At 41.2% G+C, this 144,179-nt stretch overlaps 1 pseudogene; it reads left to right on the top strand.

Annotated features, from left to right (window-relative positions):
• The first annotated feature begins 63,941 nt into the window (after nucleotides 1-63,941).
• On the top strand, nucleotides 63,942-64,635 carry LOC130844017 (GTP:AMP phosphotransferase AK3, mitochondrial-like; annotated as a pseudogene).
• Nucleotides 64,636-144,179: the final 79,544 nt, after the last annotated feature.

Here is a 144,179-nt window from a genome sequence, read left to right as displayed (position 1 = left end):
AAAATAAATTTGGGGTTGTCTTTAAATTATGATATACTTTTAATCCTAGATCTGTTCATTTATGTGAAACATGCATCATTAATTTCTATTTCGTATTGCATAATCAAAGAATTCTAGAATCTTAGACATAAAAGGATTCTCTTAGAGGCTATTTAATCACTCACCTTTGGCTTTGAGCAAATCTTCATATCACACCTACACCCATCTGGGGGGACCAAGTCCTGAAACAAACAAACAAAGAGTAAGTTATACTAGCTGAAATGTCTTTGTGCCAGCCATCCAATGAGTAGGGCTGCGAAGGCACTCTTGGGAAATTTTATTTATGTGACAGACAGGTGAAGGGCCTGCTGGCTGTAACCTAATTTAGACAAACACTTCTGGGAGAAAAAAATCAGTGACCTATAAATCAGTAATTTTCCTGTAATATCTAGTGAAACCAGGTCACTATTTCCAGCCCTAAGTTTGTCCCCTGGTCTCTTAGCATTTAACTATGTCACGAATTTCCTTTTTGTTAGTGTTTATTAATAAATTTGTAGGAAAAACAAAAATTTAAAGCATAACACACAATGAGGATCCATAGTGAACACTGTGCACTGGGACAAATATCTTTGTCGGGCGTCGTCAGCATGAGCCTGTCAAATGCCTGGAGTCTGTCCAGGGGATCTGAGCAGTTTACTTTAGGGAAATAGTCAAGTGGCCCGTAACACTTCCTTGGTTCAAATTCAAGTTCACCAGACATTTCTCAACTGAGAGAGGTCCCAGCAAAGAAGTTGAGGACTTATGGACTCTTGAGTCTGACCTAAACTTGAATCTAGATTCTCCCACTAACCTACTAGCTGTGCAAACCTTGTTCAAATTACTTAACTCTCTGTTTCTGTCCATTTCCTTTACCTGTCTGGGCAGGCTGTTTGTGAGGTTTAATTGTGGTGATGGCTGTAAAGCCCTCTGCACGTGGCAGGGCCGCAGCAGTCAGCAAGTAAGGCCCTGTGTTTCCCCACACACAAGTGCTGCCCTTCAGAGACCCATCTCAGAGGTGCACTCCGTGAAGAACAGCAAAATGTGTTGCTCCATGAAAGACTGGTCTTTCTAATCCACAAAATAGATGAAAAGCTTTTTTTCATTTTACAGACTCCATTAAGAAAATGCATTTTGTGACACGATTAGAGAAAATGCCCAATATTTAATTTGCTTCAGTAAAATCTGGGCCCAATCCTCTTCAGTTCAACAAGAATAAAATCCTACTGGAAGACACACTTCTCGTCTGTCCTACTTTGAAATTCTCACTCAAATCTGTGTCTATGTGAAATTCTGAATTCTCGCTGGAATTAATGTTCCCTAAGTCTGTCCAGATCGACGTTCGATAATTTACATGAAGCATATTAAAGCTTGGTTAAGACTATAACTCTTTCAGATAGTTTGCTTGACATTTAAAACTTCTAGATTTCAATCTGGAATTAAATCGATATGCTTTTTTGATAATTGTCTGTCTCCCTTCACTAGTATATAAGTTCTGTGAGAATCTAGAATTTCACCTTTTACATAATAGGAACTTAATAAGTCACTGTTGAATGAAGGAATGAAATGCATGAACAGTGACTGAACTAGCAAGCATTTTAGCATACAACCACAAAAATTATATCTGGGCTAGAAAATAAGATTTGTACTAAGCTAAGCTTCTTTCATCTAAATGCACTATTTTACATGTAGTTTTTCTTTAAATTATTTTTAACTTTCCCCTCTTTTTCATTTCTAAAGTTAATCTACAACCTTTCACATGTATGAACGGTGTACATTTTACCTTGTATGAATATTTAAATAAATTTTCAATGATAATACCCGTGTGCTATTGATAAATGAACTAGACATGTTTGGTCCTAAGAGAGATTCCTGAAGAACAGATGCCTGCTTTCATGGCAGCCTTAGTTCACCAGTATAGATAATTTGAGGGGCTGTTTAGATCTCTCATTCTGTGTGGAATGTTTGTATAATTTTGGGAGCAGTACAAAAGAACTTCTGTCAGAGGTGTTTCCAAGGGTTAAATACTGACATCTTTTCTTCCCTATGACAAATCCAGTTTTACTTTTTGTGAAAATGTTAGAGAACTAATCTCAGACACAAAATTATTTTCCTTAGTGGGTTTTTATATGTTAATAACTTTTCATATTTTTTTAAAAACTAGAAATGGAACCATTAACCAAAAGTTCAAAAAGTGTTTATAAGTGATTTTTGTTCTCTTCTGAAAGAGGGACTTGACCTTTTGACAATGCCAGAGGATAAATTACCTGAAAGGAAAAATTACCTGCAGGCATTTCGGTGAACTCAGCACTCTAGAAAATTCCATTTGTCTGCTGGCCTTAAAGGTAGTTTGATGAAGATTAACAAGGAGGAATGGAATTGCCAATTAAAACACATTTCCACAGACTTTCCAAGTAGGAAAGCCCTGCCTAAATGGCAGGAGACAGGATGCACGTATCAGAAGATCATGTTTTGAAAGCACATCCCAAAGAGCTCTGCTTGACAGTCTCTGCCACCTTATTGCACTCCAACTACACCCTGCTTTTTGACCTAAATTAATTTTCCCTAGAGAGTTCTTATTTTTTACCTCAGACTTTTTCGTAAATTGTGAGGTAAAAACCTTACTGACTCATTCATTATTCATTGAACAACTATTTATTAAGTACCAATTATGTACAAGGGAAATTCTAGGTTCTCATATAGCTCATGTAGTAGTAGTGTCTTCAGTTATCAAGTAAACAAACAAGATAATTTAGTTAGTGATAAGGACTATAACAGAATGGAACAGGAAGATGTAACAGAGAACGTGAGTGGGTGACCTTGAGAGAAAATTGGTTGGGGAAGTGCCATTTGAGCTGAGACCCGACACAAGAGCAGGAACCCAGCCCTGTGGAGATACCGGGACACACTGTTCAGAGAGAAGAGAGAGGAAAGCAGATGCAAACAGCTCAGGCAGGAGCAGTGTGACACGTGTTGGGAAGGAAAGAAGGCTAATGTGACAGGTTCAAGTGAGCAGGGGGGAGAATGGTGGCAGACTGATGTCAGAGAAGTAGTAGTGTAGGATCGTAGAATTCTGATTTCACACTAAAATAAGAAGTTGGTAGAAGATTTTAGTCAAGAGAGGGACATAATCTGGTCTGTGTTTTCAAAGATGGAGCTGCATGCTATGTGACAAATGGCTTTGTGATTTGGGCTGATACCAATTCATCCTGGTGTTCCACTAGGGTCAGTGAAAGGGTTACTTTTATTTTATTTTCTGTTTTTTGCAAATCCGGATTAGTTTATCTTTCTCCTTATTCTTATCTTTAGACTTGACCTCCAGAAACAGCAGGGCCTTCTAGGTGATAACCTTTCCTATCCCCAGAGAAGAGGACCATTATGACCTAGTATAGGAGGAAATCAGTTCATTGCCTCATGCTTTCCTAGCAAACACATTTGTTTGCCTGACCTGGAAAAGCCATGCTGCAACTCTGCCAAAAACCAAGAATTTTTGCCAGGTCAGCTACATGTGATGAAGTAGAGTGACTGTAGTTTCCTCCGAAAGTAGAAACCAGTTCTACCCCAGGTTACTGCCCTCATGACACAGGCCTAAAACATGGCTAACTGTATAGGCTTTCTTAGTGCAAGACTTCAGAATTATGATTGAAAGATAAACTACCTGAAGTATGAACTGTACTGTGCCCTCAATGGATGGGGCAACACTGTTCTCCAAGACGTCAGTGTCAATTTTAACAATTACAGTGACAACAGTCACCACTTCCTGAGCACTTAGTTTTTGCCAAGCACTCATCCGACTCAGGTGTTGGCAAACTTCCATAAAGGACCAGACAGAAAATGTTTTCAGTTTGTGGGCCATATGGTCTTGTTGCAAGCAGAGCTCAATTTTGCTGCTGTAGTGAGAAGGCAGCCACAGGTATATGGAAGGAGTGAGTGTAGCTTAATTTTCCCATACAGGGGTGGGCCTGGATGTGGCCCCCAGGACACAGCTTGATGACCCCTGATCTAAATGACTTACTGATGACCCATGGGCTAAATGACTTCCATGTATTAACTTATTTGATCCTCAAAACACTCTGATTATACCCTTTAATGTACAGATGAACTGTGGCACAGAGAGGTCCTGTAACTGGCCTGGATGGCACGGCTTATACATTGTAGAGCTGAAGTTCGCACCCGCACAGTGTGACTCTGGGCATTGAGCTCAGAGTCACCTCGAGTGTGGCATGGCCAGGACTAGTGCTGCGCTCAGTCATCTATGGACTTCATCAACAAGTTTAGGAGTTATCTGGATTCTTTATAAGATGCCTACCTCATAGGGCTGTCAGAGAACAAAATGTTGGGGAACAGAATGAACCAAACAGTACAATGCCTGCATCAGCACAGTGCTTTGGAGGAGTTGTCAAGTCACTCCACATTTTTGTGTCCTTCTGATGTAATATTTGAGGGACACCTGGAACCTCTGGGTTACTAGGGACACCTGTGCCTGCGTATGTGTGATCATCTTGGCAGTTGCAGAAGAACTGTAACATTAGCAGCCTAAGATTTTTCTACTTCTGTTTTTTTCCCCTACATATATCATGTTATTATTGTGAAGATCAAATAAAAGGGAAACAAATACAGAGAACTGTGGAGAATAAAGAATTTCTGGGATAAGAGAAATCCAGTAGCATAAATTATACATAGAGACATTTTATGCTTCATTTTATTTCTCTAAAAACATGGATAAGTATGTGTGCTCTTTAACAGCCATGCTGGGGAACTCTCCTGGATTTTTAAGAGATTAATAAACACATTTGGAGTTAAATACACGGGGAGGTCTCTAATACCCTTTACCCAGTTTACTCCAACTGCATAGCTATAGTTCAATACCAAAACCAGAAGGTTGACATTGGTAGAATACAAAGAGTTTATTTAGTTTCACCAGCTTCACATGCCCATAGGTGTGTATGTATGTGTGTGTCCATAGGTCTGTGCAGTTTTATCATATGTGTAGATGAATGTAACCACCACCACAATTAACACACAGAACTGTTTCATCAACACAAGGCTACCTTGTACTACTCTTTTATAGCTATGCCCTCCCTCCTTAACCACTAATCTGTTCTCCATCCCTCTAACTTTGTTATTTCAAGAACGTTACACAAATGGAGTCATATAGTATGTAACATCATATATTTTGAGATTCGTTTTTTTACTCAGCACAATTCCTCTTGTGTGTATCAATAGTTGGTCTCTTCATTGTTGAATATGGATGGACCACAGTTCGTTTAACCATTTAGCCACTGAAGGATGTCTGCATTGTTGCCATTTTGGGGTTATTAAGAATAAAGCTGCAGAGAATATTCATGTACAAGTTTTCGTGTAAACATAAGTTTTCATTTCTCTGGGATAAATGCCCCTAAGTGCAATTGCTGGGTCATATGATAAGCGCATGTTTAGTGTTAAAGAAACTACCCAACTGTATTCTGGGGTAACTATACCATTCTATCCCTATTTGTTTTTGTTTTTTTTTTAATATTTATTATTTATTTTTTGGCTGCATCGGGTCTTAGCTGCAGCACACGGGATCTTTTGTTGTGGCACACAGGCTCTTTACTGTGGTGCACAGGCAAGCAAATCTTTTAAAGTAGATTTTATTGCTTCCAAAATTATTCCATGTTCTTTGGAGGCTTTCTTTCTTACTTTGGCACCATGTGGTTTTCTTTTGATTTCTTAGATTAAAATAATAAACATGTTCAACATTTAAAAAACAAGTCCCAAATTATACATTTTCAAGAGAGGGGAACTTTCACCCTTGCATTCCTGATGTGAGTCTTTGATACTCTGCCAGGATTTGATTTTGAGCCACGATTCCATTAGGATGATATAAAAATCTATGTCCTCTGCCCCCATGACCCACAGCTAGAGGAATTCAACAACAGCAAAAAAACTAGTATGACAGATGATATTTCACAGAGCCCACTGGCAGATTTCAGGATCAGAGATTTCCAAAAGAGGAAAATTTCCTAGAGAGTTCCTATGTAAAGATTCTTAGCAAGTCTTTCTCTTGTGACCATTGTGAACCACTCATCTTCCCTTTGAGCAGAGCTGAAATATCAGAACGAGATGTCAGACTGAGCACACCTGCCTACCTCTCTAAATCCTTTCAATTAACAGGATATATATTTTAAAAATAAATAATAACGTAATGCTAAAAACCAAGGACTGCCACTAACGAACCAGACATTTTTGAAAATTCCCTGAAAGACACCAAGAAGACAGGGCCGGGCTGATAGAAAACACTCTTGGATAGGGCTGCTGCAGTGGTGGGGGCTGCTCTGGCACATGCTCCCAGACCAGAGATGCTGGGTTCCAGATACGGGGACATGAGATTCCCACAGCACTGGGAGTGTATATCGGTACACGCTTTACCGATGACAATGTGGTGGTAGGGGTGAACATTTTAAATGTACATGATTTTCAAACCAGAAATTCCATTTCTAGATAGTTCCCTTAGGAAAATACATATATATGTGCCCAAAGAATACAAAGACATTCATTATGGTAATGACGGAATTATGATACGCATGTGTGATATATTCACAACAGCAGAGAAAAAAACTGTACTGACGTAAATATCATGTACTAATATGTAAAGGTCTCCATAATATTGTATTTTAAAAAGTAGTGAAACAACCCATAAAAAACTAATTTCGCTTATGTTAAAATTTTCAATGGATATTTTTCTATCCGTAGATCTATAAATATATATGTGTGTATTTATACACATGGATATAAAATTGTCTGGAAAGATATATATCAAACTGCCAGCCACGACTGTCTTCTTCTATGTACCTCCATATACTCTGAACTTTTAAAACAAATTAGAATATATTCTTGCTTTATGTAAACTTTCTAAACATTAAAGTTTTGAGAACAAAGAGGAAACCAGATATTTCAAACATCCAAGGCACTAGATTTAATGAACTGCTAATTAGTAGTTCATTAGTCAAGTAAACATACAACTTCTCACTGCTTATTCTGAGTCTCGCAGCTTTTAAAAATTGGTATGATAGAAGTTACTGCTGGGAATGCCCTGGTGGCACAGTAGTTAAGAATCTGCCTGCCAATGCAGGGGACACAGGTTCGATCCCTGGTCCAGGAAGATCCCACATGCGGTGGAGCAACTAAGCCCATGAGCCACAACTACTGAGCCCGAGTGCCACAACTACTGAGCCTGTATGCCTAGAGCCCGTGCTCCACAAGAGAAGCCACCACAGTGATAAGCCTGTGCACCACAACGACGAGTAGTCCCTGCTCGCCACAACTAGAGAAAGCCTGTGAGCAGCAACGAAGACCCAATACAGCAATAAATAAATAAATAAATACTTTTCTTTAAAAAAAAAAGTTACTGCTATGCAGGGATGGAGCTCTGGCTCCCACTAGGCCTCTGTGAGTACTTCCCTGGCTGGGAGGGGTTGGAAGTCCCTTGTTACTGCTCCACTGACACTGACTGGGGAGGGAGGGAGTCTCATTACCACTGGGTGGCGGTAACTGACTCCCTGATGCTACCCCAGTGGGAAGGAGGAGGAGTGACTCCATACTGACGCTGCGGGGTAGAATGCCAGGTCCCCACACACTCTCACCTGACACCACGAAGGCAGGGGCTTACCAATGACTGGCAGGGACGGCTTCTGACTTGGCCTTTTCTGACACCGTCTCCTTACAGCCTGCTGAGGGTGGAAGTCTAGGCTCCCCACTTAACCTTTGCGGGGTGTCTGGCTAGAGGAGAGTGGTTATTATCTAAATGCTTTCTGTCCTATTAGACTGCCCTTTTCCAGGTCCTTGGTTAGAGAGAGCAAGCTTTTGTTGGGTTTTTTTTGTGTGTCTGCAATCACTGCCTTTTCTGGGTGGCTGGCTTCCTTAGCTTTAAGTCAGGGATAAAGAAGGCAGAAGGAAAACCCAGAGAATTAAACACCAAGTTGTTCTGTGGGTTCCTCTGCCCTTGGACAGTCTGCCTTCTCTCCCCACCATTCAGAGTATTTTTTATATTTGTTATGTATGTAATGCCTAGGGTTCTTAGTGGCACTTAGTGGGAAGAACAAAGAAACGTGTGTCTACTCTATCTTTCCAGAAGTGGAAGTCTACTTTTTCCTCTTAAAATGTTCTCTAATTTAATTTACAAAAAAACACACGTTTACTCTGACAAGTGGAACAATAAAAATATGTATAAAGAAAACAATAATATACACTCTGCCTCCATTCCCCCCTCTGTTACGATCCCCCTTTCCAAGACAACCAATGTTCATGGCCTGGGCTGTATTCTTTCCCCCTATTTTTTCCATGTTATTGCAAACATACATAAACATACGTATGCACTTCTGTTTCTGTAAAAATGGTTTTCTACTTGTCAAAAATAAGCACGCTTCGCATTGTGCTGAAGTTTAGAAATTACTGGAAACACTACTATTTAAACACAATGGAGGGGATATAAGCAAAGTGAGCTGCTGTGGAGAATCAAAGAAGATACTCTGTGCTTTCACTGTGTGCGAGAAAAACAGAAGAGAAAGGAAGATACCATCTAGCGATTCTTCTGAGTTTATATATATACATACGAAGTGATTAAAACAAGTGTAATTTACACACTCTCCTGCACTTGGAGTCTGGTCCTGGGATGCGGTAAAGAAGGGGGTGCCCAGTGAGTGCACCACAGCAAAGATGCCCAAGAGTGTTGCTGTGTGAGCGCCCAGGGGTCACACCAGACCACACACACCTAACAGGAAGTGTGTCTTCCTTCTCTCAGGCGAGCACCTCCTGTCGCTACACCCAGGGTCGTGAGGCTCCTGTTTGCTCACGGGAGAAAATCCCTCCATCTGCACCAAATCCTCACAGCTCAGGACCTCCACCCAACTAGAAGGGTGGTGGAGGGGAGCTCTGGCACCTCCGCTTCAGGGAATGAAGCTGAGCAGGATCAAGACCGCTGAGCCAGGACAGAAGACAGTGGCATCCCTCCTCACTGACATGTGTGATGGGGGTCTTGACACTTAAAGGGGAAGTGAAACTTTTCCCTTTTCTTAAAAGAAACAGCCTGCTCAGCACATGTCAATTGATCTTTAGAGTCCTGTGGCTTCAGGAAAGAAGGAGGCCTATTTTCCAGAGCCCAGTCTGAGGGGACTCATGTAACATTATTGTCAGCTTCCTCTGAGGATTCTCAGCTGGGGTCCTCTGGACTCTGAGCAACAGCAGTAGTGCCTCCTCTTCCCTACTTTTATTCAAGTCACATGGTCCACTTAAGGTCTGGCCAGGAGAATGGGGGTTGAATGTACACTGTTCGTTAATCTTGTTTAGATAGTGGCTAAAGGCACAGGCTCCACAGCCATACTTCCTGCATTCCAACCTTGGCTCCAAGCCTTGTGAACTGTGACCCTGAGCAAGTCACTTACCCTTTCTCCTCCTTGATTTACTTCTTTGAAAATGGATATAATAAACATAGGCCTGATGTGGGGATTAAGTAAATTAGAACAAGGCCAGCACATGACAAGCACTCCTAAAGTATCAGCTGGTTACTGTTGTCTGGTTTTCCCAAACCCAATGTTTTCCACAAATGCACAGAACAACTGTGGTGCCTCTTGAAGATGCAGTTACTCACAGCTTTCTGAGTTTCATCAATCTCCTCTGATAATTTTGTACAAAGAGAATAAGAAGTCAGACAAATCAGTGACCATGGTGGAAAGGGTTGGGGAAGTGATCTCTGAACAATGAGTCTGCAAGTGGTAGGGAAGCGATGGACAGATGGCTGGACAGCTATACCTAAGTAAGAGCAAGCGAAAAGAGGTAAGTCCAGCAAGTCACAGTTGTCTTATATATTGAAAATGATTGGCAAACAGTATTCTGTTTCATTTAAAAATACTGTAGGGAAGCTTTTGAATCAGCATCTCTCAAAGCATCTGTCATGTCCTCTATGATAGAATTTAGGAAGGTGGTGGAGGAAGGTTTTTCTCTCCTAGGAAGGTGTGGGGGTGTGATGTTGTCCACGTCAGAGATAGACAAGAAAGATTCTTCTCCCCTCTCTGGGCCGTAGATTAGCTTCCTCCTCCTGGTGAAGGAAGTCGATCATTCCATTTCACTGTGTCCATGTTCACTTCCAAATTTAGGATGGCCCGGAGATTTCAGGCCTCCGGGTCACTCAATTCCTCTCAAAAAATGGCTTGATAAACAGTAAGACTGTTTCCAGTTTTGTATCTCTGAGTGTTACCTTTTTATTTGATTTGATGATTTTTCCTCCTCTTTTAAATATAGCCGGGTTAATTGGGTGTACTGTTTGAATCCAGGCTCAAAATAGGAGCAATTAAATTCATTAGACCTTTGAGGGATAAATTAGTTAAAGAAGTATACCTTTTTTTTTTTTTTCAAGAAATGGTACAACAGCTTGAAACCTGAATCACAGCTACATTCCAATGTTCTCAATATTATGAGATGATCTAGGCATTCAATCTTACAAAACTATTTATACCTCACCATCCTGAAGCAAAGGAACTTCTGCTGCTGAACCTGTTCCAGGGATTTGTATGGATTTAAATAATGAATAGGGAAGTTCCTTTAGGAACACAGAGTCTCTGTCACAGAAATACTTCATTTCTTAGAAATAGCCAGCTGGGAACAGGCCACAATACCCCACTTTTCCCCAGGCTTGTGCTGTGGGGAAGAACTGACAGCCATCCCCAACCAGGTACTTCCACATGCAATATGATACCATGGAAGAGGGCAGAGTGTATATTATCAATTTTATCCTCACACAGTTTTTCTCTTCTCAAGTACAGGAAATATTAATTAACATAATTAGAACCCGAGGGTCTATTTTCGTTACTGAAAACATAAACACCACTTCTGAATTTATCTGTATGGTAAACTGAATCCTCACTGACCAACCACATTAATGAATGGTGCTCTTTTTATTTAATAAAATCCCTTTTCATTATTCTTTGATAACCTTTTTTTTTTCATGTGTTTCTGTGCCCTTAAAGTTAGAAAATTCCTCCATTTATCTTCTCTCCAACCAAGAAAGAGTCTCCTAGTCACTGGAAAATTCACTCTTTATTTGCAGTGTCAACTCTACACCCTGATAACCAAACAGGGATTCTGGGGTGGGAATAGAAGAGTTGCCCTCCCTCACCCTGGTTGATCTTCTCTACCACTGTTCTACATCCCATTCCAAAAAGCAAATTTTTATGGTGTGATATGGTAAAAGAGAAATAAAAATAAGTAACATGAGATAGATAATTGAACCCAAAATAGTTTGGTACATTTGAGGTGATATTTCTCAAAGTGTGGTCCACGCATCACTGACACCAGAAGAATCTGCCTGAGAGTTTGTTAAAAATGCAGATTACTGGGTACCACCTCAGATTTATTCATTCAAAAGTTTTGTGGATGGGACCTGGAAATTCTGCACTTTTGACAAGCTCCCTGAGTGATTCTGATGCTCACTAAAATTTAAAGACATTAATATTTGCTGAAAGAGTTGCTCCTTCAAGACCCCAAAAGTGACAGTTAACAAACACATGGAGAAAATACCTGGCCCACCTTAATACAATAGGGATAAAAAGAAAAGAATAAATAATTATTGAATGTATAATGTGCCAGAAACTGTGCTAGTTAGAAATTTATAAACATAATTTATTTAAATATTACAACTCTGTTGAGGTGTTGATCAATTTACTGTCAAAAAGTAGAACCATTCCACTCCTTGGTATATATCCCCCCCCAAATCCCCAAACACTAACTCAAGATACATGCACCCCAGTGTTCCTAGCAGCATTATTTACAATTGCAAAGACATGGAAGCAACCTAAGTGTCCCATCAACAGATGAATGGATGAAGAAAATGTGTTGCATATACATACGTATTAAAAAGAATAAAAATTTGCCCTTTGCAACAACATGGGTGGACTTGGAGGGTATTATGCTTAGTAAAATAAGTCAGACACGGACAAATAATGTGTGATATCACATATATGTGGAATCTAAAAAATAAAAACAAACTAGTGACTATAAGAAAAAAAAGAAAGAGATTCACGTATATAGAGAATAGACTAGTGGAGAGAGGGAAGAGGGGAGGGGAAAGAAAGGGGTAGGGGATTAAGAGGTACAAACTACTATATATAAAATAAAAAAGCTACAAGGATACACTGTGCAGCACGGAATATTTTATAATAACTATAAATGGATTATAACCTTAAAAACTGAGTTACTATGTTGTACACCTGAAACTTATACAATATTGTATATCAGCTATAACTCAATAAAAAAGAAGTGGACCAGGATGCATATTGAACACTCTGTAATTTAATTACTGCGCCTTACACCCACCTCCTAGAGCTGGGAGCAGGCTCTATGACTGCACAGAATGCAGGAAATGGAGAGATGAACATTACCCAGAGAGACCTAATGGTGGTGAGGCTCTTGGATGCCTCATCATTTTGATGACCAGTCTACACTTGCCATGTGTAAGTGATTTATAGAATGGCTTTTGTCCTACATGTGTGAGGAATATGGATGGAGGACAGGACATAGTTTTTTTCCATGTATCATTAAGATTATCATCACTAAAGTTTTTTGAACAAGTATATCAGCTAACATTTACTGACAGTGTATACTGGACTTTGCAGAATTTATTCTTTATAGTGGCCCTATGAGGTAGGTGCTATTACTATATCTACTTTCCAGTTAAGAAGCAAAAATGTGAAACTTGTGCACACTCACAAAGCTAGGCAGCAGCAGAAGCTGGAACGTCTGTTTGAATCCAAAGTCTACTGGAGTCCTACACACTGGAATTGACGAAGCAGAGTTCAGCTTATGTCATGATACCTGAGGGGAGAGGCAGTGCTGCTATACATTTAGAGAAAACTTTATATCTCTTTGTGTATGGTTAAATAATGGATTTGAGCAGCTATGGGTCTATTCCTGTTGTACATTCTAGCTTTGCCCAGACAACCCCAATCCCCCTTTCTCCATATTCTTCCAAGACCTTAAATGTCCACTTAATTTAAGTTGAGGAGACATTATCTTGTTGCAGATGAAAGCTGTGCTGGGTTTTACATGGAGATGGTAGAATTTATACTAACCTGTGTTATTTTTAAGGCATTCTAGTTAGAGCTGCTGCAGTTATCAGTGAACACTTAACTGTGAGTGGACATAGATAATAATTATGCAGAAAAAGTTTCACTTCATCTATTAAGATTTCTCATATAAGGGCCCAGGAACATTTGGTCTGCCATCAACATATTACACACATTGCAAATCTCACATTAAAAGAATATTAGTCAAATGCTTCAAGTAAGAAAAATTAAACTTGTCTGCCAAGGGAAAAAATAGTTAAATCTTTTTACCCATTTACCACGAAACAACTGTTGGGAGATAATTCTCCATGGGGTCTCCTGAATTTCTGCATGTCTTGTGAATAGAGGCACAGGCTGCTTTTGTTCTGAGATATCTTTTCAAGGATGTTTATATAGAGAACTGCCTTGGAAGACAGAGATCATGTCTCCCTCTGGAGCAAAGAACAGGCATGCTTACTGTCCTTTATAAAATATTGGGCTTCCTTAAGCTCAGAGTTTCTCCCTTATAATACCACTCACTGCATTTAGAGGTGTCACCTGGCCTTCTAAGAATCACCTTGTGGGATCTTGGGCTCAAGGAACTAGCACAGAAAATGCTGATACTCTGGCTGCTGTTAATGTCAGGAGTGATAAAGTTATCTCTGACCCAGAGGTGTTGTATCTTCTGCCAAGATCCATTAAACTATGCCAGGCTAACTTGCTAAGCTTGCAAATGGTGTGAAATCTCAGACCCTTCAGAGTCCTTGACAACAGCAAATCATTGTTATTGTTTATATTGTTGGTAACTTTTGAGCACCTAATTGAATCAAGGAACCAAACTCTGTTCCAAGTAAAATACCATATGATCTCATTTTAATCCCTACCACATTGTTGTGAAGTAGATAACATTAACACCATTTTATAGCTGACAACACTGAGACTAGAAGAGCAGGCACTGATGGTGGCCTTTCTTTTAGCCATTTCCCCTTTCTCAATTATATTCTGACTTTTATACTGATATCCACCCCTTTTGCACCCAACAAGGAAGTCATTCCTTCCTCTAACTTTAGGGGTGAGCCTATCCCTTTTTTCCATTTTTGAACTTTATTCTAAGCTAATAAGGGCATGAAATTCTCCTAGCCATAGAAACTGGTCAGAAAAATGAACACATTATCCAGTTTGGGCAAAGGGAAATGGGGGACAGTGAACTAGGGAACTTCTGGGAAAGAAGTTTTCTTGCTCGTACACAAAGCCATAGGGAAAGATAGACTCTCTTCCTCCAAATGTTGATATGTGCCAGCAGGGTGACAGAGATAATCTTTAATTGATACACACTTATCAGTGAATGCTGGACATGATACTGAAGCAGGGTCTGGAGTTCGCTGTTGTGCCCTATATCACCCCATTAGGTGCTGGACTGTGGGAAAGTCCTGGGGCTGCAGCAGCTGGGAGTTGGGGGAACTTAGCAGGTACTTATCAACTGGTACCAAAGTACTTTAATACATTAATAACCAGCAATGCTATACTAGGATGTTCAAGTGTGATGCCTGAAGCTGCTACATCCATCCCCTACCAGTCAGAGGAAGAAGCTCACACACAGAGGAGGTCAGAGCCAAAACAATCACAGAGGGATGGCGAGAGAGCCCCTGACAGTTGCCCTCTCTAGACTTTTTCAATTAATAGACTACAAATTCTTTTCTCATTTAAGCTACTTTCAGTCTGGATTTCAGATACCTGCAGTCAAAAGCATCCACAGAAGCATTAAGTAACTAATTGGAGGACTCAGAGTAAGTAAATAGCCACACCAGAATTGAAAAGTCAGGTCTGTCTGGCTTAAATGTCCCTGCTTGTTCTGATGCACCATGATGCTCCCAAGTATCAAATAAATATGAAAAAGTTATCTGCACACTGCAAAGGCTGCATTCACATTTTAGTTACTAAGAGCTCCAAGAAAAATGCAAAGGTAATGTCAGTGTTAATCTTTCTGTATATCATTGAGAGTTCTCCCCGCTCCTACTAGGAAACATACCAATATAGCCTGATAATAATAACCTAGAGAAAAACATATAATAAAATATATCTGATGTTCCAATTATTTACTGGTGGTAGATCTGACAGCTCAAGTCAGACTAGATGACCAGAAATCTGTTCCAGCAAAGGCCTCTCACACATTAACATCACCTTGAGAGCATACATGAGCACGTTCTAGATTCATCTCAGGATATTTTGAACACTGTCATTAGTGTGTTCACATTATCATACCACCTCTTAGATAGAACTATTTACTTCTTTTTCATCTCACAGTCACCTCAAAGTCCAAAAATTAACCATTGTTCTAGAAAAAAAATGACTTGGACTGTTCATATTTCCTTGCTCAATCAAGGATCCATGTAAATGAAGACTATATACATTTGCATCTAGTTTAATTAATGGCCTCTGGCAGTGTTTTCTGGTAATCTAATATATATATACTTCTTAAAATAAAATATTTGTACATATTTAGAGCTCACTCAAAGGATGTTAAGAGTTGAAAAGCTCTTAAAAACTTCTAATTCAAACCTTCTTATTTTATATGTGAGAAAACTATGGCACGGAGAGGCTAAGTGGTAAAGGCAGGCCACTTAAAAAATATTCTAATCATAGCAAGCCATCATCCTTTAAATGTTTGACTTTTTTTTTTTTGGAAATATGCATAAGTAATTCACTGTGAAATGTGAATAAAAGACAGGGAGTAGGACACAGATCAAGTTGAATAACATGTGACCTTGTAAAATATGAGTAATGAGCCTGTGATTTTGGTATGGTAGATCCAAGGATAAACAAAGTCAATGCTTTTAAAGTACACTTAAAAAAGACAATATTATTTAGAATAAGTCCAAAATCTCACAAGGTTACATCTAATTAGGAATTCTATTGCTGATTTTCAAAATATTTGGCGATTTTCTCTTTTCATGATCTATTTCTCACTCAATTCCATTGTGGTCAGAGAACATACTCTAAATGACTTCAGTACCTTAATATTTGTTGAGGTGTCCTTCACGACCCGACATATAATCAATTTTGGTAAACGTTCTATGTGCCCTTTAAAAGAGTGTATTCTGTTGTCTTTAAGTGGAGTACTCTATGGGTATCAATTAAATAAACTTTGCTAGTTGTATTGTTTGGATCTTCAATATCTAATGAAGCTATCTTCTGCTTTTTCTCTCAATTACTGAGAGATATTAAATTTCTCACTATGATTATATATTGATTCATCTCTTTTTTATGTCCTTTTTTGCTTTGTATAATTTGAAGTTGTAGTATTAGCTGAATTCAAATTTAGAATTTGTTCTATCTCTTTGGTAGAATGACCCTTTATCATTTTGACATAGTCCTTTGTATTAATCTGAGTCCAATCAATGGGTTAAACAGTAGAAGGTTAACAAAGTTAATAAACATAATAAAGAATTATTTCACTCTGTATGACAGACTCTAGGTCTATCCACCTCATTACATATAGCTCAATTTCATTCCTTTTTATGGCTGAATAATACTCCATTGTATATATATGCCACGTCATCTTTATCCATTCATCTGTTGATGGGCATTTAGGTTGCTTCCATATCCTGGCCATTGTACATAGTGCTGCAGTGAACATTATGGTACATGTTTCTTTTTGGATTATGGTTTTCTCAGGGTATATGCCCAGTAATGGGATTACTGGATCATATGGTAGTTCTATTTGTAGTTTTTTAAGGAACCTCCAAAATGTTTTCCATAGTGGCTGTACCAACTTACATTCCCACCAACAGTGCAGGAGAGTTCCCTTTTCTCCACACCCTCTCCAACATTTGTTGTTTCTAGATTTTGTGATGATGGCCATTCTGACCAGTGTGAGGTGATACCTCATTGAGGCTTTGACTGGCATTTCTCTAATGATGAGTGATGTTGAGCATCTTTTCATGTGTTTGTTGGCCTTCTGTATGTCTTCTTTGGAGAAATGTCTATTTAGGTCTTCCGCCCATTTGTGGATTGGATTATTTGCTTCTTTGATATTAAGCTGCATGAGCTGCTTGTATATTTTGGAGATTAATCCTTTGTCCATTGCTTTGTTGGCCAGTATTTTCTCCCATTCTGAGGGTTGCCTTCTTGTCTTGTTTATGGTTTCTTTCACTGTGCAAAAGCTTTTAAGTTTCATTAGGTCCCATTTGTTTATTCTTGATTTTACTTCCATTATTCTAGGAGGTGGGTCAAAAAGGATCTTGCTTTGATGGATGTCATAAAGTGTTCTGCCTATGGTTTCCTCTAGGAGTTTTACAGTATCTGGCCTTCCATTTAGGTCTTGAATCCATTTTGAGTTTATTTTTGTATATGGTGTTAGGAAGTGTTCTAATTTCATTCTTTTACATGTTGCTATCCAATTTTCCCAGCACCACTTATTGAAGAGGCTGTCTTTTTCCCATTGTATATTCTTGCTTCCTTTGCAAAAGATAGGGTGCCCATATGTGCTTGGGTTTACCTCTGGGTTCTCTCTTCTGTTCTATTGATCCTCCTCTCTATTTTTGTGCCAGCACCATACTGTCTTGATCACTGTGGCCTTGTAGTATAGTTTGAAGTCAGGAAGCCTAATTCCACCAACTCCGTCTTTCCTCCTCAAGATTGCTTTGGATATTCGGGGTCTTTTGCATTTCCATACCAATCGTAAGATTTCTTGTTCTAGTTCTGTGAAAAATGCAGTTGGTAATTTGATAGAGATTGCGTTGAATCTGTAAATTGCTTTGGGTAGTACAGTATGTATATCATGTTATCTGCAAAGAGTGACTGCCGAGACCAGCTTGGCGACTCGAGGTGAGTGACGGGTGCCGCAAGCTTGAAGAAGACACAGACACAGACTGAAGAGAAAAGTGGGACCGGGGTGGGGCTCAAGACCTCTCGGATCAAGAGCCCTGCTGACTCATCCCAGGTTGCTTTTATTGAGTTCGTGGGCTAACATTCTCAGGTTACACTCATAAACAATCAAAGGCCTCACATGACTGAGGCAATTATCTTTGTTTACTTCCTGGGTCCGAGTTGAGCAGGTGTGGATTTGAGCTGGGGGTGGAGAGCAAAACAGCCCTGGGGGCAGGAGACCTCTCTCAGATATTGGGGGTCTGTGCCCCACCCCTGTTGGCCCCTCTGCGACTGTGCCTGTCTTAGGTTGTTCCTCCCTTGAGGAATCTTACCCGTCTCTGGCTAACCAGTCATCCTCCAGGGCCAAACACGGTGATATAAGGAAGGCTCTATGTCCCACCCGTGTTGGCCCCTCTGCGACTGTGCCTGTCTTAGGTTGTTCCTCCTCTGAGGAATCTTACCCGTCTTTGGCTAACCAGCCATCCTTCAGGACCAAACAGGGTGATATTAGTCTCCACGCCCTGCACCCTCAGTTCCTCCACTGCTCAAGCAGGACATTCTGAATCCCATCGCTCGGCCCACATACTTTAACATTTTCAAGGTTTCAGAAAGGTTCCCGAATGTCTTCCCACAAGTGACAATTTTATTTCTTTTCCAATTTGGATTCCTTTTATTTCTTGTTCCTCTCTGATTGCTGTGGCTAAAACTTCCAAAACTATGCTGAATAATAATGGTGAGAGTGGGCAGCCTTGTCTTGTTCCTGTTCTTAAAGGGAATTCTTTCAGTTTTTCACCATTTAGAATGATGTTAGCTTTTGGTTTCTCATACATGGCTTTTATTATGTTGAGGTAATTTCCTTCTATGCCCATTTTCTGGAGAGTTTTTATCATAAATGGATGTTGAATTTTGTCAAAAGCTTTTCCCGCATCTATTGAGATTATCATATGGTTTTTATCCTTCAATTTGTTGATATGATGTATCACATTGATTGATTTGCATATACTGAAGAATCCTTGCATTCCAGGGATAAACCCCACTTGATCATGGTGTATGATCTTTTTAATGCACTGTTGGATCCTGTTAGCTAGTATTTTGTTGAGAATTTCTGCATCCATATTCATCAGTGATATTAGCCTGTAATTTTCTTTTTTTGTGATATCTTTGCCTGGTTTTGGTATCAGGGTGATGGTGGCCTCATAGAATGAGTTTGGGAGTGTTCCTCCTTCTGCTATAATTTGGAAGAGTTTGAGAAGGATAGGTGTCAGCTCTTCTCTAAATGTTTGATAGAATTTGCCTGTGAATCCATCTGGCCCTGGGCTTTTGTTTGTTGGGAGAGTTTTAATTACAGTCTCAATTTCATTACTTGTGATTGGTCTGTTCATATTTTCTATTTCTTCCTGGTTCAGTCTTGGAAGATGGCACTTTTCTAAGAATGTATCCATTTCTTCCAGGTTATCCAATTTATTGGCATATAGTTGCTTGTAGTAGTCTCTCATGATCTTTTGTATTTCTGCAGTGTCAGTTGTTACTTCTTTTTCATTTCTAATTGTGTTGATTTGCGTCTTCTCCCTTTTTTTCCTGATGAGTCTGGCTAATGGTTTACCAATTTTCTTGATCTTCTCAAAGAACCAGCTTTTAGTTTCATTGATCTTTGCTATTGTTTCCTTCATTTCTTTTTCATTTATTTCTGCTTTGATCTTCATGATTTCTTTCCTTCTGCTCACTTTGGGGTTTCTTTTTCTTCTTTCTCTAATTGTTTTAGGTGTAAGGTTAGGTTGTTTATTCGAGATTTTTCTTGTTTCTTGAGGTAGGACTGTATTGCTATAAACTTCCCTCTTAGAACTGCTTTTGCTGCGTCCCATAGGTTTTGGGTTGTTGTGTTTTCATTGTCATTTGTTTCTAGATATTTTTTGATTTCCTCTTTGATCCCTTTAGTGATTTCTTGGTTGTTTAACAGCGTATTGTTTAGCCTCCATGTGTTTGTATGTTTTTCAGTTTTTTTCCTGTAATTGATATCTAGTCTCATGGCGTTGTGGTCTGAGAAGATGCTTGATATGATTTCAATTTTCTTGAATTTACTGAGGCTTGATTTGTGACCCAAGATGTGATCTATCCTGGAAAATGTTCCATGTGCACTTGAGAAGAAAGTGTATTCTGTCATTTTTGGATGGAATGTCCTATAAATATCAATTAAGTCAAGATGGTCTAATGTGTCATTTAAAGCTTGTGTGTCCTTATTTATTTTGTTTCTTCTTGGCCATTATCTTTTCAAATATTGTTTCTACCCCATTTCTGTCCATTGATGTAAGTGGGGTGTTAAACTCTCCTACTATTATTGTGTTACTGTCGATGTCCCCTTTTATGGCTGTTAGTATTTGCCTTATGTATTGAGGTGCTTCTATGCTGAGTGCATAGATATTCACAATTGTTATATCTACTTCTTGGATGGATCCCTTGATCATTATGTAGTGTCCTTCCTTGTCTCTTGTAATAGTCTTTACTTTAAAGTCTAATTTGTCTGATATGAGTATTGCTCCTCCAGCTTTCTTTCAACTTCCATTGGCATGGAATTTCTTTTTCCATCCCTTTACTTTCAGTCTGTATGTGTCCCTTGGTCTGAAGTGGGTTTATTGTAGGCAGCATATGGAAGGGTCTTGTTTTTGTATCCATTCAGTCAGTCTGTGTCTTTTGGTTGGAGCATTTAATCTATTTACACTTAAGGTGATTATTGACATGTATGTTCCTATTACCATTTTCTTAATTGTTTTCGGTTTGTTTTTGTAGGCCATTTCCTTCTCTTGTGTTTCCTACTTAGAGAAGTTCCTTCAGCAATTGTTGTAAGGCTGGTTTGGTGGTGCTGAATTCTCTTAACTTTTGCTTGTCTGTAAAGCTTCTGGTTTCTCCATGAAATCTGAATGAGATTCTTGCTGGATAGAGTATTCTTGGCTGTAGGTTTTTCTCTTTCAGGCCTTTCAGTATATCCTGCCATTCCCTTCTGGCCTGCAGAGTTTCTTCAGAAAGATCAGCTGTTATCCTTATGGGTTTTCCCTTATATGTTATTTGTTGCTTTTCTCTTGCTGCTTTTAATATTTTTTCTTTGTGTTTCATTTTTCTTAGTTTGATTAATATGTGCCTTGGTGTATTTCTCGTTAGGTTTATTCTGTATGGGACTCACTATGCTTCTTGGACTTGATTAATTATTTCCTTTCCCATGTTGGGGAAGTTTTCCACTATAACCTCTTGAAATATTTCCTCAGATCCTTTCTTTTTTTCTTCTTCTTCTGGGATGCTTATGATTCTAATGTTGGTACGCTTAATGTTGTCACCAAGATCTCTGAGACTGTCTTCCATTCTTTTTATTCTTTTTTCTCTTTCCTGCTCTGTGGCAGTTATTTTCCCCACCCTATCTTCCAACTCACTTATTCGTTCTTCTGCCTCAGTTATTCTGTCATTTACACCATTTAGAGTATTTTTAATTTCAGTTGTTTTGTAGTCCATTACTGTTTGTTTGCTCCTTAGTTCTTCTGAGTCCTTATTAACTGTTTCTTGTATTTTCTCTATTTTGTTATCGAGATTTTGGATCATCTTTACTATCATTACTGTGAATTCTTTTTCAGGTAATTTTCCTATTTCCTCTTCATTTATTTGGTCTCATGGTGTTTTAGTAATTTAAAGATGCCATTACACTGCCTTCTGACAATGTGACCTAATTTGTCTGTCTTGTTGTTTTCCTTGTGAAGGCAGTGCCTTATTTTTCTAGCTTCCTTATCTTCTCCTCCTCTTCCCCTCCCTCTGCCCCTTCCCTTTCTCCTCCTTCTTCTTCTTTTTCAACGTGTTCTCTCTATCACCTTTAGCAGTGTTACAATGATGTGCCTCATTGTGGTTTTCTTTGTATTTTATCTCTTTAGGGGCTTGGAGAGCTGATTGAGTTTGTGGCTGGATTTTTTTTAATCACTTTTGAAAAATTCTTGGCCATTATCTTTTCAAATATTGTTTCTACCCCATTTCTTCTCTTTTTTCCTAGGAGTCCAATTGCACTCATGTTAGATCTTTTTACCGTATTGCATCTGTATCTTCATCATGTCTCTTATGTTTAATCTGGGTTTTTAAAAACACATTAATGAATACAGAGTTTGTGCCTGATAATTTCAATTGGGTCATCTGTAGGTCTTTTTCTATTGTCTGTTTCTCTTCTTTTTGATATTCGGTATGCCTGGAATTTTTCGTCTTTGGTATGCCTGGAATTTTTTTTTAAGTAAATGCTGGACACTGGGTTTGAAAAATTGTGGAGGCTTTGGAGGATGCCATATACCTTGAGAGAAGGATTTACACTATTCTCTATGGCAGGTATTTTGCTAGGCTTTAGGAAAACAGAAGTGAATAAAACAGATAAAATTTCTGCCTTCGTGAAGTTTACATGCAGTGGGGACAACAGACAATAACATGAAAAAATAATAATAAAGTAAGCAGTGATAAAGAATACAAAGCAAATCAAGCAAAAGTCAGTCAAGTAAAGGGACAGAGGTTAAAGGGGGTACATTTAGACAGGGTGATCAGAAGGTGACATTAGAGCTAAGATTGTATAAAATGATGGGGAGAGACATGCAAATATTTGTGGAAAAGGTGATCCAAGAAGAGAGAAACACAGATGCAAAGGCCCTAAGGCAGTGCAGTGCTTCACTGGTTAAAGGACTAGTAAGGAAGCCAGTGTGGCTACAGTGGAGTGATCAGTGAGGAGGGTGGCAGAAAACATTGCCTGAGAAGTAAGCAGAGGCTATGTACTATAACCTTCGAGCCCAAAGGAAGGACTTTGGATTTTATTCTGTGTATGACAGATAGCCATTGAAGGATTTTGAGGAAACAGATCATGTGATCTGATTTAGATTTAAAAAGGATTATTCTGCACGTGTCTGGAATAGATTGCAACAGGGCTAGTGTGTCAGTAAGGACATCAGTTAGGGGGCCAGAACTGTAGGGATCTATGACAGAGCTTATGCTGGCTTGGTCTGGAGAAGTAGCAGTGGATGTCAGGAGAAGCAATTGGATTTGGAACATATTTTTGAAGGTAGAGGCAGCAGATTCCAATGATGGCTTTGACATAAGCTCTGCAGAAGTGTGTTTCCTGCCACTTGCACAGCCCATCCAAAATAAACACTCATGTTTATACCTAGCTTTATAGCTTTTTTCTTAAAGAGAACCCACCCTCTCCACCAATTTATAAGATTCATTTCCACAAAACCTAACTCTGTCCCTGGGTCCTAAGAGAAAAAGAAAGTAAAAAATGGTAGTTCTCAGATTTTGGCTAGAGTGACAGGTGGAATGGGAGCAACATTTCTGAGCCATGGTACCCCAAGAAAAGAACAGTTAGGAGGGAATCTAGAATTCTATTCTGGACACACTAAATAAAGTTTAAACTCCTCACACAGGCATTCAAGACCTCATCCTACTCACACAGGCTCTTCTCCCACTGCCACCCAGGTTTTCGTTTGTGAAATTTTTCAAGTTAGAATGTCCTTTCCTGCTCTTTTTTTTTTTGAAATTTATTCACTCTTCAGGGTTCAGTAGAAAGCTCTTCTATAAGAAAAACATGACTTCCTCCTCCATGTTCCAGGGATGGAAAACTGGAAGCTGACAGGAGGCCCTGGGTAATCTTTAAATTCAAAATATAAATGCTGAAGAGGGTGTGGAGAAAAGAGAACCCTCCTACACTGTTGGTAAGAATGTAAATTGGTACAACCCTATGGAGAACAGTACGGAGGTTCCTTAAAAAACTAAAAATAGAACAACCATATGATCCAGAAATCCCACTCCTGGGCATGTATCTGGAGAAAATCATAATTCAAAAAGATACACGCACCCCAATGTTCACTGCAGCACTATTTGCAATAGCCAGGACATGGAAGCAACCTAAATTTCCATCAACAGATGAATGGATAAAAAAGATGTGGTACACGTATGCAATGGAGTATCACTCAGCCACTAAAAAGAATGAAATAATGCCATTTGCAGCAACATGGATGGACCTAGGATGATCATACGAAGTGAAGTAAACTGGACAAAGACAAATATCATATGATATCACTTATGTGTGGAATCTAAAAAAAATGATACAAATGAACTTATTTACAAAACAGAAGCAGACTCACAGCCTTTGGAAACAAGTTTATGGTTACCAAAGGAAAAAGGTGTGGGGGAGGGATAAATTAGGGGTTTGGAATTAACATATATACATTACCATATATAAAACAGATAATCAACAGGGACCTACTGTATAGCACAGAGAACTCTACTCAATATTCTGTAATAACCTATATGAAGAAAGAATCTGAAAAAGAATGGATATATGTATATGTATAACTGAACCACTCTGATGTACACCTGAAGCTAACACAACATTGTAAATCAACTATACCCCAATATAAAATGAAAATTAAATTAAAAAATAAAAAAAACATAAATAAATTCAATGTGATTGTTTCAGACTGAGCAAGCATTCTCCTGTTTGCTTGATCACCCCTACTGCCTTGGTCACAATCACTCATTTATGTTTCTTGCTTAGGTCCCTAGCCGCTTAAGTTTATGAACCATGACCTTTTCAAATAATTTTGCTTGCACCTCTTCTATAGCAGTTACATATTGGGTACATTATAAATACTTAACAAATTAATGAAGGTATAAATGCAGTATTTTCCACACAGATACACCTGTCACCAGCAGCAGTTTGGTCATGGGAAGTTTTACATATTTTCACAGTATCCTGTTTTTCTTATTATTTTCCTCTTTTGTTTCTTTTTCTCTGTTATTACATTCTTCCCCCTTTTGGAAATTTTAAGGCTTCTGGAATAGAATGCAAGGGTAGAGGAAAAGACTATTATTCAAACTGACTGTTGATTTTATTTGACCTGATTTCAAATTGCTCTCTCAGTTTATCTTGTGATGAAGCAAATATTTCAAACTAATGCCACCAGAATAAAAGGTAAACTTTACCTTTAACTAGGCTAAGGCTATGTGAGATAGGTCAGTTTAATTTTAATTAAAAGTGAAGGATTAAATAAATATTTAAATCATGAAATGTTTGAATAGTTTTTATTAAGAAAATCCATTCCTAAGTCCAATTCTTAGGTCAGCCCTCAGGGAACAAGAATAAAGTGAATCCACCCTTTATCAGAATAATGTTTTAAAACCTATTTGCAGTATACAAATATAAAAAGGCACCAAAGTCCGCAGGCAGGGCAGCTTCCACAGAGAAGGGCTGTGGGGAAACTAGATGACTCATTGTTTGTCTGATTTAGCAGCTGTAATACACACCCTTGCCAGTTTGTTTTGTTTCCACTTAATTCCCAACTTCCCATCTTCTTTCTAATGAAAAATCAGCTTTGAAAAATTACTCACCAAATTGTCTTCAGTGAGTCAAAATTTCATAATGTAGCCCTGACTGATGAAGTCCTCTGCTGGATTTTGCTGAGTTATCCCTGGGAAGCAGTCAGCGGGGAGAGGAGGAAAAATGCACAGGAATATTAACTGACAGGATAGACCATTCCTGCTCAGTGTGTTATAAAACCAGAGCAAGTCTGTAACAATCAAGCTTTGATTTTCTTCCCAACTCTCTGACACTTCAAAAATTCTCTCCAAGTAAGTGTTTTGAAGTATCTAGATGAAAAGCATTATGCAAACGACCACTCATATGTGGTCTGTGCATAGGGAAGAAGGAAGAGAGAGGAGTATGCTTCTAACCCTACCTACCCCACTTGCATATCTGACTTGGGTTATGGCTGCTCCTTTACACAGTCTCTTGGCTCCCTGCTGCTTGGAGCCATCGCCAAGTGCACAGAAGGCACCATCTGTCTCTGCCCCATAGTTCTGACGCCACCTGTAACTCTGTCAGAAGACTCATGGTTCTATACCCTTCTCCAGAGCTCTCATTCCAGGCACTGAAATTGAAGATAGATACATGGAAGGAATCTTTTCAGTTACTTCAAGGCCAAAGGGCAAGATAGTGACAAAGCTTAGCCTCATGCAGAATGGTGAGAGCTTCTTCCCACTATAAGAGCTGCCATCTTGGGCAGAAAGGAGGCAACAGCTAAGGTGCTTCTCCATGAGATTCACCTGGCTCTCCTCCCTAAGTGTGGAGAACCCTCCACAGCTACCAAAGCACAGGGCACCCACACAATGTTGTCAAGGGGAAAGACACCTGCTCTTCTCAGAGGAGAGCTACAGAGGTCAATGATGAGGGCAGGGCCCAAGGATGAAGTTAACTACACTGCCATTTTCTGCTCACACTGGGTTGCTGGGATGCTCCTCAGCAGCAATTTCTGCATCTTCAAGGAGGGAGCCATGGGTACTGAGAAAAGGTTTGCCCTCCTTCACACTCAGGAGGCCATACTGCTCCTTCCTTTCTGAAGTTAAAAAAGAATTTCGTGTGTGTGTGTGTATAAGTGTGTATACACACATACATACATATACATACAAATATACACTGAAATATATAATATATAGGACATTAAATATATATACTATATACATAATATATCAAACACAATACGTATTGTACAAATATATGTTATATACACATATACATACGTGTGTGTGCATGTGTGCATGTGTGTGCACTTGGCAGATCCTGATTTGCATTCCTGTTCACAGCCAAAGAAATAATTAATCCTCTTCTCTTCAACAGACTATAGGGTACTCAAATAAAATAAGATGATGACATACCAAGATCTAACTCAGCCTTTCTCAAGTAGAGTTCTATGAGAGAATTACTCCCTACTGCCCTAAAACATGCATTGTATGCAATAAACTAATTCTGCTCTATGCATACACAACAGTGCTAGTAATGAATTATCTTGTCTCTATGCATACGGAATGGTACTAGTTATATGTCATTCTTAGTACCACCCTTGGGAGAATTTAGAAACAGTTACATAATTTTCTGTGTCCTGTCCTCTACCAAAAGTCTTGGTTCTGCCTTTCCCTGCTTAGACGGTAGAAAAAGTATGCAGTAGGAGTGGAAGGATGCAAAAGAAAGAACAGATTCCTCTGCACTGCTGAAGCTGACTTGGCAGTTTCCTCCTCTCGCCTCCGCCCTCCCCCGCCCAGGGGGTGGGAATATATTTGTTTAGACAGCCAGGCACCAGAATGGAGGTGCATTTGCAACATCTGAAAGCACCTGCTAGAAGTATCCCAATTTGGCTGAAAGTGAAATGTGTCAGATTCACTCACGCAGGGAGAGACTTAAAATCATCCATTTATATAGCAATATAAAATGTACTTTATAACATGTGCAAATGCTGCCTACATAATCAAAACAATCTTACAATAGAGATTTGAAGAACTGCTTTAAAATTTGATATACTATTTATGCTTCAAGGGAATAATGTTTTCTTCATTTTGCGCACCTCTCAGCAGCCCTGTCTGCCTGGCAGTTGAGAGGACTGAGCTCATGTTTATCATTAGTAAAGAGCTCATTCCTTCAACATGTCTTATGCAGCTCCTGTGCCAGGTACTATGGACTAAATGGAATTATATAAATAAAGGTAGCGTAAAAATAATTATGATTGTAATAGGACACTAATAGTTGTTGTTTGCCTCCCTAGAATTCATTTTGCCTCCTCTAATAACAGCTCCTGATTCCCACTGCAGATCTGCCCCTTGCCAGTGAGGTCCCTTTCCTTGGTTCTAAGAACAGGACACATGACTCAGGCGTAATCCACTGAATGTACGGCATATTCCTCTCTCCACAATGATTGGTTCAGAAATGAGCACATGACCTAAACTAGTCCAATTGGAATAAACCTCAAGACTTGTTCACAAGCTACTGTAAAAGACCTCTTTTGAGCTGGACTTGAACCTGAGAAAATGTAAGGCTAGAGCTGCTCTAGCAATCTTGTCACTATTTAGCCTGGAAAAAAATAGAGGTTGAGATTGAAGTCAGGACACTACGCAGCAAAATAAAGAAACAGAGGGAAACTGAGTCTTAATAGTATGGTTGAAGCACTAAATCCAGCCTTGTCTGAAGCCAGCCCAGCCCCTGGGCCTTTTACCTTCCTGTGCAAATAAATGTACTTTTGTTGTAAGCCAACTTAAGTTTGGTTCTATGTCATGTGAAACTAAGAAACAACTAACTCATACAAATGATAATGCTGATAATAATAAGGTAAAGATAATGGGGAGAAGCCCATGAAAACTTTATGTGATGGGGAAAATGATATTAGACATTAAGATTCTATAGATCTGGGCTTCCTAGGTGGCGCAGTGGTTAAGAATCCACCTGCCAATGCAGGGGACACGGGTTCGATCCCTGCTCCAGGAAGATCCCCCATGCCGCAGAGCAACTAAGCCCGTGCGCCACAACTATTGAGCCTGCGCTTTAGAGCCCGTGAGCCACAACTATTGAGCCCATGTGCTGCAACTACTGAAGCCCACGTGCCTAGAGCCCTTGCTCTGCAACAAGAGAAGCCATGGCAATGAGGAGCCCATGCACCACAATGAAAAGTAGCCCCCACTCACCGCAACTAAAAGAACACCCGCGCACAGCAAAAAAGACCCAACACAGACAATAAAATAAATAAGTAAGTAAATAAATTTAAAAAGAATGAATAGTATTTTAAAAAAAAAAAGATTCTGAAGATCTTACAGGAACCCTGCCTTGACAGAAGCAAAGCAGAAATTAGTGAACTAAGATGCAGGCAAACATGACTTAGAATTTTCAGCTCATTCTGTTAATTAAATGGATTTAACCTTAGCCCCAGTGAGGTACGTGAAACAAAAACCATACACCAGACACTAAACTCCTCAAGCTCCAAAACAGCAGGACACTTTCCTGGTCAAGCTTGGAGGAGCCCCAGGATGAACAGACTATTGTTTAAAGGCTAGATTCAGAAACTTTGTGCAACCAGCAGAGGTGTTTCTGTCAGGTGCTTGCAACTAAAAGTGCATGTTGCCCTAAGCAATAATGTCAAAATGATAAATAAGAAAAACAATCTTTAAGAGCCAGAGGTATTAGAGATCAGAGACAAAACATACTCTTGCATCCCTCAAGCACAGCCACAAGGAAGGGCTGTTTAGTGTGAAGGTAAACAGACTATTATCTGGGCAGCCACTATGTTAAATCAAATTGTGTTTAGACATATCCCCAGTTCCTAACAACTATAATGAAATCTGGAAGTGCCGTCCCTCTTCCCTAATGGCACACTCATGGATCATGTGCCTCAGGGAAAGGCCTGAAGCTCAGTAGTTTATTTACTATCTTTTTCACTTACTTTTTTTTGAACACTCAATTCCAAAGCTTTGCTAGCTAGAAGACTGTTGATCAATTTCTTCACCTGACAGATTTTCCCAAGTAATGAAAAAAGCCAATAACTGGAAGAGAACTTTTCTCTTGAGTTCTAAAACTCTAAAAGGTCTCCAAATTGCACTGCATTATTTGCCACAAAATAGAGATTAGGACTTGTGTGAACTGGGTGAGGGACTCCCTGCACTAAAAAGTTAATACTTTTCTTTAAAGACCATACTATCGTATATTTTGTATATTATTCCATGGATAGCCAATCTTACTCCTTAAGAATGGGCACTTTGCCTTTTAAAAACCATATTGCTGATACAAACAGTTCATGCAGCTCAATATAAAAAAAAAAACACAACCCAATCAAAAAATGGGCAGAAGACCTAACAGATATTTCTCCAAAGAAGACATACAGATGGTCAACAAGCACATGAAAAGATGTTCAACATTGCTAATTATTAGAGAAATGCAAATCAAAACTACAATGAGATATCACCTCACACAGATCATAATGGCCATCACCAAAAAGTCTACAAATAACAAATGCTGGAGAGGGTGTGGAGAAAAAATAACTCTCCTACCCTGTTGGTGGGAATATAATTTGGTACAGCCACTATGGATAACAGTATGGAGGTTCCTCAAAAAACTAAAAATAGAGTAGCCATATGATCCAGCAATCCCACTCCTGGACAGATATCTGGAGACAAATCTAATTCAAAAAGACACATGCACCACAATGTTCAATGCAGCACTATTCACAATAGCCAGGACATGGAAGCAACCTAAATATCCATCAACAGATGAATGGATAAAGAAGATGTGGTACATATAAACAATGGAATATTACTCAGCTGTAAAAAGCAATGAAACTGGGACATCTGTAGAGACATGGATGGACCTGGAGACTATCATGCAGAGTGAAGTGAGTCAGAAAGAGAAAAACAAATACCGTATATTAACACATATATGCGGACTATAGAAAAATGGTACAAATCAACCGGTTTGCAAGGCAGAAACAGAGACAAAGATGTAGAGAATAAACATGTAGACACCAAGTGGGGAAAGTGGGGAGGATTGGGGGGGAATGAACTGGGAGATACCAAATTGTATGCTTTAAATATATACAGTTTATTGTATGTTAACTGTATCTCAACAAAAGTTCTTAAAAAAAAAAAAAAGACGTGGTATGTTTATACAGTAGAATATTACTCAGCCATAAAAAAAAAAAATGTCATTTGCAGCAACATGGATGGACCTAGAGATGATGATACGAAGTGAAGTCAGACAGAGAAAGACAAATATCATATGAATATAACTTACATGTGGAATCTAAAACAATTATACAGGCTTCCTAGGTGGCCCAGTGGTTAAGAATCCACCTGCCAATGCAGGGGACATGGGTTCGAGCCCTGCTCCAGGAAGATCCCACATGCCGCAGAGCAACTAAGCCCGTGTGCCACAACTACTGAGCCTGTGCTTTAGAGCCCGTGAGCCACAACTATTGAGCCTGTGTGCTGCAACTACTGAAGCCCACGCACCTAGAGCCTGTGCTCCACAACAAGAGAACCCACAGCAATGAGGAGCCTGCACACCACAACGAAGAGTAGCCCCCAACTCACCGCAACTAAAGAAAGCCCGTGTGCAGTAATAAAGACCCAACACAGACAATAAATAAATAAATTTATTTTTAAAAAAAGCTTTTAAAAAATTATACAAATGAGCTTATTTACAAAACATAAATAGACTCACAGACAGAAAACAAGCTTATGGTTCCCAAGGGGAAAGGGGGAGGGGCAAATTGAGAGTTTGGGATTAACAGGTACACACTACTTTATATAAAATAGATAAACAACAAGGGCCCACTGTGTAGCAGAGGGAACTATAGTCAGTATTTTGTAATAACCTATAACGGAAAAGAATCTGAAAAAGAATACATGTCCCCATCAAAGTCATAATGGTAAGAGTGACTTCTTCAAAAACAAAAGTTTAAACTAAAATGAGTGACAAGAGTTCACCACTGCTACCAGGAATCAAAACATGTGTGTATATATTTATATGTGTGTGTATGTACTTGCGTTATGCAATTTCTGTTTTATTACAGTATTTATCTTCCTGATAAACCTAGCATTCTACAAAATTAATACTCAAATTAGCATTCATATTAAAACTAACACAACTTATAGGAAAAATAGTATTAGGAGAATACTTCTTAAAATCTACGCAAATTTGTAACCAGAGCATCAACAAATGTAATTACAATCCTAATAAAAATATCAGGACATCAAAAGAAGTTAAATTCCTGATAAACACTATAATAAATCTAAAATTTTTACTTAAAATAATTAAAAAGTGAATGCACCTTGATGGAAGGGGTACAAGGGAGTGCAAGGCTGCTGAGTTATGGTGGCAAGGGCAACATGCCCAAATTCTGGGGGAAAGTATGCAATAGACACTTCCTGGACAGAGCCGTGGATTGAACTGAGCCAAAAAAATAAGGGATGACTAGACATCATGGACAATACTGTATTCCTCACACTTGCTATGTACAGCTGTGTAGATACACCCTGTGATGAGCTGCTGGTATCCATGGAGGGAAACATTAGCGTGCTGGTGAAATTCAGCAAGACTTCCATGTTAGACTGCCAGCGCTCCTCTCTGTACCAATCATGTATGAGCTCATTCGTGTTTGCAGAAGCCTGGCTGTAGCAGAACATAATGTTCTCTGTGTGTGTGTGTGTGTGTGTGTGTGTGTGTGTGTGAGAGGGGCGGGGGGGGGAGGAATTCACACAACCTTTACAAGCCAGGTGTTATTGTTATTCTCATTTCATAAATGAGAAAGTGGGGGCTCAGAAAAACAAATCTAACCTAGTTCAAACAGATATAAATGTTAAGCTGAGATCTGAAGCTTGTACTTTCAGGTTTTAAGATCTACTCTCTGGAAAGAGAGTGGAAACCCTGTGTCATCATTTACTAGAAAACCAGCCTCCACATTTAGAAATTCAGACCTACATCTCCACATTGGTAAGCACTCATGACCCTGGTGGACGTGCATAGTCAGCATTATCTTTGAAACTAAAGACTCATTCCTGTTGATTTTTCTACAAGGTGAAGTCTTGGTTCCTTGGACCTCCAGCAACTCAGCCTCAGCCTGTTCAGGTGACTTTGCATTGCCCTGCTTTCACTCGACAGTTAGCATTCAGATGATCATTTTAGAAGTACAACTAAATTTTCCAAGACTTTCTAATCTCTTACAGAACAAAGATATCTTTCTGGCAGAATAAAGATTTCTCACTTCTCACAGAGATCAAGGGAGAGAAAATGTTTCTGGTGTAAGCACAGATTTCTGCTCATTTTTCTACCTCTGTTTCAAACTTCTGCAGAAACCAACTAGCTGAAGAAATATAAATGCCTGAGTGGGGACGTGTCAAGGAGTGGATACAGTCAGTCTCCTGGGGCTGAAGGACTCTACCAAATATTCTGAAGCTGGTAACACTTCAAGGATGAGGTTCATCAAATCAGGGGCTGAGATGTGCACAAGGAATGAGATGTTAAATGGACACAAGCTGGCAACCAGTTTCAAAATCCTTTGAGAATGTTAACCTCCTTCCTGGCCAAGTCTGAATTTAAAGAGATTTGTTAACCCACACTTCCTGACGACAGCTATACAGCTGAGTTATGTTCATAAGAGGGGATGTGGGATATTATGACTGGATAAACCCCCACCATTTAGCAAATACGAGCCATGAATCATTTAGTGCATTACTTCTGCATTGCAGTAAACATCCTCTCAGCAGTTCCCAGAACTGATGTACCTTCTTAACATTTAACTTGCTGCTCTTAGAGCAGTGGTTCTCATCATTAGTCTGCATTGAATCACCCAGAGGGCTTGTTCAAACAAGATTTTAGCCCCATCTCCAAACATTTCAGGTCTGGGGTAAACCTGGAGAATCTGCATTTCTAAAAGTTCCCAGGTGATGCTGTAAAGACTACCATCCTGGAGAAAGCCTGGGCACCAGACCGAATCCAGCCCCGTTTTTTCCCAAGGGACAAATCTGAGGTTAACTTTCCTTAAGCTTCTTAGAAATTAGTGGATTTTCAAAGAAATCATATTTTTCAAAACTCATTCATATTTCTTTGCATGTGAGCTGTCCATCTCTATCCTAAAGAAGTTCTTTTGGTTTTGATTATTTTGAAAGATGGAGAAAGAACAGATCTATTACCAGTGATTTAGAAAAACACTTATCCTACTTCCGTGAGTGCTAACAGGCCTAACATGTTTTTCACTGTGTGTGTGTGTTTCACAGACATAACGTGTTTTACTGGTGCACATTGTATATTCATGCATATAAAATCATTAATAAAAGCATCTCATAAGATTCTAAACTGTACTCTTGCCTCATCCATCCTTTTTTTCCCTGAAGTATTTTAGAGCAAATATCATGTACCTTATCATTTCACCCCTTCAGCATACAGCTTTTAAAACTATGGACATTTTCTCACATAACTGCAATGCCTATATCATAATCAACAAAATTAATGATAATTCTTGGCTACTTAATGGCAGTCCATACTCAAGTTTCCCTGACTGCCTCAAACATTCTCCCCAAAGTTTGTTATAATCAAGATCCAAGTAAGATTCATATGTTACGTTTGGTTATTATGTCCCTTAAGTATCTTTTAATGTAGAGCAGATCCCTCTTCTTCTCCATCTTTTTACTCTCCTTTTCCTTCTTTTTCTTACCTTTTAATCCCAATGATGTGTTGAAAAACACAGTGTAGAATGTTCCATGATCTGCCTTTGACTGTTTGGTTCCTGATAGGACCATTTAACTTTGTTCCTCTACAGGTTAGACTTACAGGATTGATTGAATTTAGGTTAAACTTTTTTGGCAAAAATATGTGATAGGTGATGCTGTGTATCTCCTAGAGCACAATGCCAGGGGACCCATGTATGGCTGTCCTACCCTTACAGATGCCAAGTTTCATCAGGTAAGGCCTGATGGGTTCTGGTGGGTTCATCTTGATCACTCCTTTTTCAAATGGTTTCATCCACTGATGATCACCCAGTCAGGGCTTCCACATCCTGAGATAGACACCAAAAGGATGAAATCAGACTTCCTTTCATTGCTGCTGTCACCCCGTTTCCTCTCCCTTACCTCTGCAGAGTGTAGTGTAGGGGAGCTGATGTCACTCAGGGCAGTGGGAGTGCTCTGGGGCTGGAGGGCTTCCCTTTTGTCTGGTATTTTCCAGCTCATTCTAAACTTCCCATAGGCACTGCTTTAAATGTTCCAAGGTGGTGGGCAGTGTCACAGAAGGGAGAATGTTTAAGCTCCAAGTGTTATCTCATAGTATTTACTAGAACAGTGGAAAGTGGGTGAGGTCCTCATGGCTGTCTGTTTACTTCATATGCTTTGCATGCCAAGAAAGTACTTCCGTGCAGAGAATTTTACAACCACATTCTCACGTGCTCAGGCAGAATATTTCCTGGTTCTCGGCATGTACTTGGAGACTCTGTACTTCCCTCTTCAAGGCATACTGGCATCTCTCTTTCCATTTCTTTCATTTCCTTAACAAGAAAAGGGCTAATGTTTCTTTTTTTTTTTTAGAACTTTTATTGAGATAGAGCTAACAGACAATAAACTGCATATATTTAGAGTGTACAATTTGGTATCCCAATCTCCCAATTCATTCCCCCCCAACCCTCCCCGCTTTCCCCACTTGGTGTCCATATGTTTGTTCTCTACATCTATGTCTCTATTTCTGCCTTCCATTTCCTCTTTCATAGTTGTTAGCACTTGCCTTATGTATTGAGGTGCTCCTATATTGGGTGCATTATATATTTATAATTGTTATCTCCTCTTCTTGGATGGATCCCTCGATCTTTATGTAGTGTCCTTTCTTGTCTCTTGTAACATTTTTTATTTTAAAGTCTATGTTATCTGATATGAGTATTGCTACTCCACCTGTCTTTTGATTTCCATTTGCATGGAATATCTTTTTCCATCCCCTCACTTTCAGTCTGCATGTGTCCCTAGGTCTGAAGTGGGTCTCTTGGAGACAGCATATATATGGGTCTTGTTTTTGTATCCATTCAGCCAGTCTGTGTCTTTTGCTTGGTGCATTTAGTCCATTTACATTCAGGGTAATTATCAATATGTATGTTCCTATTACCATTTTCTTAATTGTTTTGTTTTTGTTTTTGTAGGTCCTTTTCTTCTCTTATGTTTCTTGCTTAGAGAAGTTCCTTTAGCATTTGTTGTAGGGCTGGTTTGGTGGTGCTGAATTCTCCTAGCTGTTGCTTGTCTGTAAAGCTTTTGATTTCTCCATCGAATCTGAATGAGATCCTTGCTGGGTAGAGGATTCTTGGTTGTAGGTTCTTCCCTTTCATCACTTGAAATATATCATGCCACTCCCTTCTGGCTTGCAGAGTTTCTGCTGAGAAATCAGCTGTTAACCTTATGCGAGTCCCCTTGTATTTTATTTGTCGTTTTTCCCTTGTTGCTTTTAATAACTTTTCTCTGTCTTTAATTTTTGTCAATTTGACTACTAGATGTCTTTGCATGTTTCTCCTTGGGTTTATCCTGCCTGGGACTCTCTGCACTTCCTGGTCTCGGGTAGCTATTTCCTTTCCCATGTTAGGGAAGTTTTCAACTATAATCTCTTCCAGTATTTTTTGGGGTCCTTTCTCTCTCTCTTCTCCTTCTGGGACCCCTATAATGCGAATGTTGGTGCATTTAACATTGTCCCAGAGGTCTCTTAGGCTGTCTTCAGTTCTTTTCATTCTTTTTTCTTTATTCTTTTCTGCATCAGTGATGATCACCATTCTGTCTTCCAGGTCACTTATTCGCCCTTCTGCCTCAGTTAATCTGCTGTTGGTTCCTTCTAGTGTATTTTTCATTTCAGTTATTGTGTTGCATCTCTCTGTTTGTTTGCTCTTTAATTCTTCTAGGCCTTTGGTAAACTTTTCAATCTTTGCATCCAGTCTTTTTTCAAAGTCCTGGATCATCTTCACTATCATTATTCTGAATTCTTTTTCTGGAAGGGTTCCTATCTCCTCTTCATTTAGTTGTTTTTCTGGGGCTTTATCCTGTCCCTTCATCTGGTACAAAGTCCTCTGCTTTTTCATTTTCTCTGTCTTTCTGTGGCTGTGGTTTTCAGTTCCACAGAAGGAAATACTGCTGATACTGCTTGATACTGCTGTCTGCCCTCTTGTGGAGGAAGCTGTCTAGGAGCCTCCTGTGTGTTTCCTGATGGGAGGGACTGACGGTGGGTAGGGCTGGGTGGGTGGAGCTCAGTAAGCCTTTAATCCAATTTGGTGGGCAGAGTTCAGGAAAACTTTAATCTTCTTGTCTGCCAATGGTGGGGTTGTGTTCCCACCTTGTTGGCTGTTTGGCCTGAGGCTACCTAGCAGTGGAGCTTACAGGCTCTTTGGCAGGGCTAATGGCAGACTCTGGGAGGGCTCACAGCAATGAGCACTTCCCAGAACCCCTGCCACCAGTGTCTCTGTCTCCTTGGTGAGCCACAGCTGCCCCCCACCTCTGCAGGCAACCCTCCAACACCAGCAGGTAGGTCTGGTTCAGTCTCCTATGGGGTCACTGCTCCTTCCCCCTGGGTCCTGGTGAGCACACTATTTTTTGTGTGCCCTCCAAGAGTGGAGTCTCTGTTTCCCCCAGTCCTGTGGAGGTCCTGCAATCAAATCCTGCTGGCTTTCAAAGTCTGATTCTCTGGGGATTCCTCCTCCCGTTGCTGGACTCCCAGGTTGGGAAGCCAGACGTGGGGCTCAGAACCCTCACTTTAGTGGGTGGACTTCTGCAGTATAACTGTTCTCCAGTTTGTGACTCACCCACCCAGCATTTATGGGATTTGATTTTAACGCGATTTCGCCCCTCTTACCGTCTCATTGTGGCTTCTCCTTTGTCCCTGGATGTGGGTTGTCTTTTTTGGTGAGTTCCAGTGTCTTTCTATTGATGACTGTTCAGCAGTAAGGACTAATGTTTCTGTTATTATTTTTCATTTCACAAAATTCCAGGCTACTTTATGTCAGTTTGTCAATTTTATGCCATGGTGTCAATTCTTATCATTAAAAAAAAAAAAATTGTTTTTCTATAGATTTCTCTGACTGTAACGGACCTGCAAAGACAACGTTCAACACATCAAAGGGTTAAAGAAGCATCCCATTTGCTTTCAGTGTTTTTTATTTAGGGTTATCCCAACTATTTCTGGAGGACAGAATTGGGTGTATAGAAAGATGGTCAGACCTAGACCAAATACTGAGTAAACATATTCTGACCACGGCCTTTGGCCCTCTACCCTTCCTCCCTCACCTCTTCCCTCACCACTACATGCTTGTTAGCTGCAGGTACTGTGCTTTGATTCTCCACTCTCATCACCAAGGCTGAGAACTGGATTTTTTGTTTTTCTTTCCATCTGCACTGCACACACTGAAGCACAGTAGTTTCCAACAAGCAAATTGGGCACAAAAATAACCTCCTCCAAATGAGTGGGTTGGTGCCTGGAAGGGAGTGATACGTAGGAGGCTTGTCACAAGAAGGAAAATACTATCTTTCAGGGCAGAAGTCAATCTACAAGCAAAGGGAATGAAGAAGAAAAGCTTCTGTCATTTTAGATGGACTGAAGCAGAATGCCTCTGGGGCCCAGGGCACTAACTCTTCAATTCCTTTTCTGCTCAGTGTCTCCTCCACCCCCCCCCAACCCCCACCCCCATCCCCCTGCAAAGAATCTTAACTTTCCAAGTCACCCAGGCATAGCCTCAGGCAAGGATGACAGTGAGAAAGAAAATGATGGGTGGAGGGGAAGAGGAGACCTTACTCTCAGGATCTTGGGTCCTTCTCCCTAACCTCCTGCCTGGGGCTCTTCTTGAAGGTCTGACCTCCAACTTGAACTGGACTGTTACACTCCAGGCCTTGGCAGGATCAGGCTGGACCCAAAGAATGCTGAAAGCCACCCCTTCTTCTTCCCTGAGTCCTTGGAGATTTCTAATTGCTCTTTCTCCTTAGTAACAGCAGCCATCTTTTTATTGAAGACCTGAGGGGCTACACTACCTTTGAGGGAGGCTGGGAAGCTCTAGAGAAGGGAGTGGGAGTCTGGGGTCAGGCTGCGGGCAGTGAGAGTTGTTTCCTTGCCCTCAGCCCATTCTGCAGGGCGCTGGGTACGGGGGGGTCATGCTCTGGAGAAGCAGAGAGACTGCCTCCCATGCAAGGACCTAGATGCTCTGATCTTCTCTTCTACTCACTCTGGACTCTTCTCTTTCCTGCTTTTAATTATTTTTGCCCTTGCCTGCTCCATGAAAAGACAAACCTCCTCTAAGGAGCGCTGATGAATCCAGGCTGTAGCAGCCTCCCCATACATCCCCCAAACCAAGCATCACCCTTGATGGGGAATGGGAGAACCACCGTCTACTCAGTGACTTCCTTGGGGTAAGACTGGGCCTTGGGACCATCTGACCAACCTGGAATCCAAATGACACTTGAGGAGCTCGTTGGGCTTGAATTTGGAGTTGCATAGGACACCTCACACAGAGCCTGCAGCCTGGAGGCCAAGTACATGCCAGGCTGTGAGGGCAGCTAATAACCTTGCTGGGGCCTACCTCACAGGAGGAAATGGATTTGTTGCTACGGCAAAGCTGAACTGTCTTTTTGGCTATGAATTGTTATGAGTTATCAAGAAACGCCACACTGTTTCCAGTTGATCAAGTTTTCTTTTGTCTGCCCTGAAACCTCGAGGAGGTAAAATAAGACCTCAGCATTCTCTGCAGCTTGCTTGATTTAATCCTCACACACAATCCGCTTTCAAGCAGCCACTGCAGCTGCATGATGCTCTGTAGGCACAGGACTGGAGAGCAGGCTCTAAACAAGAGAAGGAGAGCTCTTGGCAAGTGGCACAGATGTTGTCTCCAGTCTGAAATGGGTGGACTGCCGTACTACAGAGATGTTTAGTTTTAATTTTCTCAAAAAAAAAAAAACAAAAAAAACCACCTTAAGGTTGTCCTAGAGTGTTAAAATACCCAATTAATAAGAAGTAAAGCCTCCACTCGACTCTATACAGCTCCCACATGGCTGGGGAGATGCAGGACAGGGAAGGGCTGTGTATGTATAGGCTGGAAACTAGTTCAAACGATACCGTATGCAGATCCTGTAATTTTCTTGAGAGCAGCATTTATAAGCAGTGGGGAAAAGATGGATGACTCACTATTCAATAGGCCAACAATGAGAATAAAACGGAAAATGAATGTCTACCTTACTCCTAATATGTAGCAGATAAGCCAAATATTTAAATATTTAAAAATGAAACCATGAAAGCACTAGAAGAAAATAAGAAATATTTTAAAATTCAATATTGGAATAAAGAAGTTCTTTCTACATACAGATGGCCAATAGGCACATGAAAGGATGCTCAACATAACTAATTATTAAAGAAATGCAAATCAAAATTACAATGAGGGACCACCTCACACCAATCAGAATGGCCATCATTAAAATGTCTTCAAATAACAAATGCTAGAGAGGGTGTGGAGAAAAGAGAATCCTCTTACACTGTTGGTGGGAATGCAGCCACTGTGGAAAACAGTATGGAGAGTCCTCTGAAAACTAAAAATAGAATTACCATATGATCCAGCAATCCCACTCCTGGGTATATACCTGGACAGAACTCTAATTTAAAAAGATACATGTACCCCAGTGTTCATAGCACTATTGACTATAGCCAAGACATGGACACAATCTAAATGTCCACTGACAGATGAATGGATAAAGAAGATGTGGCACATACATATAATGGAATACTACTCAGCCATAAAAAAGAATGAAATAATGCCATTTGCAGCAACATGGATGTAACTAGAGATTATCATGGTAAGTAAAGTAAGCGGGAAAGAGAAAGACAAATACCATATGATATCACTTTATGTGGAATCTAATATATGACACAAATGAACCTCTCTATGAAACAAAAACAGAATCATGGACAGAGAGAACAGAATGGTGGTTGCCAAGGGGGAGGAGATTGGGAGAGGGATGGAGTGGGAGTTTGGGGTTAGTAGATGTAAGCTTTTATATATAGAATGGATAAACAACAAGGTCCTATTGTATAACATATAGAATTATATTCAATATCCTATGATAAACCATAATGAAAAAGAATATAAGAATGTATATATATGTATAACTAAATCACTTTGCTGTACAGCAGCAATTAATACAACATTGTAAATCAACTATACTTCAATTTAAAAAAACTTAAAAAGAAGGTCTTTCTAAGGAAGACACAAAACCCAGAAACAAAAACTATTTATAAATTTGTCTACAAAAAACTAAAAAAAAATTCCTCATGGTCAAGAATACTTCAGAGAAAGACAAAAGACAAATTACAAATGGGAATTAATATTAACAAAACAGATGGCTAAGGATAATTCACTCAATACGTAGATAAGTTGACAAATCAAAAAGAAATAGCAGTTACCAAAAACCCAATAGAAAAATGGGCAAAAGACATAAAAAAAGAGTTCACAGAAAAAGACACACAAAAAGACATACAAATAAATACCTGTTAGACATACTAAAAAGTTTGTCAATTGTCACCTGTAAGACAAGTGGATATTAAAATTAAACTGAGATATCATGTTTCACTTTCTAGATTGGCAATGTTCCAAAAGGCTAACACCACATTATTCTGCAAAGGCTGTGGGTAAACAGGCAAATTCATGCACTGCTGGGGGAGCTGCGAATGGTGTACTCTCTTTAGAGGCCATTTCAGCAATATGGATCAAAATATTACCTGCACAGACCTTTCCACCCAGAAATTTTACTTCTAGGAATCTAGTCAACAGAGATATTCATACCTGTGTTCAAAGATGTAGATAAAAGGTATTAACTCTAGCATTTTTTTTTTTGAAATAAAAGTCTGGAACAACCTAAGAGACCATTAATAAAACATTAAGTAAATACTGGAATATTATAGTCACCTATAACATCTACATATTGCAACAGCTTTTAAAGTTTAGATGCATTTGTGCTGGTATGAAATTTTCTTTAAGATCATTAAAGGGGAAGCCAGACACAACAGAGCACATGTTGTATGATTCCATCAATATGGAATGTCCAGAAAAGGCAAATCTATAGAGATTCAAAGTAGATGAGTGCTTCTTGATTGGGATTGCCATATATACATTACTAATAAGAAAAAAAAATCAAATTGTACACTTTAAATATATGCGGTTTACTGTATGTCAATTACATCTCAATAAAAGTCCTTAAAAAAAAAGATCATTAAAGGAGAAAAAAGCAAGATGGAGAACAATTCATATAGTATATACGTGTATGTGTGTGTGCGCGTGCACGCACGCACATTTTATACTTGTATATCAGCAAAATGTTGTGGAAAATATACAAGAAACTATGAATAGTTATTATCTCTAGGTACTGGGGTAGGACACTCTTAATCCTTCAAATAATCAAGAAAAATTTTAAGTGTTAATCTTCAAGGTGATGATGGCATAAAAATTAACATATTCTTGAAGACTGTTGGTGATTGTGTACCACGGTCCAGCCTTTTTAGAGGCCAATCTGACAATGCCTATGAAATTTTTAAATGCATGTCCCCTGTCACCCAAGAATTCCAAGTCCTTGGAATCTATCCCACAGAAATACTTAAACGAAATTATAAAATTATAGGTACCCAGTGATAATTTGGGGGACAATTAAGAAATTAATCAATATGAATAATGGAAAGGCCATGACATAAGGTCTGGTGATCCATTTAGATGCGGGATTAAGACTCAGCAACTGTGGGAATTACGATCTCTAGCACGTCATAAATATCATAAATCTTGATCAGGTAAAAATAACGACATGACAAAATCCAGAAAATAGAGGGAAGAGATGTGGGAAGATAGTGATAATTCAAATTACAAAGTTTCTCACAGCAAGTGAGTTTATTCAGTCTGTCAAATTTGAAGCCTACAGTTAAAAAAAAAATTTGCCAGACTCTTCATGGTTTACATAATCTCTTTCCCTCACCTGCTTTTCTTTTTGTATAATCAACTTCCTTAACTTTACAGGGATCCTTTAGGAACTAATATTGCTCATGGTAAAGAAATAGTTACCCAGAGTTCATCAATCCTTCAGGTCCTCAGGGTCATGGCACATGCTTGTGTATGCTCTGCACCGCACAGCACTAAGACGTGCCCTTCCCAGGGGCTGTAACATGGATGGGTCCCTGCAGCTGTGCAGTGCTCCCTTGCACAACTGTACATGGCCACCTGAATTTACTACAGTTTTCTTCTAATATTCAAATAGAGTTAAGGTTAATACTTTTCCATTAAACATAGTATATATAAAATGATCCCACTGAACACAAGTATTTTTCTTTAGTGCTTAGAATCCAGGTTTGGGAGTCATGCTGCCTAGGTTTGACAACTGACTTACTTTGCGATTTTGGGCAAATGACTTAGCCTCTCTGTGTCTCAGCTTCTTCATTCATAAAAAAGAATAATTATAGCCCAACTAGTACTTGTGAAGATTTAATGAAGTAATCCACGTAAATTGCTTAATATATGAAACCAAGAAATTAGTTGACAGCTAAATACATTCAACCTCACTATAAGGAGAGAAACATAACGAAGGGCTCTGGTCCTGCTTTGTGACCCTAGAAGGGGTGGCTCATTTGATTCCAGTTCAGTAGAGACTTCGGCCCACCTCAGGGATTTGGCTTTGTTACAATTTCCCATGGTTTAGAGTTGCAATAAGACTATTTGGACATGAACCTTTTAAATATCCAGCAAACGTGATCCAAAGAATAAATCTTGTGCATGTTTTGCTTTCCTTAAAAAAAAAGCCCATACTTTAAAGACTGCATAGAAGCTTTTACAGTACATCATTCAGTATGCTTAATAAGTAAATTCTAATTTTTAACATTTGTAAATTGCTTTGAAGCCTAGTGCTGGTGGCCTGTTGTGGCTGATTTGCAAATGTGATAACCAAACTGGGTGTTTGGGAAATTGTGACTTCCCCTCTGTGGGCTGCACAGGACTCTGTTGTAGCTTCTTCACTGTATTAAGCTCATTTGTCACCAAGAAAAAGTGATGGGAATGTAAACAGCAGATTGTAGACCCAGCCTTAACCAATACTGTAAGGCACTTTCTGTGTACATTGTTTATTGTTTACACCAGGGAACACAAATTTATTCTGTTTTGAGGAGAACAGACTTTCATTAAGGAAGATACTGTGTCAGGGTATCATCAAAACCCAATATCTTCCTGCCTAAAATTCAAACAAGACTCACAAAATTAAACGCTTTGTGAGTTTTCAAATCTCTAATTGGTGCTGGGCCCTCACATAAACCCACACTTGCGTTTATGCAGAATTAATGCAGCTGGCAATCTCTCCTGGATAAACCACTCAGATTCACTACAGCTTTCTAGAAGCATCCCTCTAGCACCTTACTTTGGCCTGTCATCGGCCTGTCTGTTCCCTTCTCAGCCATGGTCCAAGGGGACCCAGTACATGCACATTCATGACAGATGTCTTAATATATTTTTCAGAAAAAACAACAATAACAACCACACCTAATCCTGTAAAGCTGAGTTCTGCTCCCTTCTTCTATGACTTCCAATGAATTCACTTTCTGTATCTACACTTGTGTACCTCTGTCATCAGTTTGCCCGAGATTCCAGGTTATGGCATGGGACTGCAGGCTCCCCATATTCTAACACTCCCCCACCTACTTTTTGAGGACTTAACATTTAAAAATAGATTTTACCTGTTTCTTTTTAAAAAATAGCTATAATATTCACACGGTTTAAAATTCAAAAGTTACAAAAGCACATGCAGTGAAAACTTTCCCTTCTTCCCCTGACTCTCCAGCTGCCCAGCTCCCTTCCTCAGAGGCATCCTATGTTATCATTTTCTTGCATGTTCTTCCAGAGCTACTATATATTTAGTTTCTCCCTTGCTTTTTCAACTGACATAAAAACACTCTACACGAAATTCTTATTTTTGCACTTGACAATGTGTATGCACTTTATGAAGGAATGGTCTATCTGGGAATGATGTCTCTCTTCTGACAGCTTCAGGAGATGCCCATGTGGACTAGGAGGGAAAATAGTCTATCTCAACCACAGAGATAAGTGTAGTCAACTCCTCTAAGTGTGGGGAGACAGACCTCACAGCCAGATCGCCCTTACATCCTCTTCAAGACTGAAGGTAACGAGGTAACTTCTCAATGCCAAGCCTATCACTGGATACTGAGTAGGTCTCAATAGATAGTTGCCAAATGATCAATAACCCAAAACATTGAACCTACAGAATTAAGGAATAAACATATTGCAGAGCTGGTAAAAGCTGTTTAGAACCCATTAAAAGCTGTTTGTGGTAAAACAAGTTTGTTAGTACCTTTTTCTTGAGGCAAGAGTATGCCCACACACACTCATGCACTAGCCTTGGGGCAAGGGCCCAGGGTCAGGCAGGACTGGGGGAAGGTGTGACTGAGAGCATCAGGGAGGAGAGGTAACCCTAGGCATGAATGCCAAGCCAGAGCACCGGAGAGGTGACAAGGGCAGGTCACCAAGGACCAGGGCTGAAGGGCAAGAGTGAAACCAGAAACTGCAGGCGAGGCAAAAGCTATGATGCCAAGAAGGTCAAGCACCAGAGAGGAAGAGCAGATAGGGTAAGAGAAGTACTCAGGAGATAGGATGGGAACCAAGGAAGGGCGCTGAGGAGTTTGCTCCCACGGCTGTCTAGCTGGAGAAGAGCCTGGCCAGCTCACCCAAGAGTGCTGGGCCAAGTGATCAGTGGTGTAGCCTGTGTCTGGGCTACCACACGTTTTAAAAGGAACCGCTGCACACTCGGTGTGTGGTTCAAAGCCTGCCCAGGACTCCACTTGAAATTAACCCATTTAACTGCTATCCAAGAAAACCAGTCTCCTCGGTTTAGAGTTAAACTGTACACACAATAGGATCAAGAATTCAGTGAGAGCTTTTCCCTCCTTTTAAAGACGATTAAAATAACTGGAATAAAAACAACAAAAAGACTTTGATATAAAGCCCTTAGAGGTTATAGATCATGTCTGATTGTGGCCATGAACAAATTAGCTGAATAGGGATCTACATTTTCTTTGATGACTTAAGAAGTCCTTCAGGCTACTTTTATTATCAGAACCAGAATGAAACATCAGGCAGCCCGTGTTCAAGCCTGCCACCAGGCCTAGAGAGAGCAGAGGGTCTGGAACTCCCAGCAAAGTATTTCCCATCAACATTTTCCCTCCAAAGGAGTTCTGCCAGGGCTCCATTTTAGCGTGTCTCAGGGATGGCAGATATTTGAGGGCCACTGCACTAGGACAACCCCATTGACTCAGAACCCAGACAAGCAGAAGACTCAAATAACTGGGAGCAGTTCCTTAAGCATGTTCTTTGACAAACAAGCAGCAGCAGTCCAGAATCAGACACTGAGGACGTAGTCACAAGACAGCTTCAGGGCATATGTTGGATATGTTGGGCCCAACAGTTTACATCGTCCAACCTGTGGGACTGCACAGCGAGAACAACAGCAGTGAGGTCCTCAAAGACCCTAAAGCTCTTCCATATTGCCAAAGGAAGGGTAAACTCATTTTACTTGCTTCAGTATCAATGCATTTCGTTGAATTCTAGTTCTTTGAAAGTTGGTAACCTGAGTATGACCATGATAAATAACTCAGTAAGACAGAAGGGCTCATCAGAACACACCAGATCCCTATCAGGCCAACTAAATAATAAGAGTTTACCAAATCTAGAAGTACACTAATAAATCACTACCACCAGAGGTAGAGATCTTCTTTTCCACTGTAGAATACTAAGCTTATAGCTAACCCACACTTTAAAAATAAGTATATTTTTATTTCTGGTTTGTAAATTCAGCAGTGCCTCTCTGCAACAAACTGTTGTGACTCGAGGCCAAGTAAGAGTAAACCACCCTCTTTGTGCAGTCTTGCTCCAGTGGACAAAGGTTAAAAGCTTATTATAGAACAGATTAGGTTTCACGGACTATGTCAAAAGTCCTTATGTTTAGAAACCTTGCTCCATTTGCCTTGTGCACTGTCAGCCTCCTCATCAGTCACTGCTGGCGAGACACTGGTGGATCCGACAGTGAGAAACCTGTGGCTTTGTGTGCTTCACAGGTCCACAAACCGCGGGTCCTTGGCTCTGCTTGCTGGTTCCCACTCCCCACCTCCCTGTCCTTGATGAGGAAATTGAAACTTCCATACTTGTAATTGCTTACTCTCCTCAATCTTGCAAAGCCTGCTCACCACTCTCAGTTAAACAGTAAAACGAATTACTAAGAGTGATCAGATAAGGGAAGACTGCCTTGCTCTCAGGCACCCACTCCAAGCCCTTGTTTGAGACCCTTTGCACATAGACTTGTTAAGTGACCATTAACTTCAACCTGCAACCAATGTGAGAATGCAAATTGTGACCTTAGTCCTGATAGGAATGGAATGTCCGGCTCCTACAAGTTCCTGTTAGGACCCCCTACTATGTGTGTAACCCATGGCAACTCCCACGCTCTGTAACTGCCCGTGACCTATAGTAATTTGTAGCCAATCAGTTTGTACCAATTATAGCCGTATGTTTTAACCTATATAAGGAGAAGACTCCCCTGAAACGGGGCCCCAGAATTTTGGAGTGTTAGCTCGTCTGGGTCCGCTGGCTCAATAAACCTGAGTTCTCCAACTCTCCGAGTGCTGTGCTTGGTTTCTCGTGGGATCAGTTTTTTTCTGCAACATCCTAAACCCAAATGATTCACTCCCAGAGTCGCCACCACCCCATGAATACATGTCTCCCTCTATTGCCTTGGGTAACTGCTCTCAGGCATTACTAAAGCAGCCATAGCAATTTATTTCTAGGCAATTCTCCTAGACTTAATTTATGTTATGCTACCTTATTATTTTGCAGTCAAATGCTCTACCACTGAGCTATACCCCCTGCCTTATTATTTTGAATGCGAATGCATATTTTAGATATTTTCCAAAAATATATTTCTTTCTTCTGCATTCTTTCACATCTACCCACTACCTATTGCTTCAGATCTCCTGCAGCAGAAAAATTAAGAACTGGCAGATTAAGTAGACCATAAAGAGGAATAAGTATTTTGGGGGATGTGACAGAGGGCAAAGACCAGATGCTTCACCATCACCACCAGCAGCAGCAGCAGCAGCAGCAGCATTATCATTATCTTCCTCCTCCTAAAGAAGAGAAGCAAACACTTTCGGTGCCAGGGCATATGCCAAGCTCTTCGTGGGCACTGCCTTACTGAATCCTTATAGTTGTTCCTGGAGGGAACAGCTGTTATAGTCTCCATTGTGTACATGAGGAAACTGAGGCTTGGATAGATTGACTTGTCCAAGAAAACACACCTAGAAAGCGTCAGAGTTGGAAGAGTCAGACTCCAGAACCTGGCTCTTAACTACTAGGCAATACTGCATTCCATTGTGGCTGGTCAAACTCGTACAAAAGACCACTCCAAGGCCCTTAAAAGGGCAGTCGCACATTCAGACAGGAAGCACAACTAAGGCTTTCCTAATCCAGCTGTAATACAGCAGATGATTGAGAAGCTGTACGCAAATCGAATTTTTAAAAATCAAATCCTATTCTAAATTCACCAGGGAAGCGTGCTTTATTCCTTCACAAAGGAAGAAAAATGTGATTGCAATGCAATCAGTTTCAAACAATCTATCTGGTAAGCTTTAATTTTTACGGATAAAACTACCTGAGAGTTGGGTTCAACTGCTGGTCCCTGACCCCCCTTTAGCCCCAATTCACTCCCTGCTGACAATGTGGGGAACCTGTAATCCCGACAGAAAAGAGAGAAAAAACCCACACCCTCAACGGCCAAGAATTGCTGGCCAGAGGGCAGAGTGGCAGGAATCAGCACTCCTTTGGGGAGAGAAAGGGGAGGAGAAGAAGGAGGCAGCCTGAAACACACATGAAAAGCAGCCTTGCATGATGGCTAATTAATTCCTCAGTTAGCCCACTACTTATTGCTCAGCTCCAGCAGCAAAATGAATTCAGCAGTGCTGTGAGTCAGATACCCTTCACAAAGCTATTTGAAATCCTCTGAGGAAAACAAGACAGTCAATAAATATCACCATGTTATGTGTCCATGCTGCCTCTCCTGCAGATTAAATCAGTGGTGTGTAGTTTAAATCTTACCATAATCCCATCAGCCTTGTGCTGGATCTGGAAGGCAGGGCCTTCAGCCCCAGAACTGCTATCAGCAGACACTCCTCATCCGTTGGCACCATCAGAGATGCCTCTGCTGCAGAAAACCACTTTGCTCAAGGTCATGTCCTTCCCAGAGGAGGCCCACATCCAGTCACTGATGGAGGAAGGGTTGTTTATAAAGGCACAGCCACATTGGCCCAATCCAGGATAAGTCTGACAGGCTGTTTCAGACCCAGAGCTCTCTATGGGGCTGACTGAGGCTGCGGACCTGCATGGCCACTCAACTTCTCCCTCTGCTTCACCTTTCCTCTCCCCAGGGATGGGCTCTAATAAACATCCTTCACACTCCACTCCACCTCAGAGTCTACCTCCCAAAGAATTCAGCTTGCAACAACATCTAAGCAAACTGGCAAAACAAAAGCCACTGTATTGAATGGAGGGGCCTTACACTTATTGTGTATAAAATCTCGGAAGCCAGACTAGAGTTGAGAATTCGTGCTTCCTCTTTTGATAGTGCCAATATTAGCAGGAATAACTGCTTACTATTTCAAATAAGGTACAAACTCACACAACTTATTTATCAGCCCATCTCTCTTCTACGGGAAGTTCATCTGTGGATAAAATTATTTGGATCTACTTTCCTTCTACTTCATCTGCAACCCTTCGTCAAGAGGCAGGCTAGCCCCTGAATCTGGGGTACCCTCGTGGCTTGCTTTGACTAAGAGAATGGGGTAGAACTGATGCTGTGCAGTTCCTTGAAGAGACCTTGAACACGTCTCTCTCTCAGATGCCTACTGAGACACCGTGTGAAAAAGCCTGAGTTAGCCAGCTGGAAGGTATGAGGCCACGTAAAGCAGCAACAAGCTGTCCTGGGGCCACCCTACAACTGAGAGCCAGCCCGGCAGACTCACGACGGAGCCTTCCAAGACTGGGAGAACCGCCCAGGGAAGTTCAGCCCAAACTGCTGATCCACAGAATTGTCAGCCACACAGACTGCTCCTGTTTTAACCCACAGCTCTGGAGGCAGTTTATTACGCAGCAAAAGCAAGCTGATGAAACACAGCAGCTAGTGCTTATCTCCAAGACTGATTCTGGAAAATGAACTTATTATAGGCCTACTGGTCCACTTCCAAAAAACCTGACAATCAACATCACTGTTTTTCTCTCCTATCTCCCTTTGTCCTTCTTCCAAGGCAGGGAGCTGAGGCAATGATATTGAGTAGAGGGGAGGAAATACAGGAAAAATTCTATTGTATAGGTGCAGTAAAATTTCACTTCACGAATGGCTCAAGAAAAGACTGCATAGTCAAAGAAATGAACTTTCAAGCAACTATACAGAAAGAGATTTGTGGTCAGGTTGGATGTTTGAGAACCATGTTTCTGAAAGTCCCTGTGTAGGCTGCTGGCTAACGTTTCTCTGTCCTATAGACACAAAAGTGGGGAATTGTAACAGACTCAGAGAACATTTAGGAACCTAGCAGCCTCCCTTGCCTGCTATGAATTGCAGCAAGTATAGAAAGAAAGCATATCTCTGTTTTTCCAATAACAGAATAAACAGTCTTGGAGCTTTTAAAAAAAATTATTTCAGAACTTGACATTGTATTTGTTTTCTATATATAGTACAAAAAATCTGCTGGCACTGCAGCCATTTCCTAGAAAAAAAGTTTTGCTGGTCTCTGGCCCAGGTCCTGACGTAAACCTGGTTCTCTTTCTGCTGCTGTGATCGTTCAGATAAATTTGCACCAAGCAGCTGTTTCCAACTGCTGCTTTGACACAGAGCAAGGGGTGCTCTCCTCTGATGTCTGGTGCCCACGGTGGTTTCCTGAGTCATAGTTAGACTTCAGAAATCAGACACTCTTTACCTCAATCTCCAAAGCAAAATTTCCTACAAATTCAATGTCAGTTCGTATAGGAACTTTAAATCACTGAAAAACCTTTCACTTTCTGATACTTTTTATTTCTGTAACCTAGACACTTAGGATGCAACTGCATTAATGAGGCTACTTCCTGCTACCATCAGCCGGAAGGAGCTAAAAGACTTGGAGCTAAAAGACTTAAGAGTATTTACATGCCTGGGAGGTGGTAGCCACCTGTTGACTCACTGTGTGGACACTCAGAACCTTCCACATGAGCAGCTAGTCCTGGACAGATGTACATAATTACTATGCATGCGCTAGCAAGCTACCCAGAAGGTCCTGTGAGTAGGTCCCATTAAATCTTCCTAAATTAGGGCCCTGACCTCTCAATAACCTCTTTATATGTACATGAGTCCATCCGCATGGTCACAATGTCATTTTCATGACATGGTTTTTGCTTAGAGAAAGATAAGGACGTGAATGACAGTGGCCTTACATTCATCAGCATCTAGAATGTTAGGAAGAACTGAAACGTTGTTTATCTTCCTAACAAACTCCCTTTAGGTAATTTCTACCCCACTGGGTCCATGCAAGTATACTCATTCACAAATACAGAGCTGTCGGGGTGGGTGTGGCTGGGGACACAGGTGTGGGTACATTTATGTACTCCTGTGACAGTCTCCCTCCTTTCCCTTACAGGGAGATAAGATCTAATCAAGATGAACATTTAGTGTGGTCTGCAAGCAGGAAGTTTCAGGATAGCCCAAGGCATGTGGGCGTGTTTGTGTCTGTGTACAAGGCAGAAGGGGAACCCCATCAGCTCTACCTGTGGGCTAAGGCGATGATGGAGAAAGCAGATATGCATCCTCCTGACTCCTCTGAAACAGTTCCTCATGGGACCCCTCCAGTAATGAATGTGCAAGTATCTAGTAAGCTCATAAGATCACATCTGTTAATTAAAGAACTGCTGGGACTTTCCTGGTGGCGCAGTGGTTGAAAATCTGCCTGCCAATGCAGGGGACACGGGTTCAAGCCCTGGTCTGGGCAGATCCCACATGCCATGGAGCAACTAGGCCCGTACACCACAACTACCGAGCCCGCGCTTTAGAGCCCATGTGCCACAACTACTGAGCCCACGCCTAGAGCCTGTGCTCCACAACAAGAGAAGCCACTGCACTGAGAAGCCTGCGCACCACAACGAAGAGTAGCCCCTGCTTGCCACAACTAGAGAAAGCCTGTGTGCAGCAAAGACCCAGCACAGCTAAAAGTAAATACATAAATAAATATTTAAAAACAAACAGAAAACAAAACAAAACAAAAACAAACAAAAAAACTGCTAACGATGTCGGGGGACACATCATAACAATGTTAGGCATTTCTGAGCTTTGTTTGTTACATGTTTTAAAATAAAACATAGAGGGCTTCCAAGGTGGCGCAGTGGTTGAGAATCCGCCTGCCAATGCAGGGGACATGGGTTTGATCCCTGCTCCAGGAAGATCTCACATGCCATGGAGCAACTAAGCCTGTGTGCCACAACTATTGGGCCTCCGCTTTGGAGCCCGTGAGCCACAACTATTGAGCCCATGTGCTGCAACTACTGAAGCCCATGCGCCTAGAGCCCGTGCTCCGCAATAAGAGAAACCACTGCAATGAGGAGCCCGCGCATCACAACGAAGAGCAGCCCCCACTCACAGCAACTAAAGAAAGCCCACGCACAGCAAAAAAAGACCCAACACAGGCAATAAAATAAATAAATAAATAAATAAATTTATTTTAAAAATTCCCTTTAAAAAATAAAAAAAAATAAATAAATAAAACATAGAATTTCTACAATTATAACTTTTAAACAGATGTTCAGTATTTTGAAGCTAATAAAACCTGGACAAGTGCTTATAAGAATTCTATACATTTCTAGGTGTTTTACAGTAAGAAAATAATCGTGCAGTTTGAGAATTTAGGTTCTTAAACAAAGGTTTTATTTATTTATTTTTTTTAAACAAAGGTTTTAAGTTTTAAGAAGTATAAAAAAACAGATGAGCTATATGTAAGAACTGTTAATGCAAGATTAAAAGTCATAGAGTACGAAACATAAAACTGCACAAATGAAGAGAAAAAAAGAAGATGAGTTCCGTAAGAATGCAAAAATAAGAATTCAATAAAAAGGATGGCTAAAAATGTGAAGAATAAATATAAGACTAATAAAAACAATCTCTGGATGAAATGAAAAAGAGAAACCCAAGAGTAAATAAACAGGGGTACTGCAAAGTAAGGCTTTGGGGACAAGAGTTAAATACAATAATATTTTATTAGTAAACACTTAACATTTTCTAAAGAGTGTATGTAATTCTGGGAAGAGCTATATTGAATGCACAGAATTCTCAAGGTGTCCAGGCACCTGTGTAAGCATATGTGTCACAGCAGCAGCTGCTGCAGCCATCTTTCACTGGCTTCATCACTGGCCAATCAGGAACCTCAGTACAGAGGGCCTAGTCACTGCTTAATTGGCTATGGCTGTGTTTAAACACTTTGTTCTCATGTGGTTATAATAATAATCACAAAAATAATAGTAACTATTTAAATATATTTTTCATACCTAAGCTTTATTGAAAGCTTACTATAAAGGAAAGCCCTGTTCCAACCTCTTCACATGTAATATGGCATTGACCCTACTAGAACTATTACCCTCACTCTACAGAAAACAGATCTGAGACAGAGTTACTAGTCTCGAGCTTAGATTAACCTTTACAACTTTTCAATGTTAGCACTAAATTTATGGGGTAATATGAAGTGTAAAACTGCATCAAAGGCCTGGGATGCTCAATGCCAGAGCTTTGTGGCTTGCTCCCGAACCACACTGGGCCATGCAGCATTGCAGTCTTCTTTTCCCATCTCCACTACAGTATTTCCAAAGGGAGCCTGTGAGCTGCCTCACACTGACCTGAGCCCTGGACATAGAGTTGGAGTCACACAGGTTTATAGCCAATAGTGGGCACTGTCTTTAATCCAACCTAGCTAAGGAACTGGATGATCTTGTTTACTGAACCATCTCATTAACTGGGCAAGGCAGTACAATGGCTAAGAACAAAAGAGGGGGTTCTGCAGAGTCAGACAGGCCTAGGTTCAAATCTAAGTCTACCACTTACTAGATAAGATTATGGGCAAGTAATTCACCATCTTTAAGCTTCTGCTTCCTCCTACACTGCAAAAAGATAAAAAGAATTAGGTTTTACCTGCAGCATGAAGAATTTAAGTGAAAAATCAATAGACTCAAGTTTCCTAAAGTCAGCATTTCTAAAACCTAGAAGGTTTGCCAGGGAGGTTACAGAATTCTCTTTTCCATGAACCTTCAGAACTATGACACAGCCTCATGAGTCAGAGGAGTTCCAATGAGACCTTCTCCCCTTCAAACGGCAGTACTGGTGGTCTGTGAAGAAGTCACAGGTGATCCCTCTGGACTCTTCACATCAGTATTAATGATAATCTTTTGTTTTTGCCAGTGGATGGAAAATTACTAAGAGGACACTTCAAGGGTTAGGTATTCTTGCTAAATTGGCCTAATAGGATTTTTGCTAAAGGCAGGTCAGGGACCTAGATGTCAAGGGTGGGGGATGAGGAACTTGATCAGATATCAAACGTGGTCAGACATCAAGGAAGGGGGGATTCTCGCTAAACTGACTAAGCAGGATTCTTGTGAAAACTTGCCTCAGCTGGCTAAGGACAGGGCCCAAGGATAAGGTCTAGCCAAAAAAGGGCTCAGAGAAGCCCTGTCTAAAGTTTGCTCAAGAAGATAGTCTTTGTCAGAGTTCTTGTTGCACAGAAAGGGGTATTTCAGCTACAAGTTGAAAGCTGACTAAAGTTGGATTAGGGCATATTCTTAGAAGAGAGAACATGTGTGAAGGCCTCAGAGTTCAGGGAGCACTGTGCATTTGGGAAAGTGAAAGAAACTGGTTATGACTGGTCAATAAAGTCTGAGGCAAAGAGGGTAGGAAGTGAGACTACAGACATAAGCAAAAGAGAGATCTGGGGTTTTGTAAATCTTGTTAGAAGCTCAGACTTTGTCCTAAGGCCAGTCGGGAAGGCTGAGCTGGTGGGAGTAATATGATTTGATTTCTCTAGTCTGCAATGTGGAAGGAAGAGAGATTGGAGGCGCAAGACTGGGGCCAGGTAGTCCAGCTGAGTATGTGCTACAGTAATTTGGATGTGAGTTAATATAACTTGGATGAGAGTGGTGGCATGGAGCTAGAGAGAAATAGAGAATTTAGATATTTAGGAAATAAGACTAACAGGACTTGAGGCATGATTTAATTAGTGGCAGGAGAAAGAAAGGCAGAAGTCAAGAACAACTCCCAGGTTTCTGACTTTGGCAACTGGATGGCTACTGAAGTTAGGAACGTTGATGGCAGAACAGCTTGTGGGGGAAGGTTAGTTTGAAATATACCAAGTTTGAGTTGTAAGACATTTGAGTTTGGAGCTCAGGTGTTGAAACCCTATTATCCTCAGTCCTATAGTGCCTTGCACTGTCTCTAGAGGGCTGATGTGGCCATCTAAGTCATCCTCACATGGCATGAAGACCAGGGAAGGTGGGAAGTCATGAGACAGATGCTGGAGAGAGGCGTAGCCAGATAGAAAGAATAACGAGAGGGATGGCCAGTAGAAAGAGAATGTAGGAAACATCAAAAAGGATAATTAGCTTCTGTTTTCCCTCTCCCCTTTCTGAAACCCAGCTTCTAAGAACAAGGTTAGGAGGTATCTTTCACTTTCTGCAAATTCACGCACCATGGGGAGGATTAACAGTCTGCAGGAAACTTTTCCTCAAATAATCCAATTTATAAAGTGACTTGGAGACAATTTACTGGTTAAGATTAAGATGCCTTCCCATATACATGCTTCCACCTGGACAGACCTCAGAAATATAAAGTTGAATGAAAAAAGCAAATTGCACAATGGAACATAAATATGGAAAATCCTTTTATGGATATACACATATATGTTAAAACATGGTTAATGGTTACCTGAAGGGAAGGAGGGAGAAGAATGGGATAACGAAGAAATACAAAGGAGACTTCAACCACATCTGTAATAATTTTTAAAAATATATTTAAAATAAAGATCTGAAGTATATTTGGCAAATAGGTAACATTCACTAAGTCTGGGAGTTTGGCATATATATTTATTAAGATATCTCATTAAGATGGCTGTATGAAATCTTTCTTATGCAAGAATTTCAAATAATATAAGTAGATACTCTCCCTCCAGGAGGTAGAGCCTAACCCCATCCTTCCCAAGGGTAGGCTAGACTCTGTGACTCAGTTCCAAAGCCTAGCCAGGGTAGGGGAAGGGAAATTAACTATGCAGTCGAGAAACCTGGCAGACACCACCTTTGCCAAGCAAAAAGGTTTAATATCACCAGAGATGCCAGGTGGCATCATGTACCTCGATATGATGTGACAAGAAGGGCACCTTACCTCTTTGGTATCCTTTCCAAAAACTTATAATCATGTGAAAAACAAAAGACAAACCCATTCTAAAGGATACCTTGCCAAGTACTCCTCAAGACCGTTAAAGTCACAAAAAGCAAGGAAAGACTAAGAAACTGTCACAGACCAGAGGAGACTGAGGCAATATGACAACTAAATGCAATGTGATTTCCTGGCCTGGAATCTGGAAGAGAAAGAGGACATTAATCCAAAAGGTGGTGAAATTCAAATAAAGTCTAGAGTTTAGTTAATACGAGAGTGAGTCAAAAATTATCTGCACTCTAGCCGTAGGATTTATTTTAATTAACTTTTAGAAAAGACAGATACATCATTTTTTGACACAATCGCCTTGCTTTTCAAAACACTTTGTCCATTTGTCACCAAGCTTTCATATTTCCTTATTAAAAATGTTTTAGGCTGAGCTGCGAGCCACAAATGCACTGACTGCTGTCTTCACTTCTTCATCAGAAGTAAATCTTTGTCCTTGAAGGGCTGCTTTCAGGGGACCAAACAGGTGAAAGTCCAATGAAGCAAGATCAGGACTATAGGGAGGATGCTTTAACATCTCAAAATAAAGTTTCTTCAGAGTGTCGACAGTGTGGGCGTAAGTGTGTGGACGTGTATTGTCATGTAAGCTCACAACGCCCTTGGATAGCAGTCCTCTGTGTTCAACCTGAAGTTTAGGCTTCAGCTCTTCAATATGCATTTCCATCCATTCATACACACTTCTTTGCGACAAAACACTTTCTCCATACTGTGCACAAAGTCTTCGATAAGTAACGGCACCAGGTACACCCTCAGACCACAAAAAAAAGAATCATGCACACTGCTCTTCTTCCGTGCAAATCACAAGTAGGGCATCCATTTTTGCTCTCACTGCAGTTACAAATGAACTGATGTAACACATTCACACCTGCACAGCAGTGACTGGGGAGACAGTAGCTTGAACAAAAAGCACTGATAAGACAGTGCCGCCAACAGAAGTATTAATATAACCAGAGTGTGGATAATTTTTGACTCACCCTCATATAATGTACCAATGTTGGTCTCTTAGTTGCGACAAATGTATTGTGGTTATGTAAGATGTTAACAGGAGAAACTGGATGGTAAGGCATAGGAAAACTCTGTACTACTTATGCAACTTTTCTATAATTCTAACATTATTCCATCAAAAAAGTTTATTTTTTAAAGAATGACTGTATGTCATCGAGAACCCTCCAACTCAAAATGAAGCCAATGAGAAATCACCTGTGTCTCTGTGAGTCAAAGCACACTATGAAAGTACAGTGGTACTTTATTTCCAGCCCAAATGAAGAAGGGAGTGTATCATGGAGGTCAATTTTTCAGAAAATTAGAACCATTCAGTCACACAAAAAAATATTAATTTCAGCAATTTTTTTTGATGGCAAGCCTTCAAAAGTAGATGATAAAGTTCCCTGCCCATTCGAGCAGAGGACACTAAGTGCAACTGAATCCTTTCTGAGTTCATCAGGGTCACCGTTGTGAACATCTCTTATTACATTAGATCATACCAAGCATGGTTCTGCCTTTAGTGTTCTTTACTGAGTCATGGAGGTGGAAATGCAGAGGCCTTCTCTCCAAAGCTAAGAAATGACTAAGGAGAGGCCAAAAATGATGGAGGTGAATTAAGAATATGGCAGGTGTTTGCGTAACTACAGGTGAGCCACCACAGAGTAGAGAGCATCTTTCAGCCTCTTAAATAAGCAATTTAGCTAGAGAGCAGCTGGCAGCTGATCTTCCCTTTCTGTGCCTTTTCACGGTTAGTCATGCAACTTCTGTAGTTTGCTGAATGCAAAGTGTATCCTCTGGACAACTGAAGACCCCAATAATTCCTATTTATCTCATTCCAGGTCTGGGAAGCAAGTGGAGGTGAGGGGTAAACTCACTGATATTTTCAGGAGGGAATTTAAATTGTGACCCTTTCCAGTTCTACTTAGGGAATATTTTGTGATGTATATCATGGGGGAATTACCTGGCTTCTATTACATGAAGGAGTGTCTAACAAAGACCGAAGAAAGCAGTATGATGTGAGCCTTGGTGATAGGTTGCCAGAGAAGCAGAGGAGGGGGATTAAAATCCTGACTTCCCACCAAGTCTTTTCTGCTATCCTCTTCCAAGGGCCGTATGCCTGCCTGGGATTTCTCAGTGGAAAGACCATGTCTCCCTGGAGCCCAACCATGGCCCACCCGCACAGCCCAGTCAAGAGATGGGCCCCTTCTCTGTCCCAGCTTGTCATTCAGTCAACCCCTGAACCTCTACTTCCTCTTACATGAAGACAGGATTGCCAGTGCCTTCCTAAAGTATCTTTCCCTTGAATGACCTCTGCAACTACAATGTGAGCCCCTCAAGTACTGCAGGCTCTATTTCCTGCCTCTTTTTTGCTGCCCAGATCACCTTGTTCAATGTCAAATTAGCTGACTGCTTATGCAATAAAACTCTCCAAGAAGCCAGATGAGGCACTGGGTGAAAAGTGCCAAATTATTGATCCAAAGAGGAGATATTTAAAGAGCAATGCGAGTGTTCAAGAAGCTTCCTATGTAATGTCCACTTTGACACTTGTTTGATGGAGGCAGGACTTGAGCTTCTGTCAGAATCACAGATATAAATAAGCTAGGCTGAGGCCAGAGATTTTGACCTGAAATTGTCAGCTAACTAATCTTAAACAAAAGTCTGACTAAGGAAAAGATATTTTAATGTCCACACTATGTCTCCTTTGCTCTAGGAAAGTATGCAAAGATCTATACTCATTTAGGGCAGAGTTTCTCCCCTTCAGTATTATTCACTTTTGGGGCCTGATAATCCTTTGTTGTGGAGGGCTGTCCTGTGCACTGTAGGAAGTATAGCTGCTTAAGTTTGCAAATTTAAACACAGGGTTCCCAGTTAATGTGAATTTCAGATAAACAGCAATTTTTTTTGTGTATATATACATTCCATGCAATATTAATAGCATCCCGGGCCTCGATCCATCGGATACCAGTAGCATTACCACCGTCCAGCCCCAAGTTGTAACAGCCTAAAACATCACCAGACGTTCTCCCTTGGGGAGCAAAACTGCCCCTGCTTGAGAACCACTGATTCAGGGCAACACATCAGAAGACTAGAAATCTGAATCTCTTTATCTTAGCTCCCAGAAATAGCTGTGTCTGGTAAAATATCGGTGAAAGAATTAGCCGTGTGAGACACTCCTCAGCATATTTTACTTAAGTAACCATTTTGAAAATATAACTTATTCTACTTTTTAATGTCCCTTGGGATCAACACCCTTTAGGTTTTCATGTCAGGTAGATTCTTGGATCTCTTTCAGAATTAGCAGGCTCATTTTGATCAGATAATGTAAATTATGAAACCTACCATATTTCCCTTTTTCCCTAACTGCTAGAAAGCTTAGAAGTAAATGTAATGCTTAGTTGCAGAAACCATCAAAGCTCTTAAGGCTAAGTATTTTCTTTTTTTAAACAAACATCTATATGGTGGCTTTTATATGCCACATATATTTTAAATGCTCTACAAATACTAGCTTTCTGAAATCATTCTATCCCTGCAACAACCCTATGGATAAGTACTATTATTATCCTCCCTTTTCAGGTAGTAAACTAAAGTCATTTCTTTTTTATATTTCTATGAATTATTTCATCTTCCTCCTCATCCTTATTTTATAAGTAAGCCCCTTCAGATTCTGTTTAAAAGTCAATGAGGCAAAAGTTATCGTATGACACACCTACACCACTGCAGGTCCTCTCAGCCTCCCGTCTCCTGTTCCAACTGCCACCATGGCAACCAGTTCCAAGAACTTGCAGGTGCACTTCTCAGAGCCTAGCCTTATGCCCAGGCCACACACCTCTCATCTCTCACCTGGGCCTCCCTGTTCATACCAAGATGTGGGACACAGGGATCTTGCCCAGAGCCCAGAAATGTACAACCCATAATGCAGAGGAATTAACACCTCATGGTCAAAGTGTTGCCAAACAGGAGATGGAAACTAGTTGATAAATTTGTTCTCTTTTTTTCACTCCAGAGAGACTGTCCTGAGATGCAGCCTTTCAGAGCCTGGTTCTTTAAAACATAGCAACCAGGAGCACTGAGTGGCAACCAGCTCAGTTACAACTGCTCCCATCTCTCCCCCTCCTTCCCTGCCTCACTCCCGTGTCTCTCAGGTCTCTCACTTCCGCTCCTTGGCACTGCACTCCCTAACAAAGCGGCAGCAACGTATCACTGTCTGGCTCTGCTTTCTAAGGAATCAGACTAAGAAAAGTATAAATAATCATAAATAAAATCATACTGAATGGAAGTTTACCTAGCTATTTCCATTAACTTCAGTCAGTAATATTTTTTGTGGTCCAATTGGAAGACAATCATGGAACAACTATCCTTAGCAGGACTTTAAGGGCCAACGCCGACATCTTTACAGCTGAGGATGCCAAGACCCAGAGAGGGAAGGGGATTGTTCAAGATCACATGCCCTGTTAGTGGTGTGTGAATACAGTACAGACATTTATTTAGTGCCTACAGTGTCAAATTGCCATATAAATGACTTCACTCTGTGCTCAAAAATTTGGTAATTAGTATTATCGTCCCCATTGTATGCACAAGACACAGAGGGCCAGAAAAAATAGAGTGAAATGTTTAAGGTCACAACATTAGCAAGTGAGAGACTCAGGTTTACACCAGGCCTCCAAACTCCACATATCTACTTCTTTCCCCAACTGCTTCCCAGAGATCAGGATGTGGGCACTGGCTGTCCTGGGAGCAGGGTGGAAAACCATGATGGACTTGGGCGGAAGACAGGCTTTCAATTCAAGTCCTAGCCCTGCCACTTAATAGCTTTGTAACCTTTAGTTATTTCATTTTTCTGAGCCTTGATTTTTAATTCCGAAGATGGAGAGCATAACATCTACTCACAGTGTGGCTGTGAAGAGGAAATTAGATAACATATGTAAATCTCCCACCACAGTGCCTGTACACAGTGAGTGCTTAATAAATGTTGGCCAGTGTCAGTTCTCTAGAATCAAAGATGCCTCCCAAACACAATATTAGCTTCTCTTGTGTAGGCGCTTATTAAGTGCCACGCATAGTGCTAAGCATTTCCTACAGAAGAAGGAATCACTTCTAACCATCCCAACCTCACTGAGGAGGGAGAATGAAGAGGAGTGTCTATTAGTCTGTCATGTTCTCCCTTGTTGAACTTTGTTCTACCTGTGTAGCAGTTTTAAAACAAATTTATAGCTTAGTTTTGTCCTAAGTAAGAACAACACTGTGAAGTATTAGGTTGGATGTGCTAGCTATATTCTTCTCATGCACACTAAAACATACAAACTCTTCATTAAAATTTATGTGTTATTATTTAAAATACTCAAGAAAAAATATGAGATAGAACAAGATTGGCAAAAGGTTGTTGGAACTAGATTGTGTGTACATGGGGCTACACCATTCTCTCTCTAATTTTAGGTATCTGAAATTTTCATAATAAAATAGTTTTAAAAACAAAACACAATTATCAAACCTGGAGGTCGGGGAGGGGAATGTTCTTTCGCAGAAACCTAAAATTATCTCGCATTCCCAGAGAAGCAATTGTCACACACTTGGCTCATAATACCCATGAGAAGATCACGTCACAGGGACAGACACTCAGGTGTCTATCTCGTGAGCTGCATCTTCTGTGGTTAGGACAACTAGTCACACAGATAAATGCCTGATTAAAGTTTTCTGAATCAATGAATGAATGATTATCCCGCGTCTTATCCTCCTTGTGACTTTTAGCTCTGTCTCCACGGATGCCCTAAACTGGTAACTCTCCTTAGAGAGTGGACAATACATTTTCTTAGAACTTTGCACCTCAAAATGATTAGTACTGTAAAAACAGGTATAATCTGAGGAGCCCCTGATGTTTTGCTTTTACTGCTATGCTGTTTGGCTTCCATTACTGTGAAAAATATCTAGAAAGTTTCCATAAACTTCCACAATCACATCTGGTTGGCACTGGATGCTTTTTGCTAAATGAGATCAAATGCATTGTCTGATATTACCTGGCTACTACTGGTTTACATGTATTTGGTCAAAGAATCTCTTAACGGATGCTATTAAGAATAAGTTTTATAACCCTTTGTCCCAAGTGGCTTATTCAACTTGGTTTATTTGACATCAGTCTGGAAAGGGAGGAAAAGGAGGAAGGGGCCAGGCAATTTCAGGAGCCAAAAGCGACTGAGTGTGCTTTAGAAGTCTGACACCTAACAGCAGGCCAACATTGACTGTGTCTGCTCTAACCTGCTCTGGGACACATCCTCTCCCACTCACACCTACAGCCAAGTGAACCCTACCCACACTCCACAGAAACTCCTCTGAAATATGCTGGGATCAGAGTCTGGTACCAAATTAGGTATCTCAATTAAAGGTTGAATATACTAGAAGTCTAAATCTATCCAGTAGGATAGAAAGGCCTATGGCGGGATCACCTTCTGTGTATATAATTAGTTATCGTAAAAGACAGTCATAGTGTGCTGCTTTATTATGCAAAGCAATTAGTATTATGCAAAATACTGTTTCAATTTATAACATGATTTTTTTTTCTTTGCTGGAAGATATGAGCTAAATTTCTATTAAATACCCATATACCTTTTGAATCACCTTATGTATTCAGTGCTTTTGAATATAGCAACAATAAAAGAGATTACATATGACTAACCTAAAGATCCAAAATAGCAAAATTTTTTTAAAGTCTGAGAAATTAGAGCAGCAGTTCTACTTTGCTGCCGTAAAATACAAATACAGAAATTAGGGTTCTACTCCCAAAACCTTTTTTCTGGAACTAGCTCTCTCTCTTGCTCATCGAATGAGAACAAGCCATCACATCATTTTTATGGATCTTTTTCAGAAATGAAGTGGCTCAAGAATGGTTAGAGCAGGAAGCGGATGCAGGGTTGGTGGCTCAGCAGCCTCTAATTAGAGCAGCACCATATGATGCACAGTCTGATGTTGAAATAAGCCAGTGCACTTGGACCACTGGAGACAAAGCTGAGGATCTGCTTCAAATTTTGTTGAGTAAACCAAACCCAAAGTATTTTTCCAAGGAAGTGATTAGCAGGTAATTGTCAGTTTAAAAATTCTACATGGGAATGGAAATAAAGTGCAAATGGTCCACAAACAAAAAGATGCTCAATCTCAAGTACATTGAAGAAATTAAAATTAAAATAGTACTTTCTCACCTCTTCATTGGTCTATTGAAATAGGCTAATGGCTTTCCTTCTTGCAGATGGAGCAATCGTCTAAAAACAAAAATCAAGTCATGTCCTTCCACTGCTTGAAACCTGGCTTCCCAGTTCACTTAATACATATATTTAAACATAAATTATACCTTTCTTTAATCTAAATTGTATCATTCTGCAACTTTTTGCATTTACAATGTCTTCGAAATCGTTTCACATTAGCACATAGAGATTGGTCTTTTCAGCTGCTGCATAATATTCCATAGTATGGCTAAGATTCACTTAGCTATTCTCTAATTAATGAACAGTTAAATTGTTAACAATTTTTGCTATTATAAATAAGGCTGAAATGAACATCTATATGTGCCTTCTTGTCACATGAGAGTGTTTGTCTAAGAAAGATATTGAGAAGTAATGTTTTTAAAAATAGCCAATGCCAAGTTGCCTTCCAAACCAGCTGTGGGGACACCCCGCCAGCAGAGTGTGAGAGACCTACTTACACCTCTGCCAACATTTGCTTCTAAATGTTCTGAACTGTTCCACTGCCTCTCCCTGTGACTTGTATCATTCTTTAATCCTGGGAAATTCTTGTCTTTAATTACCTTTTTAAATACCCTACCCCTCCCTCCTCTCCTTTTCCTCCTGTGAGTGGCGGCACTTTTGAATCTGCACACTGTTTCTTCATTTTCCTTTCATACTTACCGTCTCTTCTGCCCTTTACACTGCATTGTTGGAGAATTCCTTGACTCAGTCTTTCCACTCACGCCTACGCCTACACGTCCACTTTCTGCCACGTGGGTTGCGCCCTCTCAGCGCTTCCTCGCGGCGCTGCCCGCGACTTCCAGGAACAGAGGCGGGGAGCGAGCGCGCAGGCGCAGCAGGCGCCCAAACAGGAAACAAACCATCAGCTTGGCCCCGGCCTCATTCAGCAGCTATGGGGGTGTCGAGGCAGTTACTGCGCTCTGTGATCATGGGCGCCCCGGGCTCGGGCAGGGGCACCCTGGTGCTGCGCTTCATCAAACACTTTAAGCTGGAGAAGTTTTCCACTGGGGACGTGCTCCGAGACAACATGCTGAAGGACACAGAAGTCGGTGTGCTGGCCAAGATTTTCATGGACCAGGGGAAGCTCATCCCAGACGACCTCATGACTCGACTGATCCTCCAGGAGCTAAAAAATGTCACCCAGTATAGCTGGCTGTTGTGTGGTTTCCCCAGGACACTTCCACAGGCTGAAGCCCTGGATAGAGTTTATCCGGTACACCTGGTGATGCACCTGAACGTGCCCTTTGAGGTCATCTGGCAACGCCTCACGGCTCGCTGGATCCAGCCAGCCAGTGGCCGCGTCTACAACCTCGAATTTAATCCTTCCAGAGCCGTCGGCGTCGATGATGTGACTGGAGAGCCTCTCATTCAGAGTGTGGATGATAAACCAGACACTTGTCAAGAGAATGAAGATTTATGAAGACCAAATAAAACCGGTCCTGGAATATTACCAGAAAAAGGGAGTGTTGGAAACATTTTCTGGAACAGAAACCAGTGAGATTTGGCCCCGTATGCATGCTTTCCTGCAGACAAAAGTCCCACAGAGACACCAAAAAACTCAGTTACTCCATGAGGAAAAATCTTAGGGATTAGCAAGATAAGCAGAACTCTTCCTTCTTTCATATTAAGTTCCTTGTTCTAAGACTCCACCATGTATGAAATTCTATGAAAATTTTATTAGTTTCATTTCTGTGGATTTTATTCTGGATATTAAGGATATGCCAAATGAGTCTGATACTAAGATTTGTCTTTTGAAACTGTCTAGTGTGTTTTATCCAGCTTTCTTCTATGAGTGTGCAATTAAAAAATGTAAAAAAATGTCTAAACTTTAAAAAATTCTTTTAGACCAAAAGTAAAAGAGCAACTGCTAGTAATCGAACTTTTGTTCAGTAAGAATAAGTGATTGGTAAGGTTTCATTTTTTTTCTGGAAAAGTAAAAAGTTAACATTATACTAATTTGGAGAAAGTATTTCATCAGAAGCTTTTGTGTAGCCAGATGCCAAAAAAGACATTTCTAGCACAGGGGGTGTGGTTTTGTGAGATGCTATCTCTATAAAATTCCAGATAAAAATAACTGGATTTACCAATCCGCTGCAGAATGGTAATTTACTGCTGTCTTTAAGGAGGCCATATGAGCTATATTAATTTTGTTGGTAAACATACCTTTGGTTTACTCAGAATTTCTTATAAAGAAAAAAAAACATTTAGGAAAATATTACTTTGATATGACTTGTTTTCTTCTGAAACTACAAGTTCACTCAGGAATATAACTTACATTAGAAATTGACATTATAAGTTCTTGTATAAGCACCAAAATTGAATAAGTTTTCTTTAATGGAAAATATAATTAATGGCTGATGTTTCAGATGTTACTTAGGTTAAGAAATGTGTGTTTAGGGGACTTCCCTGGTGGTCCAGTGGTTAAGACTGCATGCTTTCACTGTTAGGGGCATGGGTTCGATTCCTGGTTGGGGAACTAAGATCCCACATCCCACACGCTGCATGGCCAAAAAAAAAGTGTGTTTTAGGATCTACTTGCCAGTTCTCTTTTTGATCAGTATGCCTTGGTGAGTAACAAATTAAAGTATTTTTAAAAAGGAAGAATAAAAGAAAACTTGTGACACTGCATAAAATGAAATACTGTATCATTAGGAAATAGAAATAGATCAAGCATGCCTGGTGGGAAATTTCCTTGAGAGAAACAGCCCTCATAATTAGTAAATGGATGTGGCAATAGAAGGGTTAGATAGGTTAGAAAGGACCAAGAAAGTAATTGAAAGTAATTGAATTCAGAATTGCTGAATTTTGGAGTTCTTTATTCCTGATTAAAGAAGTTGATACCTGCTGGCGTTCAATGACATCCTATCTTAAGGGGAAAAAATCTTGCCAGTGTGTGTAATCTGAGCAGCCATTTTAAAATAATCATTTTAGATTCCTTAGGTGGGGTTAGGAGAATGGGTGCTTATGTACTGTGCCCTGGAGTAGTGGGGCAGTTATGAGAAGTGGAGGAGAAACCAGACTATATCTTAACTGATATATTTACTCTTATTTTAGTTGGTGCTAAATCAAATGAAACAAATCCTTGCACAAGCTATTACTAACTGCCTTTGAAAAATTCAGCCCATTTTATTCCAGGCATTTAAAATACAGATATCAGCAAGTGTTTCTTATGTATTTGGGGGGAAAACTTGTTTTTCTTTCTTTTGATTTTATTTTTCATTCTTTGTCCATTTTTCAAACTGGACCAAGCCTTTTAAAAAGAATTATAGAAAACATTGCATTCTTTAAAATACTTTCTATAATGTCTTATTTGAATATTGTTATATGCTTTCCAGAAAGTACACTGCTAAACTTACGAACTGTCACTAGTCACTAGGTTATAAGGCATCATTAGTCTTTATTATAATAAAATTAAATTTCAGAAAAAATATGTTTCATCTGCTTATTCAGTTTTTTATTATAAGGACCAAATTTAATCTGCATGACCTCCAGTTGATTTATTTGTGACTGCCCTATCCTCACACATCTATCCGAAAAAATCTACTTATGCTTATTCTTAAATCCTGCTTTGCTTGCTCTATTATTTATCTTGCTTGGGCATTAGTTCATCTTGTTGAGTTTGTCATCTTTTATAGTGTTGGTCTTCCCCATATGTGTGGTGGTCTTGTCTCTGTAATCTGTATGGTTGAGATTCTCCATTAAATTGCATTCTCTGTCAATGAGTGTCATCTTGGGGAGACTGCTGGTCTAAATTGTCCTCTAGCCTTTTCTCAGGGACAGTGAAGAAGGAAAAGCCACTGGTGTGGTGGCTTTTCTCAAGGGTGTTCAGGTCTGGTGCCCAATTCCCCTCCTCGTGATACAGGGCCATATCTGTCTAACTTGGGCTCCCTGGCCATGATGATTCCTATCTGGAGGCTGACACTTTGTCACTGCTGTTTGGCTCAAGGGCAGATGGAAGGGCATCAGTAGAGGGTGCATTGCTGGTCCCTCCTGCAGCAGTGCCCCAATGATCGATGTGTTGATTGTCCTTGATAACCCTCCTGCTGTGGGTCTCTGCCACCTGTGGGGATGGAGTCTTGGTGCTCCTTCACCTTTTCGGCACTGGTCTTCTATACACATTTTAGATTGAGCTCTGTGTTTTTGCATCAGTCCAGTCTGCATCCCATATTTTAGGATTTATTCTGGTTTCTGCTTCACTGAGACTTTCACTTCTTACTTAGGATCATCAGTTAAGGCCCTTGCTGCAGGAATGAAGATTCTGGATGATATGCTTAGTCCACGACCATGAAATGGAACCACATTTCCTTGTCCACCCTCAAAATACATGTCATCAAACTAGAGCTATGGCTTTCAACTCTGGTCACACATTAGAATCAGTTGGGAGCTTTAAGAAAGAACACTGACACTCTGGATATTTTGATTTAGTTATCATGGGTGGAGGCCATGGTTATTTCTGTTGTATTTTCAAAGCTCCCTGGCTTTTGTAAATAACTACCTTAAAGCAGCAGAACTGACTTCCTCTGAGAGGTTCAATCTTCCAAACAGTTTTCAGCAGAGACTCAGAACCACCTGGCAGTCTCACCAGCTGGAATGTTCACCACAAAAGGCTCTGCCCTAGTCATATTTTTTTCTCCCACACATGGAAATATTTAAGCAATGGATATTTTATTGTTATTTTATCATTACTCATCACCATGGATATCTAACACTTTTAATTTTATCTGTGTTTATCATATGCCATATCAAATGTCACTCTAATTACTGATTTTTGGAAGCTTGCTTAAATAAATACCTTTTCCTGTGTGGCCAGTGGGTCAAGCTCTGATATCTCTATTGTATTTAAACTCACCTGATGATTCTCATTTTCAAGTATGCAGGTTGTGAAACCAACCTGCAATGAAATCATATTTGTTTGATGTTTTCTAGTCTACAATAGATTTGTTTAGTTCTAACTAAAAATTTGGGGGAAGAAAAGCCAATTAAATGGATTCGGAAGATGAAGTAACCCAAAACAATGCATTTCTCTAAAGAGCAGCTAAATTTTCTTTAAGTAATTGACATAAACTTATGTAAACTGAAATGGGAACATGTTTATGTGCAGTTGTGGGATGTCCTTATTCTCCACTTAGGCCTATGATCATGGTCTTGTGAGAAACTTGCACACTTTTGGTGGCTGGCCAGCTAGACAGCTTTACAGTGATGCCTTCTCCAGCAAGGGATAGGAAAACACCAGGTATGCAGAATGAAGTGAGTTTGAATAGAGTGCAGGTGGGGAGTAGGTATTAGGAAGAAGAAAAGATTGGGGATAAGAGACCTTTGAATATTATGACATAGTAGCATCACTCTCCTTTCAGCAAGCTGAGAAAATTTTTATAACTTCAGGAGACTGGAAAAAAATATTCAAAATTGATGGTGGTAGTGGAGGACTCCAAAGGAGTTAGGATTACTTATAGGTAATGAGAATGTATGTTTAAAGAGGCTGTCAGGCCACGTGGATACAGAATTTGGCTGCTGTCAAACTAAGGCTTTGGGAATTTATCAGATATCCCACTGAGCCAGTGTTGCATGGGTGGCAAAAACCCACCCAATTATGATTATGGGTAAGGGAAGAAGTCATGAGGTGAAAGAAACGAGGAGGAAATAAAGTTAGATGGTGACTGGAAAGACTCTGGGAGGAGAATGGGAAATTGTTACTTGGCGGGACATGAAATTTGAGGGTGGAATAAATTAGAAGAAAATTAGAAATAAGAAATTAGAAAATATTGGCAAGAGAACATATAGAATTGTGATGGGAAAAAAAGAACAGACCCATACTCAAAGGGAACAAGCTCTAGTTCTGCCAATATTTTTTTTCTCCTTATAAACAAAGAAAAACAATGTCTATTACATCCCTTGAGCACTGGGACATTGATAAGGACCATTAACTCAGGTAAGCAAAGAGGTCCAGGTAAATTACTTTGAAGCAAATGAAGTCTTAATTGGGTTTTCATTTAGCAAGAATAGGACTCACTTCCTGGCATTACCATTTGGACTGGCCATTTCATGGGGCTCTGACAGGTGGAAACATTGCATGTAATATGTCTCCAAACGTAATCATTTCAGAAATCATTTGAGAACCGGTGAAACTCTTTACCAGGTTTAACAGTCCTAGAATCTTCTTTTTGTTAGTCTCCATGATATTGCTCTCAAAAGTGAACAAATTTAAGCAATAAAGCAATCAGATGACATATCTGTATGTATGTGGAGCCTGGGCTCAGAGGTAGCCTTTACAAGTGACAACAAGGTGAGATTCAGGCTATATATAACATCTACCCTCTGACAGCAAAGTTTTCAACTAAATTATAGTTTATTAGTAGCTCTCCTGTTACCTAAAATATCTTCCCAAAATGCAGTAGGCAGGGACCCTCAAGTCCTAAAATCTTACCTGGAAGCTGTAGTGACTCCTGAGTCACAAGAGATGCCATGTGCCAGTCAATGCTGCTTCCACAGTTGTGGGCACCAGGGGAGGGAAAATGTCAATTTCTCAAAAAAGTAAATAAATAAATAAAACAAAATTAAATTAAAAAAAAAAACTAACAAAAAAAACAGCAACACATAAGAACAATGTGAGTCCCTTTCAGGGACACTGTCCTTCTGTTTGGATGACTTTATGCTTCTGGTTTCTTGTTGGATATGCTATTTTCTTTGCCTTAAGCAGAGCTTGCCTTAAATCATGATTTGTGGTGTCAAGAAAGCACAAAAGCCCTCTATTGTCCACAGGCCCCCCCTCTTTTGATGATGGTCACTAAAAGGGGGACACATTCTTCCAATAGCTCACAGTTAACAGTAAGGCTTAGAATCATCTCAGAAGACAACATAGTGACTAATACTCTTTCTAGGATAAAAATGAGGGATGTAAGAGGGCAGAGGGAGTGATGGTTGCCTACAGCGTGGATGGTGGTGATGTGGGATGTGAAAGCCAGGAGCGAGGTCAAGAAAATGGTACAGAAAGGGAAGCTGAAGGATAACCTTCTGCCACATAGCTGCCTAGGGCAAGACTGGGTGGTAAGCAAGTATTTTTATTAGCCTAGCAAACCTTCCTCCTCGCCCCCTACAGAGTGATCTCTAAAAGTTTTCTCTGACACAATAGGCATCTGCCACATGTAATCCTTGGACATTCCTAGTTTTTCTTGCACCAGTATTTTGCAATGTTTCCAAACGACTACTTCCTCTCCTCCCTGCACTGCAGAAAAGGTATCCATTCCGTGCTCTGATGCATTACAGCTGCAGACTGCCTGGACTTTGATCATCACTACATGGCCTCTTCAAGTCTGAAGGCTCCCTTCCTTAGGTCTCACGTGTGATTGCTGACAGTCATGTGATGACCCTTTCAGTGATCTAAAGTGGAACTGCCAGCTGAGCATGAAGGGCCACGTGCAGATTTAGAATTTAGCCATTTGTCCTGTCTCGGCATGAGCTATTGGGTAAATGTTCACATGACCATCATGAGAACACGTTCATACGTGTGTGTGGGGGCAGGGGAGGGTTCCTCATCTCCAAACACATTTTTCTAAAAGTGTGAAAATCCCTAATGTGCCGCAGTCTTGAGCTGCATTAGTGAGCTTGTGCAATCTTAGGTAATCACATGCTCTGCACAGTTTATTAGGAAAGCCCAGATACAAGTATGTGCCTGCCTCGTGTCCAGACACTTGGTAAAATCCACTTGCTCCCACCTCCCTAAAGACACAGCATGCAGCTGTATGTATGGCTCACCAGGGCCAAGCTGAACCAGTCAACTCAGTGGGTTTGCATGCTCAAACCCATGTTCCCTCACTGAGGCTTGGTATGAGGGGTCACACTCTCCTTGGGAATAAACTCGATGAGTTGTATTGTGTCTGAACTGCCCTGCCCACACTCACCACCTATTTTAGACAGCACATGACTCTGACTCACAGAAGAGAGCAAAGTACTGCACGATGGCTTTCAAACATGCTGCACACCCACTTCCTTGGGCAACAGCCTGAAACCGAGGTCTCTGAGTGCTGACGGTGAGGACCCTTTCCTCTCCTGGCATCTATAAACAGACTCAGTGAGTGAGGTCACCAAAATTCGGCAAAAAACAAACAAACATTTAAAAATATCTCCCAAACATACAAGTTGACAACTTGAGCAAGAATGTTGGGGCCAAAAAAATGTAAAGTCATTTTATAGCTTGATGTCTCTATGATACAGGTAACTATGCCCAGATGCTGCAGGTGGGATGAAGCCTGAAAGAGCCTACCTTAACAGCGTTTCTGAGGCCGCAAAGGAGGTGCAAAGAGGACCTTTTTAGAAGGGCCAATGGCTCCAAGTGATGGCATGGAAATGAACTGCCATACACTCCAGTTCCCTTCCCCATGGCATCTTGCCTTTGCTAGGTTAACTCTCAGAAGTTGTTTTACTGAAAGCTTGTTTGGCAGCCGGGTCTGAAACCTACTCAGATTTGCTCAGATAAGTTGTGTATCGTGTGGGTGTAGCAGGGAGAAGGGAGAGCACTCATTCTAGGTATGAAAAAGTCTTGGGAATTCAGGATGACTAATAAATTAGACCTCAGAAGGGGCAGGAACTGTGATCCCTGAGAAACCCTCCACGGCCAGAGCTGGGCGCCCTCACTTAGCACAGAGGTCACAGGCTGCAAAGCCTATGAGGGTCCATACACACGAAACAGTGGGTCTAAAACAGAAAAGTGCTGGTCACGCAGGCTCAGGGTCCCCAGTGCAGCAAGTGGTCGCCCTGGTGCCTCAGCTTACACTCCGCGTATCTGTCTCCCTATGTTCCTCAAGCATGTTGGCAATTCTATCTATGTCTCTGACTTCAGAAAGAGTAATTTAGTTGGTTCCTGGCTTGGTTAGGGGCCATTCCTGGTCCAGTCACATGGTGGGTAGGACGGCCCTTTCCAGAAGTTATAGGTGAGGAAGTAGGTGTGGCAGGTAAACCGAGTTACCTTTGTTGACTTTTCCAGATTTTATTTCCTCTTTGGATCATGTTCTTGAACTGAGAAGGAGGCACAGGATTTGTCTAAGCTCAACTTTCTGAACCATCCTCAGCAAAAGGAATGAATAATGACCAGATGCCCTGTGAAAACTTCCCAGCATGCTGAGAGGTGGATCTAACGGACAGGTCTGCGGCTGGCGCTTCTCCACCGGTTACTTTTCAGTCAGTTTTTGAGAACAGAGATGAAGATGGGCCATCACCTGAGCTTTTCCTGTGGCCAAGATTGACTCCTTTTTCTTTTTTCTTCACATTTCCAAACTATACCACTCCTCCTTACTAATAATGTTTGTTTGGAAATAGGTTTGTGCCAGATGGCCTTTCCTGTAGAAAGTTCCAGAATATTCTCTGCCCAGTAAGAAAAAAAAATTGGCAGGTGAGCTACTTGCCTTCACCCAGGTCTCATGTTCAGAAATGGTGAAAAGCGCTGGCAGTGCAGCATTGTTCTCTGCGTGCTTAGTTCGACCACAGCATTTGCAATCTGATGCAGCGTTTTCCAGGTCTCTGCAGACTCCACTCAATCTGTGTATTATGAAAGACAACATTTCTCAGTCTTACAAAGATTTATTTTCAAGCATGCCATTTCTGGAAGGTGGCACCAATGTTCTTTACTGCTTTTTCTACCTACCCACAGTAGAGCAGAGAAGAGCTCCCCAGATCTGGAGGCAGAACTCCTGAGTGTGAGTCCAGCTCTCCATTTACTCACTGCTTTGAAAGTCTGTAACTAGAGGTAATAATGGAACAAAAAATAAAATAGGCTGATTCCTTAGGTTTAGGGGAGGAATTATAAAGCCCCTAGGAAAACTTTTAAAATATTCTACCTTTCTGAGGGAAATCCTAGACCAGGAATTCATCCAGGCCTGGAGAATACCTCTAAGAGCATATATATATTTTCTAGTCCCAATCTGTTTTCAACTCCAATACCTGGGATAACTACAAGAAACCCAAAAACTCTAGAGTAAGCCCCAAAGCCTTGGTTGTAGTCTGGGAGCCTCTAATCTCTAACATTTCTAAGAAGGATCATATACTGGGGGTACACTGGTAGTCACTCTTCTCCCTTTCATTTACTACTGGAAGAAAACTTGAAGCTAGGAAATCTACACCAGTGTAGTGGATATTTAATTGCCTGTCGACTATCTCCTTCTACCTCTGATAACAACATACTAATTTGCCTTTGAAATTCCCCTGCCACATGCCACAGAGCAACTAAGCCTGTGCACTACAACTACTGAGCCTACACTCTAGAACCTGCAAGCCACAACTATTGAGCCCATGTGCCACAACTACAGAAGCCCGTGTGCCTAGAGCCCATGCTCCACAACAAGAGAAGCCACCACAATGAGAAGCCCATGCACCACAATGAAGAGTAGCCCACACTCACCACAACTAGAGAAAGCCCACATGCAGCCAACACAGCCAATGAATAAATAAATAAATAAAATTATTTTAAAAAAAAAGATGGGTGGGTGCATGTACTTTTATGTTCTGAATTTTTTTTTAAGAAATTATAAAAAGAATTATAAATCTAATTCTTATTATTCCCTGACTTTTTAAAATTAACCAAGGAGATTTTATCATAGGCCAAAATAGCTATAGAGACCTATGAAACTTAAAGTTGTACAATGTTAATAAAGATTATCTATATTAGGCAAAGGAAATTGGTTCATTTATGGGTTATATTTACAAAGGATAAAAAAAAAAAAAGAAATTCCCCTCCCATTCTCCTGTCTGGTGTGACTGGCTCCAGGTCCTGGGTACCAGGTCCGAACCTGGAAGATCACAGGGGTAGTGACTGGTTCAGAGGTGGGCATACGTCCCAAACTGGGCCAGTGAAAATCAGCCCTGACATTGTTAGAACTATAGAGAAAAAGGTGTCTGACCCTGGGATTGCTAAACTGGTAGCTGGAATCCTTGGTAATCATCTTTACCACTGTGTCGGGAATGCCTGACTATGCGTGAAACTAACACAGAGGAAAGCAGGGCTGAGGGGGAGAGGCAGTGACAATGTCCTCACATGCTGTTGAAAGCCCTGGATTTAACTGTGCATGAAATCACCCAGCAAACCTTCCAACTACGTGGATCAATAAATCCCAATTTTTCTTTAAGCTAGTTTAAGTTGGGCATGGATTTCAAAACCAAAGTGGTTGGGACCAATACACCTGGTCTAGTGACAAATTCCTGGATCCTTCATTTCCCACATGTTCCTCCCTTCACCTCCCAGACTTTATCAGCTCATAATAATCTATGAGAGAATCCATCCCTGGAGCAACCCTGGAACTTGTCATTCTTTAGATGTGTTTTCTTGATTATCCTATGGTAATCCTTTCCAGTTCATGGGGTTGCCAAGGTTCAGATTTTATCAGTAAAGTATGAGGTCAGGAACTAAGGTTATTTCCCATAGAAATAACTGTCCTAAAATTGAAAACACCAATTGAGCTGCTCTTATGAGCTCTGCAGGGCCTTGAGATCCCTTGGAAACAAATGTCACCTCTTCTGCCATCTGCCTCGTGGCACATGGCTGTATTACTGCTATCTTCCTGCTGTGTTTCCATCCTGCTCTCATAAGCAGAGCTCTGATGCTGCGGGAAAGAGTCAAAATAAACCTTTGCCTTCATTTGAAGCCTGAGTAAATAAACTTCTGGACATGTGCCAATGCCTCTCGGCGCACATGTGTCCTCATTCATCTGTAAGAAGCAAACAACTTGGTGAAAATCACTTGGAGGCCACTGAGTGTTCCCAGGACTCTGTGTTCAGGCAGAGTATCAGTTTCTGTCCCGGCAGTGTTGGACAGAATCCCTAGGTAGCTCAGCTGTTCCTGGGGAAATGCTTTCCTGTGTACTATTACTGACCTGATGCAGGCCAGGTCCTTGGAGAAGGCCAGGTCCTTGGAGAGTCAGTAATAGTACACATTTATGGAAGGAGGAGAGCGAGGGAAGAAGAGGGCAGTGAGAAGTGGGAGTAAAAGAGAAGGGGAGAAAGAAGGAGAGAATGTGATACGAATGAACTTATTTACAAAACAGAAATAGAGGCACAGACATAGAAAACAAACTTATGGTTACCAAAAGGGAAAGGCGAGGGGGAAGGATAAATTAGGATTTGGGATGAACAGATACACAATACTATGTATAAAATAGATAAACAACAAGGACCTGCTGTATAGCATACGGAACTACATTCAATATCTTGTAATAACCTATAATGGAAAAGAATCTAAAAAAGAATATATATACACACACATATATGTATCTGAATCACTTTGCTATACATCTGAAACTAACACAACATTGTAAATTAACTATGTTTTACTTTTTAAAATAAATAAATAAAGAATTAATTAATTAACTTTAAAAAAAGGAAAGAAGGACAGTGACAGGGAGATGGGAGGGAGACAATAATACCTTTACTGTAACCATTTAAATTAGTGCAGACAGAATTCAGTCTGTACCTTAAATATTCAGATAATGATACTGAAGTTTTAATGAAAGCAAACTCTTTGTGCTATTAATTTATAAAATTAGGCTTGAAGACTATTGTGCTATTGGAAGTAACTCTTTTATTAACAAAAAAAGACAGATTGTAGAGAGAAAATTCAATCTGTGCAAAAATATATACAGTGACAGATAAAAGCCTCTCTGCACACCAACTCACTGGCCCTCTCTTCCTTCAGTTAGCAGATTTTAATTTCCTTCTAGGGGGAAAAACATTTTATATATACACATACACACCTCATATATAAAAATTATATATATGTACATATATAGTATAACAAATTATATATGTATATATAACATATATGGTTTACAATTCATTTTTCAATTCAATTTATATATATAATTCACATATATGGTACAATAAAACATAACAAATAAATATGTAAAATATATATGCATAATTATATAATTATATATAATTTTTATATGGTATATACTTATACCTGGTATAATAAATAAATATATAATAAAATATATATGGTATAATTATATATACATTTTATATTTACATCATGTAACATATAAAAGAGATCAAACTACACATGCTTTTTTGTAACTTACTTATTTGCACTGATTGATAAGACCTGAGGTTCTTTCATGGCAACACAGATCTCATTGTTTGACTGGCTGACTGATACCCACTGAAGGTTTGTTTGCATAACCTATGTAGACGCTTAGGTTGCTTGTAGTGTTTGCTCTTGCAAAAAATACTATTTCTTGGTGAATATCTACATGGTGAAATCCTGACTGGAATTGCTGAGTCAATGACTCTATACACTTTCATTTTTGGTTAGTGCTTTATTTATTAACAACAAACAATCTGTTACCTGTATTAATTAGCATTTAGGCTTTTTGCATCTAATTAAAAATCTAGAGTACTTTTGGCTTAACAACATGAAAAGTATATTTTCACTTTGTACAATAAGTCCACAGACAAGCAGTTCAGAGAGTCATCAGAGACCTAGGCTCCTTCCCTCTCTCTGCTCTGCCACAGTGGGTATGTGACTTCCACCCTCAGGGGCCCAGCACAGGTACTGGAGCTCTACACCTCACACCTGCATTCCAGGTAGCAGGAAAAACAGAGGGAAGAAAAGAGGGACACACCTCCTAGATGAGTCAGCGCCTTTTAAAGAGTCTCCCAGAAAGTCCCACATAACATTTCTGCTTACATCTCATTGACCAGAACTAAATCACACAGCTACACCTTATCATAAGGAGGCTGGGAAAAGTTTGGGCAGCAATGAAGCCTGCCAAACAATTGGGTTCAGCATCTAAGGAAGGAAAAGAAAAAGGGGGCAACTTGCTTCTCCCACACATCATTACTCATCTTGATAAATTCCAAAATGCTTCTTCTTTCCAACTTTTAGCAGAAAGAGCTGGATATGTGCATTTAAAGCAAACAAAAAAGCTCCTCTACAACTCCCACCTTCTTGTGGCTCTGTTTCATCTCTCTGTTAAAGTGGGCATTTGGATGTCTTCATCCTAGAGCAACAGGAATGTTCATCAATACGAGAGCAGACATGTAGCTCTGAAAAGTTTCTGGCACGTGGCACTAGCAGCTGTCATCACAAGGAAAGCCTTGGCTCTGCGTGTAATGAGTCCCCATGAATGCATCATCCAGCTCTAACAAAATTCAACTCGGAGACAATCTCTCTTCAGCTAACTCCTTCCCACTCCCCCATATTTTCTGGAGAAAACTCCAGTCATATGATTTTATCTATAAATATCTCAGCATACATCTTTAAAAGATACAGACTCTTTAAAAAATACCACAATGCCATTATCACATGTAAAAATAACACCTCCTTAATACAAAAAGTTGGTGTTCAACTTTCCAAGTCTCATAAACTTTTTAACAATCTGCTTGAACAAAGAATCCAAATAAGGTCCCTGCACTGCACCCATCTATCTCCCACCTGGCACAAATTTGGTCTTGCACCCCTCTGCTTAAATAGAGTAAAATAAATTATTGACAAAGAACTTATGATATGCAATTTTTTGCGTTGTTCAAACACTTGTCTCTGAAAGCAATTTCCAAAATGTGTCCTCCGAAAATGTTGGGTGCTCACCTAAATATATAATATCAGATATCAAGTGGTGCACTGAAGTATTTGGGTGACAGAATCCCCAGCCTATAGCTCAGACAGAAACGGTCTGTGCCTTGGTGCGTACACTCTCTTTGCTAAACTTGGGGCTTAAAGAATGCCCTGGAGCTCCTTAATGCCCAGTTTCCTGGTTCACATTCTCTATCCTTTCCTGCTGTAGGAGAGCCCTTTGCTGGTTTGGTTTCTGCCTTCTGGATTTTCCCCTGCCAATGTGCCTCAGTGTCCCTGCTTTCAACCTGCCTAGGTTGTTAGTTTTTAACCTCTGTTCCTAGATCCCAGCTGGGCTCTCCTTTTCCCAGCTTTGGACCTACCCCCTTTAAAAACTATCATTTCCAGTAGATACTACACACCCACTCCACCAACAGACATACACACATGCAACCATCATCACCACCAAAGACAGGAGTTCAAATCATTTCTCCTTAAGTGTCCACATTATCACCATGCCTCCCATTTGCTCCTTTCTTGAAGGAATTAATCGTGTAGTGAGGCAGTGAAACGGATAAATGCGTGCCTGAGGGCAATGTCCCCCTCCACAACCTGAATATAGTAACGAAAGTCCACTCAACGTGGGGATCTGGTATGTATGAGGCTAACAGAGATTCCCCATGATGTTGAATAATTATAATTCACTGTATAATATATTATACATGATACGTACCCAAACATAAGTTTACGTTGGTGGCAAAGATGAAATCATACAGCCTTGTTTTGGCGGACTTACTGGATAATTTATATGCCTAAAATCCTAGGGTTGAATCAGTGCAGTAGCCAAAGGAGGGATGACAACAGGAGGAACAGAGTTGGTTTTCATGTTCGCTCATGCTCTGCTTTCTTCCTCTACTCTGATCCCAAATGTTCTCAGCTTATCTATACAAAATGGTCTCCTAAAATAATTTTCCCTCTAGGAGTCTCTGTTTCTGCTCCCTTCAATGGAGTAAACGAATATCTTCTCAGTGGCTACCCTTTAGCTGAACTTTCTGCCTTCCAGAAATAGAGCTTGGCTCTAGCCCGCTAATCCTGTGTCCTGTGAACTGCCCCAGCAGGGAGGGGCAGGCTGCTGTGACAAGTCTTATGTAAGACCCTCCAGTGAGGCACAGAGCCCAGCAGAAGCAGGACCACGCCAGGCAGGGCCTCCCAGCTGGCCCAGTGCTCCCTGACCCCACCATGCGAGCGAGCTATCTGCTGCTCAGGGTAGCTAATTTTATCTCTTGTTATTTTCACTACAGGTCTGGCTGCTACTTTATTAGGGAATCTGAGGGAAGGTATCCTTCTATCTTGTAAGTCCAGATCAAGAAAGCAAGTACTCTTTGAAAGAACAAAGGTCTTGAAATGGCCAGAGAACTAGGACTGAAACCCAGTCCCTGTTTCAAGCGGCTGGAGCAGCACATTTCACGGGATTGGCTGTGGAGCAGGCCCCTTGGATGACAGTTATTTAGGCACAGAATTTTTGAACTTGAGGGGACCTTAGTAAGAGAGATTGTCCAGTGCTACTCTCTCATAACTGTAGTTAAAGGACATCTGGGTAAGTGTCTAATAGACATTTCCACCTCCCCAGGAGCCCTCGCAGGGAGGCAGGAAGGACGGAGCTGGGAGAACAGCTGAAATGCATGTTTCTCCTCCAGTTCAAGCCAAAAGGTTTAATACAAGAGACTCTGGAAGTAACAGGAAAACTGAGACATGGGGGTCACCTGTAGTTCTACTTCTGCATTCTATTCCTAGTTCCCATTTCTATAGAAAATCAGGGGAGGTGATTCTACCAATAACATTATTAGTGCCATATCCGATGAAGGCACATGTAGTTGAAAAGATAGGTGATTGAAAAAATATTTTTCTCAAATGAATCGGCTCAGCTCCATGCTTCAATTCACTTATCCATGCTATCTTTGGTAGGTTATTTTTAAATGCAAAAAAGAAAAAGGTCATTCACATAGACAGGTGGTCTTGCTGTCCCAATTCGAGCCACCAGACCTTGCCAAAGGAAACTGACCACAGATCCCTTCCCCTGCAGGCACAGATGGCAGCTCTGAGACCAAGATGCTCTTCTGGAAATGGCAGCAAAGTCCTGCCACTCTTATTCAATTGTCTTGAGCAAGTTTAGTTATTAAGCGATTTTCAGTGATGTCTTCACCTGCACATGTTAGAATGGCTCCTTTAATCTACACGTAGTATCTACATATGTAAAATTAAGACTTCCTTTTAGACACCACGTTTCAGAAACAACTCTTTTTAGAGCTGAAAACAATGACAAACAAGGCTAGAATCAGTGCAGGTACATGTTTAACAACTGGCTCTACAGGGAAATAAACTCTGATTTGTAGTGTTTACCATTTTCCACAATGTTAATACCCCACCCTGGCCAAGACCAAGCTAATCGAACTTGACTGAACGTGGAGTTGGAAGGAGATGCATACAATTGGCTCTTGAAGGCAGATGTGAGCCAGTGCAAGGTGACATCAGCATGTCACTAGCTGGAATGGTCAATAAGAAATCACTTCTCTCCCTTCCAGGGCATCTCAGTTTTCCTACACCAGTGTAGAACTACTGGTTTTGTTTATTTTCTCTTTGCCCCTGCAAAAGGAGCAAATCAGGCCCTTTTTGGATTGCTGTTGTGTCTTGGTCTCTTCACTGCTCAGAAGTGAATCAATCCTTACTTTGGGATTCTGCTAAAGTCCAGACAACTTTGGGATGACTTGATAAGAATCTGTGAAACAAAGAGAAGAACAGTAGAGTGAGAATAGGATTTAGCATCCAAAGAACGTGGGTTCAGAGTCAATTTTATCATGAAGATAAGCTAGGAGAAACAACCCAATCAAAAAATGTGTAGAAGATCTAAAAAGACACTTCTCCAAAGAAGACACACAGATGGCCAAGAGGCACTTGAAAAGATGCTCAACATCACTAATATATTTTGGGGAGGGGGGGTACACCAAGTTCAATCATCTGTTTTTATACACATATCCCCATATTCCCTCCCTCTCTCAACTCCCCACCCACCCTCCCTTGAGTCCCCCCCAACATCACTAATTATTAGAGAAATGCAAATCAAAACTACAGTGAGGTATCACCTCACCAGTCAGAATGGCCAACATCAAGAAGTCTACAAGTAAGATCATCTTGGACTTCCCTGGTGGCTCAGTAGTTAAGAATTGCCAATACAAAGATCCCACATGCCTTGTAGCAACTAAGCCTGTACGCCACAGCTACTGAGCCTGCACTCCAGAGTGCACGAGTCACAACTACTAAGTCTGCATGCTGCAACTACTGAAGCCCATGCACCTAGAGCCCATGCTCTGCAACAAAAGAAACCACTGCCCTGAGAAGCCTGTACATCACAATGAAGAGTGGCCCCCGCTTGCCACAACTAGAGAAAGCCTGCATACAGCAATGAAGACCCAACACAGCCTAAATAAATACTGTACATTAAAAGAAAATAAGATCAGGGACTTCCTAGGTGGCGCAGTGGTAAAGAATCTGCCTGCCAATGCAGGGGACACAGGTTCGAGCCCTGCTCTGGGAAGATTCTACATGCCACGGAGCAACTAAGCCCGTGCGCCACAACTATTGAGCCTGTGCTCTAGAGCCCGTGAGCCACAACTACTGAGCCCATGCTCTGCAACTATTGAAGCCCACATGCCTAGGGCCTGTGCTCCACAACAAGAGAAGCCACTACAATGAGGAGCCTGCGCACCACAATGAAGAGTAGCCCCTGCTCGCAGCAACTAGAGAAAGCCCGTGTGCAGCAACAAAGACCCAACACAGCCAATAAATAAATAAAATAAATAAATTATTAATTTAAAAAAAAGCATTAGTTTAAAAAAAAATAGAAAAGAAAATAAGATCATCTATACCGTTTTTCTAGATTCCACACACAGAAAACTCTACCTAACGCACTGTGGTAACCTAAATGGGAGGGAAGTCCGAAAGGGAGGGGATGGATATCTGTAGGTATACAGCTGATTCATTTTGTTGTGCAGTGGAGGCTAACACAATATTGTAAAGCAACCATACTCCAATAAAAATTAGTTTAAAATTGTCAAAAAGAAAGAAATCTGCAAATAATAAACACTGGAGAGAGTGTGGAGAAAAAAGAACCTTCCTACACTGTTGGTGGGAATGTAAATTAGTACAACCACTATGGAGAACAGCATGGAGGTTCCTTAAAAAACTAAAAATAGAGCTACCATATGATCCTGCAATGCCACTACTAGGCATATATCTGGAGAAAAACATAATTTAAAACGATACGTGCACCCTAATGTTCAGAGCAGCACTACTTATGATAGCCAAGACATGGCAGCAACCTAAATATCCACTGACAGATGAATGGATAAAGAAGATGTGGTACATATATACAATGGAATACTACTCAGCCATGAAAAAGAATAAAATAATGTCATTTGTAGCAACACAGATGGATCTAGAGTCTATCATACTAAGTGAAGTAAGTCAAAGACAAACATCATATGACATTGTTTATATGTGGAATCTAAAAAAATGATACAAATGAACTTATTTACAAAACAGAAATGGACTTACAGACTTAGAAAACAAACTTATGGTTACAGAAGGGGATGGAGGGATAAATTAGGAATTTGGAATTAAAATATACACACTACTATGTATGAAAAAGACAAACAACAAAGACCTACTGTATAACACAGAGAACTATATTTAATATCTTGTAGTAACCTATAATGGAAAAGAATCTGAAAAAAGAATATATATATCTGAATCATTTTGCTGTACATCTGAAACTAACAAAATATTGTAAATTAACTATATTTAAACAATATTTTTTTAATTAAAAAGTTGTTTTCTAAGATAAGTTGGGAGATTTAGGGTCTCATGACCTCTCTTAACCTCTCTAAGTTGGAGAAAAATAATAATATAACAAGCTCATTGGGGAGTTGTGAAGGTTAAGCAAGCAAATGTATGCAGAACATTTAATTCGGCATTTGGCACGTGGCGCTCCATAAATAGTAACTATGATTATCATTATTGCTATTACTTGGCCTGGTTTCTACCTTAGCCCTGTCACTGCCTCACTTGTCTATGTAGCCCCTCTTGAGGAGTGATCAGGGTACCTGCTTCTTGTGCAGCTTCCAGGAGCCACCAAACAGGGCTCTCAGGAGTCTTACAAGGCAACAGAGCCCTAGAGTGGGACATCAGGGTATCAGCCCCTGTGGTCCCATAGCCAGGCATTTTCTGTTTAAGAGAAACAGTACAACAGACATTTCCAGCAGTAAAGCCACTGTCAATAAACAGAGGGCCTTTGGAAGTGGTCACAGTAGGCTCAGAGCTGCCAATGACCCCAGCCTGAAGTCAGCTGCTGGGTGGGAGCCTTTCCCTGTATTCACCAGTCCTTCAGGCCTGCTCTTTACCTGATCTTGCCTCTCCTCCCTCAGCCCAGGCTCTTCCCCCTTCATCCCTGTGCAGAAATTTCCCTGCCCTGCCTCCTCCTTAGGCTGGCCACAGGGGCAGAAACATCTTTCAAAGCTGATCACATTCCTTCTATTTATGTGTCACACTATAGTTTTCAAACTCTTTTACTTCCATATGTATTTTGACCTTATCAAAAGCTGCTGAGCAAGGCAGGGCTGATCTTATTACCCTCACTTCACACCTATAAAGAGATAGCGTCCCAGAGAGGTGAGTGACTTGGCCAAAGGTCGGACAATATTTGTGGCGGAGCTGGACCATCCTTGGCTTTAGGTCTCCCTCCACACCTATTCATTACACTAGGATTCTAACCCAAAGCCAGTCTTCCCCTATAAAGCCCCAAGCTGGACGGCAGCTCCGCGCCAATGCCTGTGCCCTCAGGATGATGAATTCTCTTCACTCCCCCCAGTCTGTGTCTGAACAGACTGTTCCCAAAGCATCCTTCTGAGCTTGACTAGTTCTATGTGATGAGAGCATAGCTGAGGCCCCTGCACTTCCCTAAATGGACTCTTAGCCTTGTGAGTTACATAAAGGCTCTGGAATTCTTAAAGGAAAATCATTAAACAAACACTAGAGCTGGGAAGGACTTGAGGGATGACCTTGCCCAGCTTCTCATGGCACTAATGAGTAAATCAAGGCAGAGAGCTTGAGGGACGTGGACCAAATTCCCAGACTGGTTAGCCAGTGGCCAAAGGCAGCTTAGGCCCTGGGTCTCCTGACTCGTGTACTGCTCTTTTACCTCAGGCCAAGGCTGTTTCGTGGCCTTCTAATTATCTTCTGAAGACTTAGGATTTTCCATTGTTTTTTAAGAAGGCATTAAAAAAAAAAAGGGGGGGGGAGCAAGGTCATAAACCCGAATGTGGAAAATAAATACAAGATCTTCCTTTTCCAGTGCAAGATCCTGTTGTGTCTTTACTTATTATGCCCAATGCAATGAAGATGAGAAAATGTCAGCTAAGGTGAAAGACATTTTATACAGAAAGCACTACACCTTTAAACATTCTGTGGTATTTTTCTTTAAATATATGTGAAGCCTAATTCCTAAGCAATGAGATTTCTTTTTTCAAACGAGACCAAATGACTGAATGAGTGGCATAAACACCATGCTCAGAATGTCTTGGAATTCTAATTTTAGAATTTTCTCTGGAATTTCTTAAGAATTTTCTTTAGAGTCTTTGCATGTCTTAAGTGAAATGACCCTCCATCTTGGTGAAATGGGACTCTTAGCACCTTCTCTAGCAAAGGCCACTGAAAAAACAGACTCCATTGGGCACCTTCATCTCCACTGTGGTGGTTCAGAGGATGTTGACCATTTATGTGAACCTGAGTATTCTTCCAGCTCTAAGAAAGCCAACCATCCTAGAAAACCTGTTGTGCTTTAGGAGAGAGACTCAGCTATGCCTGCTTTCAGGATCAGGAGCAAATCAGTCTCCCTTCAAGGCCCAGATAAACAGTTCCAGCGAGGTTTGGTACAAAGTCCCCTTTCTCCCTCATCCCAATCTTCTGGACTGCTTGCTGATACCAAAAGTTTCTTTCAAAAAATGGTTGCATATAGAAGAGTAAGGCTGAGACTTGGCAGGGAGATGATCAAAGTAGTGAAGCTTTTCATTCTGCAATAAAATTTTTTTTTTTAATTAAAGGTTGAGTAACCTAGTTAAGGGAGAGATTAAGCCTTCATATAATTTGTGTACGTGATTTGCAGATCGTCCCTTGGTGTGGATGGTATGGAAAGCTGGCAAAAACAGAGTATGAAATACCTTCGAGAGAAGGAAGGATGCCCACGGATGGTGGGGGAAAAGCCCTTCAGGGCAGAATCAGGACAAAATGTAATAATACAGAGGAGGTTTTATCATAAAACCAGTGAAGCATAAGCTCAGATTTCCTCAATTGCAAAAGGCTCTGTCTAAGGCCCTCTAGCTAATATCTGTTTATAAAATTATTTTTTCTTAAACAAGCCCCCTTCTCCAGATTAAATATTCAGCCCCCAAAATCTGGGTGAGCTTGAGTGTGCCAGGTAGAGATTCTGTAACAGAGTTACATGTGTAGGCCAGGCTGATGTGGGCCCTGCATGGAAATGCTCAGAGTTCCCTCTTCCACTTGGGTGTACAAGAAGGACCACATCACTCTATTTTCTGTGAAGCAACCTGATTTCCACCTGGAAGCACCACTCTGCTGGGCTGCTGTGCACACACACACAAACACACACCTGAGGATGACTGCTCTGTCCATACTGGAGGCAGAGAAACTGCTGCCAAGACAGAAAACCTCAGAGCCTGTGTCCCCATTCCCTCAGGCAGATCATACAACCATTTCCTTCGAGGATTAGCCACTTCCTTGGGCTCCATTGACAGGGAAAAACAAATCTGACTCCACTCCAAATCTCTTTTACTTGAATCTCTGTATTCTATTGCTTTTGCTACAAGTTAATCACTTAAGCTTAAATTACACATAATGGCCCATTTCCAGGAACCCTGCCTCCCAAGCCTGAGTGTGAAGCTAAAATATCTTTGCTTAGCTCACAGGAAACATCCTGACCAGGGGCTTGTAAATAGCTGTAGGAAAGAAGACATTTCCTCCAGAGTCTGGCTGGAACCAGGAAATATTTGCAACAACTTTTTTTTAACTTTATCTCTTCAACTCCCCCTCTTTGCTCTACAAAATCTGGGCAAAATGGTTCTTTGGGACACTCATCCACCATCTTCTTGGCCTGCTGGCTTTGCAAATAAAGCCACTATTCCTTGTCCCAACACCTTATCTCTCAATTGACTGGCCTGTTGTGTGGTGAGCAGTACGAGCCTAAACTCAGTAACACTCTTGAACCACATGCTGGGCACATTCCCTTCTCCAAAACCCACTAATCTCTTTCCTCTTCTGCTACAAGAGAACCTCCTCTTCACTGAGCAGCTTCCTTCAAGACACTTGCCACTTCTCTTTTCTGTTCTTTTAAGATAACTGTCTTGGTCTACTCTACCCAGAATCTGAGGATGAACAAACCAAATGCATGGAGTAGAAGGCCCTGATCAGCAAACACTCTCAAGAAGAGAGGATACTTTATATTAGGCCCTTTTAGTGTACACAAAAAAGGGAGAGGGGAAAGAAAGTAGTACATTTCCAACTTAAAACAGAATGATTGTATCTATAAGCCCACATGTCATCACATGCAGCCGGTCTTGCCTCCTCCTGTCTCTAGTCACTGGGAGAAAAGGCTGTTATAAGCCAGAAGGAAAAGCCCTTTTTGAATTTAGATGGGGTGTAGAAGATACTACAGGTTGCATATAAAGGAGTGCTCATTTCTAGGCTTGAACCCCAGGCTAGGGAGAAACTCTCTAAGGGAGTACCCAGTACTTTACATGGTTGGCCCAGCTCTAAACCAGGTTTGTTTTTCATTCTTATATGTAGTGAGTCAATATTTGCAAAAGTGCTGCAAATATCACCTCAAAGAAACGTTATTAATGTGTTCCCGTGGCCACGTTTTTATTGTTTGCTTATTGTTTTTCTATTCCAGGTTCATTATAAGGTCTCTTATCACGTGGTTTGCAGCTTGGGGTAGAATGGTTAACTGCTGAAAAAAACAGTCACACAGGCCCTCCTGAAAGCCAGACCTGACCAAGTAAACCCTGACCTCTCCTTGTCCCTTAGTCAGCGCAATTGTCCCAAAGGGCAAGAGAGCTAGCTGTGGGTATTTACACACCTTGTGTGCAGGGGAAGTCCAGCCATACTGTAAACAGTTTAACATAAAGAAATGTATACTCTCTGTGTGAACTGTGGTCAGTTCTCTACTAATTTTTGTTTGTTTGTTTGTTTGGTTTTGGTGCACGGCTTCCTGATCACTTGAATTCTTTCACATTAATGGAAAAAGCAAGTGCATAAGGATTTCTTATGCTCAAAGATGTGATGAATTAGAGTCAGTGATGAATCAGATCTTTGAGAAAGAGTGAGCCTCTCTTAAGGTTCTTCCCGAGGGCTTTGTAAATTCTGTGATACAAATCTACCTGAGCATCTGCACTCCTGAGGATTATAGCTTCCATTTCAGGTCTGTGTGCCTGAAAGCTGCCAAAACAACACTCTTGCTAAAGATGTCTTAAATTCCCCTAATGTTACTCAGCCTAGTGCTAAGCACATATGCGGAACTAAACAGTCCTCGGCTGATTCCACCTCTGTATTTAGCCAAGAAGAGAAAATACCCAAGAAGAGAAATTCCTCCGGAATCAACTTGCTGATTCTGGATGCCACTTCAAGCATACCTAAGCTTTCTATCACTACCGTTATATTTTATCTCTAGAACCCACATGCCTGTCTTTATGTTTAATCGCCTGACATTTTTAAGCCTTTAGCGACAGGTTTAAAGGCTTTACCACCGAATTTGCCCAGGAAGTTTACCATCAGTTACTCATCTTAACAGGCCTGTAGGGCAGGGAGCTGTGAGCACTGGCATTTTATGGGTCAAGAAACATACTCTTGATGACATGCAGGGAATCTGAGGCAGAACCATGATCGGACTCCTAGATATTCAGCACTGTACATGACCTGAGACAACAGTAGGTGGATTTTCATCACTTTACAGTTGACCCATTATTCAAAGCACTACCTTCTCTAAATAGCCTTTCTCAACCACTCCAGTCCACAGTGACTCTTTCCTAGAGTACCCGTCCCCAGCCGCCTCTGGAACTGCTAACACTCATTTTATTTGTATGTTACATTGGTCTTTAATCACATCCTCTTTACATGATCAGTCATTTTCAATGGATCATAATACCCTCCCTCTGGAATATGACCTCCTTAATGATACTCTTGTTTGTATTCCTCTACTAACCCCTAGCACCATGCTTATTCTAAGACGGCACTGAGAGTGCACTGCCTGTGACCACCATGAGCCTGGATGGCTGCTAACGGAGGACAATAAATTCATATCAAAGTGAACCAGGATGTGCTCTTCAGCTTTACCCAGAAAGGGCACATAGATAACCCCTCGCAATTACTGCCTGCCTGGTGGTCTCCTCTGACCCAAGCAGATAACAGCCACTACCTTCCTATAGCCCTTGCAGGAGTCTTGCTGGGCAGATACCATCTGTGAACTGCCCTCTTCATCTCTCAAGTTCATGCAGAAAAGTCTCATGAGCTAACTTTGAAATGAGTACCCACAGACTGTCAGAATGCCCTGGGGAACTGGGCAGCAAAGACATGGCTGAGTAACAGCCTGCCTCCTGTGTTCAAATCAACAAGCCTAAGAGAAACCCACCTGTCTACCCAGCAAGCTCCCTATTTAATCTGATCATCCAGAGAAAATCAAAAACATATTAACTTAAAAGCCAAAAAAACCCCCCCAAAAAAACCAACAACTAAAAAGGCAAAAAAGCTCAACATAGGACATTTGGGGAATGAAAAAAGAGCACGAAAATTATCAATTATCTCACCACCCAGAAATAAATACCATTAACATGTTGATATATTTCATTCTAGTCTTTTTTTTCTGTGTAAAATATATTTCTCACATAACTGAAATCGTAGTTTTGTAACCTGGTTCACTTAGCATTTTTCATGTTATTAAAAGTTCCTGAAGCATGATTTAATGGATTCATGATATTTCCTATTACAGAGGTACTGTGATAACTTCGCCACGTTTCTATTACTATTCTATTCACATGTCATGTTAATGTTACTAGAGGGTGGGACTGGAAAAGCTGCCCCAAATCACTGCACTGAAGTCCTTTTTAGGAAACAAACCCTCTTCCTGTTGGAGAAAATAACTGTAATTTCTCATGACAAACATATGTCTTCCAACTATATAAAAATGGCCAGTGTGACTGACCTGTTGATGTCCCACCCTCTGTTTCCCTTGATCTATTCACCTGCAAGATGGTAGATCCATTCCTTGCCCTCTGACAGTTTCTCATCTAAAGTACCAAGCCTTTCTCCTTCCCTGCCTGGAGGTTTTCTTCAGGATCCAAAGCCCCCAGGGGCAGTCCTCAACCAACAAGGGCAGAGTTGATGGATAAATACCCCCGGCTTCCTTGACCCTCCCTGGAAAAGTTCTGAAGCTCATTCTGCTCACTTACTTGAAGGTTCCTGGTAGGACTGAGCTGCAGTTGCCCACAGTGGTAATGCACTTATTACAGGCTTTCCCCCCCGTTTTACTACCCCACCCTTCAGAAATGCTTTCTGGGATCCACTCCCAAATAACTGGCTAACCTCAGCCTTGTCTCCAGGTCTGCTTGGGGGAGCCCAAACAAAAATAGTCATCTAAAAGCTTATCTAAAGAAGAATGTAGAGGTGGGAAATCCCAATATTTCACAATTGGCTGATAAACTACTGCTATTAACCATTCACTCTATGTGCAAAATACAACAGTTTGCACCACTAACATAAGGACTGTCTGAAACCTTGTTCCTTTCTAAGCCATCTTAACTCCCTTCCAACCTCTCTGAAATTTCTCTCCATGATTTTGACTGTGAATAGTACTCTAGCTCCCATTTCTTCAGTGGCCATTCTTTAGAACACACACATTGTCTTTAGGGCTATTTAGAAATCAGCCCTGTGGTTGTTCTGTGAAGAATCTGTAGACACGTAACTTGAAATGTCAGTGGATTTAAACAGACCAAAGTGCCTGCTGAATCCAACCGATAGGTTAATAGTCTTTGTTTATACAGCTGTGGCTTGATTTAAACCTGCAGCAGCAGTCAAGTACCACGTAAATAATTTACTGAGGAGAGCTTGAGGCCAGTTCATGAAGCAATGAATGTTTTAAATAAGTTAGAAAGCCAAAGAGTCTTTGAAACCTCAAAGTGTTTACAAAAGAATTGAGACTCCTCTTTCTGTATAAAATAATGCAAACCTTTTGCACATTTCTAGAACATTCTCTACTGTGAAGTATTTTTAGCCCAATGATTAGTCTATGGCCCATTCCTTTCCCCCGTCTTTGGACCCTCATTTCCCACACTGGTAAACCTTTTTCTTTTTCAGTTCTTACTTTTATGCTATTTAGCACTTAGAGACAGATTAAAACCCCCAGGGGCTAAATTATGATACATTTCCCATTCCCTACTGACACATAATTGAAAATTAACACAATTCTAAATCACAAAATAAGCAGTAGAATGACAACAAAGTTCTAATATTTCCTATGTGCAAATTTTGATGCTTTTTTGAAAAATCAAATATGTCTCAAAAATATTTCTTTTCTGGTACCCTAATCATAGGCTGAGTTTGCCTATTCAGTAACCCCATCAGTGACACACACGAGATTACAGACCATTTTGCAGCATAGAATTATGAACTGAAAAGCTGACTGAAGTCCCAAGTCACATATTCAACTACCCCCCATATACATAATAGCCAAAGAATTAAAAGATGCTCCAAATTTGGCCATCTGGCTAGTATTCAGACAGGTAGTGAATTTATTTTACAAAAAAGTGGCAATTCTCACCAAAGATGGTTATTATGATGCCAGAGCCCCATCAAAGGAGGGTATTACCAGTAAAAAGAAAAATCAAATTAACCTACATATCACCAAAAAAATGGCCCCAGGTTTTTCTACCAGCTACTGAAAACAAATTGACCTTAAAATAGCCACTAGACAGATTTTGCAGCATGGCCAATTTATCAGCGCTCATGCTGGCCAAAAACCTCAGCTGGGTTTAACATCCAGGAGATGAATGGGGGCAGACTGTGCAAATAATTCAAGCGGTCTGACATAAAGCTCCATGTCTTAGGTCTCTTTCAGTTGACAAGGAGAAAAACCCAACTCAAACTAGCTCAAGGAAAAAAAGGAAGTGGGGAGGTTATGGTTTATGTACATGGGGACCCTTGGGTCTTCAGGAAAGTCAGGGGACTTCAGGCAAGTCTGAATCCAGGGGCTCCAACAGTGCCAAAGGAGCAGTGCTCCTGTCTTTCCTCCCTCAGCTCTGGTTGCCTGGAACACTGGAGTCACTGCACAGACTGGAGCCTCTTCTTCATCACTTAAGTTTCGGGGCGGACCCTGTGTGGTTCAGCTTGCATCACTTGCCCTGTCCTTAGTCTCAGGTTCTTCCAGCCATAAATCTGGAGGTGGGGCTGCCCACATACATAAGAACTGAGAATGAGAAGGGGTGATTCTGCAAGAGATGCTGGGCAAGCAAGAAAAGGTGTTCACCATGATGCCTTAGCCCTCATTTATATCACACATTGACTGAAAACAGCAACTATGTCCTGCATCTTCCTGCTCAAAGCAGCTGGCAGAAACCCTCAGCTCTAGCTGGCACTCAGCGCCATTTGTTGACGAATTGATTGACTCAAGCAGACAATAAAAAACCAGGGGGTCTGCTTTGAGCAAAAGCCATGCATGGCAGTCTGCAAAGACAAAGGACCTCACCAAACAGCAGAGCTTACTCACACAGGTTATTGAGTCTCTGTAGACACCCGCCTACCTTAGAAAGCATTTTAACTTCAAACAGGAAGCCCAAACAGGCTAGATTTGACTCCATTCAGACTAGATACCCAACACTGCAGAGCGACATTTTTGAGTGGTGAGCTTGTGGCTGGTCCTGTATATAGGGGAACTGGGTAGCTCCTTACACAAAGTTTTGACAGTTTCACAAGCACTTTTAAGTCCCTAGTTTCTCACCAGCCAAGCAACCAAACCTGTGTGGTAGAGCATTACAGAAAAAACATTAGGGTGGGTTCTAGTCACCACACTGCTATTAATAAACATGTGAGATTCTGAGCAGATCACTTGGTTTCTCTGAGCATTAGTTACCTCATCTATAAAATGAGGAATCTGTTCTCTCTAAGCTCTAACATTCTATAATCCATAACTTACTGAGCTCTGTAACAGGGCAATATCTCCTAACCCTGACTGCGCATTAGAAATAGCTTGAGAGCTTTAAAAACAAACCTGATGCCTAGCCTACAATTCAGACCAATTAGATGCAAATTTCTGATGATAGGAGCAGGTATCAATATATATCTTAAATCTCCCCCAGGTGATTTGCAGCCAAGGTTAAGAACCACCATTCCGTTTCATTTTGCAGTCTTCTGGAAGAGCACACTGAAGGGGGTGAAAAATGAGACCCAGCAAAGCACAGCTCCCAGAGACCCTGTCTGCAGCCATTGTGGCCCTGCAGCTAGTGGCATCTGCCACAAGCATTTCACTCACTGCACTAGTAATTACTGTCTTTATTGATGTGCCTAGTGCCACCTGCCACTCAGCATATTCCAGGGCATGTCTCCAGAATTAGGGTATTATTATTTTTGGTGCTGAATTCTCAGTACAAATGGTTTACCTAAAACCATTTCAGCCAAAGGATATTTTTCACTCTAAAGAGAATAGAAAACTTCAAGGTACTTCCCATGTTGCATAATGAACTAGGAAATGAGAGACACCCAAGTGATAGTTTGATCATTTTCCTCCTCTTATGTAATAACACATGTTTTTGTTCAATTACATGAATCATCAAATTTGCTCCAACATCAGAAAGCATTGAAAAGCAGGGGAAAATATATCCTTGGCAATTAGCTGCTTTTTGAAAGAAAAAATTCACAATCAGTTGAGCTTTCTATGGTTCAATAATACTAACCAGCATTTATGTCACTTTCAATGATGGGTTAGCCTGTTTCACTGAACCTTTTTCGCTAGGAAAAAATTGCTATACAATTTCATGATTCACATCCATACCTCCTGCCACATAATCGCATGTTCCATGCAAGCCTGCCTCCTACGTGCAAGGGCTTTCTTTTCACCTTTGTTGTTTGTTCCTTCTTCTCTCTGCTTTGTGAGGTCTGATGCCCTTTGAAAGTAGCAAGTTAGAAATAACTTCAGTTGAAGTTTCAGGAAGTTACCTTGTCTTCATGAAATGCCATTCATTTAAAGACTTCTTAAAATATATCTGACAGGAATTTTTTTTAATGACATAAATGAAGTCAATGGAAAGTGAACCCTCTTCACTTTTCCCTTTAAAAAAAAGGAAATATTGTGGTGATTAAATAAAAACAAATGCTTCAGTTGACCAAATTGAGCTTTATTTATTTTCTTCAAAGAGGCTCAAACTCATAGGACCTGTTTTCCTTTTTGGGTAGGGAGGTTCCTGGGTGTAAAGGGGCTGGGGGGTGGGGCTTGTGCTGATTTTATATGGCTTCAAACTCAGTATTTCCCTCATTTCAGTATAGATTGCACTTCTATGGGAAGGTGCAAAACCTACCTCTTCTACAGTGATTTCTCATAATAATTCAGATTTTGGCTTCTCTTAATTAATCGCTTTGTCTGATAACACCAGACTCCACTCCCACATGGCAACCCTTGCCTGGGGTTGAGAAGACATCACTCCTTTCTGAAGGAGCATGGGACCCTAATTCACCACTGTCTCTGTCACTCCTACTTCACTCACTTCAGTTACTATTTTTTCTCTGGGGTCTTGCACTTAGCAAAGTCTACATTGCTCTCAGGCTCCCTGAACCCCTCTGAAAGTTTTAAGAAGCTTGTATTAGTAAGGGTTTTCCAGAGAAACAGAACCCTGTAGGACAGAGAAAGATATTGATAGGTATCCTCTATCTATCTATCTATCTATCTATCTATCTATCTATCTATCTATCTATCTATCTATCTTTCTATCTATCATCTATCTACACACACATACACACATACAGGGAGGAGCAGAGAGGTATATTGATTGATTTTAAGGGACTGGTTCATGTGATTGTGGTGACTGTCAAGCCCAAAATTTGTAAGCAGGCCAGAAATTGAGGTAAGAGTTGATCTTGAAGTCTTGAGTCCAAAACCTATAAACTCGGACAAGGTCTCTATGTTGTAGTCTGGAGGCAAAATTCCTTCTACTCTGGGAAACCCCAGGCTTCACTCTTAAGGCCTTCAACTGATTGGACAAAGCCCACCCACACCACAGAGGGTAATCTGCTTCATTTAAAGTCTACTGATTGTTCACTTCAGAAGATGGTGAGGGCCAGTTCCCACATTTCAGAAGAATCAGGTTCATCCTGAGACAGGCTGAGATCTTGGACCTTTTCCTGCAGTGCTGGCACCTGGATAAACATCACCTCTGGCAACAAAATACAAAGAAACTATATGGGGCTAAAAATAACCATGTGCATGCAGATTTGGGGCAAATTCTGGATGCAAAAGATACAAAGAAACCAAAAAAAACCCAGCTGACACTTCTGAAGAGCTGGGAGCAAGAGCAGGGTACTGCACATGCCCCCTGCACTCAACACAAAGGGGTGGGCAAAACACATAAGCCACCCCTCTGGCCCAACCCTTGGACACATCCCTACCCTCACCCCATATAAGGTACCAGCTGTCCCCTCCTAGGGGAGCAAGTGAGCAAGGGAACCTGTTGTTTGTTCTCATTCCCCCCTGCTACAGCAGGAACCCCAATAAAGCCTTGCTTGAACTTCTTGAAAAAAATTTTAAAAATTAAAAAAAATAAAGTCTATTGATTGTGTTAACCACAACTTTTAAAACGCCTTCACAGCAACATCCAGACTAGTGTTTGACAAATTTGGCACCATAGCCTAGCCAAGTTGACATGTAAAATTAACCATCACAAAGATGCAGAGAGCAGGGCCCCTTTCTCAGAAATACGATGTTAATGCAGTCCTCACTTCCCCTCAACTCTCCTTCCTTAACCAAGAGGTGCCTTTATCTAGTCCTGAAACTAGAGAGCCCTGAATTTCCCCCAAAGTTATTGATGCTATCCTACGAACTCTTTTGTCTGCTACAGCAGTCCTTCTCTGAGGCCATACATACTGCAGGGCTGAGCTGTCTGAGTCAGGGAAAGGCCTGGGGTACAAGCAGATATGGGAAACCACATTCTCAAGTAGTATTTCAGAATATCACCTGCCCCCATTATATTCGATCAGTATTCATCAATGCTCTTTCAGCTGTGCCCTCTTTTTTCCTTTCCTGCCCAAATTATAGAAAGTTTCCTTTATGGTTTTGTGTTAATTCTTCATCACCCACTTACTCTTACATGTTTTTGCACCCTGACTTCTGCTTTCCACCCCACCCAAGGGAAGCCATGCATTGGAGACTTCTTGATGACTAATTAGTTATTAGATTCTCTTGAGTCCACACTGCCTTTGACCCGCAGCTGCATTTGGGGATGTCACTATACCTTCCTTTTTGGCTTTTTTCCCTGATTCTCTATTTGCAGGAGAATCTCTGACATCCTAAGCAGAGTACTCCCCAAAGTTTTTCTTCTCCTGGGTTCTCTTCTCCTCCACCACTCCTTAATATTATCTACCCCCAAATTTTATCACCGTGATAAAGAAGACTCTGAAATGTGTATCTCTAGCTCCAATTTCTCTCATAAGCTCTAGACTAATATTTTTTCCCCATATTCAGGACCTCTCCACCTAGATGTCCCTCTGGTACCTAAATTTCAATATGTCAAAAAGTCATTGTTTGGATAAAAACCAAGAACCTACAAAATGCTGCCTATAAGAGACATACTTCAATCTGTATGTGAAAGACACACAGATTGAAAGTGAGATGGAAAAAGATATTTCATGCAAATGGAAACCACAGGAAAGCGGGGGCAAAAATTCTCATCAGACAAAACAGACTTTAAAACAAAGTCCATAAAGAAAGACAAAGAAGGACACCATATAATGATAAAGAAATCAACACAAGAAGAGTATATTACACAGATTAACGCATATGCACCCAATATAGGAGCACCTAAATATATGAAACAAATACTAACAGCCATAAAGGGAGAAAGTGACAGGAATACAATCAGAGAAGGAGACTTTAATATCCTGCTGACATCAATGGACAGACCTTCCACAGAGAAAATCAATAAGGCAAAAGAGATTCTAAATGATACAATAAAACAGTTGGACTTAACTGATATCTATAGGACACTACTCCAAAAAAAAGCAGAATACACATTATTTTAAAGTGCACATGGAACATTCTCCAGGATAGACCACACACTAGGACACAAAACAAGCCTCAACAAATTTAAGAGGATAGAATTTATTTCAAGCATCTTTACTGACCACAATGGTATGAAACTAGAAATCAACCACAGAAAGAAAACTGGGGGAAAAAACACATCACATGGAGACTAAACAAAATGCTACTAAAAAAACCAAACAAACCAGTGAGTCAATTCTGAAATCAAAGAGGAAATCAGAAAATACCTTTCACTCTGATAAAGGACAATGAAAATACAACCTTATAAAATCTATGGGATGCAGCAAAGTAGTTCTAAGATGGAAGTTCATAGCAATACAGGCCTTCCTCGAGAAATAAGAAAAATCTCAAATAAACAACCTAACCTATCACCTTAAAAAAGTAGAAAAAGAAGAACAAACAAAACTCAGAGTCATCAGAAAGAAGGAAATAATAAAGATCAGAGAGAAAATAAATAAAGATAAAAAAGACCAGTAGAAAGGATCAGTAAAATCAAGAGCTGCTTTTTGAAAGGATAAATAAAACCGACAAACTTCTAGCTAAATTCACCAAAAAGATAAGACAGAGGACCCAAATGAACAAAATAAGGAATTATACAGGATAAATAACAATTGATACCATAGAAATACAAAAAAAATAAGAAAATACTACGAACAGTTAAATTCCAACAAACTGGACAATCTAGAAGAAATGGATGTTTCTAGAAACATACAGCCTGCCAAAACTGAATGAAGAAGAAACAGATAATTTGAACAGACCAATCACTAGAAGTGAAATAGAAGCTGTAATTTTAAAAAATACTCCCTGCAAACAAAATCCAGGACCAGACGGCTTCACTAGGGAAATCTACCAAAAACACAAGGAAGAATTTATACCTATCCTTCTCAAACTATTCCAAAAGACTGAAGAAGAGGGAATGCTCCCAAAGTCATTCTATGATGCCACCATCACCCTGACCAAAACCAGACAAAGGCATTACCAAAACAGAAAATTACAGGCCAACATCTTTGATGAATATAGATGCAAAACTCCTCAACAAAATATTAGCAAACCTAATCCAACAATGCATAAAAAGGATCATACACCAAGTGTTGTTCATAGAATATGCTTCACAGATCTTTGTAAAAAGAAGAAATATGTGTTAATCTTGTTTCTTCTCTGGAATTTAAACTAAGGGTGGGGACTTTGCCTTATACTCTTCTATTCCCACTTCCATTCCAAGCCCTGGATAGTGTGGGACACAGGGATCTCAATAAAACTCTGTTACTTGAGGGACTCGTGGCCTTAAAAAGACCTGGAAAAAACAACCCTGCCCTGAGCCAGGAAAGTATCTCAACCAGAGACAGCAAATTGGTGGCCACATACTGACTGCAAATATACCTTTATGATCCTTGTAAGATTTTAAAACATTTTAAAATTAGTTGTTTAACATTCAATAAATCAGAAGTATGCATGTAAAAGCTGGATTTCCAGCTTCTCTTGAAAAACTGTGACATTTAGCAACATGGGACCTACATTCCCCACTGGATGACACTTGGCTGGGGTTTATTCAAGTGCCCCCCCTTGGGACAGGGCCTAAACTGTCCAATTAGCCACACTTCCTCTCACCCTATTTAAAGTACCAGCCTGATCCCAACAGACACAGGCTTTTGGAACCCCTGATCTAGGTCACTCAGGACCATAACTTCATTCTGTAGCCCACTCACTATTCAGGCTCTTCCTATGAAAACATGCTAAGGAGTCTTCCAGATTTCACACTGACCTCCATCTCTGGGCTGACCCACGAAGGCCCATTTCAGAGGGGAAAGTGGAGCCATCCCCTATACCAATTACTGCCTGTGACCTCACTCCGATTCCTTTGGCCTTTCTTCTCTGTTTCAAGTGAAAGCAAGCCAAGATCCTAAACAAAACAAAACAAAAAGCTTTCATCCTTACTCTCCTTAAAGAACAAATTAGAGCAATGATTGCCAACCCATCTCAAGTGCAAGTACCTCCACAGAACAAACACTAGCAGCAGTCTGACATGGTCCCTGGGGCTGCATGGGAAATTGAAGGGAATTTCCCAAGTTAAGCAAGGATTCAGCACTAGTGGTTCCAGAAGTGTTTTTAGATAAAATGTGAAAGTTCCAAAAGTCCTCTGGTTATTTTTTTATAAAGCAGATATTTAGGGACTCCCAGGAATCCTCCAGATGATTAATGGAATTTACCTCTTTCCATCCAGTTACCTCATTCACTGCAGACTCTGTCTCCATAACTGAACAAGACAGTATGGTCTGTGAACAGACTGAACTCCTTTGACCCTTTATTGTAGGAGAAACCCCAATGATGAATATGAAATGTAAATTGCTGCACAGGGCAAGTCTTCAACTGGAAGTGTGTGTTCAATTAATGTGTTGTCAAATTCCTCAAGTTTTACTGTAATCTGATTCACCCACAGCTAGTTTTTTTTTCTGAGGAAAAATTTATATAAACACACATTGTACATACGTTGATTAATAATTGTACACACACTGGTTAAGATCTGACTTGCTTCTCTTCTTCCAGAACTTTGGAAAAACACAATTAGATGCATCAGGAGCACGTTACCTAGGTTGTTTTTAATTACAAACAAGGAGTGAGATGCTGTCACCTGTCCAGGTGCCTCATCTCTAAAGAAGCAAGGGTTTTTCTGGTTTAAACACTCTCCTTAGCCTGATTTGTGACCAGAAATGTACCTAATACATTTGGGTACATTTCAGTTAAGCAAGGATTCAGCACTAGTGATTCCAAAAGTGTTTTCAGATAAAATGTGAAAGTTCCAGAAGCCCTCTGGTTATTTTTTTTATAAAGCAGATGTGTTATTGACATGGCCCAGATATGCATTATTATGCGGAACTATCTACCATAGAGCTGGGCAGGCGCTGGAGGGACTAAAGGCCACTGATTTAATTCTAATTCACCACTGCCTTCCCCTCCCACATGTGCAGGGGCAGCACCCTCGCTGGGGCCTCTTCTGTGGGTGGGGGCCGGGGCACTGGGCACTCAGGCCAGCCTGTCAGAGGTGCTGGCAAGGCACGTGGGCAGGCTCCAGCAGACCCAAGACGTTAAGCCTGTTAAGGGTGTAGCACCTGTTTCTTCTCAGTGTTTTTTGTCAGTATGTGCTTTGTTTCCTTCCTGTTGGGAACGGTAAGCTCCTTGAAGATATGGACTGCAGGTATTTTCACACACAGTGTTTTTAAAGGAGGTTACGGCAATACCAGAGAGAAGATGCGGTGGGTGGGAAGACAGGAAGAGAGAGGGACACAGAAGTGAAGAACCAGCTCATCTCTTTTCATAACATCCTTCATGACATTCAAAAGAGATTCATGCTATGCATTCCTCAGGTAGGATACCGAGGCCCAGACTGTGATGAAATCAACCACAGACCATGATTTCAACTCAGAGCTCTATGAAGCTGTCTTGTCTTCCTTTGACCTATCTAGGTATATCCCTAAAAGCAAGAAGCAAACGAAGTATTTCTTCTATCAGGATAAAGAGAGAAAACTAAGAAACCAATGAACACTTCCCTTTCTGTCATTCATGGTGGAAGCAAATGAAGAGTAGAGCAGATTCTCCAAATTAAGCCCCTTTGCTCAGCAAACCCCCACTTCCCTGTGTGCTTCTATTACATGTGTGGGAAAAGACCAGAGGTTCCTGTGTGCCTCACTCCATCCCCAAGCACTTATTTACTAAGTGCTCATGGGTGCTGAGCGTGTGCTAAGCGTATGATTCAAAATTCCTAACAAATGAAGCCAACTCGGAGACATTCTAAACTGTGAAATGCAAGCCTATTTTGCCTGGCAGGGAAAAACTGCTATTTTTCTACCTTATTTTTACTGCTCTAGGAAAACTGTAAGAATGACAAAGTTACTCCCACACCTGTCCCACCTCAGTGAGGCAGAGGTGGGGCAGGAGAAGCAATGATGACCATCAGGGCATCCCACCAACTCTGCGACTGAAGGCTGGACTCATTTTAATTTTGTCAACTAAAATGAAGACATGGGAGGTTTCTTGAACGGGATCTGTACCAATAAAAAAAGGAGAGGGCATGGTCCTTGGTAGGAGGGAGGGGAGTTAAGGTGCAGTTGAATTGTTAATCACTCCTGGGCAGGACCAGAGCAGCTGGGCACTTGGTTGCTGCCGAGTGGGAAAACTCGATGCCCTGGGGTGGTTTGAGGTCTCCAACATCACCCTGATAATAGAACAGAGCAGTTGGTGCCAAGACCTCACTCTCAGAAGCCAGGTCAACCCAGGCCTCATTCCAGGCAAGGCCAGGGCCAGTAGCAGAACTGGCATCTGAATGTCCACTAATTCTTCGAGTGGTGTTATCGCGGTGCCATGGGACTCAGTCAAGCCAGAGCACAGTAGGAAGATGACTTGGGAATTTCGAAGGGCAAGGCCCTGAATTCCACGAAATCCCAAAGTCATTACAACAACCTTGGGCCGCTTCTCAATCCTCCAAGCAATCACTCTGCTCCTGCCCAGCGCGGGACATGTCTTACCTTCTATCACATCTACATTCGGGGTGACATATTCTCTCCTGACTGGCTCCTGTTAGACAACAGTTTGTTCCAATGACTTGATGGGATGCCTGGGTGATGGCTCAAGGGTTAAGGATGTGGATTCTATTCAAGTGCACATATCTCTAGGAAGCCTCCACCTTGGCTGGCTCTTAGGGGGAAAGTTTGTTGAATTTAATTATTCAATTGGACAATCCATGAATGTACTTCAAAACTCAAAATGATATAAAATGGTCGCATTGAAAATTCTAACGTCCTCTTCCCTATCATCACTCCATCCATCCCATTCTCTACCCCACAAAGTAACCATTTTACTAGTTCTTCAGTATCCTTCCAGTGTTCCTTTATGCAAATATAAGCAATATAAAAATATACTCATTCCCCACCCCTTACATAAAATGTAGCCAACTATATACACTGTTTTGCATTTTTGCTGGCAATCATCCTCTCTCAGTTTACTGAGAACTTCCTCACTCATTTTTGTAGCTGTGTAGTGTTTATCTGGTTCCATCACAATTTATTTATCTGGTCCTCAGTAGATGGTCCCTTAGATTGTGTTCAATCTTTGCTATTACAAAACAGAGCTGCAGTGGAAAACCTTGTACATACATCCTGTTATATATATATATGCAAATCTATGTGTAGGAAAATTCCAAGCAGTGAGATTGCTGGATCCTAGGGTCAATGCATTTGTAATTTGGGGAGATAGAACCCAACTGTCTTCCCCACAGCTGTCCTGTGAGCCCCTCACAAGCATCGTGGGAAAGTGCCTATTTGACAGGGTAAATGAGGAGAGCTGGTTCCCTGTGCAGGGGCAGCCCTGAAGATGCCCTGTGAGACAGAGGTGAGAGGCGGCAGACTGTTCTGTGCTGTACTAAGCGGCACCCAGAAGAGCACTGGAATGAGGCTCAGAGTTGCCAAATCCACTGGAGTCACCTCGGGGCTCAGAAAGTGCCCTGCAGCACGGTCACCCTTTGGGAAAAGAACTTGAACAATTGCTTTAGACCCTTAGATGAAGAACTCAAAAATGATTTGATGTCCTCAAGATCAGTTTTTGTAGAATGAAATAATGCCATTTGCAGCAATATGGATGGACCTAGAGATTATCATACTAAGTGAAGTAAGTCAGAAAGAGAAAGACAAATACCATATGATATCACTTACATGTGGGATATAAAACATGACACAGATGAACTTATTTATGAAACAGAAACAGACTCACAGACAGAGAAAACAAATTTATGGTTACCAAAGGGCTTTTCTGAAAGGGGGGAGGGGTAAATTAGGAGTTTGGGATTAGCAGATACAAACTACTATAAATAAAATACATAAACAACAAGGTCCTACTGTATAGCACAGGGAACTATATTCGATATCCTGTAATACACCATAATGGAAAAGAAACTGAAAAAGAAAATATAAATACACACACACACACACACACAGACACACAGCTGAATCACTTTGCTGTATACCAGAAACTAACATAACATTATAAATCAACTATTCTTCAATTTAAAAAAAAAAGACCAGTTTTCGAGCTTATGAGCCTTTCAGTGTCAGTGGCTCGAACCAGGAGGACCGCCAGGGGTCGGGGGTCACGTTCTCCTTGCACTTCTGCCTGGCTGTGACGGCCTTGCTCTCTGAGCTTCATTCAGGTCCCTTCCCTGGGCAATAGGTTCAGCAATCCTTGCCCCGCATTCCTCTCTAGGGAGTCAGATCATGTGAATGGAAGTCCCTCACAAACTGTAAAGTGCTCTCTAATGGGGGAGTTATTCTAACTGAAAGGCAGCGTGCCCTCAGAACCCCGAGGACAGTGGGTCAGGCAGCGCAAACAAATGAGAAGTAGGTTATGAGAGACTGAGTCACCCGGGTCCGTAGGATGTAACCTGGGTCAGCTGTGGAGAAGACACGAGCTGGCCTGTTCTACACACTGCAGACAAGGAAACTCTCGGACTCCTTCCCCAGCACTGCTTGGCCTTTAGCAAGTTTAGCACGGACAGGAGGAGGACATTCTGTTTCCTCAGTGTCAGAGGCTGACTCACTTCCCTCTTCTCTGGAAAAAGCACAAAGGCCAAAGGCAGTCCCTCCACCCAGGGACAGCAAACAGCGCTGAAAGCCGCGTCCTTCCGGATCAGCAGTGGTGAAAATATGTCCATGAATATTCATCCACTACTCATTTAGGAGTATTCTGTGTAAAGACCCTTTGAAAGCTGATGAGAATTGGCATAAAAGGGTTTGATTAATTCCTGAGTCAGCTGGCCCCTACCCCAGAACACATGCAATGGTTGTCATAGAGAGCGACTTTACAAAGAAAATGTTGCTGCAGATGTGTGGGCCTGGCGCTGCAGCAGCCTCCCACTTCCCAGCAAGAATAAAACAGACGCTGGGATTGGACTGGGCCCTGAGGAGCTAAGCCGCAGATCTCAAAACCAAACTAAACTTTAGCTCCCTAAGGGAACATCCCCAATGCTCAGAATTTCTAAGATGTCAGGTCTGAGGATGGGGACCTCTGCCTGAACATGTCCCCTTCCCTGTCTCCTTACTCAGCTCCCACCATCATAGACGGATTACCTCAGACCCTCCTGCCTCCCGGTGAGGGCTCCCTGCCCCCACCCCCCCCCGCCCCATCCCACAGGAATGCTTCACTCTGCAGTCGCGGCCCTGTTTGTAGGTACCTCCCATGGGGAAATGAATTACACACCCTGCCGTCTTGCCACGTCTCCTTGCATCGTTGGCCTGCGTTAGTAATGAGTTTCAGGATCATTACTTAACTTTTCATATGCTCTTTCCTTGTTCATTCATTGCCACACATCTTCATGCAACAAACATGTATTGAGCATGTAACATGTATCCTAAGTGCTGAAGATTCAAAGATAATGATAAAGATAAAAACGTTAATAATAATGATGATGATGGTGATGTAACCACACAACCACAACAACCGTAATAACAGTATTTACGGAGCACTGTTCTCCAGCTTCTGGGCCAGACTCCGCTTCATTTAATTCTCACAACAACCCTTGGAGGGAAGGTTTATAATTATCTCCATTTGGGAACTATATTCAGAACCCTGTGATAAACCATAATGGAAAAGAATATGAAAATGAATATATATGTGTGTAACTGAATTACTCTTCTGTATAGCAGAAATGAACACATTGTAAATCAACTATACTTCAATAAAGTTTTTTAAAAAGAAAAAAAGAACTAAGAAATCTGGACTGATATATATATGTATATATAGATAATTATTCCCATTTTATAGATGAGGAAACTGAGGTTCAGAAAGACTCATTAATTTGCCTCAGGCTGGAAGAAACCTAGATGTCCATCAACAGAGGAATGGATAAAGAAGATGTGGTGCATATATACAATGGGATACTACTCAGCCATTAAAAAGAACAAACTAATGCCATTTACAGCAACCTGGATGGACCTAGAGACTGTCATACTGAGTGAAGTAAGTCAGACAGAGAAAGACAAATACTGTACAATATTACTTATATGTGAAATCTAAAAAAGGGTACAAATGAACTTATTTATAAAACAGAAGTAGAGTAACAGATGTAGAAAACAGACTTATGGTTACCAGGGGATGGGGGAGGGGGAGGCATAAATTGGGAGACTGGGATTGACATATACACACTATTCTGTATAAAGTAGATAACCGGTAAGGACCTACTGTATAACGCAGGGAACTCTACTTGATACTGTGTAATGGCCTATATGGGAAAAGGATCTAAAAAAGAATAGATATATGTATATGCATAACTGAATTACTTTGCTGTGAACCTGAAACTAATACAACATTGTAAATCAGTATACTCCAATAAAAATGTTTTGAAAATTTGCCTAAGGTTATACAGCTAGTATATGATAAATTAGTTAGTAAATCCTCAAAAAGTTCTTGATTTTGTGAAGAGAGAAACCCCTTTTAAAATCTACCTATCTGAGATCATCTGTGCCATATACACAGGTTGTGGTTAGTTTGAGCTCCACGCAGATTTTCTGAGGAACCTCTGAATTCTTGCCACAACTAACTGCTCCCCTTATTCATGGTTTTAGGCCCCTTTCACATTTACAGCACATGTTTCTCTCATGTGTTTCTTTTTTCACGTTTTCTTTTTTCCCCCAAAAGAAAACAGGATAACTTTGCATAGCAGACCCTGTTAAGTCCTAACCAACATTTACCTGGCTGCCCTCTTTCCAACAGCACCCAAATGTTGTTCATTCTCCCTCAAGGATTCATGCACTTCAGGGATTGGTCTGAGCCTCTGGGAATGGGTTTAGAATGAACATGTAAACCAATACAGTGAAACAAGAGGATGACAGCCAAGGAGGCTTCTTGGAATTTTTTTTTTTCCAGCTCTTAAAAAGACATGAAAGGGGACTTCCCTGGTGGTCCATTGGTTAAGACTCTGTTCCACTGCAGGAGGTGTGGGTTCGATCCCTGATCAGGGAACTAAGATCCCATATGCCATGTGGCACAGCCAAAAAAAAATTTTATTTTAATTTTTAAAAATTAAAACAAAATTTTTAAAAAAGAGATAAGAGAGAGCAAACAAGAGTGCCCCTTTTTCTACCTCTGCACATGACACTGTGTGTGAAGCTGGAACTATGGCAGCCACCTTGAGATCAGGGAAGCCAGACAAGCTAACACACTGAAGTCAGGAAGAACTTGGACCTTTGATGACACTGCTGAATAGCCACATTAGCCAATCCTGGAGCAGTCCTTCTGCCAGATTTCTTACTAAGTGAGATCACAAATCCCCTTACCATCTCGCCTTGTACCACTATGCTCCCTGCTGGCAATGGCCATGCACAGTGATGTCCCCCAGAGAGGAGGGAAGGTAACAAGCACACTCGCTACCCTACAGCTGTCCACAGTCTGCTCCAGTCTCCCCTGCCCCATGCTGCCTACCAGCTGCCTTGCTCTGGTTGCCGGTCCAGCCCTCAGTCCCCGAGGATAAGGAACATACCTGATCACATGAGCCTCATTTCTCTCTAAGGCTTCAGATGCCCTGCCCCTTGCTCTCTGTGTCCGTCAGAGGACACAGTGGTGGGGTAGCACCTGGTGACAATGCTGAGAAAACTGTACAAACTGGAATCCAGGATTGATTAGGGAAGAGTCCACATCAACAGTGAGGAACTCTCAAGGAAAAGAGAAATGAGACTTTCTAACAGTGTCTGTGCCAACAAAGCTTGCAGAACTGCAGGGGCAGAATATGGCATGGGAGGGGGAGTAGACATGAAATAACAACATTCATTTGTTTTGTAGAAGATACCATTTATTGAGCATTCACTACATGTCAAACTGTGCTAAGCAATTAATAGATATAACCTTTTCTCTTTCCCTTTGAAGCAGAGGTTTCATGGTCTCTATTCCAGAGAGGAATGTCAAGGAGATTATGTAACTTTCTCCATTCTACTACTGGTAAATGGCAGAGCCAGGATTCAAACTGGCCGCAGCTTGACTCAAAGCCCATGCTTCACCAACGACCACCATGTACTGACACTGAACAGGACCCTGTGGGGCTCCTGCACAGAAGCCTTTCCATGTCCCCCGTTTCTTGTAGGGAACAGGCTCCATGACCTTCCCTGAGTTCCAAAGAACAGTTGCTAATCTGGGAAGGGAAGGGATGCAGAGACAAGAGAGGAGCAGCCAAGAAGTAACACTGCAGCCTTGGGGCAGGGTCCTGGTTCTGCCTCAAGGGATACACATAACAATATCTTTAAGGTCTTTATAGACTTAAAACCCAACAAATGGAAGATGTCAGCATTCTTCATACTGGAGAAGACCACTTGAGGCCAGACTGAAGGAACCAGAGAAGCTCATCAAGAAGAGTACTTGGGACGAGATTAAAGGAATGCAGGCCCTTCACACACCCAACCCTTGAACCACTGCTATAAAACTCCTCATCAAATCCTCCTGGGTTAGGACATACAGTTTTTCATGGCAGAAGCCCGCTCTGTCCCCCTTCTCCGGGCAAAGCAATAAAGCTACTTGTTTCTACTTCTGTCTCTGAGATTCAATCCAGCACCGCTGCACAAAGGCTGCACTTTCAGCATCAGTACTGCATCATTCATTCCTTGTTTTAATAAAAATTTGCTGAACACCAACACTAAGACAGCCAGGACGTGTTCTAAATACTGAAGATACAAAGACAAGTAAAACACAGTCTCTGTCCTTACGGAATTTACAGGTCAGCAAGGGCACAGCTACATCACCATCTCTGTATAGTACCATGGAAAGACCCCCAGGCATGATGGAGCACAAAAGGGGCAGAGAGGCCACAGGAGGAGTCCTGGAGGAGATGATACTGCCTCAATTTTAAACAAAAGTTACGAGTAGCTAAGGGCACAGGAGGGGACAGTGCTGCATAGGGGAGGAAAGAGTAAAGGCATGGCTGGAAGAGACTTGAGATGGCTCAAGGCTGGAGGAGATCTGGGGACTACCTGGAGAGTTTTGCTCCTCACAACGAGAGGAAGGGGACCACATAGCAAAGATGAATAGAGGCCAGGGATGCTGCTAAATCTGGCCTAATTATCCAGCTAAAAAGCATGTCAAGAAGCTCTGCTTTAGATTTTTAACCTTCCCAGCCCTACTCATTTTGCAGAGAAGAGGACTGAGGCCCTCACAGCTAAGTCATCTGGACTCTAAGAAGCCCAGGGCAGGCGGGACTCACCACTGGCAGCTGAGACCTGGCACTAGTAGAGCCTGGTGGCCTTACGGTGAGTGGTTCAGGCTCTGGAGCCAGACTGCTTGGGCATGAGTTCCACATCTGCCTCTTACTATTGTGCAACTTTGAGCAAGTCACTGAACCTCTCCATGTTTTAGTTTCCTCATATGTAAAATGAAGATATAACAGCACTTATGAGGTAGGATGGTTGTTCTAGTTGTTCATTGCTGAATACAAACTACTCAAAATGTAGTGGCTTAGAACAGTCATTTTAGTATGCTCACAAGATTGTGGGTCAGTAAATCAACTATACTTCAATTTTAAAAAAGCCTGTGGGTCAGGAATTTAAGTAGGTTCAGCTGGGCAATTCTTGGACCCATGTGCTGTCACCTGGGGTGACGGGATTCGAGATGGCTTTTTCTCTCCCAGGTCTGCTGCCTCATCAGGTGAGGCTCGAGGCTGGCCTCAACTGGCCCCTGTTGCTCTCCATGTGGTCTCAGGGGCCCTCCCCATGGTTTCTCTGGCAGAGCAGGCAAGCCTCTCATATGGTGTCTGGGCTCCCCTACAGTGTTCCAAAAGGCAGCTCAGAAATGTCCCATCAGCATTTCTGCCATAGTCTATGGATCAAAGCAGTCATGGGGCCCATCCAGATTCAAGAGGAGAGGACAGAGACCCTTAGCGGGAAAAGTATCAAAGAATGTGTGGCCTCAGCGGCTGTGGGAATTAAATGTGTTGATACATATAAAACACTTACAACAGTTCCAGCACGAAGCAAGCTTCTTTTTAATGCACGTTTGCTGTCAATGCTATCACTTTATTAGTAGCGGTACATTCAAAAGCCTTGCTGGCAAGATCAGGGAAGCAGGACTTTTCACAGTTGACTGTCCACCTCCCTTCACAACCCTTCAAATAAACAGGTGGTTCATCTCCAAAAAAGGAAAATGGAACCCTGACCTCATACCTCCACCCAGCACAGCAACCCTGGCCGTGACCTGATGTGGCTCCCGAGGGTGATGGCAGGTAAGGGTGAGTGTGGCACAGACCACCAGCTGGTTCATCCATCTGCTACCCTGACTCACCCCAGGTTTGTGCTGACATCTGGCTGCAATCACCTTCTTTGCGGGACATTCTGTCTGTGAATCCCAAGTAAGGCCTTCAAGAAAAAGGAAGATTGCATTTTCCAATGTGCCAGTTGTCCTTTATGGCAAATATTTCCTATCTCTTCCTTCCCACCAAGATGAATCTATGGAATCAAGCATGCATGCATGCATTCATTCACTCACATTTAACAAACACTTATTAAGCACCTGCTGTATACCAAGCACTGAGCTAGACCCTGGGAGTACAAACTGAACGAGATAAATGAACCTTTGTGAACATGAAGCTGATATTTTCAATGGAGAAGCCAGACAATAAACAAGTGAGATACAGATTCTGATCACTGCTCTAAATGAAACAAGGTGACATGATAGAAGGGAACTGGAGGAGTCTCTTTTACACAGATGGGTAGTTTTTCAAGGGCTCTTTGAGGCAGTGATATTGAGCTTGGACCAAAGAAATGAAAATATTCCAACCTCTTAAAACTCTAGGGAAGAGAACTGTCAGCAACATGGACACCAGAAGCAAAGATGCTGAGGTGATAAAGGGCTTAATGTGTCCCAGGTCCACGGCTGAGTGTGTAGAGAAGAACAGGTTGTGGTAAGATTCAAGTCTAGGCAGTGTTCAGATCCTGCAGGACAAATGAGCCCGGTAACCCAATTCAAATCTGAACTAAAAAGGGAATTTATTGGCTCAACTGAAAAGTTGTTCATCACATGGGACTGAACTGGCCTCAAACAGAGTCAATAGGACTTGGTCTTTCTCCATCTCTCAGTTGTCTTTGTTCTGAGTTGGCTTTAGCTCAGAAAGCCTCTCTCAGTGGATGGGTTTCTGTAGCTCCAGGCACACATCTTCTTCACAGCCAACACTTCCCAGTGTTCTAGCAAAAGACCTGGACTTCAGTTTTATTGGGTGTACTCAGGAGATGTGCTAATCTCTGAGCCAGCCACTGTGACGTAGGGCAAAAATATGCTGATTGTCCCTGCTAGTGTCACATGCTGCCCCCTGACACAGGAAGTAGAGTGGAATCAGCCTGCTCAGACCACTCATAGTAAGAATCAGGGAGGGAGGAATTCCTCCAAAGAAAAATGTAGAAGCAGCTATCAGAAGAAGGAATATGGATGCTGGGCAGGCATGGGGGTGGGGGAGGTATCTACAAAGCAAGGCTATGTCACCCATGGTAAGGACTTGGGATTTTATGCTAAGAGCCCTGGGAAGCCATCAAATGATTTTAAGAAGGGAGTGGTCTGCTGGCATTTGACGGGCAGAGAAAGGGCTGCAAGTAGCAAAACATGGAAGGATTGAAATTAGGGGATATTACAGAATGACATGCAGGGGAGGTTGGTGCCTTGAGCTTGAGTATTTGGGTGATAGCAATGAGAGTCAGAAAAATGTGGACCGATTTGAGATTCTCCTGTGGAAGAGCTGACACCTACTGTGGATGGAGTGGAGGTGGGGGAATAAGTGAAAGAAGAAATCAAGCATGATTCCCAGAATTTTGACTTGATCACCTGGGTGAAGCAGGATGCCGCTCACCAAGAGGGCAAAGACATGGGAGGTGTGAGGATGGGGACAAATCCAGAGGGTAAACCCCAAATTCCATTGTGACTGTGTTCAATTTGAGATTCCTGTGGGATTATCAACTGGAGGTGTTGAGTAAGTGGTTTGTAAGATGTTGTCCGACTGGTTGGACAAACAAGTCTGGAATATAGAAGAAAGGTCTGTGCTGGAGTTATAAATCCAGGAATCAGTGTATGGACATTATTTAAATAAAGACTGAGTTCACCCAAGGGAACATAGAATATAGAAGAAAGGAGGGGGGCATTCATACTATTACCCCAACAAAACTTTCAGTCTGCCCAAACCTGTCTACTTAGGTTCTAAGCAAATATGGGCTCTCCCACACCTGGACTTCTGTGTGTGTGTGTGTGTGTGTGCACGAGCACCACTCCCTCTGCCTGCAGTGACTTCCCCTCACTCCCATGTTCCCCTAAGCACTCATTCTTGAAGGATTAGCTCAAATCTACCCTCTCCAGGAAACTTTGTCTCATTAGCTCCATTACGTATGTCAGTCTCTTTGCTTCTTATAACTTTGATTGATTCTTCACCATACATTTAGCATTTACAAACATTGTCTTGTGTTCTGTGTATATGTCATATGTCCCCCAAATAGATTATAAGCTCTCAGAAGGCAGCCTTGCAAGCCTTTGTACTCCCAACACCTAGCAGATTGCCCAGAAAAAAAGTTAAAACAAAGATATGTGTTGATCAAGAACACTCACTCCTATTTTCTTTTGGTAGTTTTTGTTCCAGTGGCTGGGAATTCATCTCAAATTCCTAACGCTCCATGAGACAGCGGTTCAGCAAGAGTGCCCCAATCAAAGCCCTAAGAATGGGGCAGTGATTGTTCAATGCTTTAAAATACTTATGGCAAATATATGCTTGTGTCAAATAAAAAGGATGTGACTCAATCCATATTGAAAAGAATCAGAAGAAAGTAGTTTCCCACAGAGGGAAACCAAAGAATTAAAATGAACGCCTGTGAACCACTTCAACTATTTCTGCATCTATCCCTGAATAATAGTCTTACTTGGAATACATCTCCTTGTGTTTGTGCCCATTTAACACTCCCTCCTCCCTTCCCAGGTGCGGTTTCATACCTTACAGCCTAAGGTCATTCCAGAAGGTTTCCAGGTGGTTAAACTGGATTCTCAAGATCCCGACAGCTCAGCCAGCACCAGGGTTTGTGGAAAGCCCCACATTTTCACTCTTCTGGTTGTACTTGCGAAAGACCTCCCCATCCCACCTTTCCCGAAGTTCTCTAGTTGCATTTGTCTCAACTTGTTATCCCAACAGCCTCCAGTTCTTCCAGGTGCCCTCCATCTGGGCTCTCCCTGCTCAACTATCCTCAGCAGAACTCTCCAATTAGGCAAATCACCCTCCAACCCCCATATTCTCTTTAAAGGTGCAGCAAGCACACCCACAAGTTTGTGGATGCCAGTGGCTGTGACCATACTAAATTAAATAGAGCAGGTCTGACTCAGTTTTCCAAAGCGGACTTTTATTGCTGGTTGAGTCATATCTGCCTGTTTTCTAGAGGTCATATTATTTTCCCTTTTTGACTCATGTTTCACTTCAAAACTAGTGTATCTTGAATCTGCCAATTGACTGTGACCCTTCTTTTCTGCCTCCAGAAGTGCCAACTGCACTCAGCTCCCAGGACTCAGCCTGCAGATGCTGTGCTGTGGAAAAGCACCCATCTTGGAACAGGATATGTAATTGCCATTTGTATAGGCTAAAAAATGGCCAAACATGGACAATTTCATGTGGTTCAACCTGCCGTTACCTTGCTACTCAGGTATCCGGGAGATCAGTGTCCAGTTGGCTGGAGTATTGGGTACAGAGGTGGTAGAACCTCAGAGTTGACTTTTATTTAAATCATCAAAGAATCAAGGAATGCCAGCACCCTGCCAGAGGCTTTCAATGCTGGGAGATTTTCTTGACTCAGCTAGTTAAGCAAATCTAACTTAAGAGCTAGGATAACGGGCTTCCCTGGAGGAGCAGTGGTTACGAATCCGCCTGCCAATGCAGGCGACACGGGATTGAGCCCTGGTCCAGGAAGATCCCACATGCCTCGGAGCAACTAAGCCCATGCGCCACAACTGCTGAGCCTGTGCTCTAGAGCCTGCGAGCCACAGCTGTTGAGTCCACGTACCACAAGTACTAAAGCCTGTACGCCTGAAGCTGGTGCTCTGCAGCAAGAGAAGTCACCTCACTGAGAAGCCTGTGCACCACAATGAAGACCCAATGCTGCCAATAAGTAAACAAATAAATAAATAAGTGAAAGGAAAAAAAAGAGCTAGGATAACAATGTGGCTAGGAGCCTAGACTCAGGAGAGAGATTTCCTAGGATCAAACCCTAGCTCTGCTATTCACCAGCTCTGTGACCATGAACAAGTTGTTACATTATCTCAGTCTCAGTTTTCTCTTCTATGACATGGGATAATACAGGGTTGTTGTGAGAAGTAAATAAGTTAATATGTGTGAAGTTCTTAGATCACTGAAGTGTTAACTATCATTAACTTGATTTCAGATAGGTCATGTGGCCAAGAGACACATGGACAGAAATCAGAATCCCAGCAATGGAAAGTCAGCCTCCCCTTCTTGAGCAGCACCATATGGCAGCCAGGACGCCTCTCAGGAAGCTCGAGGATGGCGGATGTCCCCACCCAGGAGAGCTCAGCGATCCAGTGGCCTTGCATCCTTCCTTCTGGGTGCTTCAAGGGAAGGGTAGAGAATTTCACAGCCACTGATAGCAGAAGTAGCTCACACACACTCTGCAGATCCCAACAGAAGAGAGAGGACAGGAGATGAAAAGGGAGGGAATACAGCTACCACACGCGGAGAAGTAGACATGCTTATTCTGGTGGGAAATGGAAGCATCACTTGAATTCAGTGCTTACCTAGCAACTCAGATTAATGAGGACAAAGACATCGTAAGGAAAATGATTGAAAAAATGTCCTACAGGCCTTCCCATAACCACTTTCGTGTATATTATCTGACTACATCCACACACACAAAAAACCTGTCAGTTAGGCAAAGTCAGCATTCTATTGATATTTAAAGAGGAGGAATTGAAGGCTCAGGGAGCTTAAATGACCTACTTGAGCCTACCTGGGCAATAGGCGATGGACTTGAAATCTGAGCCCCTTAAAGGTAGAACCATGTTTATCTTTCTGTTCTGAAGGACTAAGCTCACGTTTATTGAGCAACTGAATGACCAAATGGACTGTACTTCAAACATAGGCTCACATTCTCATGCCAGTCTAGGTTCTCAGGCTAATGGCTCTGATGCTTATGCTTTGCGGAGTTCCAGATATGCAGTTGGGCAGTAATCGGGGCATCAACAGGAGGCAAAGGGAAAAGGTTTCAAAAGTTTGTGCTAGAACAGATTAGGTATCTCATATACATAATCAGCATAAAAATTTCCCTTCTCCATAACCTCATGACAAGTGAGACTGTCCACCCACACCTCTCAGGCTGCCATGTAGAACACATTGCATATATATATCACATTTGCATATAAATATATCACATCATGTTAGTGACATATCTGGAAGAGCACTTTAACATCTCAAAAGGGTCTCTGAATGAATATCTTTCCTTCGTGGGTCTTTGAAGGAAAGGTAGGGAAATACGAGGTTGGGAACTGAGCAGCCTCAGGCGTTGCTCTGGGCTTTCTTTTCCTGTAAAGGATGTTCCCCCTCTGTTCCAATGCAGTGTAGGTTTCAGTTCTAAGTGTTCAAGCCCCACTCTGTTCCAAAGAGTTTTTTGGAGTTCTGAGATGTTGGAAGAATGAGGGGAGAAGGTGGTTCTCCAAGTGGAGCATGTTTGATGAAGGCCTGGGAGCATGGAGGCATCACAGCTGCCTGGAAGATAGATGCACCCTGTGCTATCTGCTAACTAGTGGCAAGTACAGTGATAAATATAGGAATGCGATGCTCACATGCCTCCTGGTGCTGGTGACAGATGATGCTTGCTCCCAAGAGACAAATATTTGCAGCTTTTATTTGCTAGCTCTGTCGTCAGTAATTCTAACCTCTCTATGACGAGCAGAGAAAGTCCTCAGGGTATAAATTATGGAATTTGTTTCACTCTCTTGAATTCTTTAGAACGTCCTCATTATCTTTTTGAAACATTGCCCACCATGTGGAGTAGGGTGTGTGTTTGTGTGTTTGCCTCATTCTGCAACTTAAGGAAAGTTGATTCTTTCATTTCTTTGATGGCTTCTTCCCTCTATTCTCTCTGTTCTTTCCTTGTGAGACTCATTAGAAGGCTGTTGGAAGTGCTGAATTTGTTTTCCAAGTCTCTCAACTCTTCCCTCCTATTTTTTCTCTTTGTCCTTTTGCACTATGCTCCAGGTCAATTTTTCAGTCAATCTTCAAGCTCACAAATTTGCTTTTCATGTGAGTCACTTGCACTCTTCATCAGAGGAATAAAACTAACAGTAAAAATAACTGAAAACTTGCAGAAGGTCATAATGATCAAAATAAATGGAGAGATTCACCATGTTCTTGAATAGGAAGACATAGTAACATGGAAGTGACAATTCTCAAATTAACCTATAAATCCAAAGCAATGTTAGTAAAACCCCAGGAGAACTGTCTTTAATAGACAAGCCATCTAAAGTTAATTGTGATATGTTTTAAGAATAAAGCTTTTTATCACCCTTCCTGCTTTGAACGCCACTGATTGATAATAAAGGAACTAGAACAAAAAGAAAGTAGAAACCTAGAAAGGACAAAGAGAGTAAAGAAGACAAAAACAGACAAGAGAATCCAATGCAATTTTGGAGGATAGAACCAGATGGAGAAGAGGTAAATCACTGATCACAGCAGAGGAAGCAATGGTCTGTCACCTGGAGGGGAATTACCACTAGTAAGTGAGTCAAGTCACCCCAGTAGAAAACCTGAGATGCTCAGCTTTGGAGACAGCAGGTACATGGAAGGGCTGGGTTGTGGTGAGGAGCCAAAAAAGCTGTTTTTAAAAATTTGTTTATGGAGTAATCATATCTTTCCCTCATCCCACACAGTGAGGCTACTGATTTCTCGGACTGGTGATTAAAGAGTTATTTTCCTTATAACTGAATGGGAAAGCCTGAGACTCAGGGTTACCCAGATGAAGGCAGCAGTGGGGAGGCACATGGAAGTCTGCAAAAGAAATGATTCAACGACATAGTTACCTTTCCCCTAATCGTGCTTCATAAGCTGAAAGGCACATAAAGAACAGCAGAAGATTCTTTTCCAACAAGCTAAATGACTTTAAAGAAAAAGCTTCCAGTTTTCTTTTCCCTCCCTCCCTCCTTCCTTCTCTCTTTCTTTCTTATGAACCTCCTGCTCAATCACCCTTAAATGGGCCCCCCAGGTTCACTAGTCCTGCCCACACACTCAGGGCCCCCAAACACTAACTAGAGGCTCACTCTTAAATATGAACAGAGTGCCAAGGCTCCCAGACAATTGAGGAAAACCTCTAGCATGAAACAGAAAGACCAATGCAGGAATAAGGGGAAAAAAACATCTACAGGAAGCAAACAGAAGAGGATATAAGATTTTAAAATCTACGACTGTAGGGAAATAAGTGAAGATATTGTATCCTTACACCCAGAAATAGAGGTTATGTAAAAGGATAAATCAAAGAACAAGAAATAAAATTTTCTTCTGGAAATAAAAATTTAATCAAAATAAAACACTTAATAGAAAAGTTCTAGAATAAAGTTGAGGAAATCTTTTAAGAGCCAGCACAAACAGAGCACTAAAAATTAAGAAAGAAAAGAAAATTAAGGTAGAGGATGAATCCAAGGGGTCTATCACCCAACCAAAATGATTTCTTCTAAAAGAGAAGAGTGGTACTTCCTTGGTGGTCCAGTGGTTAAGAATCTGCCTTTCAATGCAGGGGATGCAGTTTCAGTCCCTGGCTAGGGAACTAAGATCCCACATGCCACAGGGCAACCAAGCCCATGGCTCTAGAGCCCACGTACCACAACTAGAGAGCCCACGTGCCACAACAAAGAACCTGTGCACCACAATAAAAGATCTCGCATGCTACAACTAAGACCTGATGCAGCCAAATTAATTAATTAATTAATTTTTAAAAAAGAGAGAGAAGAGAGAAAATCAAGAGATGGGAAATATGAAAGTAATATGGTGAAAACATTTCCTAGCAGTAAAAACAAAAATCTCCAGATTGAAAGTGTCTCTTTCAGGCCCAAGAAAATGAATAGAATGAGACCTATACCAAAGTACATAAATTGAGATGTGAGAGTTCTGGGTGAAAAGAGAAGATCCTAATGGTTCCCAAAGAGGAAAAAAAAAATCATTGACAGGGAAACAGGCATCAGGTAGGACAAGGATTATTCAACAACGACAATGAGCGTGAGAGATCATTGAATCTTAGGGATCAATAAGACAGTGCCTTCAAATAAGTGAAAGAAAACTAAGTTTCAACTTAGACTTTGAATTGCAGCCAAGTCATCACTGCACAGACTGGATAAAATACTAGATATTTTCAGAAGGGTAACAACTCTACAATACTGCCCCCCTTCCTTCTTTTAAAAAGCACCTGGAGGACTTTCAAGTCTCTTAACCACAGGCTAGATCAACCCTCCCATTCAGGTCAACTAACACCATTGTATGGAAAAAAAAAAGTGTATAGAATATATACATATTTTTATATATGTAATATCATATATTTAAAGATGTTAAATACATAATTAAATGTTTTTATAAATATAATCAATCAATATTTACATTTTAATTTTTCTTAAAAGCATCAAAGAGCTTACAAGATGGTGCAGGATTACCATGCCAAAATTTGAGTGCCATACCAAGCACTCCAAGTTGTTTTGCCCTGATCAGGAAGAAACAGCTGCTCTAAGGAGCTGGGGTATTTGGCAGCCTCACTGGACAAAACAGATAGAAGGGCCTGCCAAGTGGAGAGTCTGATAAATACCCACATATTAAGCTGAGGTCCCGAAGGGCTCTATTCTTAGAGCAGAGCTTCCCAAACTTATCTGCACATTAGAATCACTGGAGAGCTTTTAAAAATTGCAAAGTGCAGGCCACACCACAGGCCAATTAAATCAGAGTCTCCAGGGGTAGGACACAGGCATCCGTGTATTTTGAAGCTTCCCAGGTGGTTCCAGTGTGCAGATGAGTTTGGGAGCCACCACGACAGGAGAAGGAGTCACTTGGAAATAACACTGTTCCCACATGGATGACAGGTGATTTCAAGTCTGGAACTTCAATCAGGTGGTCATGGAGTGTTGGGAGCAAATGAGAATTCTCTGTGGAGGTGTACGTTTTCATCCTGGACCTCAAATTAGTTCTACAAATAAAATTTCAAACTCAATATCGAGCATAAGGTCTCTACAGCTGAGAATCAGAGGGGATAAAAGACAACAGACACAAACCCACAAAGATATGAAGACTTCAGACAGTGAAAAGTATTGGGCACAGACTCCAAAACCATGTTTCCTGTCTTCAAAGGTAAAAAGAAAAGCTTGAAAATTTCAGTTGGCAGTGAAAACTAAGAAGTGATTTTGATTTGAAAAAGAATCAAGTAGAAATTCTAGAAATAAAAAATACAGTACTCATAATTAAGAATTTAATGGACAGGTTTAACAGTAGATCAGATACAGCCAAAGACTAGGGAACTGGAATATAAATCAGAATAAAGTATCCAGAATGCATCACAGAAAGACCAAAAGGATGAGAGAGAAAACAGAAGAGAGGATTAAAAAAACATGGAGTAGGCACTGACAAACTTTTGCTTGAAATGTCAGATAGTAAATACTTTAGGCTATGCAGGCCTTACTATGTCTGTTGCAGCTACTCACATCTGCCACTGGAGCTTGAAAAAAAAAAAGTAAATAAATAAGCATGACTACATTCAAAACTTTATTTACAAAAACAGGTGGCTGACTCATAGGCCATAGTTTGTCAACACTTAACATAGAATTAAAAGATCTAAACTATGTCATGTCTAACTTGGCCTCAGAGGAAAATAGAGAGGAATAGGGTAAAGGCAGGAATTGAAGGAAAAAATTGCTAAGAATTTTCAAGAATTCATGAAAGACAGCAATTCACAAATGCAAGAGTCCAATAAATTCCCAGGATAAATATTTAAAAATTCACACTTTGGTTTCTAAGAAAAAACAAAAAGAGAAAATCTTAAAAGAAGCTTGAGAAAAAGATTACTCTCAAAGGAGTGACAGAGTGACAGCGGACTTCTCAATATCAAAAAATAAGTAAGATAAAACACCAGAACACAGGAGAATGTTATCTTCAATCTACTAAAAGAAAAAAAAGCACCTACTTAGAATTCTATACTCAGCAAAAAATATATTTCAGAAATGAAGACAACACAAAGACATTACTGGACAAGTGAAAATGTAGAGAGTCTGCCTCCTGTAAATCTGCACCTAAGGATATCCTAGAGGATGCACTTCAGACATAAGGAAGATAATCACAGGCAGAAGGCAAAGGTGAGGAGGAGGGAGGGGAGAGCAAAGAAAATGCTAAATATGTGAGTAAATCTAAATGAATACTGACTATGTAGAACAATGACTATTATGCTTTATGGTACTGTAAATACACAGAAAGAATTGACGAAAATAGTAATAATGGCCATCATTAAAAAGTCTACAAATAACAAATGCTGAAGTGGGTGTGGAGAAAGGGGAACCCTGCCTATACTGTTGGTAAGAATGCAAGTTGGTGCAGCCACTATGGAAAACAGTATGCCCGTTCCTCAGAAAACTAAAAATAGAATTGCCACATGATCCAGCAATCCCACTCCTGGGCATATATCCAGACAAAACTATAATTCAAACAGATACATGCACCCCTATGTTCACAGCCGCACTATTCACAATAGCCAAGACATGGAAACAACCTAAGAGTCCAGTGACAGATGAATGGATAAAGAAGATGTGGTACATGGATACAATGGAATACTACTCAGCCATAAAAGAGGACAAGATAATGCCATTTGCAGCAACATGGATGCAACTAGAGATTACCATACTAAGTGAAGCAGGTCAGAAAGAGAAAGACAAATACAATGTCATATCATATCGCTTATATATGGAATCTAAAATATGACACAAATGAATTTATCTACAAAACAGAAACAGACTCAGACATAGAGAACAGACTTGTAGTTGCCAAGAGGGAGGGGGTGGGGTAGAGATGGAGTGGGAGCTTGGGGTTAGTAGATGCAAACTACTACATATAGCATGGATAAACAATAGGGTCCTACTGTATAACACAGGGAACTATAGTCTATATCCTGTGATAAACCATAGTGGAAAGAATATTTTAAAAAATGTGTATATATGTATAACTGAATCACTTTGCAGTACAACAGAAATTAACACAACATTGTAAAACCACTATACTTCAATTTTTTAAAAAAGTATTTGCCTATTCTTAATGTAAATACTAATTATTTTTAAGAACTTTTATTGAGATATAACTGACATACAATAAACTGCATATATTTAAAGTGCACAATTTGATTTTTTTTTCTGATTAGTAATGTACATATGGCAATCCCCATCTCGCAATTGTAAACACTAATTATTAATTTAACCAAACTTTCTGTTATACTCTGTTGAGCAGAAGAGGGAATGGAGTTAGAGAGAGGAATACTTATTAACAGAAGCCAATAAATGATATTTAAAAGTGATAAGGGCTTCCCTGGTGGCGCAGTGGTTAAGAATCCACCTGCCAATGCAGGAGACAAGGGTTCGAGCCCTGGTCCGGGAAGATCCCACATGCCACAAAGCAACTAAGCCCGTGTGCCACAACCACTGAGCCTGCACTCTAAAGCCTATGAGCCACAACTATTGAGCCCACGTGCCACAACTACTGAAGCTCAAGCACCTGGAGCCTGTGCTCCACAACAAGAGAAGCCACCGCAATGAGAAACCCATGCACTGCAATGAAGAGTAGCCCCCACTGTCCTCAAGTAGATAAAGCCCACACACAGCAACGAAGACCCAACACAGCCAATAAATTAACGAATTAATTTTTAGAAAATAAGTCAAGAATTATCAGTATAATATTATTCAGAAATACAAAGATTAATGCTAGAAATATCAGCTAAAAGAAGTAAAAGGGTCTCTGAGGACAAGGAATAAAGAGTTGAAGAATAGCAGGACAAATGTTTGTAATTATAATCCTTTTATTTAGCTTTTAAATTATGTACATGTATTATTTTGTTAAAATTTTAAATTAACAGATGAAAAAAAATTAATAACAGATAATAAAAACAAATTAAGAGGAACTTTTCCTACCAGATTAAAATTTAAATGAAAGATAGGTATCAGACTACATCACAAATTATATGTTAAACAGTAATTGGCACAGAAATAGACAAACAGATCAAAGAAACAGGATAAAAGTCCAGACAGATTCACATTCATATGGGAATTCAATTCATGATAAAAGCAGCATTTCAAATCAGCAGAGAAGGTACATTATTTGATGACCTGGTGAGACACGTGTCAATTCATTTAGAAAAATCGCTGTTAGATCCCTGTCTCACACCATATACAGATATAAACTTGAGACAGATGGAAAAGCTAAATGCAAAAAACTAAATTTTAAAAAGAGAATGAAAAAAAAAAGAGAATGAGATATTATCTGTATGTATTGACTTTGAAATGGGCCTATAAATTATTTTTAGGTGAAACATGAAAATGGTAGTACAATATAATTAGCGTGACTCCATTTTTTCAAGTAAAAATATATGTGAGTGAGTTTGTGTGTAAGTGTGTGTTGTGTGTGCAATGTAAAGGGCCTGGAACATGCACCAAGCTGTTAATATCAGTGACTAGATTTGCACAGTGCTGATAACAGGGGAGATTATATTTCTCAAAAATGTAGCAAAATTATGGATGATTACTACTTTCATTTTCTCCTTGTTTTCATTCTTCAAATAAAAAATGTCAAAAGGAAAAAAGTTAAAATATTTTAAAGTAAAGTTTTAATCTTAACCTTTAAATCTATCCATTACCAGGCGATTTGTAAAAACTGTTTTTATACTTAAAGCCTACAAGAGCATATATTTATATCTGCTAAAGCTTCTTTGATTTTTAATTTTTTAAAAAAACCTTTATTGAGCCTTTGTAAATAGGAAATATTTTGGGTTTCCTAGGTGGCGCAGTGGTTAAGAATCCGCCTGCCAATGCAGAGGTCATGGGTTTGATCCCAGCTCCAGGAAGATCCCACATGCCGCGGAGCAACTAAGCCCGTGTGCCAAAAAAAAAAAAAAAAAAATAGGAAATGTTTTCTTTAAGTAACATTTATTGAATGATTATAATGTGCAGTTCATACAACTCGGTACATCATGTAATTTCTCCTAACACCCTGGGTTCAATATGGCAAATTTTCTACAGAAAATTGCAAACCAAATTAAAAGAGGAAAATACTCCTTCTAGATTATGATAGGAAATGACTTCAGAACTCCAAGACAATAACAGCAATTTTTAAATGGACTCCTGTACTGTAGAGAAACTGAAAAAATGGAGATAAAAAAAATAGCATCCTTATATATTATCAGTGGTAAGAACTGCAAAGGAAAAGATGCACTGGGAGAAATTTTCCTGGAAGCATTTAATTAAAAATAAATCCTGCTTGCCCCAATCATTTTTAAGCCCCAATAGTCAGATCGTTTTTTCTCTCTCTCTGTATGGTACAAAGCAGATCAACAAAATCAAATTGAAAGCAACAGAGGAAAAAAAATGAGAATTAGAGTTCTTACATAATCTTGGAAAACCCACATGGGATATTTGACACCTTGAGGAGCATGAAGTCTACATTTTACCCTCTATGTCCCACCTCGGAATCCTTTCCATCTTTTGCTATCATTTACCCAAAGACTAATTGGATGCTGGCTCTTTGCCAGGCACTGGACACTGGGTATGTGACAACCTCAGGCTGCTGTTAGCAGAGGAAGTGGGAGAGATGGATAAGCTGACAGGCAATTACAATTCAGAAATCAAATGCCAGCCTGGAGGTGCGTGTGTAGAGTGTGAGGAAGTCTGGAGCTCAGACTGCTTCCCAGAGACATCCATTGTCTCCCCAAAGAGAAGCCACAGGAAGGAAGAGAAGAGCAACAAAATCTAAAAGCATCTTCACTTGTGACTGCAAAGAGAATGCCCTGTTAAAAATCATTCAGACAGGAAAAGGTGAAATGGACGTGAGGGTGTGTAAAACAGCCAGAGCCAGGCTGTGTAGACCAAGATCTGTAGTAGACTGGCCAGGACCAGAGCCCCCAGGCCCCTGCCCTCCAGTCCTCACCTGGCCCCTGGTCCCTGTCCTTCCTGGTGCTGCTGTCATCCTGCGGCCCCCTGTCCTGCTGCCTCCAGAGAGGCTGCGGTAGACTGTGCACAGCTCTGCTGGAGATGGCCCTGCACACCCCCTGTCCCCGCTCCCCACCCCCCCACCCCCCCACCCCCGCTGTTCCCTCCACCCAGCCCTCAAGGGACAGGACCATTCTTCCCCTGTGTGTTCTAGGCCCAGCTCTGCCCTGCCCTTCATTCTCCACACCTAACAAATGTCCAGCTAGTGACATCTAAGGAATCTGCACATAACAATCGAAGATAATGACATACACAATTCAGGAAATAGCTTCCAATAAGTGCCAAGACTCAGATCCCCGCGCAGGGTCCCTTACATTCCTCTCCCTCTGAGGGCCCAGCCTCTGCCACTGCGGCAGGGAAGTGCTCCAGGCCTCTCCCACCTGAGAGCCCAGGGAGGCTGGATCCTCTGTGTCACCTCTGACTGCCCAAAGAGAGGGAGAGCAATCGGTCCTGCTCCACACCTGACGTCCCAGTGTAACTATGGGTAGATCCTCTCCCACTCCCCAAACCTTAGTTTGGATGTTAAGTTTCATGGTCACCTTGCCTAGGAATAATCTACTCTAAGACTAGCAGTGAGCATACCCATTCCTTTCTGGAAAATCTCATCCCCAGCACCAAGGGAATGATCAGGCCCTGTGGGACCAGACAATGGTCAGACTCCAGTTGTCTGAAAGTAGGACATTTACCAAAATCTGGCTCATTCAGTCTTACATATCATGCGTGGGACATCAGATGTCCAATCCAGGTTTGCATTATGACAAGATCAATACAGTCACCCTTCCAGTGAGAGCTGAGTGCTAGGCTAATTAGGAGTCCAAATGAACTTTTAAGTCCAGCCCTGTCACATGCCACTCAGATGACAAGCCTCTTGTCCATAGGACGGTTCGCCCAGCACGATTCACCTCCAATGACAGGACCTCCAGATGGAGGAGGACTAAGAAATTTTAGCAGATACACGAGCACCTAAATACACAAATAAACCTGGGACCTACCTACTAACTCGATTGGGAGGTGGAGACAAATATCAGCTCAGAAGTGAAAACCTTTCTGTCTGCGGTATTTGGTGTGAATGGCAATATCCAAAGGCTACCTAACTGATCACCAAGCTTATGCTATCTGCAGGAAAGTGATGCAGATCAGGTCAGGGAGGAAACTGGGCCTTTGCAAACCATTCACCCTCAGACCCAATCAAACGGAGTCAGGATGTGACCGGAGGAAGCTGTATAAGAGCAGGCCCAAGTACCCAGCTGGTCTGGGGTCTATTTGCCATGTTTTCTCCATTCACTACTCATGTCAATGTTTATATGGCAAGTGTTGATTCTGCTTCTGCTTTAAAGCCTCCTAGCACATGAGACAGTTCTCACACAAGGAACATTGATTATGTCTGGGCTGCTCAAGTGTCTCACAGGCTGTGAGTGGCTAAGTTTTCAACACAACCCGGCACTCAGCTCACACCAGATTTACTAACTGTAACGCCAGCCTAGAGTGGCATATAGCTACCCTGTGGGTGTAAAACACTCCAACTTTCCCCATCTGTCTAAATCTACATGGGGTTTCTCATTTTCTAAATTGAGTCAGAAAATTTAGACCTGAATTCTAATTCCAGCTTCTCTTGTAAATAGCTCACATCTACTCCCAAGGCCTTAGGATGCTCAGGTGGAAAATATAATGGTTGGTCTAGGAAGCCACTAATGTCTCTTCCTGCTCTGTCATTCTGTAGGACTGCACTTCTGGTGCCAGTTGTCATCTGGTTGTTGGACCTCAAAAAATATCCTCTGGGCCTCAGTTTCCTCATTTGTTAAAGTGGTGCCAATACAGTAAGCGTTCAAAGGAGGTTGTGGGCTTTAGGTGGGACAGCGTACAAGGCGACATGCAGCAAATGAATGCATACAGTAGGAACCCAAGAAATGTTAATTTGCACTCTGCAAGATTCTCCATCTGTTAAAGCTGAATGATACTTGCCAGTCTATCTTGTGAAAATTTAAATGAGCTGTGGAGAGAGATGGAGGGTGCTTGGAATTAAGACAAGTATATGCAAAAAAGAAAAGAAAAGCATTATGCAAATGGAAGAAATTATTATGCAAAAATGGACAGAAACCAGAGTTTCAGAGCAGTAGCAGATTTGATGTGCCTGATTAATTTATTAAACAAACTAAAACCATAAATATCTGAAAACTAAAAACCATCTGCTTAAACCCCTGGGTTCATCTCAGATAAGACGAAAAGATGGAGGGCAAAGGAGGAAGCTCAGAATGTTCCAGGGCTTGTTAGGCCCTGAAGCCAGGCCAGGAGGGAGGCTGAGGTGGGGGTGATGCTGACAGAGTAACTGTTGAAGGAAAGGAGGTGCCGAGGCCAAGGGAGCACCTAGGAACAGAGGTGATGACAGCTGAGGCAGAGGGGTAACTGCAGAACTGCTCACTGTGGCTTACGGAGCACTTTGGCTCTTGTTAACACGAGGGAATTCTGCTTCCTTGTTATAGACATTTTTACCTAGGAAGGGAACCACCACAGGAAGAGTGTGCCTGATTCAGCTTAGAGGCCTTACAGAGACTGAGCCCTCGGGCCCGTAGGCAGTGGGTCTTCTCCTGGGGGCTCAGAGGGAGAAGAAGCTGTGGGCTGGTCAGAAAGATCAAATGCTGTGGGCAGGAATCTGGGCTTGACTATGGGGTATGTTTTTCTACCATTTTATTATGAAAAATCTCAAACATACAGCACAGTTGGAAGCACTTTCCAGTGAACACTGCTATAATCCCACCTGGATTCTATCATGATCGTTTTACTACACTACTTTCTTGATCACATCTGTCAATCCTTCTATTTATCCATTACTCCATGTTAATTTTGGTGCATTTCAAAGTAACATATAGGCCTCAATACCCTTCCCCCCAAATACGAGGGTGAGTCAAAAATTATCCGTACTCTGGCTGTAGAACTTATTTTTTTTAATTTATTTTATTTTATTAATTTGTTTGTTTATTGGCAGCATTGAGTCTTCGTTGCTGTGCGCAGGCTTTCTCTAGTTGCTGTGAGCAGGGGCTACTCTTCCTTGCAGTGCGCTGGCTTCTCCTATTGCAGAGCATGGGCTCTAGGCACACAGGCTTCAGTAGTTGCAGCATGAGGGCTCAGTAGTTGTGGCTCGTGGGCTCTAGAGCACAGGCTCAGTAGTTGTGGCGCATGGGCTTAGTTGCTCCATGGTATATGGGATCTTCCCAGACCAGGGATCAAACTCATGTCCCCTGCACTGGCAGGCAGATTCGTAACCTCTGCACCACCAGGAAGTCCCATCTAGCTGTAGAATTTATTTTAATTAACTTTTAGAAAAGACAAATACATCATTTTTCGACAGTGTCCTTGCTTTTCAATACACTTTTTGTCCATCTGTCAACAAGCTTTTGTAATCCCTCAATAAAAAATGTTTTAGGTTGAGCTGTGAGCCATGAATGAACCTCAGTCTTCACATCTTCATCAGAAGTGAATCCAGCTCCTTCTTGATGGCTAACACTTGTGCAACCTTCCTTGAACTTCTCTATCCATTCACATATACTTCTTCGCAACAAAACACTTTCTCCTTACTGCGCACAAAGTCTTCGATAAATAACGGCACCAGGTACACCCTCAGATCGCAAAAAAAAACAAATCACTGCACACTGCTCTTCTTTCATGCAAATCACAAGTGGGGCATCCATTTTTTGCTTGCACCACAGTTACAAATGAATTGATGTAACACGTTCACACCTGCACAGCGGTGACTGGGGAGACAGTAGCCTTGAATGGAAAGTGCTGATAACACAGTGTGGCCAACAGAAGTTTTAATATAACTGGATTGCAGATAATTTTTGACTCACTGTTGTACTTCAGCATACATGTTATTAACTGGAGCTCAATATTTTTTTTACAGATCTTTCCTTCTGATATAAAATCTACATACTATGAAGTGCACAAATACTAAGATAATAGGTGCTGTGTTTTGACAAATGCATGCACCTGGGTGACCCAAACCCCTATCAAGGTGTAGAACATCCAATCACCCCAAGTTGGCTATATGTTACATGATCTTGGATAAGACCATGTTTACCTTTGATTTCAGCATGTCCCAAACTTTTCTGACCATAGAACTCTTTTTCCAAATGCCAAGTTCCAAAATCTGTCTTAAACAATTCAGCCTAGGTGGAATGTTAAATACCATTTGAGCCCCCCTATTACAGTTGAAGAAATCTGAGAACTGGAGACGTTAGTTATCCTAGATCCCTAAGCTGGTAGCACAGTTATGACAGGAAATTAATATGCATTGAGAAAGCTCTCCAAACCAGAAAATATACTAGGTGTTGGGTTGATGTAAAGATGAAATATGATTATATATGTGAAGTGCCTTGCATTGTGTCTGGCACAAGGAGACACCAAAACTCATTAGTGCTTTTCTCCTCTGTTCCATACTAACATTTTAATATGTCACATGGCTAAGATAGTAGATGCACATCCTTCATCTCATTCCATTATAGTAATAACCCATGAGGTAGGCAGGGGAGATATTTCTATCCACTCTTTGCAGGAGACTGTATGGCTCGTCCTGATCATCATTAGTACATGGTGGTGGCACCAGGACCTAAACTGAGTCTCCTGACCCTAAATAAGCTCAAATGAGAGATTCAGGAGCTTTATCCATGTTCCTCCCAGGACACAGGACTAGAGTAGATGGGGAATTTGGAAATGCTAAGGATATATTTGATTCCAAGTGACAGAAGCCCAGCTTGAACTCACTGAAGAAGAATTTATTGGCTCTAATAATAGAAAGTCTCTCTCCCTCTCTCTCTTTCCACACCTCCCCCCCAAAACCCTGCCTCCAATTTCCTCTTGTCTTGGCTCCATTCCCAGGCAACACCACTGTCGTGGAAGTGGGATGGCCACTGGAAGGTCTTAGTTTACATTCAACCAGGTTAGCAATCTCAAAAGAAAAAGAGAACTTTCTTTTCTAATGTTGGCCAAAAATCCAAGGATTGAGTTTACTCAACTAACTTGTTTCATGTGCCCATTCTTGAAACAATTGTTATTATTATTATTTCTTTTTAAAGGATGAAATCTATTGACTGGCCACCATGGGTTATGGACTAATCCTTTTCCTGGGCGTAGGGTCAGCTCCTCCCATGGCCTGAAAGAGAGGAGGATGTGTCCTTCAAGAAAATCAACATGCTGTTATCAGAGGAAAGGGGAAGTGGATGATGGATATTGGGCAGCAGAATCTAGTCAAGAAAAACAAGTTTAACAAAACTACCAGGTGAGCTGGATCAACTTACATTGTTGAGAGTGGGTTAGTCAGAGCTCTCCTGGAACTCTCCAAGCCCAGGCTTTAGAGGTTTCCATGGAGGTTTCACTATGTAGGCACAACTGATCAAATCATGGATCACTGGTGATCGAATTCAATTTCTAACCCCTCTCTCTCTCCCCTGAAGAATGTGGGGGCAGGGGCTGAATGTTCCAACCCTCTAATTACCTGTTTGATCTTTCTGGCCACTAGCTCCATCCTGAAACTATCTAGGACCTCCTCACCACTCAACAGTCAACCCATTAGCATACACTTAGGTAAGGTTGAAAGGAGCTCATTATTAATAACAAAAGACACTCCTAACACAAGGTCCAGCTGAAGCTCTGTCACTAAGAAAATGCCAAACACTTCCCCAATTCCCTAATTTAATAAAGGTTTCAGAGTTAAAAGGTTAATGCACTCATGTATTGTCCTTTCCAGGAAATTCACCTGATATCTCACAGGAATCTTCAGTGCTTAAGCCCAGGGATCCAACAGATGTATGAGGTCCACTCCAAACCCTTCCCAGGAAGGTCCCCGAGCAGCTAAGGTCAGTTCCCCCTTTCCCAAAGTGGACAGGGATTGTGTTCTGCCCTGTTGCAGCACTCCCTTACTTTCCCCAGAGATTTTCAGGCATCAGTGAAATTATAAAAAAAACTTTTTGGACTTTCTAGGTGGCACAGTGGGTAAGAATCCGCCTGCCAATGCAGGGGACACCAGTTTGATCCCTGCCGCAGGAAGATACCACATGCCGCGGAGCAACTAAGCCCGTGCACCACAACTATTGAGCCTGCACTCTAGAGCCCGTGAGCCACAACCATTGAGCCCATGTGCCACAATTACTGAAGCCCATGCACCTAGAGCCCGTGCTGCGCAACAAGAGAAGCCAAGGCAATGAGGAGACCGCGCACCACAACGAAGAGTAGCCCCCGCTCGACGCAACTAGAGAAAGCCCGTGTGCAGCAACAAAGACCGAATGCAGCCAATAAAATAAACAAATAAATAAATAAATAAAATTTATTAAAAAAAAAATTTTCCCTGGCAGGGGTGGGGGTGGGGGTTGTTTTATTTTCCAAAAGAATCATTAAAATTGTAGCCATTTTGGATGCTAGGCCTCTGAGAGCACTGCTTCTGCTCACAGGAGCCCCTCTCATCATCATTCCTACTATGAGGGGGCATAAGAGGTAGAATGTGAAAAGGGATTTGCCCACAGCTTCTTTTTTTCTAAGCGCAGATGACAGAAATAATAAGAAAATTTTGTGAAATAAGAACTAAGAAAAATTGTGGCAAAAATTGGAAGAGGTCAGCAAATTTGGGGCCCCCCAGCCCTCATTTTAGCTCCCTCCCCTATAGTCTTTCCTTTCTCCTTCAACAGGTTCCCATCATCTTCCTCCTTTCTGTCCCACAGGAAGGGGACAAGGAAAGGAAGGACAGAGAGAAGACAGAGCCCAGGGAAGCTCGGCACCTTGGAGCCAAGGGAAACCCAGGAGTTGAGGAGTGAGAACCAGGACAAGAGACTTTTGAGGTGAGTTGATGTTGATATTGATCAAACATGAAAATGGGGGGATTCCCTGGCGGGCCAGTGCTTAGAACTCGGCACTTTCACTGCAGTGGCCCAGGTTCAATCCCTGGTCAGGAACTAAGATCCTGCAAGCTGTGTAGTGCAGCCAAACAAACAAAGAAGCAAACAATGAAAATGGGATCAGAGGAGATAATTACTACAAAGCAAACTACAGATTCTTTCAAAACTCACAAAGTGGGAAGAGAAGAACCCAAAATGCAGTTTGGCTAGATACGATTGATACTAATTAATTACAAAGACATCCTGTTTCTCTAATCCCAACATAGACTCAGATTGGTCTTGATATCACTGTACATCCCAACCACAACCACCTGGACTCCTCACACCCATCCTCGTTCCATCTAATGACAGCCAGAGGGCACTTCTTAAAACAGGATTGAGTCAGTCACCCCCTTGCTTAAATTTTTCAACTGTTTCCAAGTCCACTTAGAATCAAGTCCAAAATTCTTATCATGACTTAAAAAGCCCTACATCATCTAGCCTCTGCCAACTCTTTTATCTTATGGTTCTTCCTCCTTCCACTGAGCACAGGCCACCAAACTTTCAGTTTCTCAAGATACCAGGAAACCGCCCCAAGACCTTGACTCGCTGTTACTGCTTCCTAGAAAACTTTCTTGCTCTCCCGCACACCACCTCCCATTCATGGATCTCCATTAAAAGTCCTGTCTTAATCTCAATTAGGTTCCCCTTGTTGCAATGGCTATCAAATAAAGTCAAAGAATAAGTGGAGAATAGCTTAGAACTCTTATTAATATATTCTGAAAAAGATATACCAATTTGTAGATATGAAGGGACTCACTTGGTTGGTGGGGAAAACTAGTCCTAGGATAAGTAGATAGTTTAGCCTGGACAGCATTAACTTTAACTTAAGTTCTTCAAGTTCCACCAGATTTTTCTCCATCTTCCCATTCATTCACCTGATCCCCCTGGGAGAGACACAGCATCAAAAGGTTGAGAGTGGGCAAAAATGGTATGTAACAAGAAGTGTACTGAGACAGGGGTTAGAAATCTGGACTCTGTTCCCCTCTCTGCTAGCAATTAGTGTAAACTGGGGCAAGTCAAATCTGCACAACGGGCCTTAGCCTCCTAAACTTTGATAATAATCTCTAAGATTCCTTCTAGCTTTTCTTTTTCAAGATACTAGGCTATCTGGATTAAATCCCTCCTCAATTCAATCATTTCTCCTAAAGTGCTCTAATGTAAACACACTCCACTTAGCTTAGACACATGAGTGATAGAGAACTCTGCTTCCCAAGGCATTCACTCCTCCTTAGTCAACGTGTGATCTTAGAATCTGCCTCTCCTTAATTTCCTCTCATTAATCTTTGTGCACCAGAATAATTCAGAACAGGAGAATTTATCTGGCCACATGACAGCTGTTTAAAATTTAAAGACATTATCCTGGCCTCCATTTTCCAAGTTAAACCTCTCCATTTCCTTTCACTCTGTATATAAATGCTTTCCAGACACCTCAACATTCTTCTTGCCTATACTGGTCCCCTCTAGTTTATGAATGTCCATCTCAACATTTAGTTCCCAAAACTAAATTGTATATACTCGCTGTTATCTCAGCAGATAGCTCTAGGCATATCTTCAGTGATCTAGGAAGAATACTTCTCCAAGTATTTTGGTTTGATTAGCAACAAAACAAAAGCAAGCACTGGCTATTGATAAGACTGTTGATTTGTTGTTTAAACCATCTACGTTATATTATTGCTTTTCACAGTAGTGGTTCTAGCTGAGCCTGAACTGGGATTCAGAGTCTGAGATTATTGGATGAATTGGTACGAATGATGACCCATGGGCACTGATCTTTCTGCGTGAGGTGACTTTCATGGAGGAAATAGCTTGTGGAGAGGACTTGGTGCCAGAGTGCCTGGATGAAAACAAGAAGTGAGGATGTAGGTGCTTATCGAAATTGTGGCCTTCAAGACGTCTTAGCTCTACAGAGACTCAGGCTGGAAATGACACTAGGGTATACACAAGACAGTGTTAGAGACTGCATGTGTCTATCTCTGGGAGGGGACTTGGGGTTCCCTTGGAACACCCCAGCAGGCAGTAAGCAACAGGCAACAGTCAGGGAGGAGAATCTGCTCCTCGAGTAGCATGTGGCAACCTTCTGAGGATCCCAAGAAAAGCTTAAGGGCACTTTGAAGATTAACTAAAATCCTATCTCAGGCACTGCCAGGGAAATCTGAGCTAGGGAGTTGAATTATTACTGGTAATGAGAGCTCATTGGGACCAATAAACTGATGAAGCAAAGGAAATTTGGGTTCTCTTAATATTAACAGTTGACACAATCTCTTTCATGTTAATGTAAATCTAGAGCATCCAAGGCTTTTCAGAGAAATTCCCAAGTCATGCCAAATCTGCTGCTTTACATACTACACTTTGAGTAACAAAAAATTAGAATATATGGCCACAGATCCTCTAAAAAAATAGTATCGGGCCAAGAAGTCTCTTGAACTTGTACTATAATAAGTTGACATCATTGCTCTAAGCTGAGTTTCCATCTTTCTAAATCCTCTGACAGTTTTTCCTTGTTGCTAAAAATGAATCTCTGCTCCCAACGTTTTTGCTATCTTTGTGTAGTCCCTGAAAAATAAAGAGAGAAAACCCATTTGCAAAGGAAATGCCTGGGAAGTGAAGCTATCTGCTTTGGGGAAGGAAAAAAATCAGCTTCTCTCAAAGATATATTAAAATTAATCCTAGAAACAGATTTTGAGCTTTTGTTATATTTGAACTGATTTGTGATGTTCCAGAATGACTAGTAAATGAGAAAAGGAAAAAAATAAGTCATTTTGATATCATTTCCTCACTTCTTTAAACCCGATATAAACTGTTTATAGAGTTGTGTGGAGACTTTACCCCCATGAAATCAAAACATATGCCTACAGGAGTTTCCCTGGCGAGCTGCAAGATCTCAAGATCATTTTGGCCCAAGGGTGGTGTGGAAGCTAGATGGGTAGGTGAGGGGCAGAGAGAACAGGAAGTTACCTCATCCTGAATGACAGGACCTGCTCCCACTCAGCTCCCAGCCCAAGCGGCTCATTTCTCTTCCTTTAAACAGGGTCAGAGGATCTTCACTATTGCCCTCAAATCTCACACAGAAAACCCTTTCTAACAACCAAACTAAAACACAAGGCAGCCCTCAGGGATTAGGATACCAGCAGAAACTACATTACACTCAGGTACAGAGGGGTCTGCAGATACACCCATTGCCACTGGAGATGGCATCGCAGAGGAAGACCACCCCAACTCAGGCTGGACCTCCAGGGCAAGCTCTGCGGGCACCCTTCTTCTAGTTCCTGCTACCATCTTGAAGTCCTGGGGCCTCAGCTCTCCGGGAGCACTTTGGTGACCCTGCCCACTATGGCTCAAGTAACTCTTCTTCTGACAGTGTGTGAGGAACAGACGTGTTTACACAGCACTTCTCCTCCAAGAGAGGCTCTCTGAGCATAAGAATATTAACTTCAGAAGCCAAAGTGATGACCAACTGGCTTGTTTCAGTGGGTCAGGCCCAAGTAAGTCATGGATGAAGAACACACACCTTACAAGTGAATGGCAGGAAAGTTGCTGCCTTGGGTAAAATGTAGCCAGGCAGATGTCTAAATGTGGATGGGTGACTGATAAAGAAATGTACTCTGTTCTTTGATGTCAGCCTGCCAGTCAAGTGGTTGTTTTCATATCTCCTTCCATTTTATTGATCTTTTAGTCCTCCCCTATTTTTTAAAAAATGAGGAAGCTTATGACAAAAGCCAAAAATCCAACAGACCCCTTAGAACAAAAATAAAAGAATCAGGGCCTGGATTGGAAAACCAGGAAAGCACTGAATTATAAAGTCTAATCTGTAGACAATCATTGCAGTTTTCCCCCAAATCAGCTCCATGCTCCTGCTAGCCAAGGCAAAAAAGGAAAATTACTATTTTTTAAATTTTTATCTAATAAGAGGAAACATTTATTAATAGAAACAAAAATTCTCCTGTCTCTAAGATGACTCTAGATGACCCTTAGAGTTTTCCCAATTTGATTAAATCACAATCAGGACTGACCTATTGTTCCTGGGAACTGATTCTGCCAACACTAGAGAGTCAGAAGGTCACTGTCTTGTTTCTGGACTTTATGTACAGCTCTATGCAGGGAATGTGATGATGTTATAATTTATAAAATTATACTTCTGAAATAAAGGTGAATTATTGACTTGGACTGTCAAACAGCTCTAAAAATTGACATCTCTTAAAACAGCAATTATTTCAATATTAGAGTCCCAACATCTTATGGTAGAAAGGCCCATGTATACTAAATATAGAGTAGGTAATGCTCGTATCCTGAAATCCTACCCTCCTGTTTGTTCGGTATTTTTTAACCTGACAGATGACAGTGTTTGCTTGTCTGTTTGTTTATGGTGATTTTTAAAAGTTGGGGTGTGATTTTATATATATATATATATATATATAAAATAAAAATTACCAATTTTAACCATTTTTAAGTACACAGTTCAGTAGCATCGAGTACATTCATCTTTCTTCCCATTTTTGCAACCCAACCTCCACTCTTAGCCCCTCCGAAAAAGATAAAACCTGCAGACGTTGTTGTTTTTCTTGGGGCTTTATGTCTCTTTACCTCTTGATAAGAGGTACATCTCAAGAGGTAAGGTTTATCATAAAGGAGTGCGTGAAGGATTTTCAGAGAAGAGAGACAATGAGACAAAGAACTTTGAATGCAAATAGCCCTTTCTACTGTCCTTAATATAATCCTTTCTTTCCCCTCTGCTCTCTTAGGGGTAGAATGGAAGAAGCATGAGATGTATAGCGACTACTCTGACATGTGTTAGCTTTATAAGCTTTCAGCTGGTATTTTTTGCCTTGATGTCCTCATCTGTAAAATGGGTATAAGTAATACTGATATCAGTGTTGCTGTGTAATTTAAATGAAGTAATACATACCAAGAGAGAACTTAAAAATTACAATGCACAATAGAAGGAAATTACCTCAACATAATAAAAGCCATATATGAGAAACCAAAAGCCAACATCATTCTCAATGGGGAAAAACTGAAAGCGTTCCCTCTAAGAACAGGAACAAGACAAGGGTGCCCACTCTCACCATTATTATTCAACATAGTTTTGGAAGTTTTAGCCACAGCAATCAGAAAAGAAAATGAAATAAAAGGAATCCAATTGGAAAAGAAGTAAAATTGTCACTCTTTGCAGATGACATATTATATATAGAAAACCCTAAAGACTCTACCAGAAAACTGCTAGCACTAAACAATGAATTCAGTAAAGTAGCAGGATACAAAATTAATGCACAGAAATCTCTTGCATTCCTATACACTAACAATGAAAGAGCAGAAAGAGAAATTAAGGAAACTCTCCCATTTACCATTGCAACAAAAAGAATAAAATACCTAGGAATAAACCTGCCTAAGGAGGCAAAAGACCTGTATGCAGAAAACTGTAAGACACTGATGAAAGAAATCAGGATGATACAAACAGATAGAGAGACATACCATCTTCTTGAATTGGAAGAATCAACATTGTGAAAATGACTATCCTATCCAAAGCAATTTACAGATTCAACGTAATCCCTATCAAATTACCAACGGCATTTTTCACAAAACTAGAACAGAAATCTTATGATTTGTATGGAAACGCAAAAGACCCCGAATAGCCAAAGTAATCTTGAGTAGGAAAGACCGAGTTGGTGGAATCAGGCTTCCTGACTTCAAACTATACTACAAGGCCACAGTGATCAAGACAGTATGGTACTGGAACAAAAATAGAAAGGAAGACCAATGGAACAGAATAGAGAACTCAGAGGTAAACCCAAGCACATATGGGCACCTCATCTTTGACAAAGGAGGCAAGAATATACAATGGAAAAAAGACAGCCTCTTCAATAAGTGGTGCTGGGAAAATTGGACAACAACATGTAAAAGAATGAAATTAGAACACTTCCTAACACCATACACAAAAATTAACTCAAAATGGATTCAAGACCTAAATGGAAGGCCAGACACTTTAAAACTCCTAGAGGAAACCATAGGCAGAACACTCTATGACATCCATCAAAGCAAGATCCTTTTGGACCCACCTCCTAGAATCAGGGAAATAAAATCAAGAATAAACAAATGGGACCTCATGAAACTTCAAAGCTTTTGCACAGCGAAAGAAACCATAAACAAGACAAGAAGACAACCCTCAGAATGGGAGAAAATACTGGCCAATGAAGCAATGGACAAAGGATTAATCTCCAAAATATACAAACAGCTCATGCAGCTTAATACCAAAAAACCAAATATGGGCAATCCACAAATGGGCAGGAGACCTAAATAGACATTTCTCCAAAGAAGACATACAGATGGCCAACAAACACATGAAAAGATGCTCAACATCACTCATCATTAGAGAAATGCCCGTCAAAGCCACAATGAGGTATCACCTCACACCGGCCAAAATGGCCATCATCAAAAAATCTAGAAACAATAAATGTTGGAGAGAGTGTGGAGGAAAGGGAACCCTCCTGCATTGTTGGTGGGAAAGTAAGCTGGTACAGCCACTATGGAAAACAGTTTGGAGGTTCCTTAGAAAACTAAAAATAGAACTACCATATGATACAGTAATTCCACTACTGGGCATATACCTGGAGAAAACCATAATCCGAAAAGAAACATGTACCCTAATGTTCACTGCAGCACTATTTACAATTGCCAGGACATGGAAGCAACCTAAATTCCCATCAACAGATGAATGGATAAAGAAGATGTGGTGCGTATATACAATGGAATATTACTCAGCCATAAAAAGGAATGAAATTGAGCTATATATAGTGAGGTGGATAGTCCTAGAGACTGTCATACAGAGTGAAGTAAGCCAGAAAGAGAAAAACAAATGCCGTATGCTAACTCACATGTATGGAATCTAAAAAATGGTACTGATGAACCCAGTGACAGGGCAAGAATAAGGATTCAGGTGCAGAGAATGGACTTGAGGACAAGGGGTTGGGGGGGAGGGAGGCGAAGGGGAAGCTGGGACGAAGTGAGAGGGTAGCATAGACATAAATATACTACCAACTGTAAAACAGATAGCTAGTGGGCAGTTGCTGTATAACAAAGTGAGATCAACTCGATGATGGGTGATGCCTCAGAGGGCCAGGACAGGGAGGGTGGGAAGGAGTCGCGGAAGGGAGGGGATGTGGGGATATATGTATAAATACAGCTGATTCACTGTGGTGTACCTCAAAAAGTAAATAAATAAATAAATAAATAAATAAATAAAATCGAGAAAGAAAGAAAGACAGAAAGAAAAGAGAGAGAGAGAGAGAAAGAGAGAAAGAAAGAAAGAAAGAAAGAAAGAAAGAAAGAAAGAAAGAAAGAAAGAAAGAAAGAAAGAAAGAAAGAAAGAAAAAGAAAGAAACTGGGATTACAAGCAATGGTAAACTCAATATAAAAGAAATCATGTTTTCTATTTGAAAAGTAAAATAAAATAATTTTAGAAAAGGAAAATAAAATTACAATGCACAAGATGGTTACCACTCACATGCGATTCTGGTCCTAATTAATACTAGTAGCCTGCAAGCTCCTCGAGGGCAGGGTCTGCTGAGCCCCCAGTCTGAGTACATGGTTGGTGCCAAGCAGACATTTGTTAAATGCATGGAGTGTGAGATGTCTCCATTTTTCTGAAAGTTCTTACTATATCCAGGATAATGAGAAGTAAAACTACAGAGAAGATGGAAATAGGTGGAAAAAGAAAGCAAGCCTGTGTGGTTGGTTGCATTCTGGGTACAGCCTGGCGGAATTATCATTAGTCCCTGAAAACTGGTGCTCAGGGGACAGCACTCATAAACCCGCACAATCTTCCTGCAACTGGGAAAAGGGCATAAAAAATCTTAAAACAAGCACAATGTCACTCAAAATTCCAAGACGTGCACAAACACAACCTGTTCCTATAAGGATGCTACATACAGAAAAACCAGAAACCACTTTCTCCTCCAACAACAGGGACATGCAAATAAATAATATATTTCCAGGCAATACGACACTGCTGGTGCTCAGAGCAGGTCGACCCAAGATATGCCACAATGGCATATTGATTATTTTGAATTAAAGTTACTTCAGAAACAGCCATTGGGGGTGGAGGGATGATGTTAAAAAAAACACTCCAAAGCCTCTCTTTCCCCCTGGAAAGGGGAAATAACTCTCCTCTGTGAAACTATCCTCCCTGTACCAGGGGAGTAGAAAGCATCCTTATCTACAGAGTTAGGGAATTCAAGGCTAAAAAATGCTGTATAAACAAATTGTGTTGCTTCTCCATTAGTCTGCTACCCCAAGCACAAGCCCCTTGGTTAACCCTTCACAAATAATTGTTTCTTTGTCTAAAAGTGATATATAAACAGCCTGCTTTGGTCATTTTGGGGCGGCGGGGGTCGGGGGGAGGCGTCCCATTTCCATGAGGCCTTCGTGCATATGAATTAAACTGGTTTTTTCTCCTGTTCATCGGTCTTGTGTCAATTTAACTATTAGACCAGCCCAAAGAACTTAAGACCAGTAGGGAAGAAATTTCTACCTCCCAGACAACACAATGCAGCCAACCTTTAAAATGATTCTATTAAAGTGTATTTATTAACAGAGAAAGGTATCTAGATGATACTCAGTTAAAAGAGAAAGAAGATTGCCGAGCAACAAACACAAAAAGAGAAAAATACAAAATGCTAAGAAAGGTGACCTCTGGGCTGATTCTTACTTCTTCACTGTGTTTTTCTGAATTTTCTTCTGTTTCCAAAATAAGCATGAATTCTTTGTGTAATATTAAGGAGATAACTGACAACAACAGAAAAAGAAAGCAAACACAGTCTCAAACATGCTTTAAGAAATCCTGGGAGGCTTGGGAAGCACAGTAAAAAAGTCCCAGAGAGCAAAGCCCTGTATTTAAATACCAGTGAGGTAACTCCCAGGGTGAGGTGGGGCCTATAAGATGCCAAACCAATTGGTCAGTTGACGAGTTGTTGTCCAGTGAGTCATCTGGTTGAGGAAAATGCCAGCAATCTCTGCCGGCAGCTTCCCCAGCCTCCCCCGCCAAAGCGGCCTCCCGCCAGCCTCACTGAGAAACTCCACCGTCAGCCTTACTTCCTTTCTCCCCCATTTGAGGTCTGGGCATCTGCACTAAGGAAAGTGTGGAAATGTCCATGCTCTGGGTCATTCATCCAAGCCCTGGCAGGAGACCTCTGTCCCTCCTTCCATTCTCGCAGAGGAGAAGCTGAGCCCAGAGACTTCAGGACAGCCACCCACCGCCAGTCCCTCCCACCCCGGACCCAACGCAGAGGGGTTGCTGGGAATCTGTGCACAGACAAGTCATTTCCTCCTGCTTGGTAAACCCTTGGAACCATCTGATGACTCGATTTTTCAACACTGTTCCACAAAAAAAAAAAAAAAAAAGTGCTCCTGCAGTAAGAGCAACAGCCAAGGAAGTATCAGTTCTGTTTTCTTTTGTTTTTTGGTTTTTTGCAGTTGCTACATGTTCCGGATGAAAATTGCTTCACTGTCTACAACGTCCTCTCTGTTTTGCCTCTCTAGCTTTCTTGCTTTACTGGGAGCCCTAGAACTTGCCATGCCCCTAGAGTATGTCAACTTGTTCAAAAGTTGTTCAAAAATCCCGACCACGATAGTAGTGAAACTCTTGAAAATTCTCTGTCCTTTCTCCGAAAGTACTTTGTTTCTGTATTTCCAACAGAAAACGTCCAGGCTTGGAAGATGCCCAAATCCCCTCAGTCCATCCAGAAGCTCCGGGATGCTGGGCAATTTCAGGAAAGACCTAGCACCAGGTTTCCCCATGAACAAAGGCCCTTCGGCACAAGCATGTCACTGGGCCCAGAGGGCCTGTTGTATGAAGTTCTGGAGAACCAGGCTCAGTTCCTTCTAAGGACAGAGTCGCTGTTCTGAGGACAAGTCCGAAGCCAAGGTTTTCAAGACTACCTGTTGGGCCCCTCCTCACGTTCCTACACTCTAAGGGTGACAGGGAGGAAAACAAGGAAGAACTACAGCACTTGTTGTTTGGGGATGAAAAGTACTTTTTTTTCTAGCAGGTGTGGGATTAGAGCACAGTTTCAACTCTCTGAGTTCCAGCCTCTGCAGGTGTGAGCAAAGGGGAATTTATTGTCTCAGGGAATTGAACATTTCACAGGCAGGTCTGGCTGGATACCTAATTCAGATCAAGTGATGCCAAGAATCAACCTCTCTCTTGCAAACTATTCATCCAATTTCCTGTGTTGCCTTCATTCTCAGTACAGCATCATGTGGAACTCCCAAAGAATCCAGGCTTTCATTCAATTAGACTAAGGAAAGAGAGCTTCTCTCCTTTTGAACAGCTCCGCATAAGTCCCAGGACTGATTCACAGTGGACTGACCACGTCATGCTCTCTCTGCTTAAACAAATCAGGAAAGTAGAAAAATGAAATTAGCTGACTGGCCAGGTTTGGCCCTTCCCCTGCTACTCCAAAGGAAAACTAAGGTGATGTTAGCAGAAGAAGGAAAGGATGGAGGTCAGACAAGAACATGAAATGCCCTTGACAGGGGCATGCGGTGGTCTTGGGTAGCAAAGACTGCTTAGGGTGCAGGCAGGGACGGCTCACAGGTCAGCAGTTCTGAGAATCAGTCACGTCCACGGCTCATAAGCTCAAAGGCCTTGGAGAGAGCAGTGAATAAAGTTCAGAAGCAATCCACGCTCAGGAGCTGATCGTCATGACTCCTAAACGGCAACCTGAATTCAGGGAAACGCAGAGACACGGGTAAGCCAATGTGCTTCATGGAGAACAAAGGACGTGCACTGAGTCTTGAAGAATGGGCAGGACTGGATGGAAAGACGGTCCAGGGCAGCAGCAGGACCTATGCGGTTCTGCGTGAATAAAGGCTAGGAGTCTGGCACAAGTGTGAGAACCGTGGCTGAGAGGAAGGGCCACACTTCCAAGGCCAATCGGCCTCTAGGAAAGGGAGGAATCTGAGGGACCAGATGAACACTCCATCACTGAGGGGAGTGACTGACTCTCGTTCTGTCCTCTTCCTTTTCTGACCTATCGCTGATGTTTTAACATTGTCAATATTTTGATTCTACCTGGGGCTAAATACAGGTTTTTCTGTATGGCATTCTACTTGTTTGAGGAGCAGAGCCACATGCAGGAAAGCATTCCCAACAGGAGGCCAGTGCACCATGGTCTGAAGCAGGTCGAGGCCCCTCGTGCTTTACCCCATCATGTGCCTACTTGTCATCAAGATTTCAGGGCCGCCAAGAGACAGGTGCATGGTAGCAGACTTAAGGCATCCTGTTACTAGGAGATGCGGCCGATTAGTTAGATCACTTGTAAGCAGAGATCAGTATCCACTGTCACCTGAGAGAAAGCAAGGGGTGGGAGAATTGGGGCACAGGACAGGTAGGAGGTGGGGAAGGAAGAGCTTAAGAAAAGACTCAGAACACGGTGTCCTTCAGAGTCTGGGAAGGGCAATAAAAACACAGGCTTGGAGTCACAAAGACTTCGGTTTAGTCACAAGGTACAAGCTTTCAGTTATAAGATGAATAAATTCTGGGAATCTAATGTACAGCATGGTGACTACAGCTAATAATACTGTACCGTATTTGCTGAAATTTGCTGAGAGTAGATCTCAAGTGTTCTCACCACACATAAAAAGTAGTAACTATATGAGGTGATGGATTTATTAATTAACTCGACTGTGGTAATCATTTCACTATATATGTATATTAAATCATCACACTGTACATCATTAAAAAAAATCACGTTGTACAACCTGAAAAAAAAAAAAGGACCTCAATTTGAATCTGCCCTTAATAGCTGGGAGGCAGAATTTAATCTCTTTAAACTGCAGGTCCCTCAGCAATAAAACAAGGATCGTAAAACATGTATTTTTGTTGCAAGCATTAATAAAGAGGAAGTAAAGTCCTGGCTCTGCATATTGTTCTGCCACTCCCTACTATGGATCCTGGGACAGACTGACCTCTTTAAGCTACAATTTCCTCATCTGTAAAATAAAATGATAAAGGTGCCTAGCTTGCAGGGTTGTAGTTCGGATTAGATAAGATAACGCACATACAAACTCAACAGTGTCTGGCAATAGTGAGCACTCAGCATGTATTCATGATGATGCTGGTGATGTGGGTGATACTGACTGTATCAGTTAGTATGCTTGCAAATGTATGTGACAGAAAATCTAAACAGAAGTGACTTAAACTGTAAGGAAATGCTATTACTCACATGATGAGAAGTTCCAAGGTCAAGAGGTTCCGGAATGAGTAATTCATTGGCTTAAAAATGTCATCAAGCAGCTATGCTCTTTCCTGTCTACATTCCAAGTTTCTCAACACGTAGGCTGTTTCCTAACTTGGGTTAAACCTCATGGGTGCAAGATGGCTGACATCACTCCGGATACCACATCTTCTTCTAACAATCTCCAAAGGTGGAGAAGATCACATCTTTCCTTTTCAAGAAAAAGGAAAAATTTTCTGGAAACCACCCTCTACCAGCAGACCTTCCCTCATAGTGTAATAGGGAAGAACCTTTGTATTCTATTACAAGTTAGTCACCAAAGGGATGTTGCTGATAAGCTTAAATTATACATATGGTCCATCTCTGGGAACCCTGCCTCCCAGGAAAGGAGCATTAAGCTAAAATACCTTTGTTTAGCTCACAGGAAACATCCTAACCAGGCCTTCTTGTGAATAGTGGCAGACGGGAAGAAGTTAACACAACCCCTCCAAAGCTTTACTCTCTCTTCTTTAAGTATAAAGGAAGCCTGAATTCTAATTCAGGGCAAGACGGTTCTTTGGGACACAAGTCTACCATCTTGCCGATGTGCTGGCTTTCTGAATAAAGTCGCTATTCCTTACCCAACTCCTCTCCCGATTTATTGGCCTGTCCTACAGTGAGCAGTATAAGCTTGGACTGGGTAACAATAGCACATTAGCCAGAACTGCATACACATGCTAACACCTAAACCTATCACTGGCCTCTCAAGAGATGAACAACATCATGGTTCTGTTAGCAAGGAAGAAGGTGGGCATGGCTGTTGAGAATGCAACCAACATAATCATCTTGATAATGATGAAAACTCTGGGCACAGAGTACAGAGAGAGGAGAGAGAGCAGTACGTGGGGGAGAAGAGAGAGGGCACTTTTGCTGTTTACTGTAGCTCTTAAGAGAGGAATCTTTGGAGTCACAAAGCTCTACCCCAAATCTTGACTCTGCCACTTTCTCACTGTATGAACCTATACAATTATTTACCCTTTATGCTTTTGTTTCCACAGCTTAGAAGGTCAACATCTGAAGGATGTTTGAGAATAAAATTAAGCCACACAGAGTAAGTGCTCAATAAATAAGTGAAACTATCTTTAGTACTCCCGGCCTAGCAACAAGCACAGAAGCCAGATCAGTTGCTATGCCAACAATCACAGAAGCTATCGAACATGTGTCTATATGTGCTACTCCAGTAGACTCTTTCTTCTCTGGGGCTACAGAAGCATGTTCAGAAAGAGGGGAAGAGAATAGAAATGCAGGTGTAGAACTAAACAAACAGGATTCAATCTGCTTCCACCACTACCATCTAGGAACTATGTAATCTTGGGGAAGTTAATGAATCACCTCTTGGCCTCAGTTTTCTCATCTGAGAAATGGAGTAATAGGCATTAAAGTTGTATTAACAAATTGTATTAAACAAGTTAATACAAATGTCTGCCACGTAAACTGTCAATAAAGGTCAGCTATTGTTAGCAGGTTTTCTCCTTTTGTCAAAAAGATGCCATTATTCTATTCTGTCTCTCACTCACTTGGCAAATTGTCACAGGAGCAGCAGAGAAAAACCTGGCTTTCAATTCTTGCTCCTTCTCTTAACAGCCATGTGGCCTCTGAACATCGAGTGCATCTTCAGGAACGTGATCAGCCCATCTACCCCTCCAGAGTGGACAGGCTCCGAATACAAAGTTTTGAAGACCAAAACTCAACATATAATGTCACATTATCTATACTTACTTCCAACAATTCCGATTTTTGTCTTATTCTTTCTTATCACCCACACTCTTATTTGGCTTCCTGCCTGGAACTATGTCACTACTTATCAACATCTCCAGTAACTCCTTCTACCTAGATCTTTATGCATCATTACTAATAACCTCTTGAATGTGCCTCAGACTTTTTACTCTGGGATGGTGGTAAATACATGTATGTGTATTCTTTTTATTTACTTTAAATTCAATCTATTTTCCCCAGCCCACAGGGACTGGTGCTGAATCAGCATATGCAAAATGCGAGCTAAGCAATAGTAATGCTTATTATAAATGCTAAATAAAAATATGATGTCAAGGGACTTCCCTGGTGGCTCAGTGGTTAAGAATCCGCTTGCCAATTCAGGGGACACGGGTTCGAGCCCTGGTCCAGGAAGATCCCACATGCCGAGGAGCAACTAAGCCCGTGAGGCACAACTACTGAAGCCCATGTGCCTAGAGCCCATGCTCCGCAACAAGAGAAGCCACTGCAATGAGAAACCCGTGCACTGCAAAGAAGAGTAGCCCCCGCTCACCACAACTAGAGAAAGCCTGCGTGCAGCAACGAAGACCCAATGCAGCCAATAATAAATAAATAAATACATTTTAAAAATAAAATAAAATAAACAAGCACCCCTGTGATTCTGATTTCACAAAATACAGTAAAAAAAAAAATGATGTCAATAAATATTTGCTGAAGTCCTACTGTGTGTAGGGCACTAGGCTACTGAGATGACTTAGACAGTTCCTGCCCTCAAAGAGCTGACCAGTTTGGGAGTGAAGACTTGTAACTAAGTAAACATTACACATACAAACACTTCTCAAATAAATAAAGTAATACAGGACTGTTAGAAAGAATAATGAATTTCACAGGTTTTGAAATGGAAGTCACTGAAAAAGCATCAGAAGGAAAATTTTCTCTAACAACATTTAATATTTCAAATGTTTGAGACTGTGCCATTTTTTCCAGAACAGATGAAACCCAGATGATGACTTGCTAAAAGTGTAAA

This window comes from Hippopotamus amphibius, chromosome 1 (genome assembly GCF_030028045.1).
Source record: "Hippopotamus amphibius kiboko isolate mHipAmp2 chromosome 1, mHipAmp2.hap2, whole genome shotgun sequence".
NCBI classification, from domain to species: domain Eukaryota; kingdom Metazoa; phylum Chordata; class Mammalia; order Artiodactyla; family Hippopotamidae; genus Hippopotamus; species Hippopotamus amphibius.
Note: the sequence above shows the minus strand (reverse complement) of the source record. Positions and strands in the feature narration are given on the sequence as shown.